The sequence below is a fragment of the Borostomias antarcticus genome (assembly GCF_949987555.1).
Source record: "Borostomias antarcticus genome assembly, chromosome: 18".
NCBI classification, from domain to species: Eukaryota; Metazoa; Chordata; class Actinopteri; order Stomiiformes; family Stomiidae; genus Borostomias; species Borostomias antarcticus.
This window is the reverse complement of record NC_140251.1, coordinates 15,735,532-15,879,710: the sequence shown is the minus strand read 5'-3', so window position 1 is coordinate 15,879,710 and position 144,179 is coordinate 15,735,532. Positions and strand designations below refer to the sequence as shown.

The following is a 144,179-nucleotide window of genomic DNA, read 5'->3' as shown; positions in this document are numbered from 1 at the left end:
CACTCAGATTATGCACAACATCTCTGAGACTCATTTTGCTTTCATCAAACAATTTGAAGATTTACAAATTCATATTGATTTCATTATAACTTTATATCTGTGTTCCCAGCGTTTAAGGCCGTTTGTAAATCTTGATATAGTAGGTTGCATATTCACCTTCTTTAGATAATCGGTAGTCGGTATAATAAGTAGTTTGTTTATACAGTATTCCTTACAGTATCACCTATCTACTGTAGTTTGCTTATACAGTACTGGCATTACCTACAATTGCATTATCTAGTTTGTTTATACAATATTACCTACAGTTGCATTATCTAGTTTGTATATACAGTACTACCTAAAGTTGCATTATCGAGTTAGTAAATTGAGAATAACTAGTCTAAAATCTGAATTAAAATTAAAAACTCAGTTGATAGGATGAATGCATTTATAGTGAATTGTACTGCATGTTAACTTGAAACTGCTTTACTCAAATTCTAGTTTTGTATATATATTCCCATCAATCCACAATAGATACATCTGATGGAAAAACATTTTTTTTGCTGTATTTTAATTTGATAGATATAGCTGTGAATAAAATAAAAGTACACCGATAATGTAATTGCTAACTTGTGTGCATGTCCTTTGCATACTCAGCACATTTATTTTGGGTTGCCGACCTATAGCCTACAGCTAGGCTATATCTATTAAGTTCTTACCCAGAAAAGTATGTCACATACAGTACATCATACTGTATTCATGGTGAGTAGATGGAAAATATATCCAAAAATAGATTTTGAGTAATGTGCCCCATTACATAATAATATTTATGTGACCTACAGTATTCAGTCAAGTAAAGATTTACTGTACGTCCGCTTACACATATGTTCCAACGCTTGTAAGAGGCTTTCAGACACAATCACACATGATTCTTGTACACCTATAACATTGCATATTTAGACTGTCTCACTGTCTCACAAGTAATGTGAATATACCCATGGACACACATTGTGTGTGTGTGCGTGTGTGTGTGTGTGCGTGTGTGTGTGTGCGTGTGTGTGTGTGTGTGTGTGTGTGTGTGTGTGTGTGTGTGTGTGTGTGTGTGTGTGTGTGTAGCTAAACCCATGGCTTGTTTGTACCCACTGGCCAGTCCCAGCAGGAGGGTTGATAGGAGGTTGAGTCCTTTGATGCTGATTGTTATTCTCAGATTGTCTCTCAACAGGTCAGTTTCCCTCCACCTCTGAGCTTCAACAGTCATAATACAGGAGAAACTTCATGAAACCATGAAGTACATAAGGTACAGTACAGCGCTACATACAGTAAGGTACAGCGCTACATACAGTAAGGTACAGCGCTACATACAGTAAGGTACAGTGCTACATAAGGTACAGCGCTACATAAAGTACAGCGCTACATAAAGTACAGCGCTAGAGGCAATAACTGCAAATGCTTTATATACTGCATTCAGTGATCAAGCCAATCAAAACAATCAAGTCATTAATCATTAATTACACAACAAGTTACAGCAGATGCTGTGATAAATACTGTATCAAAGTCTGAAGTAATTTTCTTGTTCATGATCACTTTCTGGGACTCTTGATGCTGCTGTGTTAATTTCAGAGACTGTCTATGACTGTCTATGTGAAGGCACATAAATACTTTATTATTACTTAGTGTATGAATCCTATTCTTATATATTTGTAAATTCTTTATTAGGATGTTTGATAACTACATTTAACTGAGCTCCTCTTTAATATTATAAGACTCAGTATAATTTCCTTAAAATAGTAATTGTTTCATTTTGGTACAGTATTGTTTCAGTTTGTTTTTATGTGCAGTTTGGTTCCAGCAATAATTGAAAGCAAGTGAAATAATGAATGCAATCCAAAGTAGAAAAAACTAAAATTGCCCAGTTTGAACTAAGCATATGGAGCAAATATATATTTTGAGGACAACCTGTTTCAAAATTATTGAAACATAAAGTCAGTGCATCTTTCATAGAGGTAGTTCAAATAGTGTATCTCAGTTTAATTTTAATTATGTATTCTTAATCATATGCAACCATAGGCCTGCCTATAGAATTGACAGCACAGAAGATGTTGAAATGAAAGGGACATTATAAGCTAATGTAAATTATCCAAATAAAATATTTGTTTAGAATATTAACTGTAGTGTGATATCAATCCTCTTATTGGGGGACACTTTTTTTTAAACACACAAAAAACACTGTACAATCACCCCAAAGTTGTACGGATATATGTTTGCATTAATTAATTATTTTTTAGTATATAGTTAGAGGCCATTATTGTTCAATAGATTCTACAAGATCACACTATCACTTTCTATAATATGTTTATTTAGTTGTCACTCTAATCCGTGTCCCTAGCACAGTGGTGTCACATCAGGCCATTTTGAATCAACAGACAGGAACACAAAGACATACTGTATCACTGCAAGAGAAGAATCATTTAATAATAGAACACATTATCACTGTCCACAGAGAACCAGAGAGCCAATTACTGTACTGAGACTGAAAGTTTCAGCTAGATGTCCTAAGACGAGCACAGTATATTATGAGTCTTACCCTGGTTCCTGGTGGGCGTCTGGGTGTCCATGCAGTTGGTCAGGTAGGGCGCGTTGCTGAACATCCTGGGTTGGTGGCTGGGTGGGGGCTGGCTGGGTGGGGCGGGGGCCCCGAATGCCCCGTACCGACAGGCCCCCGTGCCCGTGAACTGTCCCGAGAAGTGCACAGTGAAGGCGCTGAGGCCGCAGTGGGGGTCCTCGTGGGGGTCTGGAGCCCCCCAGGTGGGCTCCTGCTTGATGAAGGAGTGGGGGGCCAGAGAGCTGTAAGGGGAGGCGGTGTGGAAGTCCAGGACGGGTGCCCACTGGGGGGCAGAGGTAACGGGAAGGGGGGGGCAGCTGGTGTTGGGCCCAGCGGAGAGGGAGGGCACCGGGGGCAGTAGAGTGTTGAGGTCACGCACGTCTGAACCCATCTCTCTGTTTGGGAACCGACAAGACGCACCTGGAAAACAACCAGCAGTTTACCGACGAAAAACAACCACACTGAGCTCTCAAGAGTCCGAAAAAGGAGGCTAAGCAGAGGTAGCGGTCAGAGTCTGTTTACTAACCCGCGGGCTCCTGGTTCCTCCAAGAACTCAAGTCCAACAGAGCCTCATGATGGAGGAGGAAGCTGTCTGGAAGTCACGTTTTTTTCCGCCCCTTGGGAAAACCTTAAATCTTCGCTCCGGCCGAAAGCGAAACAAAGTGAAGTGTTTCTGGTTGCTGGCGTTGATAGTCCATGCACTGGTTCCTGTCCCAGGGTCAGAGGAGCTCTCTACTCTGTGAATGGAGAAGAGAGAGAGGGAGCGGAGGAGTGTAGGAGAGGAGGAGTGGAGTGGAGAGGAGGGGAGGAGAGGAGTAGCCCTCATGCGTGTTTTCCTTGGAGCCCTCCAACCTGAGCAGCCCCTAAGAAAGAGAGAGAGAGAGAGAGAGAGAGAGAGAGAGAGAGAGAGAGAAGAAGCTGGAGGAGGGGCTAAGGACCAATGAGGGGTGAGATGTGAGCTGCCTTCATTCATTTACAGGACTGCCTTTCTCTCTCTCTCTCTCTCTCTCCTCTCTCATCACCACACTGTGTACACCCTCTATTTCTCTCTCACATCACAGCACTGTGTACTCCTTCTCTCTCTCTCTCTTACACACACGCACACACACACACACACACAAACAATGCATCGCAACCAGTCTATAGTATGTGTGTGTTTGGAGTGGGGGGGCTCATTATTCCTTTCAAACTACATTTGAGAGTGAAGTACAATTCACAATTTTACAGTATCACTGCTGGAGTTCTGTTCTCTGGACCTTTGGCTGTTGACACTGTAAGGCTATTCTAATCATTTAGAACAGGATAATCCTGCAGAGATTTATAATGCATTCACTAGCTCAGTGCATTTTCAACCATGTTTAATACAACATTTTCGTTATGAGACAATTTCATTATTAAGAAGCTTGTGAAAGTGTCATTTTTGCATTACGTTTTTTGTCTTTCAGTACAACGAGATTATCTATCTATCTATCTATCTATCTATCTAGACGATTCATACAGAAGATAAGTTCACTCTCTCGACACTGCATTCCAGATGGTACCTAGGCTACAGTATGAAGTATTACTGAGATAGGCGAATTGAGTTAACAGAATGACCACATTCGCGGCCCGTGGAAGTGGATACTAATAACCTCAATGTTTTGACCACGTTCACTTATCCTACAAGTAGGATAAAACGGCTCCTACAGGTATTCTTTGTTTTTTCGATGAGTGCATCGATATAGGCCTACCTTTTTAATTATGGTTAGAAAATGACGTAAGTAATTATTCGTTCAATACCTGTGCATTAACCTCTTTAGTTCGGCAATCTCCAATAATAGTGTGACGGTCAAAACGAAATTGTTAACATAGTATAAAACGAAAGTACCCTAGGCATACATTATTATTATGTTATTATTATTCTAATAATGATACAACTACTACAAACAATAATAATAATAGCCTAATAATAATAATAATAACAATTATGACAATAATAATAATAATAGGCCTAATGATAATAATAAAAATAATAATATGCCTAATAATAGATGGTAGATTTTTTATAGTGTAAGGCAATAGCCTAATTGTGCTTATTTCTGTCAGTGAATTTCCGTCAAAACAGGCCAGTGACCTTGACACTTTAACGGAGGGCGATACGTGCATGATTGGCCTAAAAATAAATGTCCAAACAGCATCCTTTGCAAACAGTGGGTAATAAATAGCTCATTTGGAAAATTGTCAAAATGCAGTCTCTGTTCAAAAAAGCCGTATAGGCCATGAAGGAATGAAATTAAGGCTTTTCAACTAGGCCATTCTGAAATAAAGGATCGAAATATGCAATAATATTAAATCAATTTATAAGAATTATGTTAGGCTACTATTACCACCTGTCAGCTAACCCGACTCTCAAACTGAATGCTAAAAAGGCTATAGTCGCACGTGCCAATAATGCTTGTCTGAATGCCGTTTTATTTGTATTGTAATCTTTTATTTATTTATTTTTAATTTAGGTATCATATTTGAGGCAATGGGCTATCTAGAAGGCTGACCGTTCAACATTTTGGGGTCTTTTTGGGTTTCCCCTCGTAGTGAGATGCTATAGAGGTGAAAACATTCTCTTTCGTGATGATTAATGTTCTTAAACGGTGGGAATTGTGCTTTAGCCGAACAGAGGGGGCAGCTCAGTCCGAGACTCACCGACAGGTGCTGACTCTTGGGTGAACTCTCCGGGATAAATCCGGTAAACGGTTGAACCAGGCTCAGCAAGCAGCCGTAGCTACTTTCAGGCTAATGTTCTCCGAGTTATGCAAATAGCCTTCGTTGTTAGTTTTCATGAACCGTGTCACTGTCGGGGACTGAAGATATGGAGTGAAGTGGACTTGGACCTCCTATATCTCCAACACTGAAATCTATACAAGAAAGGCTATAGACTATAATTTACTGAGAGGCAGGTAGCATGGAGCAACTATTTTGCTTTCCTAAAGAGTGAAGATAATACAGCCTACGTAACTTGAATCAAATCAGGAGAACAAACACGCACACACACACACACACACCTATTATATATGTCTGAATTTGTATCTGTAGGGCCTACTGAGCAAAGGGAGTTGAAAAGCATTCACAAAAGGCGAAGACTAAAAATAACACCACAAAAACTATTGCAATATCAAACATATTTAGCATTAAAAAAAATAGCCCTTTCCATGGTGACACGGCGCCCTGTCCTGCTCCTGTCTCACCTCTCCTCCCACTCAGGGGGAGAGCAGGATTCCCCCAGTGGCCCATCTCCACCTGGGAGTAGCCTTACACACACACAAACAAGCAGGCTTGCCCATACACACATGCGCGCACACACGTACACACACACACACACACATTTTAATGTGTGTCTTTTGCTAGCATTGCTTGCATCATATACATTAACATTGGAAGTCACAACGGGTGTGTGTGCAGTTAGATGTCAGTTGAGGTTTAGATGTTATAAAACTACCAAACAACTTTGAGGTGCTGTGCCTGAGACCAGCCTGCTTCAGGAATGCGCGCACACACACACACACACACGTACACATACACGCACACACACACACACACACACACACACACACACACACACACACACACACACACACACACACACACACACACTGTGTTCTATATTCATAACCCAGGACAACAGACTGTCCAACTGTAAAAGCAGGCAGAGAACCAGGAATCTGTCAGAGCTCTGTGTGTGTTGTGTATGTGTTTGTGTGTTTGAGTGTGTGTGTGTGTGTGTGTGTGTGTGTGAGAGAGAGAGTCTGTGTGTGTGTGTGTGTGTGTGTGTGTGTGTGTGTGTGTGTGTGTGTGTGTGTGTGTGTGTGCGTGCGCGCGCGTGTGTGTGTGTGCGTGCGTATTCCTCAGTGAGTTTACTCGGCTCTGTAATAAATGGTTGGGGTGACCCAGCTTTGGCCTGTAGACTGGGGGACAGGGCAGTACTGCCTCAGAGCTCCATCCAGATCCACTGCTGCAGCACGCTGGGGAAATATACACAACACAGCGCTTCTATGATTAGAGCTAGGGAGGGACTCACTATTTCAACTCAAAGCAAATAAACAAGAGTATTTTGATTATTACACTTTTAATACATGAACAATTTCCAGGGGAGAGAGAAAGAGAGAGTGAGAGTAAGGGGCTAAATAGGCTTGAGATACGTAACACTTTGTGCTGGTAAAGCACAAAAGCACATTAGAAGATATTTTTGAACTATGTGGGAATACACTCAGACTTTTCCCCCCAGCAAAACAAGTCATAGAAACATCCAGCAATGACAATGCGATGGTGGTGGAGGTGTGCCATTGTTTACATTTAGCGGCTATAGCTGGACTAGTCATGGCGGCAGTACCAGCAACATGAAAGAAACATACGAGAAGAATTCAGAAGTATTGAAGAAAACATGACTGCATGACTTCTGCATGAGCCCTCCAAGAACACAGAACCCATGTGTTGTTGTATTCAATCCCACAATGCTTTGCGTGGCGTCCTTGAGCAGTCCCACTAGTTATGATCTATGACGGCTTTTAAGGTTATCTCTCTACCACTCCTGGTCTTGCCAACTGCTCTGCGCTCATGGCAACACCGACACAAATAGTGTCCATGTAGCCAGTATAAGCCCTCTCTAGCATCCAGCTCCATCTGTGTTTACAAGGGAGCGAAACCACGCCACGGTCCCATCCCTACCATTGCAACACGTTCAATCAGTTTGTAGCTTGCCAGAAGTGTACTTACGATGGGAATATTCCCATTGATAGTTTTCCACAAGGCGCTGTAAGTATATTTTCTTTCAGAGGAAATTAATGGCCACTGATATACTGGCAATCTGCCATAGATGGATGCTTGGTGGTCAGCCTACAGTACTAACTGCAGTATGAAGTGTCAGTGTTAAGGACTCTGGCGGAAGTGGCCTTTCGGCCTTATAGTTCCTGGCATACCTCCTTGTAGGGGTACATAAAGGCCGTCCTGTAACCAATTAGAGATGATACGTCTCAATTTGTTCTGTGTTCGGGCCGCTGGTGCAGCCCGGAAGTGTTGGCCTGGAGCGGAGCGCGGCACGGCAGCGCGAGCTCTCGGCCCGCAGAACACTCAGCAGCAGCTCTCGTTAAATTGATGAGCTGAGATAGATTCTGACTTCACCATCTGGAATTTCAGTCTGGGGTTCTGCTAAGAGCAGCCTGCTGACCCTCCAGTCAACTCTTCAACTCCGAGAGGAGACGAGAGAGGGGGGTGGGGGTGGTGCTGTCATGTTGTGAAGAGTCACTGTGTCAAAGTCCTTTATCTTACCATCAACTGGGGAGTTGGAAAGCAGCTAAGCTGGGTCGGAGTGAAGCAGGCAGGCTGCGTAGGGAAATAAAGGCCCAGAGCTTAGACGAGCCAGCTTGACGCGCGTACTGCAGTGTGTGAGCTCCCTACTCAGCTTCACTACTCCGTGAGTTCCCCTCTGGATGTTCTGTTCTTACTGTATGTTTGTGGTCTCGCTGTGCCCTCGCAGGTCGTTAGACGTGCCTCGGTTCTTTTGTTCTTTGTGCTCTGATAAATGGGCAGATCAGTCATGATAACTCTTCTGATGTTTGATAGGAGGGACTGAGACGTAACACACATCTTGATAGCGAAGACTGAGTGAGACTCTCCCCCGCCACACTCTACAGGTACACACACACACACACACACACACGCATGCATGTGCACACTCACAAACACGCACACGTAGACACACTCACACAAACGTAGACACACACAAACACACACACACATAGATACACTCACACAACCACACGTGCACATGTAGACACACTCACACAAACACACACGCACATGTAAACACACTCACACAAACACACATGCACATGTAGACACACTCACACGTATGTGCACACTCACACAAAAACGCACACGTAGACACACACACACACACATGTAGACACACTCACACAAACACACATGCACATGTAGACACACTCACACAAACACCACGCGCACACAAAAAGACACACTTTCCTTCTTTTTCTCCAGAGCAGCAGCAAAGGTTCTCTTCTCCCAGAGGAACTGCGAGGCATTCTGTACATGTCCGATCTGGACATTTGTTAAAAAACAGCAGAGGATTGATAGCCCCCACGGCCATTAGAAAGCATTTTTACTCTACAAACAACAAATTATCTTCAAATGAAAACCTGACTGCCTTTTACCCAAGTGCTTTCCAGTCTCTAGAAACACAGTGATCCTGATGACCCGGAAAATATTTTGTTTTTCCACACCCTGCAGTTTTATCAAACAGGGGCCAGACTTCAAGGTGGAGCGCTGGTCCACTCCGGGTCGGTTCTCTCTACTAATTGATGGCCCCAAACGCCTCTCAGGCCAGTGATTCATCTCTGCTAGTCTAAGACCTCTGAGAGCCTCTAAAGAAAATGAGAAATACCGCTATTCATAGGAGTGCGGAGGGACACTAAAGTTTGAATACGCTTCTGGCGCCTTGAACAAACAGACACCACTTGTAGCAGCGATTTATTGTAAACACGCTGGGAATATGGCGCGACTTCAATAGAAGGAGTAGGCCAGCTGCTGAGGCCAGCCTACATGGATGTTGCAAACGGACAGAGAACACCCCATGTCCGTCAGCTGAATCATCACGTCTTCTTTATCAGCGCAACTCGTCTCAGAGACGCTTGAAATGTATCTGGACAGCTTTTGAACCACCCCCCCCCCCCCCCCCCCCCGTGTCTGCTCTGCTACTAAACAATGTCCCACTGTTCCTTCACGCTCACCGCACAAATTGTCTCACACTACATCATATCCTGACTGAGGTGCGCACAGACACACTCACAGGCCACCTACGCCCAAAAGACACACACAAGTGCATATAAACACACACACACACACACACACACACACACACACACAGTATAATATAATATTGTATGCCGCCACTTCGTCGTGTCCCAAAAGTTCGAGGCAAACCACCACTTCGATGCAGAATGAGTGCGACGCAAACGGCTGAGATGAGAGAGTGTGCAGAGTGTGTGCAGAGAGTGTATTGCAGCGAGGCATTCATTACGTCTAGTTGACTCTTTAATGGACTCAAAATCAGAAGACGTAGACGTATGAATGTCATTTCGATATCATTCACCAAAATAATCAATTATTTTCAACAATGCTTTATTTACATCAAGTCAACACTTTTATCATTACATCAAATCTACACTTTCATGGACTCTTTAGCTAAAACGTGTCTATTTTTTTGTTTGTTGCACTATAGCTTCCGACCAGCAGTGGCCGATAGTGAGCGCTGTGATTGCTGGAAGAGTGATTTCGGACGATCCATTTTGTAAAAATATCACTTGTGTTATGGCTAAAGATTAAACATGTTTATTAGCAGCGGCTGGCTCTCAAACCCCAGCGGGGTCGAAGACACCACCCTCCTGCGTCTGTGAGTACCTTTGAAATTTCCCTGCTACGCTTTATCACAGAGTTTTGAATTTCTGAACAGTCGGACGACTTCGCTAGACAAGGCAGCTTCGGGCAGACAAGGCACCATCCCATACCATCCCCATCGTAACAGTCTGGAGAAGGGCCGGGTCTGGCCTTGCTCTGGGGAATGAAGCGCTCCTTTGTTCTGGGCCCGGAGGCTGGGCCTGGTGTCGTTGGGGCGCTGGTCACTCCCTTCCCCTCTATCTGCTGATAGCGGGGTCGGTTCCCATCTGCTCCACACGCATGGACACACCCCTCACCCCACAGGTGTCCCTGACTGAGGGAGCCTCTCTAGACCTCAAGACGACATCCTGACTTCTCATCTCATCATGAAAATGTGTTTCCAAACCACCTCCGCTACATGGGGGCATCTGTGTGATGAGGAGCTGCAGACGGACGGAGGTGGCCTTGAACGGGTGCTACTGTACAACAGCCTTTGTTAGGTGGTGGGTAGAGATGACAAGGTCAACGACTGAGTGTGGGACGGTAGAAATGTTTCTGTTTTGGGCGGGTGGGGTGGGGAAGATGCTGTTAGTGAATGATTATTAATAATTAATGCCGTTAATTCACTTCAATTCAAAGCAATATTATATTATGAAAGAAGACACAGAAAACGTACATTTAAATTTACAAAAAAGTATTTACATTTAAAACCAGAAGAGATTTTTTTCATCTAAATGAGCATTAACTCCATGGAAACACGGCGCCTCAAAGATGGTCCAGATGAAATAACAGTCGTAGCGCGGTTATGGGAGTTGGCCTTTTGATTTACGAGCAGAAAGAGGATGATTGTAGCATAACAGATGCAGGTGGTGCTGGGACCGGGCAGCGCCTGTGCTTGATAAGGTTTAAATAAGACTGGAACTTTGCATGAGAGTCTCTCACAAGTATTCTAAAACACTGGCCAGCCTTCAAAAGGACCGGCAGAGAAAGGCTCTGCATCTGAGCGGATGTGGGAAGGCGTCCAACATTACCTAAACAGAGAGAGGGAGAGAGGGAGAGAGAGAGGTGAGGGAGAGAGAGAGAGAGAGGGGTGAGGAAGGGAACAGAAAGCCTCATATCACACAGAGTGGTACCGCAGCTGCAGTACTATTAATTAATGCACTCTGCTCCTGGTACTGTATGCTGCTACAGGAGACAGAGAGAGAGAGAGAGAGAAAGAGAGCGAGAGGGGGGCGGGGGGGGGGAGAGACAACCTTGAATCCACATCAAGAACACCAGGCTGACTGAAATATGGCTGGAAAATATAGAAACATTCATTTAGAGATAGTGACGTCTAGAGTGGAAGAATCGTAATTCTTCAGTAAATGATGTGACGGTTCTGAATTTGATCATTTTGTAATATTATCTATGATAGCCTATGATGCATGATACGTTTGTTAAGCATCTATATTGCTTGTAGTAGTAAACAAGAAAGATAGAAAGAGAGAGGGAGAGAGAGAGAAAGAGAAAGAAAGAGAGAAAGAAAGGAAGGAAGGAAGGAAGGCTGGCTGAGGTTCAACAGACAGCAGAAAATATGTTTGGTTGGGACATTTCTTCCAAGATAGTATCTCCCATGTAAGAGCGGACGCAGCATCAGTTTAGTAGGAACCAAATACCAGGCCTACAAATCACCTTGTAGCACAGCTTATCTCCAGCCAAATCCACACAGCTGAACTGTACACCCCTCTAAACCCAGCCACATGTCAGAACCTTTCAGCAGGAGGGGTCCAAAGCTGCTCGTAATAAAAAGAGACAGTGTATCACTTTGATAATAACAGTTAAAAAGTTAGTGTATGAATGTGAAAATATCACATGACAAGGGCAGAGGGTTCAGTGCAATGGTAGATTGTAAACTTGTTGTTTTGTTTTGAAACCACGGCCAGGGTTGTGTTGTTGTATGATTGACTGACTGACTGACTGACTGACTGACTGACTGACTGACTGACTGACTGACTGACTGACTGACTGAATGATTGACTGACTGACTGATTGACTGACTGACTGACTGACTGTCTGACTGACTGAATGATTGACTGACTGACTGACTGACTGACTGACTGACTGACTGACTGACTGACTGACTGACTGACTGACCGACCAAATGATTGACTGACTGACTGATTGATTCACTGACTGAATCTCAGAGTTAAGTCACCTGACAATGATGTCACTTTTATTCCCCATTGTCCTGTCATTTGTGTGGTTGTGGGTCATGAGCCATTGGAAAAGAACTAATAGCGTTGTGGCTTTTTCAAGGACATTATTGTCGTAGCACATGTAAGGCTTGTAGATTGTAGATGCTCTTTGGAGCAGGTGCCCTGGGTTACAAGCTCACCCCCGTCGAATGCTACCATGGTGTCAGCAGCGGCGTGGTACGGCCGTGCTCTCTTCCCCAGACATCTCATCCTTGTCACCTGCTCATAAGGCAGTTTTTTTCTGGCAAGATGAGGCGTTTGGCAGGGAAACTACTGAGAACAGAGAAACAGTTACATGAGAAGGTCTGTCTATCTGTCTGTGTGTCTGAGGCTGCAGGGTTCACTGGCTGGTCAATAGAGAGTGTTTCTCACTGAAAACAACAGAGGCCCTGTAAAGGGTACTACAAAAACCTATGTGGCGGTAATAGCATTGTTATGACAGATTAATGTTATTACACTGGTATAGAGGTAACCCAAAGTAAAGTGCTTGAACAATGAGAGTCAAGTTTCATGTGTCGCTTCTCAGAAAAAGCTGTAAAAAATAAATATATATATATATATATATATATATACGTGTGTGTGTGTGTGTGTACAGTATAATACATGTAATCCTCAAAACAAAACTAGTCCTTGAAAAATAGTCTCCTCTTTACTCATTCTCAAATCAACATAGTCCAAACTAGCAGCCATTCTCTGCAGCCTTATCACGTTTGAACCATTTCACCCCCCCGATGCCTGGTTGTGAGCCAGTGAGAGTGCCCACCGCTACACAAACACCCCCCACTGACACCGGGCTAATCCATCACGCTGCCCCGCCGGGGGAGTCCCTACAGGACAAGCTGGGTCAGCCGCAGCTAAATCATCTGCCTGCCCGCTGCCTGCTGAGTCCTGGCCCCGGCCCTGCAGATGAAGATAAAGAGAGACCGGCCGCATTCCTCCACATCCAATAATTAATGAGGTAACAAGCGACGATGCTACGTTATAGTTTAATGGCCTCGAGGAATTTTGATCCGTTGCACTCCGTGCATTTCTTCATGTATACATACTGAGATATTGTTTATTCTGGTGAACTATTACATGGGTTTTTGATACTATAACAATATGGACTGTACAGCTTTTTCCCACATGTTCTGACACAGTATGCTGAGTTGGTCGTTCTCCCTTCACTTAAATCCTCTTAAGAACAAAGGGCGTTGCGTATGAGGGGCTTTTCAGAGTACAGTATGTGTTTCCTCATGCTCTTGGGGGGACTTCCAACTCCACTTCCGACCACTGGCCAGAAACGCACACCAAACAAATGTAAACAATCAGACTGGGCTTATCACGGCTGAGGAATGGAAAATGCACACAGTGGCACCAGTGAACCAGGAACTACACTGATCCCAATCTGCTGACCTCTGACCCCATTTCTCCTGCAATCTGACAGATCATTAAACGCTGAACTGAACATCATTAATCTGGAGCTCAGGGATAACAATCTCATTATTGTTTACCCCCAAAAAAACTATTTACAGAGATGCATTTATCAACAAATCTGCATATGACTTTGTAAGAGTCAAGTATGTGACAGAACCTGGACTAGAGTGACTTCCACCAACAGTTTTACAGCACTAACATCTTTCTGGGTAGGTTGAAATGGCTACTGTGCATCTGACGGAGGGAGTGTCCTAAAAATTAATAACTAAACATATTTTCACTTGACTGTTCTGACTTGAAAAGTCACTACAGTACAGTGGGGCCAGAGTATGGGCATGGGCATGGGCTCAGAATGACACACTATCCCTCCTCAGCTATATATATATATATAACATACATTTATATATAATATATACACACACATGTACATATATATATTCTTCTATAGGTGTGTGTGTGTGTGTGTGTGTGTGTGTGTGTGTGTGTGTGTGTGTGTGTGTGTGTGTGTGTGTGTGTGTGACTGAACTCAGAGAAGGGTTGTGATGGAGGCCACCTGCTCCGGGTCCTTTGTTCCTCACCACTGATCCCTCCTCAGATGGTCCCATGGAGCTGTCTGGGTGTCTCTGGATGTCCAGAGCTTCTCCCTCCAGCATACCAGCCGCTCAGCCAGTCGTGTCCCAGCGTGATGAGCTCCTCCCTGGACACTGGGAACAGAGGAGCAGGGCCACATGGATGAAAGCTGACACAGGCTCTGCTAATAGAGTGATAACATGACATGCTTAGAGAGGCACAGGGTGAGAAAGAGAATCAGAGACAGAGGAGAGGGAGAGAGAAGGAGGAGAGGGATGAGAGAGAGGAGAAGTGGGAGGGGAGAGAGAGACAGAGAGCAAGAGAAAGAGAGAGAGAGCAAAGGAGAGAAAAAGGGATGGAAAGAGGGACAAAGACAGAAGAACAGAGAGAGCGACGGAGAAGGGGGGACAGCGGACCTGGCGTCGCTCCTCCCTCGTCCCCCGGCGCGGCGGCTCCATCCGTCAGTCAGGGAGGTGAAGTCAGGGGTGGCCGGGCCACGAGTAATGGAGCGCGTCATTGAAGCCTCATCAGGGAGCGCTCTGGTTGGCTGCAACCACAAACACACACTCTACAAAGCATGGAGAAACCACTGTTAACACAAGTGAGCGGAGAATTAGGTTTATCATGTATGTGATAGGTCAGCAAACCCCACACATATAAGCAGAACGGCTGAAAATGGAAGGAACCTTGGCAGCAGGACAGTATGTTTATAAGGACAATATGCAACTGCCATTTATACAAATGTACTTTATACAGTATATACTACTGTAAATGGTCAACCTTCAGGGTGATTTTACAGCATTGTTTTTTGATTTGATTTTTCAGACGCACTTTTGAAACACGAGCTGTAACCCACGGCCCTATAAAACCTTGTCCTAAAAAAAAAAACTGCCAACACATGATCTAAGATTTCAAGCAATATTTCAAAGTCGTATAAATAGTAGAAATAGAGCTAAACCAGACTATTGTCAACAGCCGAAAAAATCCACTATCTTTATAACATTTACAAGTTGGTAACTAGATACATTTTGTAGCCTAATGGATGTTGGCGTGTCATTGCGAGGACAGTGATTTAGGGGGGGGGGGTGGGTGGGGGGGGGGGTGGAATGGGCCTGTAGGAGAGCCGTCAGGCAGAGGCGTGTGATGCAGAGGCCAGGCCTGGTGGGGGGGGATCCGGACATGGCACTTCTACTAGGTCCCCTGGAGTGCAGATGTGTTCTCCATCATGTGCAAGTGTCTGCGTCTGTGTGTGTTGTGCCTAGGATGAGTCAGAGAGAGTGTGTGTGTGTGTGTGTGAGAGAGAAACTTATGGGCTGACACCTCAATGGGGGGATACAGCTAATACAAGACGGCGTAGGGGTTAAGACCCAGCTCCAGCTCCAACCTCTCAATCACAACCCCAAAAACGGCTCATCCTTTATGGGGAAGGCATGTACACACACGCACACACACACACACACACACACAAGCACACACACCTACACACACACGCATGCACACACACACACACACACACACAGAGTTCAGTGACATACCGCCCAGTTGTGGGAGGACCATGTACCCCATGTGATGTGTGTACCTTACGACTGAAATCAGAAACGTATGGCCTGCCTCGGTGGTCCTGGAGGAGTACCGTTATAATTCAATCAAACAAGCAGTCCGCAGAGTATTAGCCCCTTCTCTCCCCTATCTCTCTCTATACCAGGATCACTATGGGGGGGGGGTATTTCAAAATTTGAGAAGACTGATAACTGAGGTGAAAAACAGCGAGACAGTGAGAACATGAGGGGCTATAGGACTAGGCGTATTTAAGAGCATATAAATGATGTGAAGTGTGAACTTTAAACCCTGGTGACCTTTGACAGCGGGGGACGTCTCAGAGATTATATCTTCTCTATTCTCCACGCGGGGTTAGTGTGTGTGTGTGTGTGTGTGTAGGGATGGGGGGTGGGGGGATTACAGAAGTGATTCACAGCTGTGCACAAGGGGAGACCAAAAGTGTAGTCACTCATCTAAAGCCCTGTTAAGGAAAGGTGAGGCAGTTATTCATCAGCTGGTGAAGTTTAGAAAGTTTAGTTGTAGTGGCTTTAGCAGACAAACTTCCAACCCTATTCCAGAGCTGCAATAAAAAAGCACCATACTGACCAAATTGAACGTAAAATATTTTAAAAAGCCACACACACCTGTTTTTAATTTCTTAACAGGTTTAGTCCATGGAAGCAGACCAAAATTTAGCACCACTCAGGGTGGTAAAGGTTCCATGGGCTTACAGTAGAGTACAGTATGCTTGCCATAAGTAAATCAGTAATGTATTATTAATCTGGACAATGCTTAAAAAAAAAAAAAAAAAGATGATTTCTCTTCAGCAAAGCACATGATTGGTAGAGCTAGCTGGGGGCCATCTTGCCTGCCTTTGGTCCTCATCTAAGTATTTTCCTAGATCAGCAGCTGCAGTGTTTCTCTTTATGAGACGTTGCGCTCAGAGAGCCAGGACAGGACAGAGCCAGGGCTGCACTCAAGCTCTCTTACAGGACATTTTCTCTTCACATTAATAGGATTCCGCTGCTAGATTTACTGTGATGGCTTTTGAGGCAAAGAGACATAATATGACAAAACATCACTCCATAACCTCAGGATATATCTCCCAACCAGCACTGGACATTTATTTAGAGGGCTCCATTTAGTCAAAAGGTTGCAGAAAATTGGCGGAAATAAAACGTTTTCCTCCGGCCTTTAGACTTCCAATAAAATGAGAGTGTAAATCAGGGGCGGTTCTAACTTGTGACTCCTGTACTGAAGATGTACTGAGGAGGTGTTTCCCTCAGGCTTTAGTTCAGAACTTGTGTCTAGCCTGCCTCCAAACTGCATGCACTTTAGCCAACTAGTAGCAGCCATAATCAGACCGTCCTGGTTTTTGGTCATTGGCTACAATGAGCAGAACCTGGAGAAAGATGATACTGTATATAACCAGGACACATTCTAAGGTGAGGTTTTAAAGTGGCCTTGACATGATCTTTTTCTAGTAATATGTGCCACAGTGACGAACCCCCCTGCCAGGGAGACAGAATGGTAACTTTGGTCAGGATGTACTTTATTCTCAGACCATCTAACACGTTTGCAGTGTTATTCCAACATTAGGTGAATGCACACAGGACCCACTGAACCAAACACAGACACTCACACCCCATGCTAATCTGCTGGGCTCTCAGGACATGCTGATGGAATGTGAATGTCAGCAAGCTCTTTATTTACACACTATATAAACCCCCTCTGCTAATTAACACCCAGTATCCTCCCGCACTCAAGTGTAATTGACTGTTTCAAAGGACCACCACTTCATAATCCTCCATGTCTATGTGTGTGTGTGTGTGTGTGTGTGTGTGAGAGAATTAAAATTACGCTCTCCATATTGCCCATATCTCCCACTCACCCTCCCTCCCTCCTCTTAAGGATAGGGGTCAGTGATGCTGCCAGAGACACTCAAATGCATCCCATCTCTTTATGGGGACATTACAATTTTTGACGTATTCATTACGAGTAAGTGTAGTAAGATAGACCTCGTGGAGACCTTGTGCTACCCATCAAAAGGTGTGCCGTTAATTTGGGGCTTGAGGTGAACTATGTTGTCTGACAACTGCAGCAGGAGTGGCACAGAGGATTTGAGAGAAGACAGATTACCTACCACTTTGAGAATAGAGACAATGATAAAACATACACAATAGTCATTATGTACTTAAAATTCTATATATGCAATGGCTTACGCTGTATTTGCTAACCACTATTTTATTGATCTCTTGTCGAGACAGGGTAATTGCATCAAAAGGTCTAATCTCTAATTCCCTAACCAAAACCCAATGTACAGTATACAGTATGCCGACTCCATGCCACCAGTCTGCTGCCTAGTCTCTGTGTAGAGCACATTTGTTTCTGCTGAGTGGGGAGGCCTGTGAGAAGCATATGTCAACTGTATTGCCCTAACGTGCCCAAATGGTCTCCTCTGCCTCCACCTAGGGCCACATAAACTTAACGAAAGGCTCATTTGCATTTGTTAATTTGGGTTAATGTGTGCTAATTGATTCTTGTTACTTCCGTATTCCAATTAGTCCAAAGTTATAGTAGCTCTGCGCTGTGAATCTAGCTCCATGTTGGAGGTGAGTGCTGCTCCCGTCGTTAAATTCCCTCTGAGACACTAGCCCAATTGGCCCAGGAGTAATTAACATTAATTAGCTTGTAAACAATTAGTCAGGGCAGTTTTCCGTTGCTTCTGATGTTGATCAGGTTCAGCATGGCAGAATGCTATGAGTCGGACTAGACTCATTTATATTTTATTGTGTTCAATTCATCTCTTCACCTGATTCTCATTATACTGTATGTAAAATATAGAATCAATGTACACATTTTTATGCGATTCCATAACTTTATCTTTTTATTCACACAATGGGGAAACACCACCGTATACAATCAATAAATAGTCTACACTGAGAACTAAAGATGGGTCAACATCTGAACTGAACTGATTCACAAACACACAAGATATGGAGAGCTTGGAGGTTTAGTCATCCATCCTGCGTCTCTTGGGCAGACGGAGCCTCTCAGAACAGAGGAAGTGTTCTATCTTGGCGATCTGGGCGCTGATGTCTGAATGCTGCATCTCTCCGTTCTCCGGGGAGCTCGGGGGGAACCAGTCTGACCCGGAAACTCTCCCAGAGCTAAGGAGAGAGAGAGGCTCATGCAACTCTAACCATTGATTAACAAAATGCAGATACATTACATGTATGCTTAAAAGTGTAAAAGTCTAACGTTGACTAATAACTGAATCTTAATTTGTAAACTAGGGGTGTGAAATATATATTGTGCCACAAGATATCGCGATATGAAAACGCGACGATATACATCGTCAAGATGAAAAACTGTCTTGCGGTAAATATATTAGGGTTGTCAACATGAACACAGTAATACTCGCGATTAATCTGGAAACGTTAACGTGTTAAAAATAATTAACCAAATTAATCATACAGTAGGACCCCACTCATCCGAACTTCAGAGATCAAAACCTCCCGGTCTACCGGACAGGCTTAAAAAACGTATATATTTTTTTGTTACTCTAATGTCGAGCGCAAACCGCAAACGAGTCTGCTGCGAGAGCTGCATTCCTTGGCAGCCAGAAAGCGCGTCAGCAACCTGAAGCAGAGGAGCATCGAGTCATTTTTCGTTCCCAGTTAATGGACTTCAGGAACACAGACGTGTTGTGAGCATGTAGATTAGCCTATACTAGGCCTACTGTATTTGTTAAATAATAGCCTACAGCCTAGGCCACGTTAGCCTACATCGGTTGTTTTAGAGACTTTCTTTTAGGCTACAATAGCCTAAGACACGGCAACTTGTCTGTCATTTCATTTATTTATTTATTGATTATCATTTGCTCTAATTGTTCTAATGTTGGGTTGTTTTTAGGCTATACCATTTTGTTCTGCGAATACAGTAGCCTATCGATGCAGCGTAGGCCTCATTTGAGGATAAAGTACTGTATTTGATCAAAGCAGGCACTCAAGTGGAAATTCGTTTATTTTATTCTAGACTACTGTAGGCCTATTATAGGCTACGTTATATGAGTTTAGTTGGCTATTTGATTGCAATTTTGATGCATTTTCACAAGTAATTAAGGGTATTTATCGGTCTATTATGAGTCTACAGTATATGAAACAAGTATAGGCCTACCACTTATTGAATTTGGTGCATTTTAACACAAGTTTCAGTCATCCGGACATTTCAGAGATACGAACAACCTTCGGTCCTGTTGGGTTCGGATAAGTGGGTATTACCAAATTTGTATTACCAAATTTGACCCCAACTTCCTCCCACAAATGTTTACCTGGCTGAATTACTGACAGGCATGTGAAACGCGGATAAGTTATCAGCGTTTCACATGCAGTAATTCAGCCATGGAAACACCCGCTGAGATAATGTGATGGTCCGAGGTAGTTGGTTTCATATTAGACATTAAACAGACGTTCACAATCGGCATGGTGAATTTCATTTCAAAAACCTTTCAGAAAGTTTTTTTTTTTTTTTTTTTTTTCTTTTAAAGTTGTGTGTGATGTCATGTCTTTCCACCGAAGCAAGTTAAAGGGGTACATGTCAAACATGTACAAATATTCGGACTGTGATACATTTCACAGGAGAGCATATTGAAACCAGTAAGATTACATCCTGTGCTTCCTGTCTCGGAAAAGCACATTTATCATAGTTTTTCCAACGCATTTACGGGTGCCCCATTGACTTCCATTGTATCCCAGTGAGAGCCTAAAGAACAACTGCAGCTAGCTGGAACTGGAACGATCAGTGAAATTATGGTCTCTATGTTTCCGGTTCATGATTGACTACATATAGGGGTAAATGTCCAAAATAGCACACTACCCCTTTAAGTAAAAACAACAAAAACTCTTGATTCCTCCTTTTAGCCTGACTCCAGCCCCTGAATCTGAATGTCAGGCTGCTTTGTCATGCATTTCTTTATTCTAACACCACACATGTAGGCTATTTGTTTCATCTCACCCCCAAAATACAAGTAAATTTTAGTATTTTAAACTTTTGATTAATCATGATTGATTAACTCAATAAAAAATTTTATTCGATTGACAGCCCCTATATTTATCTATAATTTTATTTTGACTTATATAAAGCAACTTTGGGTACCCAGAAAAGCACTATACTGTACAAACATTACAAAATGGAACCCTAGGGCATTGTTTTGCATTTTGTGTTTTTCGAATAAAATACTATTTTTGCAGTCATATATTCATCATTCAAGTTTTGTTAAAAATATTATTATGACATCATATCAATATGGTGAACCCAATATAATGTATCGTGTTGTGAGATTAGTGTATCGTCACACCCCTATTTTAAACCCATCATGGATTCCATCCTGGGTAAAAGCAGAGCGAGCGTACCTGTGGTGACTCTGCTGCCATGACAACCTGCTGGTGGTGGGGTAGTGGAGGCTGGGCTGAGGAGGGACCCTGCTCTCCTACGGACACACACCCATGTGAGCAAGTTAGCCTTAACTCTGATAGAATAAATTTGTTCAGAGTTGTCCTTGTGCTTTTTAGGGGATTTTTCCCTAGTGTGCAAGGCATGTTCACTCACATCTCCCTTAATGCACGGCACCTGGCTCCAATAAGCAGCAGACTGACACATAGTGATGATGGTGACGGGAGAGTGAGTGAGTGAGAAAAAATAGCATAGCATCATTAGTAGTTCTGTTCCCACAGCCTATCCATTCTCTGTCTGTCTCTGTATGTGAGTGTTTGGTACCGGACACACTCCCACAACTAGCCTCCGCGGTAGCATCTCTGTGACCCTGAACGTAATTCAGAAACCTTTGCATTGAGGAAAAATGCATCACAGGAAGTGCTCGCCTCTCCCTTAACCTTTTGCCAGTCTGTCACTCTCTTTTTAACACGGATACCTGAAGACTCCCAATTGGATTAGTGAAAGGAATCTCAGGGACAGATTTCACTCAACATTTGGACATTCAGGGAAACACATTCCAAAGGGTACAAAAGGTCAATGGATCTCTAGCAAGTTTAGCTTGATCCCGCTTGTACCGATAATCCCCCCAGGAGTTGGGGATTCATTTCCGTGACGGATACAGTGTGACGCTTTCCTGCTGGCCTCTATCAAGCCCTAATTGAGAAAAATGCTGCCGCTGCAGCCCGCTGAAATATAGTTGGAAATGGACACAGACTGGAAGCACACTTCTGTAGACCTATTCATCGCTCTGCATAGCTCCGAGGTGACCTCATAGCTCCGTTTTTTGTACTGTATATACCATTTTTTCTCTCTCTTGGTTTCTAGATACATATACTTGCTTTCTCTGTAGAGGTTTCACTGAATGTCTCCCTGATAGCGTTCCATTCCCCTTGCTGGTCTCTCCTGAGGGGAGGATAGAGACCGGGAGCAGTCAGCACCTCTGCCGGTCTGGACATCACCCAGAACTCTGGAGGAGAGAGGGTGGTGACACGTTACATATGAACAGGAAATGAAAGATGCTGTATATCGGGAGTCATTCCAATACTTAATAGTACTGTAACGTATTCATGTATTTACATGCTATTCTGAGGCATGGGAGCAGGAGAATTATACTGCTCTACAAAGGAAAATGAATTGTGTTGAGTCAACACAATTGACTTAACACAATGAGTCGATTGTGTTGTTTTTTTTTTCGAGAAAATAGTGGGTTCTCTTTGCTGTATCCTCCAAAAGCGCAACAGAACCAAGGCAGAAGGCCGTAACAGTTAAGGTTCTTTGCCTTGGCTTCACGGCATTCTGAAACGTTACAGTTGACTTATGGTACTCTGCCTTTCTTCATATATTATATTTATGTTTATATTACATTAAGCCTCATTGTGCCATGATCACTAGATTTTATGTAGATGTTATCATCATTATCATATACTGATTTTGTAGTGATCAGCAGCTGATTGATAGATCAAATGGAAGTTACTGCCTTTTGCCTTGACATGAAGCCTTTTTTTACAGACAATGCAAAGACAGAGTACAGTAACTTCCAAATAAGGGTCAAAGGTCAAGTTTGAATTCAAGTTTTAGAATAAAAACAAAAAATGTTGATAAATTACTTCATAAATAAAAAATTGCCAAATTTCCAATATCCTACCTACAATATATTTGGCTGGACAAAAAAACAAAAGAAAAAAACAACTTAACGGTCATTTTTCTCAGTTCTACACTCTGGCGAGTTAAGTTCTTTTACTTTTGTAGGGCAGTACTGGTGTTAACAATGTGTTAGAGCCAAATCTCATCTTTACACTACTGTTCTCTGAGCCTCACCACCAGCTCACCTCTGCTGCTCTGCCTGCCCTGGATGAAGCTGAGGATGGGGAAGGGAGGAGGCTCTGAGAGCCCAGAGCGCTGTCTGGTTTTCAGCTCAGAGACGGCGGAAGCACAGGTCCAGTCCTGGTCTGGAGTGTCTGGTCTGTTCTTGGTATGCAAGTCCTGCTTCTGAGGGGTCAACTCAAACGAAGAGCGGTACCTTTTTTTGCTAGCCAGGAACGACTCATCGATGTCTCCACACTGCATCACTCCGGCCTTGGTCTGGTCGGTGGGTTCCGATTGGCTGCTTTTGGGGGAGATATCCATCTCATAATTTGCAGGGTGAGACACTGAATAAATGCTTTCAATGCTTTTATCCCCTGCGGCTTTGTCATATTGGTCCCCATCAGCATGTTGTCGTCTGGCCATCTTGTCCACAGCCACAGTGTTGGCACACTGATCCTCTCTATATCTCTCTGGGGCAGGTGGACCCACAGATGGGGACAAGGTTCCCGACGGCGATCTGAGAGGGCCCGTTTCATCCACGCCGTGCTCTACCTCACTAGGCTGTTCAGCAAGGCCACGGGCCCCGGCGTCAGCTGTCACAGGGGCCTGACCGCTCTCTGGTGAGATCTCCCGACTGGTCGCGGGGGGATGAGGCTCTGCTGCTTCCTCCCTCACGGTCTCTCTGGGCCTGGCCTGGGCATGGGAGGTAATACCCGCCGTGTCTTGGGTGTTGCTAAGTGCTAGCTCATCATCACCGTGTATTCTGACCTCACTTCCCTTGTCTATTGGACTTGTTGCGCAGTCACTTTCGCTGGCCCTCTGTAAGACAGTGTGGGGATCTATGGCGTGTGAACCGACCAATGGGGCCTCGGCGTCGGCCAGGACAATGTCCAGGGGTGACGATGAAGCTCCCCTCTCTCTGTCTTTGATTTTACCAGACGTCTGGGGGTTTGTCGTGTCTGGAGAACACTCTGTCCTTCTCTCCTCCAATCCTTCCTCATCCTTCGTTCCGTCAACCACGGAGCCTGAGACTACAACGTCTACTCTACCATAAACAGATCTGTTGCCAGAGCCTGATAGCCCGATCATAACACCACCTTCGCTGCTCAGGACGTCACTGGCCACGCAGTCATTATCAATCAAACTGCTGACTGCGGCAGTATGAGGATCATGACTCTGGCCCAGGCTGGGATTGAGTGTGTGTTCTGTGTTTGACTCATCTGGCTGACCTCCCATTGCTCCACAGATAGGCCTCGTTAGTACATCCACCACCGCTGCTGTCTCTGTTAGCAGACTATCTGTGACCACCAGACAGCCTCCAGACTGGGAGGGGGCCAGGGTCTCTGCACAGCCTGGTCTGGGGACCTCTGGGCTGGGGTAAACCTCACTGTGACCTCCCTCCTCTCCAGCCCCCTCTGGGTGTGCGTCTGAGCAGCCTGGTCTGTTAACACCGGGGGTCTGTGGGAGGTTGGTAGCCTGACTGGGGGCCGTCTGTGGGAGGCTGGTAGCCTGACTGGGGGTCTGTGGGAGGTTGGTAGCCTGACTGGGGGTCTGTGGGAGGTTGGTAGCCTGACTGGGGGTCTGTGGGAGGTTGGTAGCCTGACTGGGGGTCTGTGGGAGGTTGGTAGCCTGACTGGGGGTCTGTGGGAGGTTGGTAGCCTGACTGGGGGTCTGTGGGAGGTTGGTAGCCTGACTGGGGGTCTGTGGGAGGTTGGTAGCCTGACTGGGGGCCGTCTGTGGCAGTGCTTCACTCTGGCTCTCCATGGAAGGGACGGCTGGGTAAACACTGGCTTCATCTGTGTGGTACAATCGACTAACATTACCAAGTCTGAGTTTTATCGGTTTTGCAACATTCATGGTTTGAGCATGGAAACATATGAATGGTGGAGGCTAGAAGCTCACAGTGCACCCACTACAGTATTCACTTCAACCGTTCTAGTCTGGTAATATGATGGGTCCTCTAACCAAACAGACCTGTATCATGTGCTTTCTCCTGTGTGGGGTGACTTTCAACAGCTGGCTCCACTCCCTCTACTCCAACAAGTTCTCTAGGAACCTCACCGGAGTCACACTTGTCTTGAAGGGACAGCTCACTGCTTTCAGCTGTAAGATTCTGGTGGCCTTTATCTAGGTTCTTCAGCTCATTCTGTGAAGGAAACAGTGACAAAGTTAAAGCAATACATAGCGTTTTCTCCAGTTTTCTCGGAACTGCGCCCCCACAGGCTCTGCGAGTAAGTGCACTGTCGTACTGTCGTACTGTCGTAACGTTATCAGATTGTCTTTTTCTTTTCCTGGCTTCCTCCGTGATGTTTCGCTTCGGTTTTCTCACCTCTGCCATGATATCATTGAGTTAAAAAACGCATGATATCCATAGACGCTGGAATAGTTAGCTACTACTGTGTTGTTTAAGCACAACGTTGCGCTTGCGCACTTCGACTGAATGCTGCGTCCCGGGGGTGCGAGTTTTAAAAGGTAATAAATGTCAATATATTATCTTTCTGAGTAGACTGTTTGGACGATTCAGCTTACTTTTAGTAAATCTAATTGGAGAATTAGCACCAGACATGTTTGTAAAGGTCCAAATATCGCAATGTATTGCTTTAAATATCATTTAAAATTATATAATCATGGTATAATGAGTAGGAAATGCTGTAATGTTATATCACTGCTACTAAATGGTGAAGGTTCTGTTAAATGCATTGCTCATTGTGGGGATTATCCATGTGTTATTCAGCATGTTGTGGGTGGGTGTTCCTGTACCTGGAGTCCCTGTGTGGGTTCATCGTGCAGCACGGCCGGGGAGGACAGCTCACAGTGTTCCTGGTGCAGATGGACGTAGGCCTCTCTAACTGACCTCAGGTCCTGCTGCTCACTTTGGATCCTCTCCAGCAACACCAGCTTCTGTTCACATACAAACACATACAGTATGTTACTGTACATCACCGATCCATGAACGGGTCATCCTCTAAGTAAATACAGGTACAGTGCGAGGTCAAAGCACTTCTGATGAAAGGAGCATGTGTGTGCATAGATGAATAGAACAGATTCATAGAAGAGGAAAATTATACATCCTGAGTCGTTTACACAGCAATGAAAATAAATGATTTGCTTCACCCTTGATTTTACCTCATCTAAGAGCCGTTGGCAGTGTGTTAACCACGTTTTAAATTCAACAATCTGACCATTATTTCCAGCCCTACCTCGTTTTCCCAGACCGTCCTGGCGTCTGTGTGCTCCTCCAGCAGCTGAGCGAACCTGCTATGTTCTTCAGCCTCCGCCCTCTCTCGCATCACTTCCTGTTCTCTCTTAAGGGCCTGCTATAAAATTAATCACCCGGGAGATTTTTAATGCCATAATACATTTTTATGTGTTTTTCTTAACCTGGACCGAGGATTCTAAGCAGACAATGAGAGAGAGAGAGAGCGATAGAGAGAGAGAGGGAGAGAGAGAGAGAGAGAGAGAGAGAGAGAGAGAGAGAGAAGAGCTAATACAAATCAGTTGGAGTGTGTCATGTTAGTAATTATTTTAATAAATGAATGAATATGTGATTGTGTATTAAACTGGAGCAGGCGGTAGCAAGCCCCATAAATGAGAGGAAGGCTGTAAACTGAGAATAAACACACTAACTATCATTCAGTTGCACTGCATGTGTGCACTAATGTGCAAAGTGTGATATACAATGCTCTCCATCATCTTTATGAGCTGCACACTATCATCATTTATTTCTGTCCTTGTATAAATTCCCTTCGTAATGGTTTGAATGGGGTAAGAAATCTTTGATCCAAAGAGAGCAACTCAAGGAGCTGTTTCGTCTAGTGTTCTGTTGGAAGGTTATATTCAAAATAATGCATTTAGCATCAAATAAGCAAATGAAAAATCCAGTGGAATAAAATATGATTGTACGTCAACAGAAAATATTTCTCAGACATAACCCATAGATATGTTCACTTGTTTTCATGCATATAAAATTACCAATTCTGGCTAGAATAGTCACACTCTGATAGGTACACAGGTTTAACTGATATGAATAGTTACATAGACTCAGTCTGATAAAGGCTGAAGGCTCTTACATGGCACTCCTGTCTCTGTGTGTCAAGCTCCTGCTCCACTCGAGCCACAGCCTGAGTCTGTATCAGCAGGAGCTGCTGGGCATGCTGCAGAGAGTTCATCACCTCCTGAACACGCGCGCACACACACACACACACACACACACACAAAACACGTGCGTGCAGAAACACACGCACACGAGTACTAGTACAAGCTATGTAGTGTAGTGTTAATAACATTTCGCCCTACTACCATCCTACATGAGGATCCCCTCTACCCCAAACCAATCCCTAGACATGTTGTAATTATCCCTGAATCCATCCAATGTCAACTCTTAACTTCTCAACCCAAGGAGAAAAACCCCATCATTATGGAGCCATGAACAGCATTGGCTGTGTGCTACATGCTATACTCATTCTACTGCGTATGGGACTGACCGGCTGTGTGCTACATGCTATACTCATTCTACTGCGTATGGGACTGACCGGCTGTGTGCTACATGCTATACTCATTCTACTGCGTATGGGACTGACCGGCTGTGTGCTACATGCTATAATCATTCGCCTGCGTACTGACCGATGCTTTACTCACCCGCTTGTCAGCTCGTTCAGTAGAGTTCTCATCTCTGAGTTTTTTATTCATCTCTGTTTCCTAAGAGACGTGAGTATGTGTAGTCATTGCATTTCATGTGTAGTCAATACATGTCATGATTATATCTGTATGCATCTACAATAAATAAGAAAACATTATATTGATGAAATGATTCTACCACATGCAGCCTGTGTTGAAGCTGCTGTATCTGCTGTTCCTTCACTGTGTGGTTACTGTTCTTCTCCGATCTGCCCATGTACGACACTTTGGCCTTTATCAGCTTGTTGCTGAGTTCCTCCAAGTTCTGGAGTTAGAGGAAAAGAACTTGGATTGATTTACAAACAAACAAAATGGAAACCCTGGTACAGTATATGAATGCTTAACTGGTCACACTTTACAATAAGGGTCACAAAAAACATGAGTTAACTGTTAACTAATGCTTATTTAGGGTTAGGTTAGGTTACTAATGTTAATTAATACCTTAGTTAAGGTTAGGGTTAGGTGAGTTAACCTTAGTTAACATAAATAACATTAGTAAATGGTTAATAGAGACATTAGTTAACTGTTACTTAATGCTTATTAATGCATTAACTAATGCTTATTAATGAACCCTTATTGTAAAGTGTTACCACTTAACTCATGAAATCATACTGTGAGTATCTGAAAGTTCTGTTTTTTTATTTGAATGAATATTTCACTGGCATATTATTGCACTGCATCTTCAAACTTCAACCTCCAAACAAAAAAAAAAAAGCTGCGACAAAAAATATTCCCCTCACCTGCTTTAAAGAGATAATTGTCGATTCCTGTTTTCGGTTCACAGAAGTTAGTGTCTTGTTGAGTCTCATAGCATCTTCAACTGTGAAAGAATGATTTAATGTCATTATTAATGATAGAGTTATCCACAATTATCGACTAATTTTAGCAAATGAATAATCCTGATATACTGTGTTACCACCACTCACAAAATTACTGGTTTGTATCTTACAGTATATGAAATGTGTCAGTACCTGTAGTAAAATATCAGAGAAAGAAAATGCCACTCAAAATACCTACTGTTTAGTACAAAGTAGTTTATCCATATATATCCATATATCCATAATATAAGATATTAATTTCCTGTCTAGCTACATTCTTTGCAGTGAATGGAAGGGAGAAAACACTTCCCAGACAAACGTTACATGGAGGCAGAGCAGAAAACAGTCTCTTCCTATCTTCTTTAAATGAACAGCAGCTGCCACCCAGAGAGAAGCATAACTGTATCACAACACTTTAAATAAATAGTGATAGTGCAGTTTAGCAGCAGCCTATAAACGTTTAAAAAAAAGTCTGTCAATGGAACTACAACACAGATGCTGTTTAAAAATGAGACAAGAATGGCTACCAGATAATGTATGGCCTGCCCCTGTTATCAACTCTCACAATAACAAAACGGTGAACAATTTATCTCATTGCAAAGGCTGTGGCTACTGTAAAGTGTGCAAATAAGTCTACACTTTCTGGATAATAAGACAGCTGCTAGGGAAACTTAAGAGAGAAAATGAAGCTTTGAGCACAGATAATCTTATTCTATTTATGTGTTGTTAAAAATGAGGATAGCTTTGAGCTGTACGGTATGTATATATTTATAATGCTAAAATACAATGAGCAAAAATCAACCGATTACTACCGTTTTTCTCCAGTTTCTCATGGGCATGTTTGATCATGGTACACTGTCGGGAGAGAGCTCCGAAGCGTTTCTCCACCTCTCCCAGTTGGTTCAGGTGGCTGTCTTTGGTCTGGGTTTGCAGCTGAAGCTTCTGCTCCTGGTAGTAGGAACACAGTAGATCATACATTTGGAAAGAAAACATATTTAACAGAGTTTTGTTGGTGTCAGGTCCACACTATAACAGTAAAATCCGTCAAAACATCAGAATACATTCCATTTAAATTAAACGTCAAAATCATCAAATACATATTCATATGTATTCATTCTAGGACAAAGTAGTCTTTTCTTCTATGCGAATAGAGTTTCTTATGAAAATTGAGCATTGTAAAAACTTCTCCACTGGAGTGATTTCTCTCAGCAACAGCGTGCTCATTGCTCAGTCTCACCACATACAGTAAAGAACATGTAGGATACTAGAAAATAGTTTTCTGTCATTTGGGGCTGAGAAGACCTTTGTTTAACATCTTGGCTGCTTGCTCCCTCTCCCAGAGATAAGGAGTCAACACAGAACATGGCTGAAAGCCTTTTATTAGTCAGGCCTGTCATTATAGTTTGATTGTCTGTATCAAGCAGATTCTCACTTTTCTCTCTCTCTCTTAATTTCTTCCATAACCATGGTGTAAGGTTAAACAGAGCGAGGCCCAGTTATAAAATATTTTAATAGTGATATTTTCTCTGCAGCGTTGCCGGTTCAAGTGTCACACACTCCCTATCCGTTAGTCCTGATGAGCTGTTCCATCCCCCTCATCCTCCTCTTTAATACCTCAAACTCCCACTCTCCTCTGTCAACAATTCATATAATTGGAATCCTTACCAGCTCGCTTAATTTCTTCTCCAAACTGTACTTGAACAACTGTAAAACAGTAGTAAAAAGCGACAGTTATGTTTTTCATCACCAGTCCAGAACACTAGAGTAAAAGGCGAACTTTCAGGGAAGTTTAGTAATATGGAACTCACACCTGCACATGTACGGAACATATTCCAACACATCCCAACTGATCAAATCAATCTGATGCAATCCAAATAAAAAATATATATTTGATTTACCGTGGCATAAGATACCGTCAAAACAATGGTCTTAAGTATCACCAGAGAACTCCATTTTGTATCTCTGGGATAGAATATCAAGAGCTTTATTGTCTCAATTGCAGGGTTAGGCTGTTAAACCAGTAGAGCGTAGGGAAACAACCATATATCACCAATGCTGTGTCACCCCTCAGACTGAGCCTCACACACCCGTTTAGAGACTCAATCTGGAGAGAGACCGTCTTCTCATAGAATTAGAATAAGGCCCCCAAAACCATGGAACGTTGATTGGCTGGTCCACCCTTTCCAAATTGTTAAAATGAATATAATATCTTTGAATTCTAGCCTTTTGTTAGAATGTTCTTGTGTTCATTGTGTGTACAATGTTTTATTTCTCTATAGCTTTACCTGTAACAGTTTCAGTTCTTCCTTCAGACTGTTTATTTCCATGTCCTTTAACTCTGCTGTCAGTTGATGTTTTCCCTTCAAAGGAACACAGTCGCTTAATTACATTTGTTAATGTGGTCCTGGACTAATGAATAATTTAAATTGAGGGTATACATTTTTTGTTTTGTTTTATTATACATTAAGTACCTTCTCTCCTTCAACACCTCTGATTTGGGCCTGAAACTTAATTCCATGCAAGTAAAAAATAATTCACATTATCATTGCGTCATCATTTCAGGGCATACTACCGTGTTGAGTATGTTTAACAGGAGCATTTTGAATGAAGTTAATAATCACCTGTTTTTTCACATTAGCCAGAGCCTCAGTGTGCTGGTTTGCTATTGTGTCAATCTGATGCTGAAGGGATTCCTACAACACATGAGACATTACCACTACAGAATAAATGTGTTTCCTTGAAGTAGAAGTGTTCTGAAAGTGACAAAAAATACTGTGCCATTCTGTTGTTGTTACTGTACCACACAACTAAGCAGGCACAAACCTTCTGCCACTCTAACTCCTGTTTCTCCAACACCAGCTTACTGATCTGCTCCTCATAACGTAGCTCAGCCTCCTGAAAAAGAAAAAGGACAATACAGTAAAAGCTAATAAATGTGTTTACTAGATTAGAAATATTGTCTTTTGTCAGAGCTTTAAAGTGTTTTAGTCAGTTCATTCTGTCTTGGCAGAAGTGCTTATGAAACCAAGATGACCATGTATCAATAGTATACAGTATATGCACTTATCATTTAAATCTAAACCAGTAAGTCTAAGTCAGCAAGATCGTCCTGCATCTAGTCTATGAAGTGTGTGAAGTGAGACTGAAGTATGCATTAAGTGTCAGTAGTTCAGCCCAGCATATCTTTGGGAAAGCTGCAGTACATTAGACTGGTGATATCAGAGTATAGCCATCCTTATCCTCCCTCAGCTCTGAGAGAAGGCAGGTAAAAGTCAATTGCTTTCTACAACCAGGGGACTTTTAATATGCACGTGGGAGTCAGCTCACTGAGCTTATTTATAAGTTCCCATTAAACTATGCTACCAGCTTCGCATACACTCTAAAAGTGCACAGTAGATAAAGCTGTTATTTTGCTGAGGAATGATGGGCTTTTTTATGTGTGTGTATGTGTGTTTCCCAGTCAAAAACAAAAAACATTTTAACCTGGTTATCAACTTAAATCAACAGAGGCAACATCAGCTCAGTTGGGGTTTGAAGCCACAACAAATTTAAAATCAGATACAGACTGTAGGTCTTATATCCTTATACTGTACAACAGAGTGTGAATCACCCAATCAGTGAATTCACAACAGAGTGAGATTAAAATAAATGCTTGGAAAAATTATAATTGACTGATAAACTGGGACTGTCCTGAATGCACTCACTAAAATGGAGCGTATGATTCTCCTACAGGGCTCTGTGCTATCACTGAGATGTAGGGCCCTGTTTAAAAACAAACATAGAGGAATTTGACCTGCGCAAGAATGTCTGACATCATGACATCCTTGCTTTTTAACCTCACACCAATAAACGGCACAACTACAAAGTGCCACTTTAATGGCATGCCCGAGGATCTCATTGATTTAACACTTATGTTTCTGATCCAGAGACATGGCCATAACAATAAAAAGCGAGGATGGACAACAGTTTATTTTTTCCTCTTATAACCTTTAAACATGTCCAGCCTGTGTCAGGTTTAAAGTGCTGGCTCCAGGGTAACATCTTTACAAGCGCGGACATGAATTCATCAGGTCCTTCGCTTGCATGACCCCCATGTGTGCAACTTTAGCTGGCTTGTGTCCAGATGGCCAAAAAGGGGCTTGGAGCTTCTTTTGTGAAATACACCTCTCCCTCCCAGGATGTTAGCCTCCTCTGCTGCCCTGGACTGGGCCAAATACAGACAGGAGTGTCCAGGCTCTTGGTAAATAATACAGTAGTACAGACTATGGAGAAAATAAGTTATGGTGTGGATATTTTTATGCTATATCTCTATTCCTGAGACTATTTTAAGGTAAATAAATAACACATAATATGAAATGTATGTATTAATAAACAGGCATGATCAATGTTAAAACTGCAATCATACATGGCTTAGCTATTTATATTAATGTAGCTGAATATAGGACAGATTACCCTGTGAATGTGTAGCTCCTCCACTGCTTCAAGTAGACAGGTTTTGAATTTGAGAACTTGAAGAGAGATTCCATCGTCCATCTCGTGAGGGGTGTATGACAAGGACAACTCATGCTCAAAATCATGGCCCCCTGTCTAAAAATTAAGATAATAACACATTTGACTACTACTCATCCAGACTTGCTTTTGAGTTTCGGTAGTACTTCTGTCAACTACATCATATTGCAAGACCTGGGCCTGGTAACATCTGTCCAAACATTGCAGCGAGTCAACCTAATACTGTACCAATATGTTAGTATGTTAAGAAGTAGCTCTAACCATTAGTCATAGCCTATAGGTTAAAGCACTTATTTGATGATGCTATAATGCAGGTTTGACAAACTGTCCAACTGTACTTACTGTATTCTTGAGAGGGAGTGTGTCTGAGTCTGCAGTGAGATCCATTTGAATGTTCAGTTAAAGGTTTTATTTGGATCTGTGTTCCTTCCCTCTCTCAAACACTACTTGATTACCTCTGTCATCTGGGGAGAGACACACTTGAATCCCATTCACAGAGTTATCATACACGAATAGCTTTGAAACATTCTAAGAGATTCATCTGTTTTATTTTCTTTATATATTCTTTAAAATAAGATCATAGCTTATTTGATATTTCAGCATTAAAAACTCTTGATATCTTCAGTGACTCAAAAGTCTTGTCAAGCTAGCTAGCAGCGTAGCATAGTAGGAGAGGAACCTTGTGCAGTGGTTCATTGCATAGCAGCTCTCAACTACTGAGCAGGAACAACATAACATCTTCAACCCATCAAGGTGGATATGAAACTGTCCTAAGAGTCTAATAGGGGTCAGGGCCATAACACTGAATGGACAAATTGTTCTGTCATTCGGCTTAAATTATATAAGTTATTCAATTTGACCTGTGGATGGCCCCCCCTCTGTCTCCTCGTCATCATGACTGACTCTTTAAGTGGGAGGTCTCCACTGGAGATGATCCTTTAATAGAACAGTGCCTTTTCTCCCATTTAACCTACACTGTTATCAATCATGTGCAGGAATTAAATGATCCCGTTAGAATTTGCTACTATCATAAACTGACACTGTGACCCTGGGGGCTGAGGAGGGGGAGCTCCAAACCTCTTTCATCCCCCTCTCCTCTGATCCACTTGAGCAGGTATTAAACAATTCTAGAAGCAATGAAAAGCAAAATTAAAAGGACACCATCCATAAAACGGGATAATTCCCATCAGCAGGGTGATGTCTGTATTGCCTCTCAGTGAGTTATATGACTATTGTTTCTGTAATGCTGGAGAAAACCGATTGCTGTAATCCAGTTTAGCCCCGAGGTGATTTGTGTTTAATCACAATGATATGAAAGCTGGACTGACATAAATGCTGAAAGCACCTTTATCTTGCAACTAAAATCAGGCTTATTACTGTACTGTCGTTAATGAATCTTTCAAAAGTATAATGGAAATCGTTGTCTATTGTGGAATTGAAAACATAATATTGTTCCAGATAGCAGACAATAATTGAACTGAAGTAACAAATGCATCCATATGATGGAAAATCAAAACACAAGACGGAAGAAACTGTTTCTGTGCAATGAGTGACCCAACGTGAATCACAAAACAGCATTTGTATCTTTTCTAATACTACTTAAGTCGTGATTGATTGGAAATATTGACAAAATGTTCCTGTTTATTTTCTAGCTAGTTAGCAGGAAGCTATACTAGAGCGACTAAAAAAGAGATGCTAGTTAACAGCTAGCTTAACGGATAAGTAGGCTAACGGCAGGGGTCACTCACATTTAAGAAAGGCCTGAAAGCCAAAATGATTAAAATGAGGTAGGTTGTAAAGCCATTTGAACCTGATGAACTGACTTACCAGTAATGGAGAATTAGTGATAAGGTTTCATGTCGATGAAGGTATTTGTAGCCTCTTGCTCATGTGACCTTTAATCAGAAGTCCCGCGAGAGAGAGATGGATGTGTTCCAGACAGGCCTCGCGCAGGGGAACCAGGGCGTTCTGCCTACAGTACAGGCCTCGCGCAGGGGAACCAGGGCGTTCTGCCTACAGTACAGGCCTCGCGCAGGGGAACCAGGGCGTTCCTACAGGGTCAGGGTGCGCGAGGAGGGCACACACTAGTGCTCGTTCAACGATGGCTGGACTGGGCGCAATGTACATTCTATGCCATTGCCTATTTATAATACCCGAATGGATAATATTAACCCCCCCTGACCTTGATAATAGGCTACTATGAATGGCAAGTGTTGGTTGTTCACTGTTTGTGCCTGATAGTGTAGGCTATGGCTGATGATTAACGTTACATGGGAATCTTTGCTGCCATCTAGCGGTAGAATATCGAAAACGAATTTGCAGACCCATATTTGGTAGGTCAAACAAACGTGTGCTCTTGACGGAGTCTCCACTTTGTAATTCACTGCACAGATACGTAATCTTTGATTTAGTTAATGAGGTGTAGCCTGCTGGGCCGGTTTGACAGCGTAATCTCTTGCTCCAGCAGGCTATAAAAAGGGGCGGTTGGTCTCAACTGTGAATACGTCACCACTGATAATTGAGGAATGGCCTCCGTCAGGGACAGAGCCGCAGCACTCGCTGACAAGTTATGTTTGCGTCCTCCAGGTAGGCTATGTTTTTTTTTGACAGCTTTACTATTGCGGCCTCCAGGTATGTGTCTTGATGGCTTGATACTGTAGCATTTCATCTGAATGAACTCCCTAACCAGATTGTTTGGATCAAACATTTTTGAGTCCTTTGTAGGATAGCCTAAATTATTGGTGGGGTATTGACACTGTGTAGCCTACCTGTATTTTGTCCTATCAAGTCTTATCCAGTTGTGTTGTAGGCCTTGTACTGTGTAACAATTTCCAAACACCTGCTGTCCTCATCTCTCCTTTTGTTGTTTTCTCCTCTCTATTTTTGTTGTTGGCACCAGTTTGTGGAATGGCCAACAAGCCATTGCAGGCCTCTATCTGGTGCAGCATCATTTCCAACCTCAGGTCCTCAATTAAGGTGAAGAGAAGACGTGTCCACCTCAAGTCTCACAGCGACTGCTTCCTGGGGTCTGACGCAGTAGATGTAGTATCAGGCCACATTCTCCACTCCAGGTTCTCTTCCCATTCCTCTGTGGTCCCTGACTTGGTGTTGTTTTCTATAACTGGTGTTTGTGTGGCATAGTAAAGTCCCACATTTACCAAATTGTTTTAATAAAATGCACTCGCTCTCTCTCATTCTCTCCCAGGTTCTTTGGGGGAGCTGACATCTCACGGGACAAGGTGGTGTGTGTGTGTCAGGCCCTCCTGGACTGTAGGGTGTTTGAGAGGGTGGATACCAACCTGTTTGGCAAAGACAAGAAAGGGCAGCATGTGTTTCATGACGACAGGAGCTGCCTCTACAGGTTCCTAGACACGGAGAGACCCTCTCTGGAGGAGCTGGAGAAAGGGGTGCTCAACCCAGGGATCCAGAGCACCTTCTGCTGCGGGTGGGGGCTTGTTTTGGTTCTGTCTGACCCCATTTACACGTGGCATTAAAATGCGTCTTGTATCTAGATTGTATACAGTATATATGATTTTACCTGATTACATTTACACCTGGCATTAATATTTGTCTCCAGTGAGATCCGATTGAGATCAGATTGCTCTATCTAGTCCAAACAAATGAATGCCACATTGGTTTAACATTGCTGTATGTGGATTGAAAACACATTTGTGTTTACACTTGTGTTCAATGTGTTCACAATGCATCTCCAGAGGTGGTTTGGCTGATCAGATTGCAATCTGTCTTCAAAATGTTTGGGTGCATTTACACCTGTACTTTAATTTGGTGTAGCACTATCAAATTGTCATCTGATCATCCAAAACACATTTTAATACCAGGTGTAGATGGGGTATCTGTGTACTGTATGTGGTATGTGTTCATATTGGATTCCTATTCTACATAATTCCTATTCTACATCAGAGAAACTTTCTTGACAGTTCCATGGAGATCTGTAACCGTGTTCTCCAAGCTGCTGCTGGGGGAGGAATGTCTGTCTGTTCTAAGTGATTTTTGTGAACATTAAGTACACTATGCACATGTGGGCACAAAGCAGAGGGACTGGTATTGTTACATGTCTCTTTCTCATCACTCAGGCAAGAAGAGCAAATATTAAGTACACCTATTAAATCCAACCAACCCTTGAAGTCCCTGATGGAGGATAGTCTAAGTCCAAGCAGAGGACAAGCTAACTCTACATTACCACAGTCCTGTAAGTCCAATATATTATCTGAACCAACAGCATCGTGACAAATCAAACACCAATCAAGTAGTAGGCTACATTTGGTCCTGTTCGTTATGAACTAGGGTTCACTTGGGATTCACTTCAAATCCTCAGTTTGAATACTTGACAAGTACTGTATGTGTCCAATCCTCCCTGCTTTCCCCTTTCTTAAAGGGGTAGTGTGCTTTTTTGGACATTTAGCCCTATTTGTGGTCTGTCTACCATGAACCTGATGGGGCACACATGGGGCTAAATGTGCAAAATGGCCCTTTAATAATGCTTTTCCAATGATTAGCTTGAAGATGGAAATGCCTTCCAACATAACTATAGTCTTCAACTTCTTGGACATTTCTGCCATCAAAAAGTAGGAAGCTGGGATATATTTAATTCAATCAAGTCAATCAAAGCTTTATTTGTATAGCACATTTCATACACAGAGGCAACACATATTCCAGAGAGAAGAAAAAAAAAAACAGTAGGCTATCACCCAGGGGCCAGAAAGGTGAGCTGTAAAAATTCTTCCCTGACTTCTCTCAACGAGACGATCGAGCAAGCTCCTGGAGTATGTTTGTCGGCTAAGAACATTTATAGAGCAGTAAATTACATTAAATTACATTTTCAGAGCAAAAAGGGCTAAAAACATCATAGGAGAGACATGGCAAACACTGGTGTGTGCATGAGTGTGAGTGCCTGGGTCCAGATAGCGGCAGGGGTTGGGGTAGGGTGGGGGTAGGAAAACGATACGGACCCGGGTTAGGGTGAGGGGAAGGGGATCTGAGCCTATGACTGGTGTTTGTCTGTGTGTGTGTGAGTGTGCCTGGGTCCAGGTAGAGGCAGGGGTCCATCCACTGGACCTGGTTAGAAAGTAGGAGGGAGAAAGAGAGGCACTAGGGAGAGGGGAGGCAGAGCCATAAAAGCAACACCGATATTAAAAACGGAACGTGCCAGTTGCAGGGCAACCAGCATCTGTATACACATCTAAATATAGGTCCTGGCTAGTGATTGTAGGCTAGACTGAAAAGGTACGTCTTGAGATCTCGCTTAAAGATTTCCATTGTTTCGGCACTTCTTAGGTACTCTGGCAAGGTGTTTCAGAGGTTGGGGGGCATAGAAACTGATGACTAATTACAGTAAGACCCTTTCTCTCTCCTCTCCTCTGTGTAGTGGTGGATGAGGTGTGGCAGGAGCAGACCTTGCTGTGTCTGCTGCAGCTCTTGGACATCCCTCTGCTTGAGGGTCTGCTGGAGAGCAAGGATGACGCCTCTCCCCCTCGCCTGGCTAACGGCAACCCAGACCTCATCCATCCCAGCAGCTCCCTGGAAAGAGAGGTTCTCCGCGCCTGCAAGGACTCTCAGTATGTGCCATGGTGGTTTATCTCCCGTCAATGAGAATATGGAGGGGTTTTTCTTGTATGAGGACAGCTATATTCAGAATCCAAAACCCTCTTGTATCCAAGCACTACTACGAAGCTCTCCTGGCTCTGGGGGCGGCTTTGAAAACTTATCAGGGGCAGTGATTGAGACACTGATACAGTAATTAATTGCTTTCAATAGTACAGCTTGAATACATGGAATCAAAACAATTTGACTAATATCAATATAGAGACTGAAGACGTGGATTGCCCTGTTGCAGGGAGGATGCTTGGTTCTCGGCAGCACTGGACTGTCTGGACTTCCTGCCGGACCAGCAGGTGGTGTATGTGAGCCAGCAGCTGTCCAGCTGCGCTGGTACTGAGGTGGGCGTTGGGCATGACGAGCCGCCGAGCTTCACAGGTGTGGTCTGGAAGTGCTTGCCCAGGTGCCCGGGTACGGAGCAGTGCAAGCTCCTGCTGTACAACACCCTGTTGAAACACTACAGCCACCCTGACCGACCACCCCTGCTCTCTAGCCACATGGCAACCGTCTACACAGGAGTCACCGACTTGCTAGGTGAGCCCTGACTTGAGCAACAGGCTGACTATTTAGACCAAATGTTTACTAATAGACTCCTGCAAGTGTAACACGGGACAAGGTAACGTTTGTGTAACTAGTGTTTCAATGTTTGATTCTGCAAATCGACTGTATACCTCTAAGAACTACGGCGGTATCCTCAGGACAAACCTTACTGCACGTTACCACAAGCCGCATGAACTACACCTTTAGTACATTCATTGCATCTGCATCAGAAATGGGTGCGCATGAAGCCCTTGTGCCTGTGATTGCAGTGGGCGGCAGGCTGGAGCAGGCTCTGGAGGCGCTGCAGCTCTGTCTGAAGCTGCTGTCACCACAGAGGAGGGAGGAGCTACGCAGGCTGCTCTGCTTCATGGCGCTGGCTGCAGACCCGCTGGAGATGAGGCTCGACAAAGAAGTCAGAATCTATCACACACACACACACACAGACAGACAGACAGACTGCAGACAGTCCCATAAGTGCCCACACAGTTCCATCAAGGGGTTTACTGTAATGGAATGTACAGCGATGAGGTTACTCACCTGAACCACAATGTGTAGCATTGGGGGGGGGAGCAGTGTTTGAATGTTGACCACACAGTTATCAGTCAATAGCTCCTAGAGACCCCATGCACTTGTTGAAAACTTTGAGAGGATATGAATGGTTTCGAAAGAGGATATGAGCGGTTTCGAGATTGTGTCACATGTAGAGTTTGCTTCCCAGGTGGAGAACAGACTGCTAGTGAAGAGGGCTTTTTCCAGAGCCATCATCCATGCCAGGAGTCTGTCCAAGGAGACGGTGGAGGTCATGGTGCTGTTCTTGATGGGCAGTCGCCAGGATGTCTTTGAGGTAACTAATGTATCTCTTTATCAGGACTATCATTTTGTCTGGAAACACTTTAATGTCATTTACTCATGCCATGACACTTATCCAAAGCTGTATTTCATCAAGATGATGTCCATTTCTGGTCCCAGAGAAACTTTGTTGTATACTGAACCCACCACATTGGTGTTGCAAGCACCATATTCATCAACTTGAGCCACATAAGACAAAACATTTAAGAAAATGTAGTCTAGTTTGAAAGCATTAACTCTGCATGTTCACCAGATACCAGGAGTCCTCCACAAACGTGTGAGTGACAAACTGGCCAGTCTCGTCCAGAGTAAGCAACCTGATGTCACAGGTAACCACTGACCCCACTTACTAATGGCATGAAAAGTTTTATTTCTGAAGAACATACTTGCGTTTCGTGTAGGCCTACTTTCTTGAATATATGATGTTTTGTTCTCTGTTAATCTTCAAGGCTCTACCTTCTGTCAGTACTCTACTGAGACGTATGAGGACCTCTCTATCACAAACAAGGAGCTGTGGAGTCTGCTGAAGAATATTCACGAGAACCCAAAGCACTCTGCCAAGGAGAAGAAACGCCTTCTGGGACTGTTCTACCAAGGCCACCCAGAGATATTTGTGCAGTATTTTGGTGATTCTCCACCTGTTTAATTCTAAGAAAAACAGAGTGACAACAGTGTGCATGACTGATTTTAAGCATGTCAATTTATAAATAAATGACACATTTCTAATAAAGTATTTATCATAGAACAAATTTGCAATTTGATTCAAGCAGCTATCGCCAAAACGGCAAATCTATATGCTTTTATATTTGATTGCAGTTTTTAGCAAATTATTAATTTGGCTATGACGTGATCGAAAACGGGCTCGCCTCTGACGTTGCGCCCCACCCGACTCCGGAAGAGAGGTCCATGATTTCCAGCCATGATTTCCAGATGCTAGACGCGTTCTAACGTTAGCGCTCGACCCACCGTATTCGCATCAAACGATAGCTTATGAAACTTGATCCTCACAATCTAGGTCACTTAAATCAACCTAGCCTATTTACATTTGAATCTGTCAATGGTAGCCATCTGGTGAAGATTCGCTGTATCGTAACGGGGTTTTGATGCTCATGCTAATCTGACAATTTCTCCATCACAAACTGATAAAGAAAGCGGCTTCCTTATAATATAAAGTCCGTTGACAGCTTCGTAAAGGTAGATATTGTCTGTAACGTTTTTTTTTTCTCTGCGTGTCTTCATCTCTAATAGCCTATGCGGTATAGATGTTTTTGGTCTTTGGGGCTAAAGAAATATTAGGTTGCCTCATTAATTCCCACTACACCAAGTCTAGTGTTATACTGTATTTGCATGCGAAAATGTCATCTTATTCTTTGATGGTATGAGCGTGCCTGTCATCCCTAGTATTGGCCTGTTGCACCATCATGCCCAAGGATTTAGACAATCCTGGAGGTGGGGAAGGCAGCAGGGCGGATCACACAGAGGAGTCTCGCATGAAGAGAGTCAGGAAGAGTACCCCCAGTCCTCACAGAGAGACCCCCTCAGAGTGTGAGTAGCAGTGGAGTGGGACTAGAGCCCCAACATTTCCTCCTATTGCTTCCGTATTGCTTTCTCCTGTCTGATAGATTCCAATCTCCTAAAGTTTGTGGTGGTGATAACTTTTCCATTGGGAAAGAACCATACAACAGAGCACAGCACAACATTCACTTACAGCACAGTACATTGGACCTGTATGTCATATATGTATTGTTGCTGCTGCTGCACTTTTCTCTCCTCTGCTTAGCCAGCCCATCCCGGTTTGTGTCTATGGAGGAGCTCATGGAGACGGCCAAGGGAGTGACTAACATGGCGCTGGCCCATGAGATCGTGGTGAACCAGGACTTCCAGGTGAAGCCAGGAGAGCTTCCGGATGGAAGGTGAGGTTCACAGAGCTTTAATTCATTTAGCTTGAAGAACTGGAAGTGCCATTCACATGGCGATCTCTATGTTGTTAATAGTGTGAATAGGGCTGCTACTGTAGTTATAAATGCTTCCAGTTTGCAGAAAACCGTGAAAGAGATCATGCTTAAAGCTTTCTGGGACTGCCTGGAGGCCCAGCTGAGAGAGGAGCCACCGTCATATGACCACGCCATCAAACTCCTGGCTGAGATCAAAGAGGTGAGGAGAAAAGCAGTATGAGAAGGAGGCAAGGAGACGGGACACAAGGGATCAAGGACAGCGTTTTGGAGTTTCTCACTCCTGCTCTCCTCCCCCTGTAGACTCTGCTGTCGTTCCTCCTGACCGGACCTGGCCATGTACGACTACAGTCCCAGATCGAGGAGGCGCTGGACCTGGAGCTGATCCAGCAGCAGGCGGAGAACGGAGCTCTGGACATCGGCACGGTGGTGGATTTTGTGAAGGGGATGATGAGTACTCTCTGCGCCCCCTCTAGGGATGAGGACATCCGAGAGCTCAGACAAATCACAGACCTGGTGCCCCTGCTAAAGTGAGTCCTGCCTGTGCTCTGATCCTGGCTCTGGCCGATGTGCTCATAGCCGCTGACTCTGAAAACATGTCATTTGTGAGAGATGATTGCAACTGTCCTTGTAACACATGTGAGATCATGTTCTACTCTGGTGTCACAGGGCAATATTCTCCGTCCTTGACAAGATGAAGATTGACATGGCCAACTTTGCCCTCAGCAGTCTCAGACCCCACCTCCTTCAGCAGTCGGTCGAGTACGAGAGAAAGAAATTCCAGGAGTTTCTTGAGAAACAACCCAGTAAGGAGGAGGGCGTTATCCGCTACTCAAACCTGTCCTTAGCATGTCGCTCTACTTAGTTTCATTATTTGTGAAAATAAATGTTGAGTGACTGTGACAAGTTTGTTAAGTAAAATGCATGTATTTATAGATGCCATGGACTTCACTGAGAAGTGGCTTCAAGACACAGTGAAGTCTCTACAAGAGACTGGGACGGACGATTCTGGTTCGGCTGCTGCATTGGACCCTTCCCCTCCGCTGCCTGTGACTGTCCACAACCAAGCCTACCTGCGTCTGCTAAAGTGGGACCACGCCTCAGACCCTTTCCCTGAGGTAGGCCTGTCAATGTCGGAATTACAAAGATGACATTGGTGTCTTTTTGCTCTTTTTCTCTTTCACTTCCTGTCCTAGTCTGACTCTTACTCCACTCTCCCCCCTCCCTCCAGACAGTGATGATGGACCAGTTGCGTTTCCAGGAGATGCAGAGGGATTTGGAGCGGCTGGTGCTGGTGGCCTCTGTGCTGCTTGTGGTGTACAACACCTCAGGAGAGGCCATCGCTGGCCTGCCCGGACTCATGGACACTCTGAAGACCACCATCTATGCCCTGCTTACTGAGCTCCACTCACCGTTAGTACAGCACTGTACTTTTTTGCATGTAATTATGTCTAGGATGTGTGAGTGAGTGATTTCATATTTGTGTCACTGGTCAGATCTGATTCTTTATTTCGTCACATGTAATGTACAGTGTACAGTCACAGTGGAAGGTTGCTGCCGGCTCCGAAATGTGCTCATTACAGAAACTACAATACACAATTTACAAATCACACCAGAAGTACTAATCTATACAGTATGGATAACGGTATGGTTGCTTATCCCACACAGGATTATACTCAGATACACATTGGATATTTACAAATTAACTATTTGTTTCCTTGATTCAAAGCTCTTTCAATGCGAATGAGGCCTTGGCGATCATAGGAGAGAGGATGTGTGTGGATCTGAGTGAGTGTCTGTCTCAACATGGCTTCACCCCGTTCTCCCCTGACCGGCAGAGGGTCCTGAAGGGCCAAATCTCTGCTGTGGCACTCCCGGACAACACCATACGCAAGCTCATGGGTAATGTTGACCATCCCCCTTAATCAGTGTTCACTCTCACTGGTTTGTGCACAATTTCTGCGTGTGCCTTTTTTGAGCTATTATTCTGGGGGAAGGAAACAGTGGGGACCTGTGGTTAGTTTGGTACAGGGCCATTCAGTGTAGTCGCTATTGACTGACCCATGTTTTCTCTACTCCAACAGACTCCCGCATCCAGAGCTACCTGCTGGGTTTCCTGGAGTCCAGTCCACACAAGAGCGCCCCCTCCGCACCTGGAGGTCTAGCTCCTGTCAGCAAAGAGCTGGAGGAGGTAGCAATCAGGTTTGGTCGTCTGGTCAATCTCAACAAGCTGGTTTTCTCCCCTTTCTACCAGAAGATTCTTCAAGTGAAACTACAAGATGGGGAAAGTCACAATGCCGGGACATAAACACTGAACTGTCGACTGATTGAGGGCGATGTTATTATCTTCAGTGACTAGCAAGGATGTTGTTGTTAAATCATACTGGTATTAAATTAATCAACTGTATGAGCTTCTCTGTAACATTCGCTTATTACTTACAATACAAGATATTCTAGGATTGATATACCGAACCAGACATGAGTAAAAGGTATTTCATATGACGACTGCATGTTTTCTTTTACCTGATGTAATTAAGACGCCCTTTGAGCGTGTTACAGTTGTACTAGTCTGACTCACCAGATGTAGGTTTTGGGGATAAGCCTTGTCATTAGTTTATTACTGCCCAGTCAAGGGCGTCAGAATCTGTTCCCCACCCAGTCAGATTAAATCCAGACTACGTGAAACAACAACAACCTGTAGCAACCGCTCCGTCCAACACGATTGTAATTGGTTTAAAGAAATATCTCTGAATTGTAATGAGTCCAGCCAGACCTTTCTCCAGCACTGGCATAGCATAAACAAAGTGTGGAGATGGGTCTGGCTATGCGAGACTGGAGCTGTACCAGTTGAGAAGCCTATCTGAACAGAAGAGGGCACACTGACTCTTGTTGTTCCAGAATATTTTGTACAGTGGTTTAAATGCCAGGATGACGACTGAAATGTATGTAGTTATGACAGGGATGCTGATCGGTGCCTTGAAGTAAGTACAGGCTGGCTTGTCCAACACAAATTATATCTACATCTCATTACTCTATACAGTCCTTTCTTTGCTTTCTCTCCCTCACCTTCACAAATGACCAGAGTTGAACTATGAGAGTCAGACACCTAGTCCCAGAGTAAAAAATGTAAATCGATTAATAATAGTGACTCCTAGTCTATAACTATGAATTTCTGTTGTGGAATCCAGCTGTATGTTGTATTGGACCAGTAGATGCATATTGCTTATTTAAACATGTTGAACACTTCAACCATTTACTACTTTAGTGTGCTATTTGGTTAATTAATGTAGATAATAGCCTACATCTAACGTGATCGTGATCCAACTAAAGGAAATTAATTGATATTTATCCGCAGCGTGTTTTGTTAAACCCTGGTACACTTCCTCTGTGGTAATGCTGCTGTCAACTGTCAATAAAAGCAATGTCCAGTATCCAACATGTTGTGATTGTGTATGTTTTTCAGAGAGAGGGGGGAGAGAGAGTGAGAACAGACATATCATGCTGTAAACAGAAACTGGAACCGATATGTACAGTACGATGCAACGCAGTAGCCTAATCATAACAGCAGAGGGAAACGGAGAACCTCACATGACATAATGTCGAATACCCCCGCCGGCACCCTGGTGCGCCGTGGTGCGGCCCGGGCAACCGAAACGAATCGCATTCGACGATACTGTTGCTGCTCAGCCTCGAACAGACTCCAAAGTGCTGGACAGCTGGGAGCGCGGTCGACACGACGAGACGGACTCGCCACGTACACAAAATGTTCTTTATTGCACGTATAACGAAGATAACAGACACTTTTTTCGGAATCTGAAAGATGCTAAGTACGACATGGACGAAGATGGTTTCCTCAAAATGATCTAATACGTGAGTTGTTAAGAGTTGACAACTGAGACAGAGTGTGGTGGGTTGCTCCTCGTTCCCTAACGTGAGCCGAACAAGATGGCAGCAGTGCAGGGAAATGGCACAGTGAGGTTAGCTAAGCTAGCTAGCATGTTCACACTCGGGTAACTGGGTTCCTTCCTTACTGCTTTGTGTAAAGGTTTGTGTACTGCACTAAAGTGATAGCTATTCCTATGCGTTTATGGCTTGTTCATATTCTAGTTCTTCGTTGCCTTAAAGCCATGCCAAGAAGTAAGCTTGACATTGCTGGCTGTCAAGCAGGGCTGTCATATTAGCATTAACTTACTGACTATTAGCTGACGTTCACGTTGCTGTAACGTTAGCTATCTAAAAGTTATGGCCACGTAAAGTTAGCTGTCTTATTTAATAAGTCCTTGCCTACGACAACAAATGCATACCTTGGAGTTTGTCTCTTAATTGTGAGTTTAGGTCACGTTAGTTAGTAGCTAGATATCTAACGGTATTAGCTTGGTTAGTTAGTTATCACATCAAGCAAACTAGCTAAACAGTTATGTAATGAGCTATTAGCTAACTAAGTCACTTGGCCCTCTCTGGCTGGTTTGCTCGCTTAGATTATTAGACAACTGTACGGTACTAGCTACCGTCTTAAAATAAAAATAAAAAGAAGCTAATAATGGTAAGATCTAGTTATTTCAATCTCTTCTTGATTGAGTGTCGCAACCTCTCAATGGCTGAGGATATGTTTGCACTTTGCTATATTTGCAGCTAACTTCTTTTTTTTTTGCTGTCAACAGGTGCTTGCTTGTAATTTCTCTATCTAGAGAATCACTCACACTCTGCTGCGAAATTAAAGCAGTATTTCCAGGGATATTTACACTAGATGGCATTTAGGTTTAAACGTTAACTTCAATCATAGTTTGGAAACATTATCTCCAAGGAGTAGCCTGCCAAATACCTGTAATGCATGTGTACGTTGTGTCATTAACCTGCAAGTGAACATGTAATGGAGTTAATTTTGCTCCTTTGTTTACAATTGTTTCGTGGTGGCCCCTCCCCTCTGCCTTCACCGGTAAATAACAAAAAATATTTTTGTTGACATGATGAGCAGGTTGTGAAACTCAACACTAACCCAGGAAGTTAGACAGACAGACAGGCAGGCAGGGGCTCCTCGCAACGCAGGCTGTCGGACTACGGTGGAGGAAGAGAAAGCAAGCCTTGCAGCTGCCCCTGCCTGTTGGATTGACATTAATGACCTGACAATTTAGCGCACAGACGGATAAAGACATGTGCTATCTGATGAAAGCTCTCTCTGATAATCTCGGTTCACAGATTATGCGACCCGCCTTTGCAGCCCAGTTGTTGAGGCAGTGTGTGTTTGATCTTTGGCCCTCTTGCGTATGGTTGAGTTGGTGCTAGGTTCATTTTTATATGAGGGGCACACCTCTCTACTTGTCTGAGCCTGTATGCTAGAAGAACTAACTTGCCAGTGTGTGAGAACACACTGTTACTTCCTCAAAACCCCCTCTTGATAGAATCAACAGCAGAGCAGTGCCTTGCCTTGTCACAATCTCAAGCTATTCAGATACTAAATAAATAGAGATACCTAAGCAAGATGACAGATATTCAGGGAATACAAGGTTAGCTTAGTGGCTGTTAGACAGAAACCTTTGCAGTATGTTTGGTAGTGACCTTTATTGTCAGTGTGCTTGAATGAAGCCCTGTCATCTAGCTACACTACTGTAGTTCCCATTTTTTGCTAGCTCTGCTGTTTGAGTGAAATCCATGGTACAGTGAGCGCATAGCCCAACAGTTCTGTGATGGGGCTCTCCCTTCAATAGGCTGCATCGTGTTGGTTCTCGTTTCTGCTAAAAGGTGCGACTGCAGAGCTTTGTACAGCGGGCTATGCAATGCTGGCCTGTACAGTATGTTGCAATTGAATGATAGCATCCTGGGGATTGTTGTGTAGGTTTTAATAAGTCTTATTACATGGGGAAAGAAAAAAACCTTAACTAATAGAAGGATGATAGCAGGTGTAGTGTGTGCCAACTATTTAGCCAAGGTTTGATGAGTGAGCACTGACGCTCTTTTTCTCGCCTTCCCTCAGATATGGACACACAAGTTATGGTCCACCCACCACACATTTATCAACCCCAAACAAGTGCCTTTAGCAACGTGAACGAGCCCAGCAACTTAGACTGCACGGCTGCTGTCAGGCTCTGCTATCACCAGCGGACCTATGTGATTGGAGTAATTCTCGGTATTGCAAAGCCCACCAGCATTGCCCCCACACTCAGACCACCAGCTGCATCCACTTCCTGTAGAACCCTTGCTGGGCAGGAAGACGAAGCATCATCATCATCATCCTCCCAGGCTGCTGCCGAGCTGAGAGAGTTCCACAGTGCGCTTCGAGAAGAGGCTGCTGAGAACCAGGGCAGAGGCCCCCCGAGTGGAGGCCAGGGCCCAGAGGAGAGACAGCTGCTGGGGGAGAGCAGTGGAGCGACAGGTACCCTGAGAGGACCGAAGGGCGAAGGAGGCGGAGGTGACTGTGGCCCGAGAGAGAAGGGTAGAGGCGGAGGGGGGGAGAGGGGTGGAGGTGTAGACTCGTCAGACAGACCCTTATTGCCATGTGGGCCGAAACGTGAGAGCGATCGCCCGGGGAACAGTGGGAGGAGGAGAGCCATGCAGATAACGGAGGACGCTTCCATGCTACCTTCCGCCATGTTGCAAACCAATGCTGGGAACACAAACACGGTTGGGGGAGGAGGACCTCCCAAACAGAGCGGAGCCTTGCTGGGAACTGGAGCCGGGGCCGGGGCTGTGGCAGCGACCGGGACAGGCACCGGGACCGGCGCCCGGACAGGGACGGGAGACGGAGACTACCAGCTGGTGCAGCACGAGGTGCTGTGCTCCATGAAAAACAGCTACGAGGTCCTGGAGTTCCTGGGCCGGGGAACCTTCGGCCAGGTGGTGAAGTGCTGGAAGAGAGGCACCAGCGAGGTGGTGGCGGTGAAGATCCTGAAGAACCACCCGTCGTACGCCCGGCAGGGCCAGATCGAGGTGGGCATCCTGGCCCGTCTGAGCGGGGAGAACGCAGACGAGCATCACCTGGTCCGGGCCCTGGAGTGCTTCCAGCACCGCAGCCACACCTGCCTGGTGTTCGAGATGCTGGAGCAGAACCTCTACGACTTCCTGAAGCAGAACAAGTTCAGCCCTCTGCCCCTCAGGGTGATCCGGCCCATCCTGCAGCAGGTAGGCCACAGCAAAGCCTATAGTCGCTGTTCTGTTTACACCAAATCTAGACTGTAGTAGGCGATAATGGCCTCTAGTGTTTATTTGTGTGTGCCGTGCCCCTCATCCTGCTGTCCAATCCCCACATACTTCCCCGTACCTCTTTCCTGTGACTATTGTAAAAAAAAAAAAAAAAAAAAGTAGTTGCAGTGAAATCCTCCCTGTGGCTGTTTCCCCTGACGGAGTTTTAACTGGTGTGACCGTGTCCCACAGGTGGCCACTGCCCTGCGGAAGCTGAAGAGCCTAGGTCTGATCCACGCAGACCTGAAGCCTGAGAACATCATGCTGGTGGATCCCGTACGGCAGCCTTACAGGGTCAAAGTTATAGACTTCGGCTCGGCCAGCCATGTGTCTAAAGCCGTGTGCTCCACCTACCTGCAGTCACGATACTACAGGTGTGTTCAAAAAGAATTCCAATTTTTGTGTGTTTTCCGAACAATTGACTAATAGCCGCTATGTGTTTGTGTGGCCACCCACCACACACACACACAGGCAGGCCAGCATTTCCCTGATAAGTATCTGAGTGTGTGTTTGTTTCAGTTGTTAGTGTTTACAGTGAATCATTATTTAGCCTAATTAGTCTTATTTGTATCGTGTGGTTCACCAGTCTCCAGTAATTTAGAATCCACTGCAACCAAATATAGAGCATTGTTCGCTCAGTATTTCCTAATTAGATGTGCATCTACAGTAGGCCTGACTGAGCTTTATGTATTTAGGCCATTATAGCATTATGTTATGTGAACAAAGGGCTCTGTAATAACCTGCAGGTTTTCACTGAGAACCTTGGCATGCAAAGGTTTTCACTGTCAGTCTCAGGTTTTCAGTCTCACCCTTGCTCTGTCCCTCCCATCTCTTTCTCTCTCTCTCTCTCTCTCTCTCTATGGCCCTCCCTTTTTTCTCTCCCTCCCTCTCTCTTCCTCTCTGTTCTTCCCCCTCTCTCGCTCTGTTAACCATCAGACAGACCCACCCAAACAGGGTTGCATAAGCCTCTGACGGAACAGAGATGTTTATATGAAGAAGAATGTCTTTAACAGTCTCGCGTGTTTCTGAGCTCACGGCGGACGGAAAGTTCTCCCGAAGCATATGGGGCCTCTACCACGGGCCAGCCCACAGCCAGCCCGATCCTTTAGCAGCACTGCTACCTTATACGCCTCCGCTTTGACAAGTATGTGAAATGTTGAACCAGGGTTGCATAACATGCAGCCGGGGCCCTGCTCATGCCAGTGTTGTGAAGCGTTGCCTCCCAGCAACCTTCCTGGCCTCCAGATCTCTCCCAGGCCTCAGGCGCCTCTCATAGTCAAGATAGTGAACAGTGCTGTATATGAGCTCTGACTCCTATAGCCATGAGATCAGTTACACTGGAGGAACAATGTTGTGCCTCAATGCACTTTTAGACTGTGCTATAGGCATTCAAACACATGGTAGAACAGGAAGTACTCTTATACACGCACTATGCCACTTTGCACATAGTAATATTATGCTTTTTTATGATTCCCTGTGCTGGTTTTAGGAATGTATTGTATGTTGTTGTGTTGTGCTAGCTTGTGTTGATTGTTGAGCCAGTCTAAGATGATTTTCTGTCACGACAGACAAAGTTTTCTGAATCTGGTAGGCCTAGGCCTGACGTGTACAACAACCCACTAACTGCATCCAGGGATATTTTTAGAGATCTGCATGCTGGGGTTTGGAGTTTGCATGCTGGGGTTTGGAGTTTGCATGCTGGGGTTTGGAGTTTGCATGCTGGGGTTTGGAGTTGTCACGTTTGGTCAGCTGCTGCTGTTTTTTTTCTCCTCAGAAACCCGTGATTGAGGGGGTCCTCACCTAGATGAGATGCTAAAGGGGATTCTAGGGCTGCTTCTGATCACCTAGATAACAGTAGAAAAAGTTGATTTGCCATCACTTGTCTCTCTCAGCATGGTCAAAAAATAGTGCTTCTCTTCTGCAAACTGTATACAAATAATGCCACACACACACACACACACACTTGTCTCTCTCAGCATGGTCAAAAATAGTTCTTCTCTTCTGCAAGTATACAAATAATGCCACACACACACACACGTGCGCGCAGTACACACAAGTACATTGTGTGCAGTCTGAGCACAGCTGCTCACCTGTCAGCGTGGTTGGCATATCGGCCGTGTATGTCACATGTTGTGGGCTGTGTAGTGTTATGTAAAGGCCTGGTTAGTCAGTCCCAGAGCACAGTGTGTTACTGTGACCCAGCAGTGTGTTACTGTGACCCAGCAGTGTGTGTGTTTGCTCTCTGGGTTATCATGAGAGACGATAAAGAAGAACTCATCAGCACCACTGGAACTAGCAGCTCAAATGGGCTGTTTCATAAGAGGCTCACTGTGAGGCCGAACTGGCCTCTTGTTCTTGCTGTGACTGTGAGGATATCTAGCTCTCTGTTTTACAGTCTCTCCTGGTGTGTGGAGATATAAGCTCTCTCTTTTACAGTCTGTCTTGTCTCTCTTGGTGTGAGGAGATATAGCTGTACCGTTTGTCTTGTCTCTCCTCATCTCATACGTTGTTTTCTATTCTTTTGTTCCTGTATTGGTTGTATTTTTCCCCAAATATTTGCCTTCTTCCATGTAGGTTACATGCTATGTAATCCCTTTTTTTTTTTTTTTAAGAGACCCAGGTCTCAAAAGCTGCTTCCCCTGGCTAAAAAAAGAATGAATAAATATCTCATGTGTAGAACCCTTGGGAACAAGCCCACGAGTATGAGACAACAGTTAAGTGGCCTAAATCTAGCTGCGTGAGTACGTGTGAAAAGCCAGACCCAGTCCTCTGTAGTGAATCCATCCCAGTGTGCTGCCTGGCTCCTGGAGCAGGATTTGTTTTGACACATAACAACTAGGATTAGTTTACTCTTTGTTCGATCAAAACGCATCTCATCCTTGATGCATATTTACATTGTGGTGAGTCAGCACCAAAAATGAACTATTATTGATTGACTCAGTGTGAGGGGTGTTCTCATTCATGCACAATCAGAAAAGGTTGTTATAATGGTGTGTGTGTATGTATGCGTGTGTGTGCATGTGTGCGGGCTCACCTGTGTGTTTGTGTGGTGGGGGGTATATTGCATGAGCCTACTAGCTGGTTAACAATGCCTTGGCTTGACTCATAGGCTGTGATCTACTTGAGGCTGTCACTGAAGGCTTGTTTCTGGTTAGGGCTTAAGTTTCAAAGTGTTGCTGCTCAGGTATGAGCTTCATAGCACAAATAAGAGACTAAAAATAAGTATTTATCCAACTCAGCGTGTAACACTTGTAGCTTTGGTGTGTTCTTCGGTGTCCTGTCACGCCCCAGTGAAAATGAGCAGTGTGCTCTGTGAATAATTTAACCTTCAGTTTAGGTGTGTGTGTGTGTGTGTGTGCGTGCGTGCGCGTGTGCGCATGTTGATGTTACCTGAAGGGGAGGGGTGCTGGCGTTGGGTTGCCAAATATCATGCTGCCACGCAACCATTTGAAACACTGCCTCTGTAAGTGGACAGGAGTCTTTCATGCATTACTACACTGCTAATGTAATCAGGAAGTACATATTTTCGCTTTCTATTTCCATTTTGTTGTGTCCATTTAGTGTCCATTTAGTAGATTTGCTATGTTGAGTTGACCTCTTAGGTTAGGTTGGCCCTCTTCTGTTGTGATGTCCGTTGCCATGGAACTGTGTCAGACACATGCTGCTGTTTGTCAATGAGTGTTGGGTCAATTTTCCTGGACAACGATCCATCGGACATGGCATGGGTCTTTCTGCCTAGGCCTGATCTGGGAGTGGAACCCTATCCTACTGCATGTTACTGTATACTGACAGTGACAGGTAGCAGGTAGCAGCGTGCTGCTCATCCTCGCGTCGGCCTGGCCCAGTGAACAAGGTATCCTGTAGTAGTGGCAATCGGTAGTGATCTCACGATTCGTTTCTTGAGGTCATGATTTGAATTTCAAATCGATTATTTTCTATTCGATTTCAGATTATGATAGAATTTGGCATTTCCACCATTTGACTCCAGTAACCCATTAAATGTAGCTTCCATTAATGGTAGGAAAACACTGAAACGCATCCCAAGTGAAAAATGAAGGGATATTGTGAAAACGGGATAAAATCCAAAAAATAAATTCATGGGGGAAAAACATAAAACTAAAAAAATAATGGGGGATTTTTTTATGTGTGTAAAATGTGTGAATCGATCGATAATTGTCAAGAATAGAATTGCGATTCTCATATAAATCTATTTTTTTCACCACCTCTAGTATCCTGGGTGGTAGGTAAGGATATCAGCTACCTGTGTAGTGTGATCTAGCATTGCGTTACTAGCCTGACTCCCTCATCTACCATGCTACCTGTGACGGTAGCCTAGCCTACTTCTGCATTGTGTAAGGTCATCGCCATGAATAAGAGATGCTCATTACTCAAATGCCGCTGTAGGCATTCATTCATGGCCACCTGTGAAACAACACTTTCGGTCTGAGGCCCGAATGCTAAGTGACCGTAGCGGAGGTGACCTCAGCATCATCACAGTATCTTGATTGCAATCTAAATCTATGTTGAATGCTAGGTAACTATGCAACCCTGCGGTGGAGCTTTATGTAATATGGAAACACGTCACCCCACCCAGTTTTGCATGTAGTACAAGGTGTAATTCTTCTCAGGCTGTTTAAGAAAATGATTATGTACCTTTATTTCCATGAGCTGGAAGTTTTTTTTACAAGACACACGCACAATCTCTCTGTGTCTCAGACACACAGCTAATAGCTCTATACTCTATACCAGAACATCAGAGCCAGGGCTGGAAAGGCCAGAAAGACTATATTCATTAAACATTATATAACATAACAGGCTGGTTAGTCAGTCCCATTTAAGAGTGATGAAGCCCAGGTCCCTCAGACCTCTGTGTGTGTGTGTGTGTGTGTGTGTGTGTGTGTGTGTGTGTGTGTGTGTGTGTGTGTGTGTGTGTGTGTGTGTGTGTGTGTGTGTGTGTGTGTGTGTGTGTGTGTGTGTGTGTGTGTGTGTGTCTGAGTGTGTGTGTGTGTGTGTGTGTGCACTTGCTTTATGCTGTTCAAATAAGCAGGCTCTTGTGTCTGCCTGCCTGCACAGGACGAAAACCTCCATAGCTTTCTGTTGCCGGCAACATGGCAGCATAACTCCCAAATTGAGAATGTTGTGTGTATCCATTTGATGTGATGTTGCTCTCTATAACTCCTTCCCTCCCTCTCTCCCTCTTCAGGGCTCCTGGGCCTCATATGGGGGCTGTAGTAACTTAGCCCTCTCCCTCCATCTTTGGTTTCTCTCACTGTCTTTCTCTCTCCCTCTCTGTTCAGGGCCCCAGAGATCATTGTAGCCTGCTTTTGTCAGTCCGTATACGTGTGGTTGTTGCACTGTTAAAGTATTGACTCCTCTCTCTCTCTCTCTGTCTCTGTCTCTGTCTCTGTCTCTGTCTCTGTCTCTCTCTCTGTCTCTCTCTCAGGGCTCCAGAGATCATCCTGGGCCTGCCGTTCTGTGAGGCCATAGACATGTGGTCTCTGGGCTGTGTGATTGCTGAGCTCTTCCTGGGCTGGCCCCTCTACCCGGGGTCCCTGGAGTATGACCAGGTAAGACGAGCAGGCTGGGGCCTGGGTCTGAGGGTGGGGCTGAACCAGGGTTTGGGTCTGTGCCTGGGGCCTTATGGGCCTAGACATGGGCCCGGCTCTGTAGTGCTTATTTGGGTGGGTTGTGGTTCAATTGTGTGGGTTTGAATCTCTGCAGGGACATTGTAGAACGTTAGGTCTGTGGCTATGTAAACTATTCTTGTTGCATTGGATGTCATGGTGTGTATGATATGGCAGTTCTCAGACCAGTTACACTACATACTGTGTGTACAAACAGTTTGTTTATAAATGGAAGGATATGTGAAGCCTCGGCTCTCCACTCTCCTCAGTTTGCTTTGCTCTTGTTGACCCTGCTTGTTGTTGTTCCTAAGCAATGAAACATAGATAATACTAAATGTCTAATCTGGACTCGGCTGAAACAGGAAATTGGCCCGGTCAAGTTTAATTATTTCTCACAGGATCATAACTACAGGATTTGTACTCGAGTCCCACGGGATTATAGCGGACCATGGGAACCATCCCGGTCTGCCCAGAAACAGCCCTCGGTTCCTTACTCACAGCCCTCGGTTCCTTACTCACAGCCCTCGGTTCCTTACTCACAGCCCTCGGTTCCTTACTCACTCCTGACTCTTACTGTGTACATCTGGAAGAACTGGGCAGGATACGTTCCATATCAATCAATCAAACCTGTATTTAACCAGAAAATAAAAAAACCGAGGTATAGTCTGTTGGATGAAGAAATTGGACTTCCAGCTAACACCATCTAGCTCATACCTATGGGCGTAGGTGTCTAGGGAGTTGTGTTGGGACTTTGTGAAAATATTTACCACAGATGAGATTTTTTTTTTTTACTTGACGTTCACTGGGGGTTAGGCTCCGGACAAAGCCTGTGCTGAGTGGCGTGGTATTTTGGGGAGCGGTTGTCATTTATTTTGGCGCGGTGGTCGTTTGGAGGGTGACCAGGCGGTAGCCTACCGGGAGCTTTGCTGAGCGAGAGCCCCTGACCGCTGCACGCTGCCAGCGCTGGGTACAGTTCCCCTCCGCGCAGCAAAATGTATTTATAAACCAAAGCCTGATGCTAGACTCTCTCTCTTTCACACACTCTCTCTCTCTCTCTCTCTCTCTTTCACACACACATGTACTCGCACTCGCTCAGTCCCACTCCCTCCCTCTGTCTCTCCCGTACAACTCTGCTCCCCTCAGCCTGCACCATCAGCATGTTCTCAGTCCAGTGCTCTCTGTGTGTTTGTGCACCGTTGTGGCAACGCGCCTGGCTCTCTATAACACCCACATCATCATGTTATAAACAGCCAGGCGCACTGGCCGGGGGCAGAGAGAGAGAGAGAGAGAGACCGCAAGACAGCAGAGGCTGTGGAGAGCGGGGGAGAGAGACAGACAGACAGAGAGGGAGATGGAGAGAGAGTGTGAGAAAGAGGGGGTAGAAAGAGAGAGAAGATGGAGAGAGACAGAACTCAGTCTTGTATTCTCGAACCCCCGCTCCCCCCGACTAGATTCGGCAGCAAACATGTTGGAGTGAAGCCTGATCTTAAACAGCAACTGTCTGCAAGTGTTCATAATCACTCAGAAAGCAGGGCGCAGAAGAGGTAGCGGTTTCTATTGTTTCGTAGTTGTTGTTGACCACGTCACGCTCCGTCCCCATGCGCAGTTCAGTGAGGTCAGTGCATAGTCCGCCTTTGTATGTTTAGCTCGGCTTATAAGAGGCTGACAAGAAGCTGTTGTTGTCCGTGCTCAAGTGTCTTTGTGCTGTTGGAGATGGTCGGGAGGGCTGGAATACCTCCGTGACTGGCAGGGCGTCCCAGGGGCGCGGTCAGGCCAGGAGGCAGCCAGGCTTCACACCTCAGAGTCAGTCACCCAAGGTTCAGCACACAGAGGGTCCACCCTGCCCTGGCTGTCTGCGCCTCCGCTAGGCCCAGCCGGGGAGAGGGAGGGTGCTCCCCTCGGGGCTGCGCTCCCCTCGGGGCTGCGCTCCCCTCGGGGCTGGGCTCCCCTCGGGGCTGCGCTCCCCTCGGGGCTGCGCTCCCCTCGGGGCTGGGCTCCCCTCGGGGCTGCGCTCCCCTCGGGGCTGCCGCCCTCTGGAGGACTCTTTCAGGGTTCCATGGTCATGACCTTCCTGGAAAAGTTGAAATTAGAAAAACATTTCCAGGCCTGGAAATGGTTTGGAATTAACGACGTTAATGAATGTTTTGGTTTTGAATATACCTTATTTCTGGCTAATTGTTTAAAATATGTTGATAGAAATCCCAAAACATATCTAATGTTAATGTGCAATACTGTACGTTTCTTGTATTGCTAATTTATGCGCTGCGTAACCGTTGGAACCAGTATAACCGGATACACATTGGCAAATGCTGACATTCATTCACTTCAGCACGATTAGTGAGAATAAAAGAATATGGGTGCCATAATGAGGCTCTTACTCCAGTCTGCCCTAGGATGGGTGGTGTAGCAAAAATGTGGCACGGGATTGGGAATGGACTTCTACTGTATGTGTACACAAAGGCATTCCGTTCCATATTCCATGCTACATTTTTTCTACACTGCCCGTCTTGGGGCATAGCACACTGGAGTAAGAGCCTCATCATTGCACCATATGATCAATATATAGGCCTTACCTATTTTAAACTACTTAAATAAAATAATGGAAATGGAGTAAAATATTATGTGAAGGTTATTGACATTTTTTGAAAATGAATTGGTAAAACGTGTGGGAACCCTGTGTTGTGTAGTTGCAAGTGACCGGTACGTTCAATAAAGACGCTGGAACGGAATGACTGCCTACTTCTTCCTTCTACTACGAACATAACACCCTGTTGGTCACTGTGTCTGGTCACTGAGGATTTAACACCGAACTTTTAGACTCAACTGTCTGTAAAGTCAGATACAAATCAGTGCTAAAAGACTTTTTCAGCTTCCAATGGCCTATAGGAAATCATTCCTAGATGGCTCAATCCAATAAAGGTCCAGTGAAAATGATGTGGTTCTCTCCGTGTGTCCAGATCCGCTACATCTCCCAGACCCAGGGTCAGCCTGGGGAACAGCTGCTCAACGTGGGGACCAAGACCTCCAACTTCTTCTGTAAGGAGTCAGACTCTCCCTACGCTGCCTGGAGACTCAAGGTACATACACACATGCGCACACACACACGCACATAGACACACACATGCACACACACATGCAGACACGCGCACACACACACACACACACACATTGTAATATCCTGCATTTCTCCACTCAGACAACAGCGGAGCATGAGAAAGAGACCGGGCTGAAATCCAAAGAGGCCAGAAAGTACATTTTCAGCTGTCTGGACGACATAGCACACGTGAGTAAAGCATGCAGTGTGTGTCTTGTAAAGTAAGTCTCCTACCAGGAACAGCTGAGATACTGGAAACATTCTCTTCTTATTATAGTTTCAGCCCATTTCACGTGCCCATTTCACAAAAAATCCAGATCTGCATGTTAGGAATATGACTTGGCCCTATTCTCCTCATGTAAATCTGTCCTCTCTCTCTCCAGGTGAACCTGCTGTTGAACATGGATGGCTGTGACCTGCAGGCCGAGAAGGCAGACAGGAGGGAGTTTGTGAGCCTGCTGAAGACCATGCTGCTGGTGGACGCAGAGCAGAGGATCTGCCCCTCCGACGCCCTCAACCACCCCTTCACCACCATGCAGCACCTGCTGGACTACCCCCACAGCAACCAGTATGTCCTCTGTCACTACACGCACTAGGGATGTAACTGATACCTCGGTACCAAGTCGATGCCAAAATTCTAAAAATTAGTTCTTGGATAGAGGAGACACAAACCAACACAAACGATTTGTCTCAGAATGGGCTTGTATGCGGCTGCTTATCTGGTAACCATTTCCAATTCGATTTTATGAATATATTGTACCACTATAAACTAGAGGGCTGATAGTAGCCTACCAAAATCAATCCAAAACTCAAAATGGCTTCAAAAATGTTTTTGGTGCTACTAGCTTAGCTAAACCTCCTAACGTTAGCTAGCTAGCTTGTTCTATAGCCAGTTGGTTTCTTAGGTGCCAACATTCTTTGCCAGGTTTGCAATAAACATTTTTGTATGCATCCCTTTGTACCGTTCATGGTAGCTAATGTTAGTTAACCGTATCTGTCACACAAGCTGCAGGCCAAACTGCTATTTGCTAGCCAGCCAGGTTGTTTTGCCAGCTCATTCAGCTAGATGGAACAAGCCAGCCAACACAAAACATATGCAAATACATAAGATTATGATAGTCTTGACTCAAGCCTTGAAGAAACATTTTAGCCTATCAGGTCTGCTTATTTTGCACAATGCCTCTATATCCTGCTGTTTTCTTCCAGTCACTGAGCTAGGCTACCTGATAATTGAGTTCGCATAATCCTACAGTATCAGAAAGAAGATTCGTTTTTTAATAAAGTAGGCTGTATGTTGAAATAGGCTACATGGGATTTGTATTTATTTTTTTGGGGTATCGAATTGGGTATCAAGAATTGTGGAATTTCACTGGTACTGGTATTGACTACATTTTTGGTATTGTGGCATCCTTAACACACATGCACACACACACAAACACACACACAAATGCAAACAAAAACTCTTCCTTATTCCTCTCTCCTTCCTCTTTCTCTGTAGTGTCCAGTCGTGTTTCCACATCATGGACACGTGTCAGTCACGGCCCAACACGTATGACACCCTGAACCGTAACAAGGCAGCGTTCTCCAGGCCACCCGTCCCCGCCTCCTCCTCCACTGGCCTGCCCATGGCCTTCAACAAGATGGCCCCAGTCCACTCACAGGTCAGCGCCCGGCTCCAGGACTCATGGGAAGCAGTTGATTTTGATGACTTGTATCAATGTTCTCTGGAAGAACAATCTATCTATAGACCATTTTTATATTGTATGTATTCTGATATTCATATTGTTTTCATTTTAGGATACATAATATTCCTATTGCGTTCTTATTGCCATTTCACAGCTGTCATCTTTGAAGTAATATCACCCCCTACTGGAAACTTTCTTTTTGCTACTGCATTAGATACCAGCATCAATGGTGTTATGATGACAAGTACAGTTCTGCGGCTTCTTCTTCTCTCAGTGTTTTGAATAAAGAGAGGACAGGATTCATCCTCCATATTCCATCTCATTCTCTGAACCAGGCCATGACACAGTCAGCTCCCTCAGTGATGCACCCTGGGATACCGCTGCAGACAGCAAATGCCCAGTTTGGCTGCAATGACTCCTTCCAGCCTGCCCTCATCCTCTGTCCCCAAACCCTGCAAGGTAACAAGCTGCTCTTGCAAAATCACAGCAAATCAGTCTGTTCAAACATCTATTCTGTGTTCGCTTGATAATCTTCATCCTGATGATTAACCTCAGTTTTCCAAAGGAGAACACACGGCTGCTGGGTTACTCCATAAAAGAACGTCGTTCTCAAACCCAGTGTTGTGTTCCTGTGTTTTGTAGGGAACCCCAACCAACCTGCAGGGTATTCCGTTAGGATTGAGAACACCATCCCACTAGTGACCCAGGCCCCGCCCATCCAGCCCCTGCAGATAAGACCTGGGGTCATTGCACAGGTGAGAACCCTGCTAGAGCTCTGATTGGTTGAACTGGTGGGACACCTGCTAGAGCTCTGATAGGCTGGGCTTGTCTTCCTCAGGTGAGAGACCAGGTAGGCCCTGACAGAGGACGATAGAGATGAGACCTGTAGCCATGAAATCCCCCCCTTGTTTTTTTAATTGAACACACAAAAGTTGAATGTACTGATGTTGAATGTACCAACGTTGAATGAATGTACTGATGTTGAATGTACCAATGTTGAATGAATGTACTGATGTTGAATGTACCAATGTTGAATGAATGTACTGATGTTGCCTCCACAGCAGCCATGGTCCAACAGGGGTCAGCAGATTCTGGTCCCCGCCTGGCAGCAGGTGGCGCCTCCCAGCTCCCTGGTCTCAGATACTGTGGCTGGCCCACAGAGACTCAGCGATTGGGGGTGAGTTAGCAGCTTGTATAGCATAGTCTGCCTGGATGGAACTCCCTACCAATAGTAGTAGAACTTGGACTGGAAAGCTCTGATAATATATCATGTTTAATATGGATGTTTTTTTAATGTAGATTAGATCACCAGTAAAGGGCTGGTGACTTTGACTTTGGCTTTGACTAGGGCTCAGTAAAAGATGTAAATAGGCCGTGGAACTTGAACCACGACATTGTCTCTGGGTCCTACAGGAAAGTGAGGCCACACAGCAACCATTACAGCTCTGTGATGCAGCAGCCTCTCCTGACCAACCAGATGACAGCCATGTCTGCCCCCCAGCCAATCAACATCGGCATAGCTCATGTGGTGTGGCCACAGCCCTCTGCCAACAAGAGGAACAGAGCCAGTCAAAACAGGTCAGTCTGACGCTCTCCAATCACCTGTTCAGCGCTCGGCTCAGTTTCAGGAAGTCATTTGAAATTCAAAACCAGATGCAACAGTAAACGTGTTGTCACCCATCCATGATGCATGTTCCTTTGTGTTAATGAAGGAGTGGACACGTGATCTTTTCTTCATGAATTTGAAGATATTAAATATTAAGTGTTAATTTTACATGCATAGTATTTAACTGCTGGAGCTCTAAACTCTGGAAGTATAAGGGCCCCTAAGCTCTTTCTTTCAATTCCCCACAAGTCACTCTCTCTCCCTGCAGAGATGCAATGTGCAGCAGTCAGTCTTTTCTTTGCCACAGTTGGACTCCTTATATGACCTCGCCATACATCTCTATCCACATGATCAAACTACCAAAAGAAGAGTCATTTTATCCATGTTGTGAAATATAACTACTATAACTCGAACCTCGAGAACAAGCACCAAAGGAGCTACTAAACACCTCAACCTGAACTCGAAAGTAGACAAGCCCCTGAGTAGAATGAATTATACTTTTACTGAGATACTTGCTGTTCCTGCACTTCTGACACGGGTTAAAATGAATTCCCTATTTACTAGCCAATGACTGGTAGGAAAATAACCTCTGACTGGTCATTTTTCCAGTTGGCTAGTAAGCCAAAAAGTTAGTTTTGAACCCTGCTAGTACAATTAATGTTTCACTATTAAATGCACACTACTATTTTATTGAGAATTTCATATGAGACAAATATGACATTAAATAATAATGGTAAAAAGCAGTGTATTATTTTTGGCTGGTAAAAAATCTGGCTGGCTGGTAAATCTTTTCAGCCAAAAAGTTAGCTTTAACCCTTCTGAAACCGTTTGCCGCTAAATTTAAGGATTTGGTGTAATATGATGCATATGTAACTTCTGACAGTTGAGTTGCATTCGCCCTGCTTCTTGCTTGCAGTGTTAATTTTGTTGACGAGAACTATGACGAAAACTATTCGTCAACGACATTTTTTGGGTTATCGTCACGAGACGATAACTAAATAAAAATGAATGTATGATGACAAAAACTATGACTATATCTATTCACATTTTCGTCAACAAATAAAAACTAGACTTAAATGGTTATGGAGGGACGTATGGGAAAAGTTAAAATCAGAATGTCGAGGTTCGGGATGTGCGCAGTTGGATCATGGATGTATTAATAGAACGAGTTGGATGCAACGTACAGGTAGCCTGTGTGTATAGCCTACATTTGAATAGTACCGTTGCTACACCGGCCGGCGGGTGAAAAGTTTTACAAACTTAAAGCGACATTTGGAGAACAGTCATCCCGAAATTTCCGAAAAGGTAAGCACCCCCCCACCCCTGGCTAACGTTACTGTATTAGCTAAACCCAAGCTGGTGTGTTTCTGAAATACTTCAAATACAATACAAGCTAAAAGAAACCAATGTTTCACGTAGGTTTGTGGCAGGGGAGAACGGAAGTGTCTGATCATTGCAACGCTAACGTTAGTGGCTAGCTAATGTTAGGCACAGGTTAGCTAACGTTACACTGTGTAGCAACAAGTGGGGCTATGCTTGTGGCGGTATCTAGCGTTAGCTAGTCTGGGTAAGCTAGCTAAGCAACTACTGCTGCTGTCTAATGTTATACTGTAGCTAGATGGATAAGATACGAACAGTTAGCTACCTGGCGCCGCCATAGCCCCTCTCCTCTGGTGTGACGTTAGCTAGCCTGTGCCTGATGTTAGCTAGCCTGACTAGCCAACTAGTGCTGACATGATAATGTTATAGCTTGCTATATCAGGCACAAACACAGTTAGCATCAGACTGGGGGAGAGGAATGCTTCATTATGAAACTGTCTGACAGAAACAGCCACGCTTCTGTCAGTCTGCCCCAGGGCAGCTGTGGCTACAGATGTAGCTTACCACCACCGGTATGACTGTCTGAATGAATACTGGACTCTGTAAAGCGCTCTGGGTTTCATGAAGGGCGCTATATAAATCCAACTTGATTGACTGATTGATTGAACTAAGCCTGTTAAATTTGAGTTGTCTAAATCTATGGTAGATTTTGTCGACTAAAATCGTAATGATATTTAGTCAACTAAAACTAGACTAAAACTAAAACAAGTCAGATGACTAAAATATGACTAAAACTAAATGGCATTTTAGTCAAAAGACTATGACTAAAACAAAATCATAATTTGCTGTCAAAATTAACACTGCTTGCTTGGAGAGACACGTGTTCTGTCTGGAGGGCAGTGTTCATAGTGCAGTCCAGAGAACCCCCAGGAGCTTTGCAGAGCCAGGAGAGTCGGAGACTTAGTACTTCAGAAGCACGAGCCTCTCAGCTCATGACTAAATTAATGTCAGTTGTGGAAGTAGAGAGCGATACATCTTCTGATCAAACCCCACAGACTCCCCACTTAAGAGCATGACTAACTTGACTAAAACATATATGACCTAGCTATACTCTAGGGGTGCCCAGATCTATCGACCAGCAATTGGAATCGGCAGATATTCAGTAAAAATATGAGATCGGGGAATTCTGATATTGCGTTCTAGTCACCGATCACGGCAACCGATCAATGACGGCAAGTCATTGTGAAATGTGCGTTAACCCAAACAACGTGAGCCAATTCATTGTTGCATGCGCATCAACCTAAAACATGTGCTGTGGAACTACTACAATGTGTGTGAGACAGATGTAACATATGCCATCTGCAATGTATGCCAGGACAATAGACTACCTCAGGGGAAGCAAGGTCAAGTTTCATCAGAATGCGCACACAGTCTCTCCCACACACTCCCCCTCTCTCTCGTCTGTCCCCAGCGTGCGTGTGTGTGTGTGTGTGTGTGTGTGTGTGTGTGTGTGTGTGTGTGTGTGTGTGTGTGTGTGTGTTCGTTCTTTCGTATGCAAGCTGAGGCAGGACACATTTGCAAACATTGCAAGCGGTCTGAAAGGTAGGCTAGTTTGCGGTGAACAAAAATAGATGGCGGTCGGGGGGAAATGTGATCCCAGATGGGGATTTCAATTCACTTGCAACTAACGTTAAGTTGCAGTACGCAATGTAGGCCTAGCTTAGGTTCGTTCACTGGAACGAAGCTGGAATGAAACTCACTTCTCTGACTCATGGTAGAATGTGGTCCTCACTACTCCGGTTATCTATACATGCGACTTACAGTAGAATGCACCTGATATTATTGAAATTATTAAATCAGCTTCGTAGTGGTCAACTCAAAAGAAACCATTTTGCAGTATCAACACATTTATTTTTTTGCCTATAGGCCACAGCCTACAACATTTTCAAAGGTAGCCTACAATTCATTGGACAATTTTTTTTGCACAATAGGCCTATTTTGATTTATTTTCATTTGCACTGTTTATATGCGTCACAAACCTTGCCCTTGAATTGTAGGCTACCTTTTGAGCGAATACATGGTCTTTATGGCCCGAAGTAAATTGGGGGGAACACCATAGGCCTTAAGGACTTTCATCATGACGCCTCTGTGTATTGAGTCACATGCCTTTTTGAAATCAATAAAACACAGCACCGCTGTCATGTTGTTGTTCTTCACCTCCTCGATGATCCTCCTTAGGGCCAAGATCCCCTCTCAAAGCCATTCTGGTTCTCTCTCCAGTGTGGGTAGATGGCGCTCCGCAGCCTGTTAAGTATCATGCGGTTGGACATCTTTGCAGTGATACAGGTCAGGCTGATGCCGCGGTAGTTGTCTGGTTTTAAGAGATCCCCGGCTTTAGGCCCTGGGATGATGTTGGAGAGAGACCATATATCAGGCTTAGTATTTTTCATTAGGACAAGGCTGCAGATGTCCAAGGTGATGTCATCAAGGTCACAGTTCTTAAAGACCTCTGGGGGAATGCAGTCTGGCCCAGAACTCTTTCCCTGCTTCAGAGTGGATTTCACCCTAGTGAGCTCCGCAGCTATAAAGGGGCCATCGTCAATATTGAGATTTTCGAGGAGCGCAGGTATCTCCTCTGCTTCCTCCACTGTCGGGTGGATGCAACAAATCGTTGCGCTTCAGAATAAAACACACCACGCACATCTGTCTTTCCTATCTTCTCACTGCGGCATCGAGATTTTAGGGGATTATTACTTTGTTAAATTTTGCTATTAATTCCCGGTCTGCACACATGCCAAACTGTGGGGGGCGATCCAGACGGATCAATAGGATCACTATTTAAATGGAAACTGTGCTGCTATACTAGCTGGTATAACAAAACAAAAAAACGATCGGTATCAGCAGTGTATCGGCAGATATGGCTCTCTCTGACGGTCTTAGTGGGCTGAGTTACCTCCGAGCGTCTTCCCGATCGCGGCCCACTCTGATCGTCATAGAGGCAGGGGGCTAGATGCCGTCCCCCCTTCTGGCTCTCTGGGCCAAGCGGCCCAGAGGGGGGGAACACCTAGATTGCCTCCCTCTCGCTAACGCGCTTTCCACATCGGTGGAAGGCAGGGGGCCCCCCGAACAGAGCACACCGCCAAAATTCATATGCTATGTATTTATAGTTGCATGCTAATAATGGGTCAATTTTGACAAAAGTGATCTCGACTGAATGACTCTCACTAAAGATAATTGTACCCACAATACACTTCACCCTGTTACCAACCTATGAGAATCCTAACATTTGGAACAAGCACCAAAAGAACTACAAAACACCTGAAGTGCTCTGAACTGAAAAAAAGTAGACCAGCAGTAGAAGACTATACTTTTTGGACACCAAATATAGTTTTTTATGTACAAAGCAAAATGCACTTGGCAATGGGAAATGAATTGTGTAATCTTAGTTCAAAAAATGAATGGAGGTGGTGAATGGCTGTTCGGGCAGTGTTTGGGCGGCTTGTGATTCACAGAGGTAAAAATGACTGGAGGCGAATGGATGGCTTTATTTGGGTCACAGCCAGTGGGGGGCAAAGCGATGCACTCCGGGCTCTCCCCCCACACACTCCAGTCCAAACCCTGTGTCTCTATAGCACCTCCACACAGGGAGCTGGCTTCATTTTAAGTATTGTTTTCATTCGTGGATCCGGTCTGTGATTCCGATCTGTTCCAAAATGTAAGGGGTTCTAAGGTGGCCCATGATACACCCCTCCACCAAGTTTCATTAAAAACGGTTTGGTAGTTTTTGCGTAATCCTGCTAACAGACAAACGCACGGACACACGCACCCCACCGAAAACATTACCTCTCACCCTGTGCTGTCGCTGAGGCGGCACTAACTCACAGGGGCCAATCTAATGTCCCCCCTTGATTTTGAGTGGGGGAGAACTAAGAATTGGCATGCGAGAGCTTCCACTACTGTATGTTGTACACACTAGTCCTTGTTCCTCCCTTATACTGTATGTGAAGAGTGGTTCACTAAAGCGCTCACTTTGGTGAGATATAGGAAGTGGAGAGACTGGTTTAGTGTAATATGAATGACACAAGGGTTTTACTGATTGAAGTTGTTCCTGTTTCTCTCCCCAGTAGGAGTGTAAACTCCACCCACCATAACGACGTCCACATCTCCATGTGCCGGACACCCAAGATGGCCGACAGGCTTGGACAGCCAGCAGGAGGAGAGCCACCTCGCAGGGAGGCGCAGGAGGTGGCGTTGGCGGTAGAGGAAATCAAGCAGGAAAGAAAGCACAGGAAGGATGCTGAAGATGCGAGCTGTTGTAAGACGGGGCCGGACTCTGGCGCGCAGCTGGACGTTTCCCACCACCGGCAGCGAGACAGCATCGTCATCGGCGACATGCCGAGCCCCGCCCCCAGCGTGATCAGCATCAGTAGCGACACGGACGGGGAGGAGGAGTCAGACCACAGCTGCCCACTCAGGGAGTGAGTAACCGTCGATGAGGACACACTTAGTACTTCACACTCCATTTATGCTATGATAGATAGAATCTACTTAATGGGCTACTCCATTTATGCTACGATAGCTAGCATAATTAGCATAAAATAAGTGTTATCCTACACACAGCGCTCTTCATCTCTATAACCTGACAAACAATTTGCATGCATCTAACATGGATCACCGCTTAGCACTGTCCGTACTACAACGAGCGTCCTATGTCCCCTGGCCGGCAGGTGTAAAGGCAGCCCAGACTGTGAGGCGTGTAAGGGGGGTGTGGACATGGAGAGAGTGTGTTCTCTGAGCAGTCCTGACAGCACCCTCAGCACCAGCTCCTCTGCCTCCGCCTCGCTCCACTCCAGCCCCGAGCTCCGCAAGAGACCCAACAGGTACACTTCAACACAGGAGCGTGTTCTAGGATAGGAGGGTCGACCGCCATATTGTTGTAGTTTCCCTACAATAATGAGTCTGGTAATAAAGTATAAGTGTCATAGGATGTTTGGAAGTGGTGGATAGCACACGTTGTAGAATTCCAACTCACTTCAGTCAGCTTACCCACCAAGGACCACATTTGGCGTGTGGCAGCTGATCATTTCCAACCCTGATGGGGAAAATGAATCTTGACAAGCTGCTGCTGTGAGGATGTCTGGTGCTGATCGCTCCCATCTCGTCTGTTTCTCCAGCATGTCGGAGGACGACGGTCACGAGAGCGGCTGTGACACCGTCGACGAGGGCTCCCCCACTTCAGACTCCCCCCACAGCCCCTACCTGGACCCCCGTTACCTAGGCAACCACAATCACCCATCCCTGGCGACCATGACGCGGCTGGCCCCTGCCACGCAGCCCGGGAGACCCCGGGTCAGGACCATGGTGGTGCCGCCCATGAGGGTACAAAACAACAACTCCAGAACAGGTCGGTACCGGTACTCCCGATACAAAATGGTGGAACTGTTTATACACCTTGGAAACATGAATACGATGTATTTCCCAATCATGGTAGCTCCCAGACCATTAATTGCCAAGTTGTGTGCTCCATAAACTATTACAAACTAATTAATGGTTTGATGACCTTCACTTTAAACCTGATACTGTAATATGCTGCTTCGCTTGGAGCTGAAGTAGTCCTCAGCATGAAATTTGTTTTGGGTACTCCAGCAATTTTCTGGTATTCGCTAACACAGTGACATAATGTTTCCCCTTGCAGCTGTGCCTTTATGATGAATGTAGATCATCTCTTCTGACTGAGAGCTGTAACGTGATCTCCTGACCACCCCCGTGGGTCTCCATGATGAGATCAGCCATGTGCATGGCTGGCAGGCTCTACAGTCTGTAGTCTAGTCTGTCACCTGCTGATGATGTCTGCTCCGCAGGTCATGTGGGCGTGGCACGGGATTTCCGCTCCCTGTTTGGTCAGAGAGGCTATCACAGGTGATCATGGGTAATGCTGCGTTCATGTGCTCTCCTGAATACCCCCGGGAAATGTTCGGAATCATCAGAATTCCGAGTGTAGAGTTTTCATTTTGAGCTTCCCAGCGGGACCTCTGAGTGGGAAATCCCCAGTTCCTGGATTTAGGAGAGCACATGAAGACAGCATACAGTAACACACTGGGCAGCTTGTCTCTCTCTGCTGGTCCCCAGTGAACTGAGTGAACTCTCGTCTGGTTTGACTTCCTGTCCTCTCCTGCTGACCATGTTCTAAAACCATTCACCCTCGTTCAGCTCTGAGCGGTTTGTTTTCATGTGTTGTCTGGTTTTCAAACTTTATTGATCCCAACAAGGGCAGTTCATTTGCAGCTTGCCCAGTCCATACACACAACTTCAAAACTCACAGGTAAGGTAGTTACATGTCAGACAACAGATCAAGATACATAGATCAATATAATGAAACAACGAGCAGCAGTAAATAAAATAAAACAATTTGTCTACATAAATAACAGTTTAAAAGAATGTAACAGTCATTTGTGCTAGTTTTGTCAACTTTTTCATCTGAACCATTGTATATGATCATAAATAACCTTAAAACAGGGCTAAACATGATTTTTCCCTTTACTACTCCTTTAAACAATACAATTTACTGTAGGCTATTCTTGTCCTTCACAGACAACCCATTAAACCAGAAAATAAAAGATAAAGTTAGAAGACTTTCAATGAAAGATTGATAAAAATGACAATAGTATCACAGACAAAAAAAGAGTTAAGCTTACGCATTAAGTGCATTCTTTGTCATCCATGCTTGACAACTGTCGACAATTTGAACGTCCTCGCCAAATCAGGTCATTCGTTTTTGATACTGATGAATTAGTTATTGATTTCAGGCAGAATAGTAACAAACCAAAAGCCAGCATTATACATGGGGAGGACTTCACATTTTTGACCCATACAGGTATAAGTATAAGTAGGAACAGATAGATAGATACCGGTAGACAGGTTTGAGAAATGGCCTGTATATTAGTTGAGTTGTACCAACTCTATTGTTGAAGCATAAAGGCTATGGTCTGTCTGTTCTCAGAATTATATTTCAGTGAGCCCAAGCATGTTCCTTAATATTCTGTATAAATCGAATCTTTTGTGCCCCAGTATAACCACCATATGCCACTGCCACTTCAGAGGGCCGTGCAAACTCTGGTATCATATGCTATGCTATATCCATGTGCCATCTGCCAATGCTAAGGCTTGTTGACCTGGTGCCAAATAGAGCATCTCTCTGGTGGCCAATGGGGATGATGACAGAGAGAGTGGACTGATGCCACTGACGGGGCCCTCAGAAGCACTAGCTACTCGCTAGGAGGGGACAAGCTCGGCTACATCAGCATTCTGCCAGCTATAAGCCTCTGTGAAAGTATTGGAGGCGTGTGGAGTAGCTAAGTGATATGGCTGTTGCCTCCATCTCACCTTTCTAATTGGTTGGCTGAGTGGACTTGCCACTGCCTCGGTGATGTCTGGTCCTCTCAGGTGAAGGGGTGAAGGGGTGTGGGCCAGATGAGGGTGGGTTAGGATTCAAGGGATCGCTTTCACCTGTGACCTTTATTTCCAGCATGGAGGTAATTTTCCTGTGTATCAACCAAAGAGTGAGTGAGTTTGTGTGTGTATATATATATATATATTATATATATATATATATACACACACACACGTGTGTGTGTGTGTGTGTTTATTTCAGCAAGCCATGCTCTCGACTCCAGTTCATCCTTCCCTGTTCTCCCTCAGAGTGCAGTTTCTCTTTGAGAGACCCACTTACCTCTCCTGCATCTCTCCCCCTCAGCCTCAGAATCCTCGTCCCAGTCGAAAGGGCGTTGCGGCCCCGGACGACCGAACCCCCCCTCCGGCCTCTTCCCTCTCCGCCAGCAGAAGATGAACGCGGCGTTCCAGCAGCAGCCTTTAGGTTTCGGCCAGGTCAGTCCCCCCGTCGAGGAGCCAGGACCAAACACACACAGTCACAGCATTCTCCTTTTCTCTCACCTCGCAGGGACTAGCATTCACACAAGGGCCACTGTTGTTGTTGCATATTATTTATTCTCTTAGTAGGTCTGTATTTGGTTAATGTTAACATTCTACCTCACCCTGTGTTGCTGTGTGGATGTGTGTGAGCCGCTCACCCAGGGTCCTGTCCTCTGCTCCCCTCCAGGTCCAGCATTACACCACCTGTCACAACAAGGAGTGGAACGGCAACTATGGCCCCCGCCGGCCGCACGCCTACATCCCTCCCACGGTGCACGGCCACGCCTTCACCCTGCCCCACACCAGCCCCACCCACAGCCACGCCTCCGGGCCCCCCCACCCCCAGGCACCGGGCCACACCCACGCCCTGCTGTCCTACCCCCCCTCGGGTCCCGCCGTGGCCCACCTCCTGGCTTCTCCAGCCTGCGGCTCGCGGACCCTCCTCCAGCCCGCCTACGGACTCTCCCACGCGGGTGGCTTGGTCCACCAGGTGACCCTGGGTATCAACGCCCACCACAGGCTGCTGCCCTCGCCCACCATCTCCCACCACCATCACCCGCACCCGCAAGGCCAGTTCAAGCCCCTCTTCCCCCCCCACTCCTACATCGCCTCGCCCGCCTACACCGGCTTCCCCCTCAGCCCCACCAAACTAAGCCACCACCAGTACTCCTACATCTGAGCCCAGAGGAGCTGCCTGAGGCCTGGCCTGGGGTCAGCTACGCCTGACTCAGGAGTAGCAGGATTACCAGGCCTACAGCCGGCTGTCGCTCTGCAGTCAGGCCGCGGCGCAGCACAGATGAGCTCTGTAGGACTGTTTACCAATCATGTGTCAGTGAATAGTGAGGAGCGATCGATCGGAAATCTGAAGCTTTAATAAGAAACAAACAAAAAAAAAAAACATAATGAAATGAGAATGAATCAACATGGATGATTTGAGGAATTCACTTTTGAATGTGTTTTGCACATTTGCTATATTTTGTCATGGTCGATCTTATGGCCCACCAATGAAGTGGGTTAGATTTGAGTGGGGGGTGGAGGTGATGTTTGGTCATCACTTTGTCTATATTGCCTTCTAGCGAGTGTGCTAGCCAGTCACGTTTATACTTGTTAAGCCATCCCAGTCTCCATCCCAGTTTGGTCTCTGATATAGTGTGGTCAGTGTGGTCTGATCTGAATGAAACAGTCGGTATTAGGAGAGTATTGAGAAGCTCAGACTTCTCTCTTTTCAGTATGTGTGCGATATCGTAACCTGTCCCCCCACATCTATGTGCGTGTGCAGCATTTAAACTGGCCCCACACCTTCTAGTGCCTTAAATATGGGGTTGTTGATGACATTAACTTCTGGAGTATAGAGAATAGAGATCTAGGCCTGTAAATGTTCTGGACTGCAGCACTTGGAACTTCAGAGTCAATCAGATAGTCACCCAACTCAAGTCATGTTTCTTATAGCTCATTGTATTTTTGAGTAGACTTCAGTAGACTTTAGTTTCATTATTATGGGAATGGCATGCTTTGCTTTGGCAACATGTTAATTTGGTTTTGTCTTTCCCAAATTAGCTTTGTGTACATATATGGAAGGTGAACTGATGAAATATTTGATAATCGATTTCTAGTCACTTCAAGTACTTAATTACTAACAGTATTGACACTGTTGATTAATACTGCAATACAATCTAGATTGACGCTGGTTTGCTGTGTTTCATTCTACGGTTTCTTTATTTAGATTGACTGGTGTCAGGCATGGCATGGACTATAAGCCTACAGATCTTCAGTGTGTTTCTGATCTCATATGTTCTCAGTGTTGGAACTCATCTATCAGCCTACCTGCAGTATCAGTACGCGGCTATGTAGTAGTGCTCGACAAGGTGTATTGGTGCAATTTCCTCAAACTTATTTCTTCATTCGTTATGATTTGTCCATGTCAACTGCTTATTGGATACATTCCGTCAGGGAGGAAGTGATGTATTTTCTGTTTGGTTTTAATTAGCCTACTAGAGTGTGTGAGTGTTACATTTTGTGTCTTTACTTTCAAACAAAATTGCTTTTTCTGCACCAAAGACTGTAGATCATTTCCTAAGCAAGGTGGTAGCTAATCCTTATTTCTCTATGGACCTCAGTATACTGTGGTCATAGGGACAGAATATATTAAGAGAAATATATTTTAAAATGGTTGAGGTTTATTTTTTAGCTTTTGCTGAGTTTTATCTGGAATGTATCATAGATAAGCTGCTATATACTGATTGCCACTTCAAATAGCTGTGAATTTAGGGGGTTAATCTAGTTCTTACTGCGCTTTCTTACTTCTATAGTTCTAGCCTAATTATCAGATTAATAGAAGTGGGTTTTATTTTAATGTAGACTATATTGAATGGCATTAGGATGACGTTAGTGCCTCGATATTGCTTTGATGTTTGAAGTGTGATTGTAACTACTGTATTGCAAGTAATGGAATTTGGTGTTCTTTTAAAAATGTATTTCCCTTTGTTCTGTTATTTTGGTGTGTGCATTTAATTTAGCTTCGGTATTTTATCTTGATTATAGGTTGGGCTCATCATTGCATACAGTAACTGATGTGTTGACATATGTTGATTTTAGTTCTATTATTAATGACTGTTCTGTCTACCTGTTGAAAAGATACAGCTCATTCAAATTATGTCATTGACAGAATTTAGCATTTGATTCAGAGCAGTTTGATCTACTGAGGCACCTCCATCTGGACCTCAGACATGCCTTCCCCTGACATGTCACTATAGTGACCCACCAGTCAGCTTTTGGCTGTACCATCAGGGCTGGTTTCCCAATCACAGATTAAGACTAGTCTTGGATTACGTCCCACTGTCAATGGAGGATGTGTCTTTTTGGGGAGCAGGACTAGGATTTTATCAGGGAAACCTACCCACAATATCACAACCTAGTGCCTTTTCATATGGGTGGTTCAGACATCAGTTGGTGTTCATCTAGATTCTGTCTCTTCCCCCCAACCGGACTAATCAGTTATCTTCAAGTCTGAATGACACCGCATTGCTTTTGTAGAGGATCACACACAAAGACAAAGTCAGGGAATATTTCTACACTCCTCAGACACTCCAGACAATTGTCCCCTCTCGAGCCTCTCACACAAATGCAAAGCTTTATGTACACTGATTGTATTTGTGGAAATTGAAATGTGTTGGGTTTGCAGATGTGACTATCTATCCCATTGCCTATATTTGATAGCTTCAAAGAGAATTAATTTCTGTATTTTTTGATAGACAACTAGGAGTTCATGTATGCAGCTACCTGTATCGCTATAGCAACATTTGTTTGGATGATGGATCATTTGTTGGTGTCTTGCTTTAACAACCCACATAGGCCTACACAAAGATTATGTCCAAAGTTACTCGCTTCTCATCGGTCTCTAGGCCTATACGGTATCTGTATCGTGTTGTTTTATTGTCTAATGTTTTTATGATTTTCATTTGTTTAATTCAGGGTCTGTGTGTGTCTGATATGCTCTACTGTATTAATCCTTCATCTTTACCACTTTGTTTGATTTTGCTTTGGATCTTGTTTGCGTAATTTCACCTGCTTAGTGAAAGTTATAGCTACCACACTTTACAGTTATTGGGTCATGTATGTAGAAGACACACATGTAGACTTGATTTCTAAATTTGACCTGTTACTGTTTTTATTATATGTAGTTTTTTGTGGCTTTATGGTTATGATTTTTATTTTATTTTTTGCTTTTGATTTTATGCTACACTAGTTTACCATGTAGCAACTGCACTGTGCAATATATACAATATGAGGACTGGGGTAAAAACAAAAAAAAGATTACTTTGGATGTAATGTCTCTTACAGTTTGCGGTCGTGTTTCGCTCTAGTTCTCAGTGATTTCAGTGTGACCAAGCCTTATGTACTTTGTCACAAAAAGCGGGTTTTTTCCTGGTGACTATATTGGTGAGTGTCAAATTGAGAATTGATGGTGTACTCTTGTCAAGATTCACTTTGAATTAAAAAAAACATATTGCTTCAGTCATCTGGTATTTGTTTTTCCTTAAACCTATGTGTTGGAACTTTGCAATGTTTAAAATGTGCACAGATTTCTTATGTGACCTTTTGGAAGCCCAATCTCACCTGTTGAATGAATATCTTTCATGTAGTTCAAAGCCAATAGCCCCACCATGTGGACATGAATTGTAACTGCAACTATTTAGAAGGACTCGGGCTACATGATTGGCCTCCAGTTCAAATAAACATATTTTGAATCTTGATTTTCACTTAGGCCTACATCATGCCATATTTGCCCACTTGGCTAATGCATAATTCTGATCGATGGACGTGGTTTCCGATCTTCAGTTTCTTTTCCTTTGACCTGTCATTCCGCGCAGAGGTAATATTTATATTTGGTTGAATTGTTCATAAGGCAACAGCTCGTGGTGATCGGCAACTCATTTTGGATCCCTCATTTTCATTTTTGGCAAATGCAAAAACTGCTTATGTTGCCTAGCCAAGGCTACTAAAGAGACACAAATGGGCTTTTGAGGAATTATCTTGACATCGTGTACCCACAAGGGGTCGCCTGCACTGCGTATAAGATTTGCCCAATATTATTTTGCAGTAGGCAACGCTGTCGCGTCACTGACGTGATATTTTTCCGAATGAAATAACGGTCCTGACAGTTAATAATCGGACGGAAGGAGAAGCATGATTTAACCATCGGCATGAATGATTTCTCATCAAAGTGGAAGTCTCACCGTTTTCAATTCCCCGCAGACCGCCAACAATAACGCGCTGCTGCTCGAGGTCGAGATGGAGTGCGCTCTGCGGACGCATTAAGGCTCCATCCAAGTTCCAATGCTGCCGTGACCCTTCTCTGTCAGCCTCCTCCGAGGGAGACGGGCTCGTGGAGAGACCGCCTGTCCACAGCGAAGGATCCATCAAATGCCTTTTACAAGAACAACAAGCCCGGTGGATGAATCCAGGATTAACCTGACCAATGGCTCCGAAACATGCGCGCGACAGCCCCTATGATGTGATTGTTGGTGGGATAAACAGTGCTGCCGCGGTATGGATAGTAGTGGGGATGCGAGCCACCTCCTCTGCACGCAAACACGGGAACACACTCGGGCTGGAGGGAATGTTGGCCAGGTGTCTTCTGTCAGTCGGAATAGTTTTGCTGTTGATGCAGTCGGCTCTCGCGGCTGATGGTAAGCTTTTGACAACCTGTTCGAGTCCTTTTTGTTCTGGGTGATTTGGTTGAACAGCGCTAATTTACCGTGGATCGGGCTACTTAATGTTATCCTGTAGGTTATGCCATTGAATGAATTGGGAAATAATTAGCCAGCATTATAGGCAATGGTGGAAATGGATTGTAGGCTATTAACGATAGGCTACAGTATATAACATCCCTACCATTGCAATCGGGCATCATGGTGGATTGGAACAGCAGCACCCCCCCCCACACACACACACACACACACACACAAATTGATCCTCAAATTATTATGACCACGCGCGGTGATGAGCGCGAGACTTACTTCTGCTATGTATACCTTTGATGTGAGTATTTGCATTCAAATAGATCGACCACATGAACCGCTCGGTGGAGGGAACACTATCACAACCCCCTATTTGGGTATTATGAAACCGTAGCCTATAGGCGACTTCAGAGATAAGATACAGCCTAGTGCGTCTATTGTACAGAAATACTTTTTTGTTTGTTTAATAAACACATATCAAGGATCAAGCAGTGAATGTTGATTTTCTGTCCCACGCGTGTTTTAGAACCAGCCAGAGAGAAAGACTCACCAGAGTGGCCTGGGAGCTCGAGACTGCAACATGCGCGTGAACGCGCCGCGTGCGTCAGTGACTTGGCATCATCAAGGGCGCGTGGCGCAACCAACTTTATTTGTTGGGCAGTGATCATTTAACAATCTGTTAAGGTCACTGACCTTCAAACGAAGGAGAGGTTTCATAGTCAGCATTAACAAAAATTGATTATGTTTCCATAAGAGACCTCGACACAGGCTTTAAATTGTGAGGTTTTTTTATTGCATTTTCTCCGAGACATTATTTGGTAGAGCTTGATTTTTTTGTTAGGGTTTTGTCGCGGTCACACAATGAGTCTTATTTCACATCCAACAGAGTAGGCTATAATTTAGCTCATGTTATTCAGTTTGTGTGGCCAAATTTCAAACTATAGCTCCCCAAGCTTACACCATTTAAAGAAAAAAAATCAGTTAAGCCTATATTATAGTAGCATAAACCACCACTGTCTCCATTCATTAAAAACATATCCAGTGTCTTGTCTGTGGGCTGCCTGGCCAGGTCATGTCCGCTCGTGGCTGCGAGGTGTGTTCTGTAATGAGTCCGCAGAGACCCTCGCTCCATCAACACAGCCTGCCGTGTTACCATGGGAACTGATCTGCCTAGCACTTCTCTGTCCTTATTTAACAGTTTGAAATAGCTTCTGAATAGCCGGTAGGTTATCGACTCAATCTCCATCATGCTTTGAGAGGATGACGACGAGGTGATGATTCTGAAGTGCTGTTGAGAGGATTTACACTTTCAAATGGTGTGTGTTTGTGTGTGTGTGCGTGTGTTTGTGTGTGTGTGTGTGTGTGTGTGTGTTTGTGTGTGTGTGTGTGTGTGTGTGTGTGTGTGTGTGTGTGTGTGTGTGGGTGCATTTTGCCCAGTTGCACAACAAACAATCATATACTGGCCCATCCTTCTCGGATATTGTCTTTTGGAATTTTAGCCTTCAGCAAATAACCTTAGCTGTGTTTGAGTGTTGACTTGGCACGCAAAATAGATCTCACACAGTTCCAGGGCTGTTCTTGCTCATAGGTTAGCTCTTGGAATTGTAACGTAAGAACTGAACCAACTTGGCCCCTAGTCAGATATTGCTTCCCCCATTAAAAGGTAGAGGAGGTGGTTTGGGACCATGCAGGCTCTTCTTACGTATAAGCTAGGCTAGAACTCCTGGTCATGACATCCACCTCACCTGACTGAACCTGCCCTGCTCAGCCTCCTTTGTTGTTGTCTTTTCATTCCCTTGGACTGCCTGTCCTGCTCTTTTATTATTTGAATTCTTCATTAGGGCGACCAAACAGGAACAGTTAATTATGCATTGGTGAAGCCCTTCACGCTGTCTCAGATCTTAAATAGATATCTCCTTGTACATTAAATGCATTATGCATGGCAAATCATGAGGGAAGGACAAGCTCATTTGGCTAATGTGGTTTCTAATTCCAATTATGTACACTTCTTATTTTGCCCACCTTTGGGGAACTGTATGGAGAGTTCATTCTGAACGTTGCATTGATGGTGCATTGCCGGATTAATTGTCTTTGATGATCCTTTCTAAGACTTTGATGCACAAGATCTATCATACGTATGGTATGGCCTTTAGCTGTACACGGCAATATATAAATACATTGCATTTATTGTAAATGTGTACAGCTTATGCTTTGACATGGAAGTTCGAGTGAGAAAACTCTACAGCCGATGCCTTTGTTTTGCCCAGGTGGTGCTGCTAAGAGCAAAAGCAGACATCTGCCAAGCACTTCCAGCTGGTAGTCACAAATAAACCCCACGTCAGATTATGATCTCCTGTGTTTTCCTGATTCTCTGATCAGTGGTGTCTGCTGCTCCAACAGGCTGATATGTCCTCGGAGAGATTGAGGTCGTCCCCATTTAGAAGATAGACCCAATGCTTGACCCCGAACCCATTGGCCTCATAATAGTGAATGGATTTTACAGTAGAGAGAGAAAGAGACAGAGTTCTGAAATTTTAATCACGTTCTCTTTTTTTTCAGATTGAATGAAAAAATATCCAGAAGGATTTATGCCTGTAATGGCTCCGTGCCCTTGAGCGGCTTTGAACACACAGTGTGCTATTACCCTGCCTTGTTACCCCCCACTCATCCTCGCCCCATCGGCCCCCCATGTATGTATGTGTGTATGTGCGTGTGTGTGTGTGTGTGTGTTGGTAGGGTGACGGCTGGTTTTGACGGATGCAGCAGGGTGTTAGAGCGGCAATTGTTCACATGCTGTTGAACTATGGGGAGTGTGTGTGTGTGGGTGTGTGTGTGTGTGTGTGTGGGTGGGTGGGGGGGTCGATGGACACGCTGAGAAGAGATCAGAGACAGAAAGGAGACGGTGTGTCTGCCTGTGTCTCCTCATGGAAGAATCTGAGTAGGAATCACTGCTATGCTGCCGGCCAGGAAACATGATATCCAGAAACTGTCCTAGTGGGAGAAATGAACAGATATTTACTGAACAAATAACCCAATAGAGGACAACACACTGACATAAACACATAACACAGTTGCCGCAATACAATGAATGAATACAGTGGGAAAGGACACTGAGGGAACACACTGTTCTACTGTACACGTGCTATTATGACAGCAACACACTCTTAAACGGGATGCATTGAGGTTTGGTAAATAAGTGTTTGGCTTGTAAAGCTAAAGCCTGAAGAGATCTGTCTTGCTTCCTTTCAGCACTGCCCTAACTGTGCAGATTAATTCATTTAACCGATTTAATACGTACTGTGCTTATTATATATTAGCACTTTTAAATGTTACTCCCTCAAGCTGAAGAGAAACTGGCACAATTCCACTGATACTGTATATCTTCAGCTACTGTACTGTATGGAATGCAGAAATATTTGTCCCCATTGCTGCAGTTTAGATTTGCTCGCCGTGTAAACAACTGGCCAAAGAACAACAAGACGAGAGCAGCTGTGAGGAGCAGTGTGTACAGGAAGGCTGTGGGTGTTACGCAACAGAAGTGAGAACCAATGATAAGTGGTCTGGTCCTTCCTGCTCCGTCACCGTACGTGAAAACAGAAGAATCTGTCAGATACTGACACTGACTCTACTGACGTGGCTCACCGCGTGTGTGTGTGTGTACAGTATGTGTGAGTGCATGTGCGTGTGTGTGTACAGTATGTCTATATGTGTGTGCATGTGCGTGTGTGTGTGTATGTGAGAGCGCATGTGTGTGTGTACAGGGCCGGACTGGGTGAATATTTCATGCCGGGAAATGTAGCCCCAGTCATGCCACGAGCTGAGCCGGGGGGAGGGGGGGGGTGGGGGCGAGGCCATTCACCGCGGGCCAGGCCACCAGTGCTCCCGATGGCCAGTCCTGTGTGTGTATGTGTGTGTGTGTGTGTGTGCGTGTGTGTGCTGCCTGGTATGAGGCAGACTGACACGGGTTGAAACAGCATTGCTGTTCAGTGTTGAATGTTGAATGTTGCAACATTCAATACTGCTTTATTTTGGTTGAAATTGCAAACACGTTATTGATTATGTGGAATTAAGATTAATTGACAGATTTTAAAATACTGTCTATAGTTTTATAAATATTTAGTGTCATGCCAAATGATTCACACATACCAAATGATGACTGGCCTTTCCTGCTACTGTACCTCCTGACCTTAATCTTCACCTCCATCTCCTCTCATATGTCTGAGTAGATGATGTGTTTCTCATGGGGGGGGGGGGGGGACTCTCACTGACAGACCCCAGCGGTGGGATCAAAGATGACCTCTGTCGCATTAATGCCTTCCATTCCCAGAGGCCATAATGAAATGGTTTTCAGTGTTCACACCATAATATGCACCTGCAAATCCCCCTTCCCCTCCCAGCTTTGAACCAGGCCTGCCTCCTGACCGCTGCTTCAGTAGGGGGTGGCAGAGGACCAGGCCTGGCCGCTAGCTAGCTACAGCGCTAGCTTCCCGCAGCGATTCCGCCATTCGTTATATTAAAAATCAATGCACATTTTTACCTTTCAACGTCTCTTCTGAGCTGGAGTACTGGTGGAGCTGCATGGCTGCTGGGAGGGGATGATTTACTGTGTGTGTGCTGCTGGCCCCACTTGAGTCAAGATTCATTTATAATATGAAAGGGGTGCTTGTGCTGTAGCCTACTCTACATGCTACTCTCTCTCTCGCTCTCTTTTTCTCTCCCTCCCTCTCTGTGTGCATGTGTGCGTGCGTGGGTGTACTGTGTGTGTGTGTGTGTGTGTGTGTGTGTGTGTGTGTGTGTGTGTGTGTAGGCGTGCGTGCGTGCATGTGTGCGTGTGTGTGTGCGAGTTCACATTATTATGTAAAGAATTTACTAATTTAATGGCTGTCCTAATTTCTCTCTCTCTCAGTGAAATAAATATTAACTGGCACCAAATCAAAATGTAGTAATATATTAAAGCACCTGCTTAAAACCATAAGCACCTCAGAGAGTTTGAAAACATGCAAATGTATTCAGAATATTCTACAGTAATTGCCTGCATATTATGCAAGTCACATGTCTCATAGAATTACATCATTCTTGATAGTCTAATTCTAATCTTTGATTTATGTATAGTACAGTATATACTGTATGGAAGACATTTGAACCTTGGGGGAATTAGTTTTATTTTAGTGTCCATTTCTGATGATGTGGAAAATGTTTTTCACCAGTCGGTCTGTTGATGTAGCGTGCAGCTGTCTTACTCACTCAGACATGATGGATCTCTGAGGATCACAGCTCCACCACGGCTATCGGCAGAGTGGAGGACCGTCTGTTACAGTAGGCTGGGCCTCTGCTCCCCTGAGGTCCATTCTGACTGTTCTGATATGAAAAATAAAATGTTCCTCTCTGCACTCTGCTCCTTTGGCGTGTTTCCCGAGGAGCTCGCGGAGAGTTCGCTGGAGAGAGACTCGCCCGTTGTGATGGTGTTGTGATTGGCTGGCCGGCGAAGGCTGGCGCCGCCTCCTCGGGGCAGGGGGCTCGGCGCATCAGTATGAGCGGCAGAGCCCCGTCCTGCTGGGGGGAGGTGAGGAGGGGTGAGGTAGGAGCCCCGCCCTGCTGGGGGGAAGTGAGGAAGGGTGAGGTAGGAGCCCCGCCCTGCTGGGGGGAAGTGAGGAGGGGTGAGGTAGGAGCCCCGCCCTGCTGGGGGGAAGTGAAGAGGGGTGAGGGAGGAGCCCCGCCCTGCTGGAGGGAGGTGAGGAGGGGTGAGGGAGGAGCCCCGCCCTGCTGGGGGGAGGTGAGGAGGGGTGAGGGAGGAGCCCCGCCCTGCTGGGGGGAAGTGAAGAGGGGTGAGGGAGGAGCCCCGCCCTGCTGGGGGGAAGTGAGGAGGGGTGAGGGAGGAGCCCCGCCCTGCTGGGGGGAGGTGAGGAGGGGTGAGGTAGGAGCCCCGCCCTGCTGTGGGGAGGTGAGGAGGGGTGAGGGAGGAGCCCCACCCTGCTGGGGGGAGGTGAGGAGGGGTGAGGAAGGAGCCCCGCCCTGCTGGGGGGAGGTGAGGAGGGGTGAGGTAGGAGCCCCGCCCTGCTGGGGGGAGGTGAGGAGGGGTGAGGGAGGAGCCCCGCCCTGCTGGGGGGAGGTGAGGAGGGGTGAGGGAGGAGCCCCGCCCTGCTGGGGGGAGGTGAGGAGGGGTGAGGGAGGAGCCCCGCCCTGCTGGGGGGAGGTGAGGAGGGGTGAGGGAGGAGCCTCAGGCATCACCTCAGGCAGCTTAGAAAGCTCTCAATATTTCAACCCCTGGCCGTGCGTGGTGTGTGGATTTAGGGTCTGATGTGCAGTACCAGTGTTTGCTGGGACTCCTTTTATGTTGCCTTCCTTTCATCGGTTGGAGCTCAGCCATGTGACTGAGGCGTCTATCTAACCCGCCAAACCCACCTTACCAAAATCAGAAGGATTCAGTAACACTTAAAGTCACATGGCTCTGGGCACCTTGCTATGAATATCCCTTGTCACATCACTGATTCACCCTATTGGCCTGTTTTTTGGGGGTGATAGTTTCTGCACAAGTGTCTCTCTCTTTCTCTCTCACACTCACTCTTTCTCTCTCTTTCCCTTTCTCTCTCTTTTTCTTTAATTTTCTCACTCCTGCTTTCTCGTCCTTTCCTTCCCCCTCTCTTGCTCTTGTTCTCTCTTGCTCTCTCTCCCCATTTCTCTTGTGTTTATGCTAGTCTGCCTGACCTACCGTGAGCCCAGGAGCTGGTCACATGACTGTGTTTCCCAGTTGCCGGGGACTGTGGGAAGGCAACACAGATGAGGTGCTAGAGACACCTATCCGCCTGACTGGCTGCGGCAGGTTTTCTGTGGTTTTTTTTTTGTTCATTGGGTTTGCAAAGCATCCGTCATGTTTAATTGGCTCTCTAACAATGCGGTCCCTCTGAAGAGATGTTCTGTAACGCCAAGGGCTCGTTTCCCACACCTACAGTATATTAAGACAATAATGCTGATGTGAGGAAGCACCTTCAGAGGAGATGTACTGTAATATTTCCAGTATGTTTTAGTCAAGGCAAGGAGTTAGCTGAATTTGTATCCCCCTGATCTTTCAAGAGTTATTATTGCACAACTAGTTAACTGAAGTCTTATTTCTCTTTTTAACAGCTGATGATTAACCCTTAGTTCATAATCAGCAGAAGTTATCAGAATCAGTCTCATTGGTCAAGTATATTAATACACACAAGGAATTTGGTCCCTGCTGTTGGTGACTCTCAAGCAATACAGACACTATATAGACAATGTATAGTACAGTACATATTAACAGACAATACACATTATTCACAATATACAATCCACAATATACAAGCAAAGCATTTATCTATATATCCATTCATTCGAGTCTAAATAAAGGTTATTGATTGATTGATTGATTGATCCAGAAAGAATCCTTTGTCAGGAGTGTGAATGCTCCAATATGGGTCAGAGAGGGAATGAGTCCCACCGGACACACAAGAACAAATGTCTCCTGACTCCCTTGTTTTTCTCTGCAGCTGATTCATTGTTTTAAAAACAGCTATTTTGTCTCCAGCCCACGTATTCAGTCAATCCTTCCCACCAAACCCTCATCACCCTATTTCCCTGTCATTCAAAAAAAAAAAAAAAAAACAATGCTAGCAAGCCCTGACAGACATAGGGGGCTGCTTTGACTGCTGACTGGCGTTTATTTGATCCGGCTATAAACGACAGATTTTTATGATAAAGTTTGATTACGAATTGTCACAATAATTGGTGCGCTTTTTTCCCAATGAGTTTGGAACGTAACACAGTCTTGAAAGTACAGCCTGTCTTGTTCTTCACTTAATATGTTACCTTGGAGACACAGTTGGATTGGGTACATGGTATCCTGGCACAGTGTGTGGTTCTGTTCCAGTTGGCTGTGGTTGGAGCTTCCACCAGACCCATCCTGGAGGCCGCACAGACAGATGGACACTAGGAATAGTCTCAGGAAGTAAGGATGTGTCCATCCGGTCGCTGTGGTCAACAAACGTCATTCTATTGGACGGTCACCACTGAGACTCAATAGGTTACATGTCAGTTGGCCAGTTACCCATCAACCCCTTCCTCTCCACCTGCTCTGGCTGGGCTGGGTTCCATATCAGCTCCTAGCCCCTACTCCTAACACCCTCAGGATGGGTTCCATACCTATCTCCTACACCTAACACCCTCACTACACTTGCAGTAGCTACTTGACTATCTCATTCTATAATAATATAGTTCACCTATAGCCTTTTAGAGGACAACATGAAGCAAAGATCATTTTGATTAAACCTTCCACACATGTATTTTCAGACCTAGAGACTGGCTAGACCTTTGTAGGGGTGTATTTGTACTAAAGCCCATGCTTCAGTCCATTCTGCTCCAACAGCTCAGCTGCTGTAAACCGTCAGAGGAGGTCTTCAGAGCACAGGGTGGCTGGCCATGCCATGCGTTGACATGTGAAGAGTTATGATGGGGTATGAATGAAGATAAACATCATTTGGATTTACAGACTTCAGTCATTGCACTTATCTTTTGGGGCCCATCTTTATGTAACATGTTCTGACATTTTTATTGTCTGGCAATTTAATTTCCTTCTGCCATCTTCGTGGTCACATTAACTCAGCTGTGCACGCACACACACACACGCACACACACACATACACATACACACCTCCTATCCTGGTTGTCCCATATGCTGCTCTCAGTCAGAGCAGGTGGTTATCTGTTGGAGGAGAGGACTACACTGAGCTCCTCTGAGCCCTGGGCATGGAGACATGAGGTTCACAGTGTTGTCACCTTCTTACCAAGCAACTGGAGAGGTGGCTTGGTATAATGGATCTCAATGAAACAAACTCATGTACCATTAGATACCCTGAGAATGTGGTCTAGTCAAGTCTTTCTCCTCTGCAAATAAATGCTTGATTTCAACAGATGAGATACCACCACTTTATGAAGCAACATGTTGCAGATGGTCTGTAAGGACAATTAGACCTGCATTAGGTCTAATTGTAGGCATTTTGCTTAAGAGATCTTTTTAAAGGAGGAATAGCTTCCGTTGCTGAGAGAGGAGTACAGTATGAGCTGAGGGGTTCAGTGGTTGGCTGTACCGGAGAGATGGTTGGATTGCATGCTGGGAATAAAATGCAGAAACTGCAGTACAAGGACGGCTTCGCTTCAAAATCCTGCCTCTTAATTAGTCAGTCCTCCCATGAGGAAGACGAGTGGATGGAAAGTGTGTGCTCAGAATGGAGGTAGAAATGCAGACTGGATGTTTGCCAGCACCATCTTTCTCCCTCAGCTCTCTCTCTCACACTTTTCCTCTTGCTCGTGCAGGCTCTCTCTCTCTCTCTCTCTCTCTCTCTCTCTCTCTCTCTCTCTCTCTCTCTCTCTCTCTCTCTCTCATCATCTTTCAATTCCACAGGGAGGAGGTGCCTTTGGAAGGAACCAAGTGTATTGCTGGCATTACAATACTGTACCTTGGTGTACAACAGCGCAGGGTTTTGGCCAAGGTCTCTGGACCAGGCCAAGGTCTCTGGACTGCAGGTTGTAAATCACAGCTGATTAGTACTGTTGTGTTATATTAATTTATTGAGACATTATATTGAGTCCTAGTTATATTATTGGGAACATCTACATTCATTTCCTAGTATGCTTTATCCAGAACCAAAAAATAAGTGACCCACTTATATTTCACCGTCACCGTTTTATAATTCTCTACCACTGTGTGACACGTTGTGCTCGTGTGTGTTTGTGTGTGTGTTTATGTTTGTCTGTACATGTTACGCTCAGTGGTGTATTTGATGTCCTGCTCATTCAAACATTTCTTGGCACTCTATCAGTGGCCGATTTAGTCCTTTTTTAGAACAACAATATTTCCCGGAAGCAGCAGCTGGCAGGGGGACAGACAGACAGACAGACAGACAGACAGACAGACAGACAGACAGACAGACAGACAGACAGACAGACAGACAGAGCCCATGCTGATGAGTACCAGTGTGGTGATGAGTCCCATGGGGCCTGAGGGATTAATAGTGAGTCAAACAAACAGAGAACACTGCTGTTCTCTCCTCGTTAACCCCCCCTTTTCTCTTTCTCTCCTATCACTATTCCTCTCTCTCTTTCTCTCTCTCTTTTTATTGGTTTTCCAGATGAAGGAGGTCAGCCAGAGTTGCCGGGGCGTGGAGCTCTGCCTCCCCACCCAGCGCTGCCCTCCAACCTCTCCTCCAGGGCAGGGGCCGGGCCACAGCCAGAGATGGGGCAGGAGAGGGGTCACCAGCTCGCCCTGCCCACGGACCCTGCGGCGGCGTCTGCCGAGGGGGCGTCAGACGGTGCCAGGGAGCAGCCGGTGTTCTCCTCGGTCCTGACCGTGCTGACAAACCCAGACCAGGGGTCACCGGGGTCAAAGGGCAAACCAGGGCTGCAGGGGTCGGAGAAGTACCCAAAGCTGCCGTTTAAAGACCAGGCCCCAGTTGTAGTGTCTATGGTCCAGACCCCAATCCTGGTACCTGAAACCCCCGTCTCAGCCATCAACTCTGACAATCAGACCATAGGGTCCGAGCCTGGTCTGGTCCCGGGAGCCAACAGCAGCACCACCATCTCCACCAACACCAGCACTATCTCAGGTAAGGATTAAGGACTCCTTCTCTTCTCATCCTCCTCTCCTCCTCCTCCTCCTCCTCCTCCTCCTCATCATCATCATCAAAATCATAATCATCGTCATCATTATCATCATCATCATCATCATCAACATCATCATCATCATCATCATCATCATCATTGTTTTATTGACCACCATTCTCTTATAACATATCACTATGTTTTCATCATGTCCTCCATCTTTTGCTTCCTGGTTTGACATCTTCATCAACATTACAGTATATATGTGACATCATCAACACGCAAATTTGCCATCTTACCTGTACATGCCTCCAGTGGAAAGCTCATCCAGACGTGTCTGTATTGTTGTCCCATTCCAGAGAATGCCTGGGACCTGCCTACCGTCCCAGAGTCCTCTCTCTCTACTGTGGGGGACAACGACGTTGCCCTCCCTGCCAACGTGACCAGCCCTTTCTCCACCTTCCTCTGGAACACAACTGCCCCTCATAGGGCTGCCAACACCACCCTCCCCACCCCTTCCCACACTACAGCCACACACACACCACCCCTCACAACCGCACACACCCGCCTGGACACATCCACAAACACGGCCCCGGACACTGTGACCAACAACAACCTACAGCTCACCACGGTCACCACCACGACCGTGACACCCCTGACCGTGACCTCGAGTACTGTGACCGCCCCGCAGACCACGGCCGCGCCATCGACCGCGACGGTCGTTAGCACCGCGCCACCGACCGCCGCCACCACCACCACCACACAGCAGCCCACAAGCCTCAAACTGACCACGGCAGCGAGCACAGAACCGTTCACAACAAGTACCACAACTACCACAACGACAAGCACCCCCGTTGCCTCAACCACAACCACCGCAGCTCCCACGACCACGACCGCTACTACCACCGCCCCGCCACCGACCGCCGCCTCTACGACCGCCCTGGCCACGACCACAACGGAACCAGCGTCCGGCACCGCGGCGGAGGAGGTTCCCAGGCTGCCCTGCAACATCACCGACAGGACCTGGGTGAAAACAGGTAAAGCTTTCTCTGCCTGTCCTCATAGCTCAGTCTGACGGTCAGCCTGTCACCTGCGTGAAGACCGTGATGTTCTTGTTCCTGTGTCATCCTTGTAGACTGGCATCATATTCTACCAGTGAAGACCAACCTAGGAACATACGCAGGTGTATATACAGGTGTATCACGTCAGTGGTACCCAGTGCAGCGGTAGTTCTGGGTGTGGTAGATTGTCTTCATACATTCCTTGAAACTGTCTATGTAAAATGTTGTTCGTTGTTAAATGTATTGTGCTGCAGTCCTGTGAAAATGAATTTCCCGTTGAGGGACAATTAAGTCTAATCTAAACCAACATGGAACCGTAGTGGCTCCTCGGACATCTGTGATTTGTTGTGACGGTGTGTGTGTGTGACTGACCCTAGCGGTGTTGCTCTCTCTCTCTCTCCTCTCGTCTCTTCTCCTCCAGTGTTGTCCCTGCAGCTGAGGAGGAACCGGCTGGACCTCATCCAGAGACAGAGCCTGTCTAAAGGTCTGAGCCACGCGCTGCAGAAAGCCCTCAACGACTCCAGCGCCCAGGCTCAGGTCAGGACGACCTACTGTTTCATTTCTAGTCGGTTTTTTTAGCCACGACCACCATCTCAGTTGTCGGCCGGTAGGTCCACGAAAATGTCCACACATGTGCGTACTGTACGTGGTCGCAGCTATCGCGAATTTGAGCTTGTTTAACTAAAAACTGCCCGGAGACCCACTCGGTCCACATGCCCGCGCTCCTCTCTCCAGGGTGTTTTAGCAGCAGTGGGCTCAGCCTCGCTGACTCGCTGCAGCTGCTGTTGTTGTTGCTGCTGCTCTCTCCCGCTGGTCAGCTCCGGGGCTGACCACTAATAATACATGTGGTCCGGATGGTGAAGAGAGCTGGACCACTGACTCACTCTCACTACAGACACACACGCACGCACGCGCAGACACACACACACACACACAGACGCGCGCACACACACACAGACGCGCGCGCGCACACACACACACACACACACACACAGACGCGCACACACACACACACACACACACTCCACACACACACACACACAGACACACACGCATGCAGGCAGGCAGGCAGACAGACAAACTGACACACAGACAAACACACACAGACAAACAGATTAATTGATAACCCGGAGAGAAATCAACTCAAACGAAGGACTTAAATCAAATCGTTACAGTAGTTCGAGAGGAGTGAAGACAGAGGGAGAGAGTGAGTGAGAGAGAGAGAGAGACTGAGAAAGAGAGAGATAAAGAGAAATGGAGAGAGAGAAAGAGAGTGAAGGGAAAAGAGAGGGAAAGCGAGGTAGAGAGAGAGCAGCATTGTGGACACTTCCACAGAGGTAAAGTGGAGAGAAGAACAATGTGGCTTAGTCAGTAATTTGCTCAGCTGTATAAGAGCAATTATCTTCAAAGGTTAGTAGAGGCCTAGTAGAGGCCCGTAGAATGCTACACCTATTCACTATTCAACAGCCCGTTAATAATCCATTTAGAATCCGCCATTAGTCACTTCTGGCAGCTCTACAAGCTCCCCAGAGAGGGAACGGGCCTAGAGAGGGCATGGAGGAGGAGAGGCAGAGAGAGCATATATACAGTAGAGTACTGTACACTCACAATGCTACACCTTCAGAAATACACTGTCATTCTGTACAAGTGTTACATGAACAAACCCAAGGGCTGCGGTGACCATTATTGTATTATCATATACTTTTCCATTCATTTGGAATTAACAAAATTGTCTTGTGGCGGAAGAAGTCCTCTGGAAGGCCTATGTTACGCCACTCCTAGTGGCGGTAACATCTCCGGTGAATTCATACCGGAGGAGTTCGCTGCTGCCCTCCGGCATGTGCAGGTAAGCCAGGGAAAGTGCCGGGGCCTGATTCTATCTGCCCAGAGCTTATACTCCATGCCGCGCCTGCCTTGAAGTCCTGGTTTAGAGCGTTCCTCTCTTCCTGCTTGCGCCAACTCAAGATCCCCAAAATCTGGAGAAGAGCCCTAGTTGTCGCGATCCCTAAGCCGAACAAGCCTGAATGGGACCCAAGAGTTACCGCCCCATCTGAAGGGGATGTTATGTATCCCCTTCAAGATCCTCGAGCGTCTCATCTACGCCCGCGTCGAACCAATCATCGACCCGCTGCTCCCACAGGAGCAGGCCGGGCTCCGATGCGGGAGATCGACCGAAGATCAAGTCACTCTGATGAATCAAGACATCGAGGACAGCTTCTCGGCTAAAAAGAAGGCCGGAGCCGTCTTTATAGACCTGACGGCTGCCTACGACTCCGTATGGCACCGCGGCCTCACTTGCAAGCTGCTCCGCCTGCTGCTGGACAGGCACATGGTCAGCATGATCATGGAGCTTCTCCGAAACCTCAGCTTCACCCTCACCACCGGACAGTGAAGCAGGACAGTGAAGCAGGTTGCGATGCCTTAAGAACAGCACCCCCCCAGGGATCTGTCCTGGCCCCCCTCCTTTATAACATCTACACCTACGACCTGCCGAACACAGTCTCCAGGAAGTATACCTACACAGACGACCTCGCGCTGGTGTACTACGCTGGAGACTGGCAGGCCGTGGAGGAGACCCTGAGCCAGGACATGCAGACACTAGCGGCATACCTCCGGAAATGGAGATTGAAGCTCAGCGAGGCAAAGACGGTGTCAGCGGCCTTCCACCTTAACAACAAGGATACGTGAGCTCTGAGTGCACATTGATGGAACACTCCTGCCATGCTGCGCCGAACCAACCTATCGGAGTGACATTGGACAGGTCGCTAACGTTCCGCCGACACCTCGAGTCACTGCGCAAGACGTTAACAGCTCATGTGGCATTGATGAGGCGACTGGTCCGATCAGGCTCGGGCGCAAAAACACTGTATGGCAGCCCTAGCCCTGGTCTACTCCACCAGGGAATATTGCGCACCGGTTTGGTGTCGCAGTGCTCACACCCGCCTCATCAATCTGCCTATCAACAAAGACTTGTGCATCGTGACAGGATGCCTGCGTCCCACTCTTGTGAAAAACCTTCCCATCCTTGCAGGCATCCAGCCCGCTGGCCTCCGCCGCACAGGAACCACAGCACGTCTCGCCTGCCGGGCCGTGGAGCTTAACCACCTGCTCCACGACAGGCTCACTGCAACAGCGGAGCCCCCCCGGCGTCTCAAGTCGAGACACCCTTTTGTGCCTGCAGCACGGGATCTCCTGCAGCAATGCAGAGATCTTAACATCAGTGAGGCAGGATGGGCGGACTACACTCGTGCGGAGTGGGAGGCGAACACCTCCAGACTCTGTGATTTCATCCCGGCCGCCGGTCCTTCCCCTTCCGGGATGGACTTACTCAGACCGGCGTGGGTGAGGCTTAATCGCCTCCGGACCGGTGTCGGACGCTTCTGCTCATCGATGCACAGATGGGGCTTGGCATCCTCTGCAGCGTGCGAGTGTGGCACCAAGGAACAAACCGCAGACCACGTCATCCAGGACTATCCAATATATGGGACACGGTTATGGATGACAAAACGGTGACATGGCTCCTGGAGGTGTGCCCGGTTATATAGCCCGGGTGACCCCTCACCCAGGCTCGGGGTGGTAAAAGGATATCCCCTCGGCCCCGAGTCTGGGAGGAGAGGACATCTACACCAAACCCATACGAAGAAGAAGAACAAAACTGATAAGAGTGGGACTTGGATTCCTATTGACATGGCTCACAAATAACCTTGACCAGTTTAGAGGTCTGACAGCACGTCTGAATTTTCTGTGTTTTGGAATGTACTATGTCTACAAGAGAGTCTACCGTCATTTTATTGGGATTACACGATGCTTAGGGTGTCTAGCCCCTGGTCCTAAGAAAGAAGTACAACTAAGGACTGCCCTTGACTGGGTAGTGGCCCTTCAGAATGGAGCCACAAGGGATAGGGATTAAAACCTTTATATAAGAAATGGGACACCACTTAACAGTTAACTGTTAACAACTACCATGCATGCCCAGACTGGAGCAGCAGTGGGTTTCCATCAGTACACCGTAGTCTCTTTGCAGCTTTGTCCTGCTGTGTTTTCTTTCACTTTTCTTGGAATGCAGTAACAATGTTGAGTGGACTATCAAGGTTGAAGTGTAACTTTACCATAAAGAGCGCCCTGGTTCATTTGTCTTTCTGTCCAGCAGTAAATATTAGGCCATGTCTCTCCTATCTCCCCTCCCCTCCCTCTCCCCTCCTTTTTCCCTCCCTTTCCCCTCCCTCCTCCCTCTCTCCTCCCTCTCCCCTCCCTCCTCCCTCTCCCCTCTCTCCTCTCTCCTCCCTCTCTCCTCCCTCTCTCCTCCCTCTCTCCTCCCTCTCCCCTCCCTCCTCCCTCTCTCCTCCCTCTCCCCTCCCTCCTCCCTCTCCCCTCCCTCCTCCCTCCTCCCTCCTCCCTCCTCCCTCCTCCCTCCTCCCTCCTCCCTCTCTCCTCCCTCTCCCGTCCCTCTCCCCTCTCTCTTCCCTCCCTCCTCCCTCTCCTCTACCTCTCCCCTCCCTCCTCCCTCTCTCCTCCCTCTCCCCTCCCTCCTCCCTCCCTCTCTCCTCCCTCTCTCCTCCCTCTCCCCTCCCTCCTCCCTCCCTCCTCCCTCCCTCCTATCTCTCTCCTCCCTCTCACTCTCGTACCCCTCAGGTGGTGCGGGACGTTTGCAGCCCCCACAACGTCACCCTGGGTTACTACGTTTCCAGCGGCAAGACCGTCTACGTGCCGTCAGTGGTGGTGGAGGCGGTGAACGCCTACGGCTTCGACAAGCTGCTCTCTGACGTCAGACAGCACCTGCCCCTGGTCAAGGCCGTCCTGGTCCCTGTTGCAACCTGGAGGGAGGCCCTCAGCATCCACCTGCAGCTCAAAACAGGCAAGTCAGGAGTGGAGCAGAGGTGGTCGGGAGACGTGTCTTTCTGGAGGCCAGGCTGAGACTCATCAAATTCACCTTGGCCCTTGCACTATAAGGATGTCCTCTTGGTTGACTGGCAGACACATGTTGGATTGGATGAGATACTAACTGTTAGCTGAATTGAATCCTGCGCCTATGGCATGTATTGAATGCATTTCCTCTGTTTCTCTGTTTCAGTTCTGAGGTTCGTGGGACCGACGGACAACGTGTTCTCCTGCAGTTTTGTCCAGATGATGGAACTGAGGCTGGAGAACGCCTTTGACGAGGCTCAGGACAAAGTGTTGGAGACCTACAGCAAACTGACCGTCGAGGTATAATCATGACTTTATAGAAGTTATATATGTGTACACAGCTAGTATTGATATCAATTGGGATATATAGAACCATCCGTAATAACTGGGATTCAAATATAAACACAGGGGGTTTTATTGCCTGGGGGGGAAAAAATCCTCTTCATGTCTCCTCTCTGTACTTTGCTAGAATCAGATAATAATTCTAGGTTAGGTAATGCAGTCTACTGTAGGCCATGGGGAGACTCAACTGATGAAAGGGAAATACAGACTTGTACTCGATGTCCAGGAAACCCTCATTGGCAGGGAAGCAGCCCTGTGCTACTCCACATGATATTATGTCAAACTTAGACGCAATTTCAGTATTAAACGTTGTATGTGTCTTTGTCTGTGCGTGTGCGCGTGTGTTGGCCTGTGTGTTTGTGTCTGTGTGTCTTCCTTTGTGTGTGTGTGTGTGTGTGTGTGTGTGTGTGTGTGTGTGTGTGTGTGTGTGTGCCTGCCTGTGTGTGTCTCCTGTATGTGTGTGTGCTCCAGATCCAGAGTGTGTCCCAGGTGGGGAGCTCCCCGGTGGTCTCGCTGATCTACGTGGTCAGGAACGAGGACGCCATCCTCAACGGCACCGTCTCCAGTGGCCTCCTCAACCAGCTGACCGCTGAGCTGGTCGGATACTTCCTGTTCTACCCGCCCCTTGTCATCGCTGAGCGTAAGTCCCACACTGCATCATGGGAAAGGGCTCTGGTGTTTATCATTTTGTGTTTTGAGACTGAAGTTGGACCTTGGCACTGATTAAACATCGGCTGATACAAGATGAACTGAGTGGTTTATTTAGTTACAGACAGTGGGATAGTAGACAAACTGTATTTGCTTGTTTACAACACATCATATCTGAACTCCAATCACTCTTCTCCCCCCCTGGGCTCAGCAGATGTTTTGCTCTCTGATTGAATGTGAGATCTTAGCAAGGGAAGATCAGATACGGGTCTATTTCTGCCCAACACCTCGGAGCATATCTTCTCACATTGAGGCAGAAAGGCAGGCAGACAGACAGACAGACAGACAGACAGACAGACAGACAGACAGACAGACAGACAGACAGACAGACAGACAGACAGACAAACAGACAGACAGGCAAACAGACAGACAGACAGACAGACAGACAGACAGACAGACAGACAGACAGACAGACAGACAGACAGACAGACAGACAGACAGACAGACAGAAAGGGAGGCAGGCAGGCAGGCAGGCAGGCAGGCACGTACGTATTACTTCCACACCTGGCTGTATTTCAGACTCGTCCCGGAACTCGAAGGGATTTCTGAATGTCAAGCACAGTGCCAGGAGGGAGCCAGCTAGACAGACAGACAGGTTGGCAGATTGTCAGACAGGTTGGCAGATTGTCAGACAGGTTGGCAGATCGTCAGACAGGTTGGCAGATAGTCAGACAGTTTGGCAGATAGTCAGACAGGTTGGCAGATAGTCAGACAGGTTGGCAGATAGTCAGACAGGTAGGCAGATAGTCAGACAGGCAAAGGGAAAATATAGGATGGAGGTGGAATCAGCCATGTCCGGTGTGCAATACTAAACAGCTAAACAGTGTTCCTCTCTATCCCTTGGTTTGCCTTTTCCCTTGACTCTGACTCTCCTACTTTACCTCTCTCTCTCTCTCTATCTCCTTTTCTGCCTTTCTCTATTCTATTTGCCATCTGTGTATCCCTTTCTGCCATCTTTCTCCTCTCTTTCTCCTTCTGCCTCCCTCCTTCTCTGCCTACAGCACTGGAGTATCACAACCTCAACACATCCAGCGCTACCAAGCACTACTGGGTGATCACAGGTAATTAAGACCTCCATTGATTTCATTAACTGACAGTAAAGTGTTTTGGTCCAGACTGTTATGGTACTGCAAATCCTGCGTTTCTCTCTCTCTCTCTCTCGCTCTATCTCTCACTGTCTCTCACCGTCTCTCTGTCCCTCTCTCTCTCTCTCTCTCTCTCCTCACTGCTCTGTAGAGTCTCAGTGCTGCTGCTCTCTCAGGGAAAGGTCGTGATGTATTATTTAGACCTTTTTGACAGGGTGTGTGTGTGAGAGATCAGATCCGATCAGACCTCGGTGTGAATAAAGAAGATTAGGCCTCCCTCCCTTCCCCTCCCTTCTCTTTCTTCCTCTCCTCCACTCCTCCTCTCACACCCTCCTCCTTCTACTCCTCCCCACGGCTCCTCCTCTCACGCCCTCCTCCTTCTACTCCTCCCCACGGCTCCTCCTCTCACGCCCTCCTCCTTCTACTCCTCCCCACGGCTCCTCCTCTCACGCCCTCCTCCTTCTACTCCTCCCCACGGCTCCTCCTCTCACGCCCTCCTCCTTCTACTCCTCCCCACGGCTCCTCCTCTCACGCCCTCCTCCTTCTACTCCTCCCCACGGCTCCTCCTCTCACGCCCTCCTCCTTCTACTCCTCCCCACGGCTCCTCCTCTCACGCCCTCCTCCTTCTACTCCTCCCCACGGCTCCTCCTCTCACGCCCTCCTCCCTCTACTCCTCCCCACGGCTCCTCCTCTCACGCCCTCCTCCTTCTACTCCTCCCCACGGCTCCTCCTCTCACGCCCTCCTCCTTCTACTCCTCCCCACGGCTCCTCCTCTCACGCCCTCCTCCTTCTACTCCTCCCCACGGCTCCTCCTCTCACGCCCTCCTCCTTCTACTCCTCCCCACGGCTCCTCCTCTCAGGCTCTCCTCCTTCTACTCCTCCCCACGGCTCCTCCTCTCACGCCCTCCTCCTTCTACTCCTCCCCACGGCTCCTCCTCTCACGCCCTCCTCCTTCTACTCCTCCCCACGGCTCCTCCTCTCACGCCCTCCTCCTTCTACTCCTCCCCACGGCTCCTCCTCTCACGCCCTCCTCCTTCTACTCCTCCCCACGGCTCCTCCTCTCACGCCCTCCTCCTTCTACTCCTCCCCACGGCTCCTCCTCTCACGCCCTCCTCCTTCTACTCCTCCCCACGGCTCCACCTCTCACGCCCTCCTCCTTCTACTCCTCCCCACGGCTCCTCCTCTCACGCCCTCCTCCCTCTACTCCTCCCCACGGCTCCTCCTCTCACGCCCTCCTCCTTCTACTCCTCCCCACGGCTCCTCCTCTCTACAGCATTATTACGCAACTGATGAATGCCAAGGTCAGCTGGAATGTAATGGCCTGTGCTGTATATCACCACAGGCTTTTAATGGAGACATGAATAACCAGATGTTTCTGTCTCTGTCCCTACTCCACCTCTCTCTCCACCTCTCTCTCATTCCTCCCCCTGTCTTCTACTCCCCCTTTCTTTCTCTCTCTCTTCTCTCTCTCTTTGTCTCTGTCACTGTCTCTCTGTCGTGTCCTCACACCTCTTTCTCTCTCGGTCTCTCTCTCTCTCTCTCTCTCCATCTGCTGCTGCAGTCATTCAGGACGTGGACAGCTCCTCTCTGGAGGGGAGTTATCAGAGCTTCGCCAGTCTGATGGAGCAGAGACTGGCCGAGCTGTTTCTGGTGGCCGATCGTCAGGGGAGGCGCTTTCGCAGAGCCACCACCGTTGGAGCATACACAGTCCAGGTCTGTGTGTGTGTGTGTGTGTGTGTGTTTGTGTGTGTGTAAAAAAGGAGAGTGAGATGAGAGAGAGAGAGAGACACTGTGTGTGTGTGTGTGTGTGTGTGTGTGTGTGTGTGTGTGTGTGTGTGTGTGTGTGTGTGTGTGCGTGTATAAAAGAGAGAGTGAGATGAGAGAGAGAGAGTGAGAGAGACTGTGTGTGTGTGTGGGTGGTGGGGTGTAAAATAGAGAGTGAGATGAGAGAGAGAGAGTGTGTGTGTGTGCGTGTGTGTGTGTGTGCGTGTGCATGTTTGAAAATGAAGTTCAGAGGCCATATGCTCAGCCACCCATTAACGCCTCAGTTGTTCAGTCACATAACTGAACATTTGGCATTTCAGCCATTTCCCAGACACCCTGTCTAGAGATCCGTCCAGAGCAACTGACCATTGGTTCATTCAGCTCCAGTAGATTCACACCACGTCTCATCACAGTCATCACCATTAAAACCCTCTTGAAAATGGATGCTACAAGCAACCGCTGTGCTAGAGAAAGATATAAACAGCAAGAGAGGTTGTACTTTGTGCTGTGTTCATTCCCACTCCGTATCACATTCCCTCTGCTTAATGTTTTGTCACGGATTCCCATTTCTGTGTTGGGTCCTAGACGATCATGTTTCAAGGCGTATAACGGCAGTTGATGGCCTGCTAACCCTCCAGATATCTAGTACCCCCCCACACCCACTCCCACCCCCAGCTTTCCGACAAGCCTTTATTATGAGCATAGATTAAACCGTTATGATCGAGCACCAAGTTTGATCTACAGTATAGGCAGATGCAATTAATTCTGGTGGTGCAGAGTAACTAAAGCGTCGGTCCAGAGCGCTGCCATTTTTGGAGCTCTGTCTTTTGGGATGTATTTCAAAGAGCTTTTGTTGTTTTTAATTTAGCATACCTTTGAATGGCATGTATGATACTGTATGTCTTCATTGATGATATGATGGTACACATACCCTTTCAACCAAAGACACTTGCAGTGAATACATACAGTACCACTCCCCTACATTGAGGTCTATGTGTTTGAGAACCGAACCCATAACTCTGGTGTTGCAAGCACCAAGCAGATCAGTGTGTGTCTTTGTATGCTGACCAGTGTGTGTGTGCTTGTGTGCTGACCAGTGTGTGTGCTAACCAGATGTGTTTGTGTGCTTAGTACAGGTATGTGTGTGCTGACTAGGGATGAGACGGTATACCATAAAACCGTGAACCGCGGTATAAAATGTCCACGGTATTAGAACCGTGACATTCCCTGTGTTTACGGTATTACGTTTACGGTATTACACAATAATGCGCTGCTGAAATTTCAAGTTGCTTGCAACAGTTAATTTTGTAATTTAATATAAGCTTGCTATTAATAAACTGAGCTTAATTACAATAGTGTGTATTTTCCATCATGTGTGGCACTGTAGTTCCTTCAAAGTAAAATACTTGTTTTTTTTATGTGTGTTGGGGAGGTGAAATGCCGTATACGGTGAAATACCGTAAACCGTACCATGTAACTAGATACCGTACAGTACCGTACTCCAAAAATCCATACCGTCTCATCCCTAGTGCTGACCAGTGTGTTTGTGAGTGCGTGCGTGTGTGTGTGTATGTGTATATGCTGACCAGTGTCTGTGCTGACCAGTGTGTGTGTGTGTGTGTGTATTCCTTCCTCCAGATGGTGAACATCCGCCGCCTCCCGGGGCCTAAGAACTCAGCGGAGATGACCTACTATGCCCAGGTCAGCGGGGCCCCCATCATAGGCACCAAGGCTGCCAAGACCCTGAGCGCCCTGGACTCCCAGACCATGGCCCTCACTCTGGGATACTTTGTACAGCTGCAGGCCCAACGTACGTGGCTTTACATGTACATACTTTTTAAAAAGGTGTATTTTTTTGGAAATGGACATAGTTTTGAAACAATGTTCATTATTGTGATGTTAGTGCAGGTTGGAGGGTGTTGAGAGAAGTGGAAGAAGTGAGGAGAGGTCTGATCTTTGTTTCCAGGGGCTTCAACATTCAACTTCAGAAGGGATAAAAGTGGGGATAGATGGATGAGCAGTTGAAGATGGGCATAGAACGAGCAAAATGGGATGATCAATGCTTAAATCACTTGATAATTGCAGACAATTACACATATTGACTTGGGGTGTGTGTGTGTGTGTGTGTGTGTGTGTGTGTGTGTGTGTGTGTGTGTGTGTGTGTGTATGTGTGTGTGCGCGTGGGTCGGTTTGTGTGTGTGTGCACATGTGGTCGTATGGGTCGATTTGCATGTGTGGTCGCGTGTGTCGTTGTGTGTGTGGTCGTGTGGGTCGGTTTGAGTGCGTGTGCGGTTGTGTGGATCGGTTTGCGTGTGTCTTGCCTGCCGTGTTTACCTACAGCGGTTGTGAAGACCCCGCCTAGTAACCTGTGGATCATGGCGGTTCTGACCCCCGTTGCTCTGGTCATGGTCATCATTGGCATGGTGACGTTCATACTGTGCAAGAGGAACCGGGTCATCTTCAAGAGCAGCGCCTTTAGAACCTTCAAAACCCGCTCCAAGGTAAGACCGGCCACCATTACAGTCTAGGGCTGTCCCCTAGACTACCGAATGTGTTCAGCTGAGATCCAAACCAGATTGAACCTAGTTCTGAATAACAGTTTTAGTGCAGTGTCTCTCCCATTGAAACAACTTTTTATTCCAGGATTATGCTTAATCTGAGAGTTGTACAGTAGTGATGACTAAACATATTCCGGGCTGTCAAAATGCTAATGATCGCTGTTTAATTCTCCACGCGCTCCATTGCCCCTTGTCAATACTGCTGATGGATGCATCCTGACCAATGAGGCGAGAGAGGAGGATGAGGGGAGGGTTAACGAGGTGGAAGTGGATATTTAGCTGAACTGTCCCTTTAATTGTGTTCCTGTTTAGACGTCCTATCGGAGGGAGGCCAGCTACCACCACCAGGTACCGCTGATTCAATTAAAACATCCCAATTATCCACTAACTATCCACCCACCAGCCAATCATCGACCTAACCAAGCCTGCCTGCCTGCCTGACTGACTGCACTCTCCTCTGTACACACTGTCTATGGGAGATCAATGGAGGGGAGAAGAAGAGGACAAGAGAGGAGGGATGAGAGGAGGGGAGAGGAGGGGAGGGGAGGGGAGGGGAGGGGAGGGGAGGGGAGGGGAGGGGAGGGGAGGGGAGGGGAGGGGAGGGGGACAGGAGGAGGGAGGAGGGTATGGCAGGAGGAGAAAAAAAGAGGAGAGGGGTATTGGTTTATACTGTAGCTACAGATCAATATGATCCTGGATACTCCACCCTGCCCAGTTAGAATGCAGGCCAGTGACTGGTCCTCTGTGGCCTCCCTCTTGGCCGGTCTCCTATCAGCAGCCAAGCTCTGGACACAGGATTACAACACTGGGATTAGTATCAATATCATGGACAGTTCTGATAAATTCCTCCATCAAGAATATTCCTCACGATCCTTGTCAAATTAAATGCACACATGTCCACTACTGCTGAGAGAGAGAGAGAGAGAGAGAGAGAGAAAGAGAGAGAAAAAGAGAGACAGAGAGAGGGGGAGAGAGAGAGGGAGAGAGAGAGAGAAACAGAGGAGACAGAGAGAGAGAGCGAGAGAGAGGAGAGAATGTGGTGGCTGCCAGCTGATTCCAGGGTTATTTTCGTTCCTCACTCTGTCACTCTTTTGAAGAACAGATGCTCTGGATGGGGGTATATTTTAGGGGTGGAGAAGTGAGCAGAAGCTTGTGTTGTAGCTAGAAGGACACGGTCGAATGTGCTCCTTGTTACTGGGGCTGCACGTAAAAACACTAGAGCACAACCAGTTCGCACAGAGCACTCAGCACTGCTGTATCTCACTATAGTATTTAGATGCAAGAGTTTGGATTTTCGAGGTTTTGTTTGTTCATAAAACAGTTTGTAAACAACTGATGTTGCTGAGTTTGTTTTGAATGTGCCATGAAATATTAAAAGAGTCGGTAAATGTGAGAGGGGTGCGCGCGGCGCTGCCAGTGCTTCCTGCCAGGCTAGCTCAGCAGATCACGTCCTCCCTGATCCGGAGAAGCGGCACTCACGCACAAATTAAATAAAATATTCTGATAATTATTTGCTCCGGGAACAGCTTGTGGCAAAGCGACAAAGGGAAATTAGTGGTAAATACTTTTAGTTAGCTAAGCTGTTTGGCACTGTGCTCTGAGCATATTTGATGTATGTGTGTGCGTGCGTGTGCGTGCGTGCGTGCGTGCGTGTGTGTGTGTGCGTGTGTGCGTGCGTGTGTGCGTGTGTTTGTGTGTGTGTGCATGTGTGCATGTGTGTTTGTTTATCCGGGCAAGGCACCAGAATACCAAACAGAGCGTTCTAATCCACAGAGGACCAGCAGACCTCATCATCTCCTACTCCTCCGTACACACAGTTATCAGTCAGACAGACAACCTAGAGCTCTGGATCAATAACTTCCTGTCCTCCTCCATCTTCCCACTGTCTGCTTGTGTGCTTCTGCATTAACCAGTCAACCTGGGAGTACATCATCTCCCCTTCCTCTTCCTCCTCCCCTTCATCATCCTCATCATCATCATTATGGCTTTGTGGGTCTAGTACTGTGTGTTGTTGATTGGCTTGGCTTTGACAGACAGGACGTCAGGTCCTGAAAACCCTACTAGAAGGGACTTTCAGTATGCGGCTTCCACCGATGCCAGTCATCACTTTGATAGTGTGCATAAGGAAGAAAAAAGTAATCATTGTACTGTAATTGAATTGTTCAGAGTGGACTTAACAGTACTAGCAGTCTCTTCATATAACTGTAGATCTCTCATTCTCTCTCTCTCTCTCTCATCTTTCCTCTCTCGGTCCATTTCTAATTTAAATCATCTGGAGACGTAGAATCCATCCCAGTCACAGTGTATCACAGAGTGGCCTTGTGGCCGAGCCGTTCTGGGTTCACGTACCCCTCTTTATGTTCCTGGGCCATACACTGAGATGAAAAGCCTCCATTTATAACGTCAACTACATCAAGGAGAGAGCAAAGAGAGGGAGAGAGAGAGGAAGAGAGAGAAAAGAGAGAGGCTGAAATATATTGGTGTGGAAGCAATAGCACAGGCTTCAAGGTTAAACTGTCAAATACCCCTGACTGTTACGACTTTCCACCACGATGGAGACATACTTTAGCTACATACTGTCCGTTACAACAAATGAGTCCCTTATTTGGAGGTCAAAATGTGAGGTGTCTCTTAAATTGCACGCACGCACGCACACACACACACACACACGGAAAGAGATGCCTCACACTCCCACCCTATCCATCGCCTCAGTGGGACAGCATCAGTATGCAGAAGCTCCGTCAGAGATGTCGCATTGAAGTGAAGATGTTCAGCGTGTATCGATTTCCCCACCACTTAGCCGGGGCTGTAGTCATGTGCGAGATCTCCCGGGTGTGGATACGGGTCAAACCCACCGGCTGGTGCATTATTAAAGATGCTTCCAGCTGTTTCTACTGTATATCCTCTATTGCCGTGCCTATCCTCACATGCACCCAGGCAAATGTACCCTCAACACATTATTATGTCCGTACTCAGCCTGTCTAAAAATAGAACAGGGAAAAGAACACTTTGTTTACTTTGTTTTTGTGTATCTTGCAAACCAGACAGGGTACAATATCTGTATTCTACATGAAATGGAAGTTGAAAGAAAAAGAAAAAGAATTGCCTAGACCTTGTAGATATTACATATTAGATATTAGATATTAGCATGGGAAAATAAATCCACTTCAAAGTAGGACGTAGGGTACCATTAGATTTAATAGAGTCTACTTTTCCCTCTACACACGCTTCTTCTTCGTCGTTTGGGTTAGTTGGTTTGGTCCTCTCCCCCCAGGCTCGGGGCTGTCCTTTTACCACCCCGGAAGGGGAAGGACCGGCGGCCGGGATGAAATCACAGAGTCTGGAGGTGTTCGCCTCCCACTCCGCACGCCAGGTGTAGTCCGCCCATCCTGCCTCGCTGATGTTAAGATCTCTGCATTGCTGCAGGAGATCCCGTGCTGCAGGCACAAAAGGGTGTCTCGACTTGAGACGCCAGGGGGGCTCCGCTGTTGCAGTGAGCCTGTCGTGGAGCAGGTGGTTAAGCTTCCTGTGCGGTGGAGGCCAGCGGGCTGGATGCCTGCAAGGATGGGAAGGTTGTCCACAGGAGCGGGACGCAGGCGACGAGTGCGCAAGGCTTCGTTGAGGCGGATCGATGAGGCGGGTGTGAGCGATGCGACACCACACCGGTGCGCAATATTCACTGGTGAAGTAGACCAGGGCTAGGGCTGCCGTACCAGGACGCAGCTGACTAAATGCTGACTGAGAGAGAAAACAGAAATTCACTGAGGTCTCACAAAGGTCTTATCTACTGTCTACACCAGCCTGACCTCCCTTAGATCAAGTCCTGTTATCGTACACCAGTGTCTACTGGTTAGGTAGGCTCCTGGCTATGACTATATATTCTTTGAGCCCCAATCTGCAACATTAACCGGTTGGCCAATGGGCATTTCAATTACTGGCATCCATACATTGATTATGGAAGAATACTGTGCAGGATAGACCTCATAGATGATTGCCTGTTGGCCATTGCATCTAAACACTTTCATTGCTAAGCTGTATTCATGGGTTTGCCTTCGCCATACTGTAATCATACATGCATTGATCACATGATATTATGCTATTATGATACATTTCTCTCTGCCAGCCTTTGGCATATTCACCAAGTTTAATAACCCCCCCAGCCTGTCCAGGGGTTCGACTACGCCAAGCAGCTCATGGGCAAGCAGGGCGACGAGGCAGTCTCCGTTACCAAGGAGACACTGGTGCTGGGCGTGCCCGTACGCGACGCGCCGCTGTCTCTGGACAGGAAGTCCCATCAGGACAGCACCGCCTCCAAGAGGCCGCCTTCTGCAGACACACACAAGGGAGGGTAAGATATCACTGTTGGTTTCTGTGTGTTTGTGTATGTGTGTGTGTGTGTGTGCGTGCGTGCGTGCGTGTGTGTGTGCGTGCGTGCGTGTGTGTGCGCGTGTGTATGTTGGCTCTGACTAGTCTCTGGGCTCTGTGGCATGTCAGTCACAGTTCAAAGTGAATTTGTTAGGGATTACAGTTAAAGTCAAGGCAAATAAACCCTACTTTAGTACAATCCTTCCACGGATTAAAATGAATTTTCCTAAATGTGATGGTGTTGTCAGGATTACTTGCCAAGGCCACCTTTCTGTTACCAGTTCTCTCAATCAGAAACATCAGAGATGTGCACCAGAATGGCAAAATCAAACCTGTGTGTCTAGAGTTGTTATTGTCATACGCGGAAACAAATAACATTGATTTGATGGGCCTCCCGTCTCTACCGTCTTCAACATGAAACAGAAGCCATATTGAGTCATCTTTCTCTGAATTCGAAAACGCATAAAAATGCTAATCTGACATCCGGGAAGGATGAGTAATTTACAGACCAACGCAGCGTTCTGTTTATCTGAAAGCTCCTCACAGTGTCCTTCGGGGTCCTAAAGCTGTCAGGTAGCTCTGATTGACCTGCGGCTGATTTAGATGCTCTTGGCCTTTTAGTCAGGGATATTTACGGCCACCCTGCCGGTGGTGTGACACACGGCTGCAGCGGTGATCAGGGGTCTTGGGAGACACTGCAGCAGAGTTGCGGCAGGTTTGCACACAGACGGCACTAGAGGTCCAGGGTTCTGACTGGCTGTGAGTCTCAGCATCCTGCCAGTCTTTGTTCAGCTCTCATAGCTACCTCCAGCTTGAGTTGATAACATGTTCCTCAAACCTGTGATTAAAATTAAGAGGCAAGGCTGAGGTTGGTGGAAGTGTTTAGAAACGGTCAATAACCTAGAGGCCATTCTGTCATCATGTCTCCGGAGCCGTGTCATATTTCAATCAAATCTGAGATGAAGCCTCAGTAAGACTGATTGGTATAAACGGCTCCCTCTCGCTGTCTGCCCCAGGTTGATATCTGGAGCTCTCAGTTCCAGTCTTTAGCCCAACCCCAGACTTCCATGGCTCTTCTGCAGTCGGATGGGTAACACTTTACAATAAGGGTACATTAATAAGCATTAGTTCATGCATTATTAAGCATTAAGTTACAGTTAACTAATGTCTCTATTAACCATTTACTAATCTTATTTATGTTAACTAAGGTTAACTCACCTAACCCTAACCTTAACTAAGGTATTAATTAACATTAGTAACCTAACCTAACCCTAAATAAGCATTAGTTAACAGTTAACTCATGTTTTTTGTGACCCTTATTGTAAAGTGTAACCATCGGATGATTAAAGAGGAAAAGGTTGGCAGAGTGAGCTGCTCTGAATAATCAATTGGAAAACAAACACTGGTCAATAACGAGTGGCGCCATGCGAAAGAAGGGAAGCAGAGATGGAGGGGAGCAGAAAAGAGGGAGGGAGAGGGTGAAGAGAAACGAGATAGAGGGCTGTGAGGAGGAAAGAGGGAGGGTGGGGGTGTGGAAGGAATATAAAGAGAGAGAGAGAGAGAGAGAGAGAGAGAGAGAGAAGGTGAGAACACAGCCTGCAGAGATGCTCCTGGTGCTGTTTGATTCACCGCTCCTGTGAGCTTATAGGTTTAAATAAACACATACGCATACACACACGCGCACGGACACACACACGCACACACACACGCACACACACACGCATGCACACACCCACACGTACACACACACATACACACACACACACACACATACTGTACAGCGCGCACACACACACACACACTATGGGGTGTGATTAGTGCCAGCACACCATACTGAAACGCTTGACTTGCGCCTACTTAAGAAGACGCGATGACATCAAACGTCTAAACGCACGTGTATAATTTCCATTGACAAACAATGGAGAGACAGACGTCTCATAGCTGTAACGTACCTGTAACGCAGACGCTGTGCACATGTTGTTTACACGTATTGCGCATCGTGTGCGTGACGGCAACACTACAGGTTAGATGCGCCTCACATATGCGACACCAACACTACACATGACAGTTTGGTAAAATCATAGATGTACGTACGTACGTACGTCTTGTAATGTGTGCAGAAATTGCATAGCGACGTGTCAAACGTGCCAGTGCCTTGCTAGCGCAGCAGACGTGTTAGCGGCCGCACGTGTAAGGTCAGTTGCCTTTAAATCATAGCTGGTTCTAATCTCGTCCTTGCCAATTGGTAATGCATTCTCAATAAATGGAATTCGCACATGTTAAGCAACTTGTTTTTAATAAAGCCTAATATCTGAATGACTCTTTCTTCGCAATTTAAAACAAATGTTCAGATACACTTGTTTCCTGTCAATAGAGGGCGCTGCAGCACCGTCAGCACCAGTTCGTGCGCGCTCTTATTTGAAAATGTAGCGATAGTGGAGATAAAACGACACATATCTAGGAAAAGTTATGCAAGGAGGGTCCTGGAATTTGATTGAGTGCAAATAACTATTCTTAATTTTTATTCAATATGGACAAATGAGCCCCGCTCGCAGCTTCTAGTGCCCGCTGACTTAACACGAGCGTGCAAACGTTACATGCATGTGCGCAAAAGTGGCACGGCACTTTTTACACGTCACCCTCTGAGAATGCGAGCGACTCGTTACGCGTGCCTATGCACGCCTATTAATCAGCTCGCCAAAGTACCTTTATACACGCAATGCAGGCGATGAAAGCACTGAGTGTTTGTTACGCTGGCACAAATCACACCCCATACACACACACACACACACACACACAATACACACATGCGTACACACACATACATTTTTGGTGGGAGGAAGATAAATTTTCACTCTGAATGTATAATAATCTCAGAGAGTAATCAGAGATTCTGTGTGTGTGGGTGTTCTCTGGTTGCTATACAAAAGCTGCCAAATGAAATACAGCACACTGACAAACAAGCTGACACCGTGGCCCTCTGCCCACAGGCCTGCTGCCCAGCCCAGCACAGCCCCTCAGCACCACCTGTGGCTCCGTGGCTCCATGTCACACTCAGCAGTCTTCACAGGCCTGGGGTGGCCTGGGGCACTGTGTTTGTGTGTGTGTGTGTGTGTTTGTGTGCGTGAGTGTGTGTGTGTGTGTGTGTGTGTGTGTGTGTACGTCTTGGAGGTGGCGAGGAACTGCAATGATGCCAGCATTAACCTCAGATAATACTGTATGCACAGCCCCTCACGCCGCTGCCTCTGTTGCTATGGTTACCCCCAGCAGGTTGCCAAGCGAGGACGGCTCGGTCGCGAGCAGCGAAAGCGGGAAGCTGAACACTGGGAGGAGCTCGTCGGCACGGCGACCTGCGGCACAGAAGAACGGCAAGGACGAGCTGCACAAGAGGAGCGGTGAGAGAGAGAGAGAGAGAGAGAGAGAGAGAGAGAGAGAGAGAGATGTAGTGAGGGAGGGAGGGAGGGAGGGAGGGAGAGAGAAATGGAGAGCGGGAGAGAGAGAAGCAGGATTGAGAGGGAGAGAGAAAGGGAGGGGTTCAGAGAGGGCTGGCTGTTACTGGGAGAAAGATTCTTCCCTCCCTCTCTCTGTCTCTCTCTTGTTCTCTCTTTATCTGTCTCTCTTTCTCTCCCTCTCTCTCTACTCTGTAGTGGAGTGATCAACGCATGTCACACACATGACAACTTGTCTCACTGTTGGACGGAGAATTAGACTGGTCTAATGAACAGAAGATGAAACATGAACAAGCTCACAAAACACACACGCACGCACGCATGCAAACACACACACACGCACACACACACAAACAGATTTAAAAGCGTATCTGTCGATGTATTCTTGTAGTAGCTTTGACACACAGGCAGAGTGGGAGGTGGTGGTGATTTAGCCTGATGAATAATAAGCTAGTCCTTAATAATAAGCTAGGCTTGATGAGATGGCGTTTGTCAACCAGTCCAGTTCCTCCTGATCCAGAGCACCACCAAGCTCCCGCGCCTCAGAGCACGAACACAGCAGAGAGACAGAGGTGATATTGGATTTGACACATTACTCTAATGGCCACAACACAGATGTGACAGTCTTAACACACTCGTTTTGGTTGTTTGGTGTGAGAGACAACGCTACAATGTAAAGATTTAGATGACACGGTACACTGAAAACTTTCTGAGTTTCTAACGCTTAACTGTCAACGTGATAGGAATTATTTGAACAGAGACTAACCCTAGCATAAGATCACATTCTTTCAGCTCAATATTTACCTTGTATAACACCAACCCTGTATGATCAATAATGTCGGAGCAAATGTAATTGGAACAACAAAAAACCCAGTGGGGGAGACAGAGGAAGAATAATCGTTTTCTCTCACAAGACCTCAGAAGATCTGTTTACAGAAATAAAAGAGGGATAGAGAGAGAGAGAGAGAGAGAGAGAGAGAGAGATGGTTCTGTTCATCCTCCCCTGGGCACAGAGAATCAATCATTCTCTCTGAGCTCATGAGATGAGTCTGCAGACATACCTTATCCCTCTATCTGCTCAAGATCCAAGATTCCTTTTATTCGTCACTTGTAAACTTGTAATGTACGGTGTACAGGGAAATGTTGCTTCCGGCTCCAAGATTATGCTACAGATGAACTCTAATACTCAATTTCCAAATTACAAATTTACAATTTACAAAAATGACAATTTAAAAAAATTAACACAAATTAAACAATAAGTACCCTTTCTACAAGTATACAATTAAGCTGGAATGGGATAGATAAAGGTCTGGATCGATTATGTGCATGTTATATATGAGTGTGAATAAATAAAGAAACAAATAAATAACCCGGGAGGCAGGGTCATGTGTGAGTTATGTACCATCCCGGGGGGGTGGGGGTGTTAGATAGAGTCATTGCGGGAAGAGAAGAAGCTGTTCCTGAGTCTCTCCGTGCTCGTCATGCGGTATGTGCTCTTCCCTGACCACAGCAGAGAGAACTAATGCTCTGTAACAGCATTAGCAGATTGCTCTGGCTGGGCTGGGCCAGCTGTGTGGTGCTGTTGCTAGCCAAACCGAAGGGCCAACTGTGTGGGATGGAGGGACGAAGACAACATATCGCAGCACCCCCCCCCCCTTATCTGATATCACAGACCCCCCCCCCCCCCATCTGATATCACAGATACCCCCCGCCCCTCCACCTCCCTGATGTCACAGATACCCCCCCCCCTATCTGATATCACAGACCCCCCCCCCCTATCTGATATCACAGATACCCCCCCACCCCACCTCCCTGATGTCACAGATACCCCCCCCCCTATCTGATATCACAGATACCCCCCCCCCTATCTGATATCACAGACCCCCCCCCCCCCCTATCTGATATCACAGATACCCCCCCCCCCTCCACCTCCCTGATGTCACAGATACCCCCCCCCCCTATCTGATATCACAGATACCCCCCCCCCACCCCACCTCCCTGATGTCACAGATACCCCCCCCACCCCACCTCCCTGATGTCACAGATACCCCCCCCCCCACCCCACTTCCCTGATGTCACAGATACCCCCCCCCCCCACCCCACCTCCCTGATGTCACAGATACCCCGCCCCCCCACCCCACCTCCCTGATGTCACAGATACCCCCCCCCCACCCCACCTCCCTGATGTCACAGATACCCCCCCCCCACCCCACCTCCCTGATGTCACAGATACCCCGCCCCCCCACCCCACCTCCCTGATGTCACAGATACCCCCCCCCCCCCCCACCTCCCTGATGGCAGAGATACCCCGCCCCCCCACCCCCACCTCCTTGTAGCTGCCAGATGATGCCATAGGGCAATGATCTTCAACTGCCGGCCCCCCAAATCCGGCCCCCCCAAGCTTCCCATCCAGCCCTCAGAAGTATTTTGAATATCAAAGAAAATATTTTTCCGATATTGAAGCAACACCAAAAACAGTTAGATCTAAATAATTGTATTAGGAACAATTTACCGACCCCAAATATATGTTTTTGGCAGTGGGTTCTAAAGAATCTGTCCTCTTATTATTAGCCAGTAATGCTGGGGTGCTGACAGATCATTTTTATTTTTGGCGGGGGGGTTCTTCTAGCCTGCAGGCCAGTTAGCACGCCACCGAGAGAACTCCCGTTGCTCCCTTACTTACACAACCCGATGCTGGACAGGTTCTGAATTTAGCATTATAAGCCATGTTAAAAGGTTATTTACGATCATATACAATGGCCAACATCAAAGTATCGTCAAACAGTGCACTCTCGAGATATAGCCCGTCGCCGCTAACACACTTAATGGATCTATAGGTGCATAGACAAAATCCTTCACACACACCATAAACTCTCGTTTTCAAAGACAGGAAACTCACTGAGTGGTCACTGGTGTGTGATGTTCTGACAAAAAAATCGCCACAAAGTATGCTTCCGATCATATAGGGTGTGTTCCGGGACCTCCTGATTTACAAATTAAGCACTGGGGTGCAGTACAGGTCTGTTCACACCAGTGTTGGACTGAAGTTACTGAAAATGAGTTATTAGTTACAGTTACTTTCATGAGAAAGTGAAAATATTAAACAGTAATACATCATATTTTTTGAAAAATAATTTGAAAGTCTGCCCCCCACAGAAAAAGTCTGTCTCTTGGACAAATGTAGTTGATGACCCCTGACCCCTGCCATAGGGTGACTGGCATCATCGTAGGAGGACTAGGCTCCCGGCAGCTACAGTAGCATCTCTATCAGATCTACAGTCTTGGATGATGGGAGTCCCTGGTCAGAACTGACCTCTCCTGTCCTTCCACTGACTGAAGTGGGACCCTAGACCCCTGTGAGGGGCTCCTCACCCTCCGTACTCTACTATAATCTGCCATTGTATTCCTGTACCAGTAGACCCCTGCTGTATGAGGACCATACAGGCCCTGGTAGAGTTATTCTGCTGTCCCAGTGGATCCTCTATGATAGGGACGAGCTAATCGGCGAGTCTGGTTCTCCTCGACTCCTATGAGGTCCTTATTGATTGCCTATGTAAAAAGAACTCACACACTCGCATAAAATTACTTTAAAAGCATCTAAAATGATTTTTTTCTGGGTATTCCTTTCTCATATACCTGCAGCCCTGCCCCAGTACTTTTTCAAGGTAATAGAGTTTAGCTTGCCATCTCCACTTTCCCAACCTTATTGATCTGTAATGATATCCTACTTCATTCCTGTTCCAATCGAGCCTTTTGAGGACCACACAGACTCCCTGATGTAATACTGTCCTTGTGTTCCAATAGACCCATTAGGCTAGCCTAGGCCTACTTCCTCCCTGTACCAGTCAACCCTCGTGACTATGAGGACCAGTCAACCCCTAATTAATATCATACTGTCCTCTGTAGCAGTCGACCCCTAACTAATATGATACTGTCCTCTTGTACCAGTCGACCCCTAACACAGCTCAGGTTTTTCATGATCCTCCAACTCAAAGAAATCAACATAAATGGAGGACATTTTACTAAAAATTACATCCCTTAGAGTGTATCCTCGAAATCAGGGCAGTAAAACAAAAAGTGAAGCTTATTTTCAATTTCACCGAGTTCACATAACAAAGTCTGGAGTGGCATTAAACCTGCCTAATGTTCCTGAACGTTTCTGGGCACAAAGGGACTTTGTCTTTTGTCCTATTAGTCCTCTGTACTCTCTGATGTCTCCTTGTTCCAGTCGACCCCTATAATAATAGGACTTAAGTTATATCCTACTGTGTTTCTGTTCCAGTCGACCCCTATGAGGACCACACAGGCTCGCTGCGTCTCATCACCATCAAGCCCATGGCGGCCCCGCCCACCTACTCCTACCCATCATCCTCCAGCCACAGTCAGGACTCCGTCATCCTCAACGGCGAGGTGAGCCCTGCCCAGGACAATGGCGTTCTGGGTAGTCTATGATGATGTCACATGAGTCTGTCTCATTGTTTTCTTGCTCAGTCGTCATGTGTGTCAGGCTGCTGGTCTGGACTGTGCTGGGATAAAAACGGGGTGTATTAATAGTCTCAGTTCACACGCTCTGCCTGACTCACCACGAGTCGCCAATTAGAATGTCACTCCATCATTATTATGAGAATTGACATCTCTAAATGTATACCACCTCCCTCCCTCCCTCGCTCCCTCGCTCCCTCCCGCAGGTGAACCTTGGTCTGAAGCAGAAGTCGGACATTGAGCACTACAGGAACAAGCTGCGCCAGAAGGCCAAGAGGAAGGGCTACGGAGACGTCTCTGTCGCTGACACTGGTAGCCACGGCTACAGCCACAGAGACAGGCACAGCCGTCACGACAACGGCAAGGAGCCAATGACAGCGGAGGAGAAGAGGGCCTCCTTCGCAGGCTGTCACAAGACAAGGTGACAAGGAAGAGTGGGAGGAGGAGAGGAGAGGAGGGGCGGAGGAGGAGAGGAGGGGGAGAGGAGGGAGGAGAGGAGGGGGAGAGGAGGAGAGGAGGGGGTGAGGAGGAGAGGAGGGGGAAAGGCGGGGAGGAATGAAATGGGGGGAGCGGGAGGAGGAGAGGGCGGGAGGGAGACTTAAAACAGGTGCGAGATATGCTCGCCCAGTATAATGATGATGATGATGATCACTGCTGCTGCTGCTAGTGAAGTAAACGACGTTCATAACCACACTGTTGTTCTGTGGCCCTCGTCCAGACACCCCAACACCACGACCAGAGAGCCCACGTACTGGAGCCGCCAGTCCCTGTCCAGCCCCAGCCCCGTGGAGGCGGAGATGGATCTCCTGGTGCTCAGAGAGCGCTCCAGACGGGGAATACGCAACAGCGGCTATGACGTGAGTAGCTTCCTGTACCGACCCCTGACCCCAAACACTCACTCCTACAGCTACATTCAAGGGCCAGAGGTTCGCTTGATCTAGCTTACTCAGCGAAATGGACCAGATGGAGTCGGGTCTTAAAAAGTGCAACCCGTGCCCATCCAGTTTGCCTGTGGGGTTGACCGAGCCTTCCTCAGGGGCAACATATTGAAATATTTGAGGTGTTTTTTAAATCCAGGTCCAGCCTACAGTATACCGCCAGGGATGAAATGCAGAGGGCCAATGTGTGGGGCCCGAATCCTCAACATTGATAATCCTTTGGTCATGTTCAAAGTGTTTTTTTGGGCTGAATAACCTACAGTATAGAACAACAGAAGAACGAACACCTCTCCCGTTCTACCTGTCTGTCTCTATCCCCTGGCCAAGCTCCAGGACCGCTCAGTCAGATCAAACCACAAGGATTACATACTGGACAGCCCCACTTAAACACCTCCATCTAGACTACAGAGAGAAAGAAAGAGATGGAGAGAGACAGAGAGGTAGAGATATAAAGAGAGAGAGAGTCAGAGAGAGAGAGGGAGGGAGAGAAAGAGACATTTTGCATTTACAGAGAGAGATAGAGACAGGGGGAGAAAGACAGAGAGAGAGAAGGAGGGAGAGAGAGAGAGAGAGTTATTTCTCTCTGTTGCCTGCACAGCAGCACCTTGCTGAATGTCAATGAACATGAATAAGATTACCGCCTATTCAGTGATTCAGATGGGAAACTCGATACTGGTTAATAGCCTTGAATGTGCTGAGCCTTTGGAATTGCAAATGGATAACTTGGTGTGTGTACTATTTAGTGTGTGTGTGTGTGTGTGTGTGTGTGTGTGTGTGTGTGTGTGTGTGTGTGTTTATTTTGACATGACTTTGTTTGTAGGCTTGCATTCATGAATCTGAATATCATGTATCTCTGTGTATAGTAAGGTTTGTGCGTGTTAAAAGGCCTGGATATACTCCAGTGTCATACCTGTACATACTGTACGCGTATGTACGGACCAGAATGCTGTGCAAGCAGCATTGTTCACGTACTCCACTGCAGACTTTATGTCTAAACGGAGGTTTAGAAGCTATGTTCACATGGAGGCAGGTCAGTGACAACAAAACTTTATTTGCATTCTTTCTCGCTCAGGTTTAAAATGTTGCCGATTTCTCACCAACTAGAGAACAACTCATCCTGGCGTGCATAAGTTACTCGTTATGGTGCAGCGGCAATGTCTCATCGTACAGATGTGCGTCTGCTCGCATAACGTCCCTTCAAAATTCACCACCATTGTGTACTACTGCTACTACTACTACTACTACTACTACTACTACTACTACTACTACTACTGTACTTCTTCACTGTTTCCTGTTTGTCTTTTCCTTTTTAGGGCATGTTCTGCTTTATTTGGACAGGGCAGTGTGAAGAGAGACAGGGCAGTGTGAAGAGAGACAGGGCAGTGTGAAGAGAGACAGGGCAGTGTGAAGAGAGACAGGGCAGTGTGAAGAGAGACAGGGCAGTGTGAAGAGAGACAGGGCAGTGTGAAGAGAGACAGGGCAGTGTGAAGAGAGACAGGGCAGTGTGAAGAGAGACAGGGCAGTGTGAAGAGAGACAGGGCAGTGTGAAGAGAGACAGGGCAGTGTGAAGAGAGACAGGGCAGTGTGACGAGAGACAGGGCAGTGTGAAGAGAGACAGGGCAGTGTGAAGAGAGACAGGGCAGTGTGAAGAGAGACAGGGCAGTGTGAAGAGAGACAGGGCAGTGTGAAGAGAGACAAGGCAGTGTGAAGAGAGACAGGGCAGTGTGAAGAGAGACAGGGCAGTGTGAAGAGAGACAGGGCAGTGTGAAGAGAGACAGGGCAGTGTGAAGAGAGACAGGGCAGTGTGAAGAGAGACAGGGCAGTGTGACGAGAGACAGGGCAGTGTGAAGAGAGACAGGGCAGTGTGAAGAGAGACAAGGCAGTGTGAAGAGAGACAGGGCAGTGTGAAGAGAGACAGGGCAGTGTGAAGAGAGACAGGGCAGTGTGAAGAGAGACAGGGCAGTGTGAAGAGAGACAGGGCAGTGTGACGAGAGACAGGGCAGTGTGAAGAGAGACAGGGCAGTGTGAAGAGAGACAGGGCAGTGTGAAGAGAGACAGGGCAGTGTGAAGAGAGACAGGGCAGTGTGAAGAGAGACAGGGCAGTGTGAAGAGAGACAGGGCAGTGTGAAGAGAGACAGGAAAGAGAGAGAGAGAGAGAGCGAAGAACATTCGGCACATGGCGTGGCCCGGAATCGAATCAAATCCGAATGGTGTCGCTAGCTGTAAGGACTAGCCTCGAGATACGCGCCTTTAACACCATACATCTGTTTCCTCCCAACGCCTGCAGGGGGAGCCAGAGCCCTTCGAGGAGACCAACGTGGACCGCCTCATGAGCTCTCTGGGCTACACCGGCAGCCACAGGGTCAAAGGTCACTCCGACTCCTCCACGCTCAGCTCCCAGCCCTCCATCGACGAGATCCGCCAGCAGATGCACATGCTCCTGGGGAACGCCTTCGGCCTGGCCCCGGACGACCCGCCCTCGGCTGCCGTCAACCGCCATCACCACCCCCATCACCACCCCCACCCACACAGCTCCTACAACCCCAGCCACACCAGTCCCTACTCGGAGGGGGTGACCAGTGCCCCGGGCACCATGAACCACCCCTTTGTGGGCCGGCAGAGGGTGACCGGCTACGGGGACATGCACCAGTGTAGCTTGCCCAAACCTGTGAGTGTAAAAGAGTGGAACTCAATAGGAAACCTCAATGGGGACGCATTGGAAGAAGTAATCTCAGTTCTCAGGGATGTGGAACAGAATAGAATCAGAGTAGAATGGACTCTGAGTGCATTACAAAGGCATCTGCATCTCACACACTCTGATTGGTCCTTTTGTATGTTCTCTTCCCTGCGATTGGCTGCTGCAGGGTTTTAGGTTTACACAGCTTCCTGACATGGGCCTTGGGTCTCCTCCCCCTCTGATCCCCTCCAGACCGGGACCTCCTCCAGGGAGTGCGCTCAGACGGTACCACACACACACACACATACACACACACACACACACACACACACACACACACATACACACATACACATACACACACACACACACACACACATACACACAAACACTCATTTGTTTACAACACATCGGCAGGTTATGGTTTAGTGAATGTAGTGTACATAACATTGAATGCAATGCATCATACTAATTTCAGAATTCTCTACCAAGTGGCTTCATATTTTAGTTGTGTATATTTTCTTTTTTGATGGGCACTCCTCTAAGTGTATAGCTTACGGTCTGAGTTAATGCAAACATCAACATGAAACAATCACCATATGAAATGTACTGCAACTGTGCGTGCCTATTATTTGTAACAGTAGGTTAACGTGCATCATTTAAAAATGAGCTGCAGCCTCATTGAGATGCTGTGTACTGCTGTATGCTGCTGACAGTTCTCTAGGGGGCATGTGGTGTGTATATGCCATCTAGTGGTCAGAGACTAGAACGACAGCCACTAGGAATAAGATTTTACCATTTAGCAGACAGTTATTTAGGCTCATGGGGCAGTAGTTATTTAAGCTCATGGGGCAGTACTGTAGTTGCATACATTGTTAATTCACTGTACAAATATGTTTCAAGCCTTTCAAGAATTGAACCCACCACTATGGTTTTGTAAGCATCATACTCTACAGTACTAACAATAGCATTACTAACATTATTATCTACTAACAGTACAATCATCATGAAAATGACCCACTTCAAGCAGAGGATCACCTTTACAATACAATACAATACAATACAATACAATATAATACAACACAATACAACTGTATTCAATTACAGAAATATATGTGCTGTCAGTTGCTTAATAGAAAAGGGAAAATGCATGTTTAGCCCTGTTTTACGGTTTCTTATGATCATATACAATGGTTCAGATCAAAACGTTGACAAAACTAGCACTTTTGAGAAAGTCTGATAATTGCTCTATCACCGCTTTGGTCATACAATGGATGTGGGTGGGCACCTTGAAAAATCATTAAAAAAAACATGTTAAACTCTCAATTTCAAACACAAGAAACTCACCTAGGTGTTAGTTGGTGTTCTGACATATAATTTGCCATAAAGTAAAATTCTAGTTCATCTGGAAAGGCTTTTTTAAATATTTAGCATAGAACTATTTAGTCGCAGCACATACGTGTGTAAACTTCCGCAAACTAGGTAGCCTAGCAACATGAACAATAACAATAGCTACCGTAAGTAGTTCCGCTTCCTGAATCCCCTCTGCGGATTGATCTAAACATCTACAACGGTCGCTTCAATACAAGTCAATAGATTTCATAAAATGATCAATAAAACCCTACAGGATTCATACTTTGCGGCGAATTTGATGTCAGAACACCAACGGACACCAATTACCCCCTCAGTGAGCTTCTTGTCTTTGAAATTGAGAGTTTAACATGTTTTTTGAATGATTTTTCAAGGTGCCCACCCACATCCATTGTATGACCAAAACGGTGGTAGAGCAATTATCAGGCTTTCTCAAAAGTGTTAGTTTTGTCAACGTTTTGATCTGAACCATTGTATATGATCATAAGTAACCTTAAAACAGGGCTAGACATGCATTTTCCCTTTACTACTCCTTTAACCCAGTAATGTTTGGGTCTGCCCCTCTCCCCCTTCTCCAGCTCCTCCTCCCCCGACATGACTCTGAAGCCACGAGTGCCAGAGGCTTCGGAGCTGCAGGTACAACACAATGGCGCCCCCTACCTGCCGCTGTCCAGAGCACCCTTCCCTGCTGTCACTGTCGACCAGACTATGACCAGCTACTCAGGTGGGTGGTAGCGGTTGTGGTTTGCGCGTGTGTGTACATGTGTGTGTGTGTGTGTGTGTGTGTGTGTGTGTGTATTTGTGAGTGTGTGTGGTAGGATGAGGGCAGAGGGGAATTTCCATGTCTGGGATCCTGTCTGTCATTTCCTACAAACCCTTCATTGATTGGCTAACAACACTGTCCGTCCCCCAACAGGAAACCCAATGACAGCAGTCTACGCCATATCAGCCAACCGCCCTGGTTACTCGGACTACTTTGTCATGTCGCCTCCCTCATCATATAGAAGCCCCTCCTGGATGTCATACCCCCCCGAGCCAGAGGACCTGCCCCACCAATGGAATGACACGGTGAGACACACTGGTTCTGCTACAGGCACACTTGCTCTAGATCTCTCCTTCTTTCCAGCGTCTATGTGTTTATCTGTAACTTGATCTCTTCTCTCTCTAGCTGTTTCTTCTCTTGCTCTCTAACTCTCTTGCTCTCTCTTTTTCTTTCTTTCTCTTTCTACTGTAACTGTGTCCTCTCACCACAGAACCCCCGTCATCTAGAAACCATCTGCTGAAGAGACAAAATGTCTGACACTGAGTGGAAACAACAGATACCTTGGTAATCATGCTCACATCTCAACAAAACATCTTGACTAGCTCCTCTTTTTCTGGAAAAAAAAACAAACATCACGCTACTGTTTACCTGAAGTGGGCCTGATAGCTGGTCAATTAGACTCAATAACCTACTAGGGTCATGGTTACTATAATGAATGCCAACTGAATATTTTTTTGACTGCTTACAGAGATATGATTGTCTTTTGAGTGTAGTGAGAAGGTGAGAATTGTCATTTTGGTCTCTTTCCAGGTGTCCCCTTTGATGAGCAGAGGGCTTGCTACCACATTGAGTACCTTAACCCCTTTAGCCCACCACCACCAGGTCCCTCTGAGCCTCCCTGGCTCCCTCCACCCTGCCTCTCCTACCTCCAGCCAATCCCCCCCCCCCCCCGAGCCCAGGCTCGTCCCTCACCACAGACCCCCGGGTCCAGCCCCAGCCCCAGCCCCAGCCATCCCGAACCCCCAGCAGCACAGTTGGGTGCTCTTTGCTACCTGAGCCCCAGGCCTCGCCCAGCAGGCCTCCCTTCTAGGCCTCCCTGCCGCCGTCCTAACTGCCACCCGTACCCAGCAGGGGGGGACACAGAGCACCCCTGTGGTTGTGCCACACACACTGGGTCCCACCACCAACCCAGTACCCAGTACAGGCTGGCAGGGCTGGACTCACTGACTAACTAACTGTGCTTTTTGATGAATCTAATTTCCCTACATGGGACCAAGAGTTTGACCGACTACTGGTGGTCGTGACAGTATGTGTATTTTAAAAAATACAACAAACTAAAAAAGAGAAACAAAGAAAAATATGGAGAGAAAAAATAACTCTCGTCTTGAGCTGTCTCAGTTTCAGTTTTTGGATATTTGTGTGCTTTGTCATTTACTTTTGTGCACTGATTAATGTTATTATTTTCAATGGAGAAAAACAAATCTAGTGAGTGTGACTTCAAGTGCACACACCTTATTTCAAGGCAAAAAAAAAAAAAAGTAACCGAGGTTGAGAGGGCTTTGATATGTGGTTCTGACATTCTGTATTTTTAAAGATGTACTCATCGATTTAACTTTTCCTCATCAGATTCAGAAAAAACGATGGTCACAGTGTTCTGTCAATTCATATGTTGGTGAAGGTGGTCTGCGATAACCCTGAGGAGGGCTGAGTGTAACTGCATTTTCACTGCGCTGCCATGCTCTCACAATGGCTCTCTAACAGCATCCTTCTGTGTGTAGAGGATCTGGGAGAGCAGCCTTCTTCTCCATGGAGCCATAGGGGTTGTGAGAGTGGGTGGCTGATGCTGCAAGCTTTATTGATTTGACTGTAACCTGATAATAACATGATGTGTTATTGAAAAGGTTCATGAAAGCAGAGCGAGAGAGGGAGTTTGCTCTGTATATTTTGACAGCCTTTTCTTCATATGGTCAGACTGTTTTTTTAATTCTGTTTTCTCATTTCTCAAGGGTATCAACACTTAGATATCGTACCTATAGCCAATAGGACCATATTTTGGTCTAACAGTATTAGACAACAGAGTTACAGTGACAGACGGGTGTCTGGAGCATATGGTGTGACTCTGCCCATCTATGTTCCTGGTCAAAGCAGTCATAGAAATCTCCTACACATCAAGCTGTTTTGATCAAGGGGATGTTACTGGATGTCTAAAAGATCCTCCATTTGAAGAATAAGAACAGGTGTGACAGGTCAGGACAAGATCTCTTGAGCCTCCAGCAGGAGTTGAGGAGCCAAATCAGAAATGTTACCAGCTTTGGAAAATTATATTTTCTAGTGAGACAAAGGCCTATATATATATAAGTATATCGTATCAGATGCATTATTTTAAAAAATTGACATAATAATCAAAGTTAACACTTATATCGAGATGATAACAATGACGATATTGAATAGAAACTACAATGTCATCATACTGAAGACCAGGTATAGGTGGGGTACTGTCGATATGAGTTAACGCATTACCTACTGTAGATAAATTAAGCACTTTCCTAAACACCAAGACAGCTGTATCAATGCAAATGCCATGTTAACTGCTATTCAGATTTGAAATTCTAATACAACTGCTTTTGTGACTACTACTACTCTTTATCCATGAGTATCAGTAGGCTACTCACACAAACAATATTTAAATACAGCCAGTATTAACCCATCAGATTAGATTGACTCAGTGTATTCAAATGGATATCGACTGTTCTTACCAGTTTGAAATCTTTTGAAAACATGTTAAAAATACTATTTTTCTACAAAATTATGAATCTGTTTTTTTCCTGTAGATCTACAACTTCAAGCGTAATGTTCCAAAGGAAATATAAAAATTTAAAAAGCCTAAATAAATGTTCAAACATTTTCAGAGTCTATCAAATCAGTATATAGTTATACCACAAAGAGATATGATGTCAACTTTTTCAGCTCAAAATCCCCCTCTGCGAGATTTATGATGAGTAAATACTGCAACTGAACAGTAAACATTTACCGCATATGCAGCAGGAAAGAAAGTGTATGAGTTTATAAACACCACCAGCCTGGTCAATGCTTAAAATCATTAGCTAAGCACTTGTAATTGTGGACGGAGAGCCCCATGACTATGTTCCGTTCAGTTACCCATCTTTGAATCCCATGAATGGAAAAATAGAATCAGTTTGAGTGGTTTAGAGAAGCAAAAGAGTTGACACATACATTGTCGTAATATGTGTGCTTTGTTACCAGTGGTTCATAGGCAGTGGGCAGCAGGTAGAGGGCAGTGTGTCCGGGTGGGCAGAGAGAAAGAGAGACCCCAGGTCTCTGAGGGCATTGCTGATGATGTTGTGCGAACCATGTTATGATGAAGAATGCAGTTGGATGTAGTTATGCAGAATTTTGGTGAATTCAAACAATAAAGACAAACAAATTACAGTCTGTTGGCTGCCCTTTGTGTATGTGCATTTGTGTGTGTGTGAGTGAGTGTGTGTGTGTGTGTGTGTGTGTGAGAGAGAGAGAGAAAGAGAGAGAGCACGTGTGTGACTATGTTGTACTCTGTGTGTCTGTGTGGGCATGTGAGTGTGTGCGTGTGTGTGTGCGTATGTGTGTGTGTGCGTGTGTGAGAGAGTGTGACTGTGTGTTCTGTATGGGCGTGTGTGTGTCATGTCTCAGTGATTGGTGAGTACATAATGATATTGTTTTTCACATTGGATAATAATAACAACAACAACAATAATAAAAATAATAACTAAAAATGGTGCTCGGAGAGCACAGACATCCACCCATGAATGCATTTCGTGGCTCTAGGCGCGAGCACGTGTGTGTGAGCAGGACATGTTTGGTATTGCTGCAATCATTAGGTCAAGAGCTTCATACCAGTCTACACCCCTTTGTTTCTGTGATCTTCCCACATCGAGATATGGCCGTTTCACCCCCCCCCCCCATTGACTATTAATTTTTTATTAGAGTTCCCTCTCTTATTTTTATCCTGGAGAAAGGGTAGTAAGTGGTTCTGTGCCTAGGTCCAAAAATGGCCATTTACCTCCATTAATTTTTTGGATTATGATTACACAAACTACCAAACCGATTTTTATGAAAGGGCCACCTTAGAACCCACATTTTGGAGCACATTCGAATCACGGGCCGGATCCAAAGTTTTGTTTTCATTCGCGGATCTGGCCCATGATTCGGATCCAGTCCCAAAATGTAATGGGTTCTAAGTTGGCCCATGATACACCCCTCCACCGAGTTTCAAAAAATCGGTTTGGTAGTTTTTGGTAGTTTAATCATAGTCCAAAAAATTAATGGAGGTGAATGGTCAGTCCGGCAGTGTTTGGGTGGCCCGTGGACCCAACTCGTGATTTGGATCTGCTCCATAATTTATGGGGTTGTAAGTTGCCCCATGTTACACCCCTCCACCGAGTTTCGTGAAAATCGATAAGGTAGTTTTTGCGTAATCCTGGTTCAAAAAATGAATGGAGGTGAATGGCCGACCGTATTTGGGCGGCCCATGGACCCGGCCCGTGCTTCGAATCTGCTCCAAAATGAATGGGTTCTAAGTTGGGCCATGCTACACCCTTCCACCACATTTCGTGAAAATCAGTCCAGTAGTTTTTGCGTAATCCTGCAAACAAACATACTCACGCACATAACCACCCACCCACCACCACACGCCACCGAAAACATTACCTCTCGCCCTGCGGTGTCACTGGGGTGGAGGTAATCATAATCGTAATTATTATTATTATTATTATTATTATTTTTAAAAAAAAAGGTGTACTCATTGCTTCTAACTAGGAGGAGATGCCCATCCCTCTCCTTATCTGTTTCTCTCTCTCTGGCAGTGATGGATGACTCTAGTGGCTGGAGTGTCATCCAGTCAGTGCACTCTTCCAGGGTGTCTGCTCATCCCTGGAGTGAGAGGTTAAACGTAGGTCACCAGAGGATGTCGTGGTGGCTCTTATCTCTGGAGTAGTGGTGACCCTGGGGTCCTGGCTGTAGCTCCATCATGTCCATGACCACATCATCATCACCTCGCCCACTTCATCCTTGGCACACACACTATTTCTTGAATCACTGATGTGCAACCAAACTTTCATTATACTGGGCACACCAGGGACATACCGTACACCTTTGAATGATCAAACCCAGCAGATGTGGTAAGTGCTACTGGAAGGAAGACTGTTATTCAGTCGTGTCCCTGGTTGGCCTTACCTTCCCCTGCTGCTCCATACTGGGATGGGACTCTACTCAGCTATAAAACTGCATCAACCGATTTTGCCCAGAACAGCATCTTGTGTGTGTGTGTGTGTGTGTGTGTGCATGAATATGCACTGCATGTGTCACATTTACTGTGTGTGTGTGTGTGTGTGCATGAATATGCACTGCATGTGTCACATTTACTGTGTGTGTGTGTGTGTGTGTGTGTGTGTGTGTGTGTGTGTGTGTGTGTGTGTGTGTGTATGTGTGTGTGTGTGTGTGTGTGTGTGAGTGTGAGTGTGCATGAATATACATATATTACAGAGCCCGGGGGAGGGGTTTATTAGGCAACACAGTGACACACACCATTGCATACAAAGTGAGCAGCAACACAACACACACACATGCAATTTTAGGGAGTCGCCGGTGCAAATTTTTCCCTGCATTTCTCCCATCCAAGCTGTCCTCCCCAGGGGCAGCCAGGACCCATGGGCAGCCATCGTTCACGGCGCCCGGGAACCAAGTCTTTGGGAGTAAACCTGTGCAAACACGGGGAACATGCAAACTCCGCACAGAAAGGCTCGGAGACCTTCTTGCTGTGAAGCGACTACTACCTGTAGGTACTACGCCACCATGCTGCACGTGAGCGATTTAGGGGTTCAATGTCTTGCTCAAGGACACTTCCTCACAATGCCGGGAGCTGGGAGCAAACTGTGGACCTTGCGATCCCCAGCCGGCTGCTCTAGCTCCCAAGCTATGTGCACTGTATGTGTCACATTTACTGTATCTGTGTGTGTTTACAGTATGTAATTATATGTTTCTGTGCCTGCCCATGTCTGTTTGTGTGTTAACCGTGATTCAGAGGCTCTTCAGCTCACCACGCTGGCTTAACCCTCCACTCTAGCGGGAGACGTCAAATCGCTTCTCTATCAATAATTAATGAGGATCACAGAAAGGCAACAAACACGTGGGCTTTAAAAGACTAGGAAAGATCACAGCACATGGCTTAGACTCTAAGTCTTAGAGCATTCAGAGGATTTACATTTGGAAAGTGAGGGGTTTAAAAACACTACAGTTTGAGCCGCATTAAGACACCATACCAGCTACTGCAGAAAAGCAGGGGAAATGCACTGTCTGTGCAGATGCAGTTTCATACAGGCAATAATCCAGATCATGTGCCATTCAGCAGAGGCTTTGATCCAGTTTGATTTACAGTACAGTAAGGTTAGATACTGTACATGGTCACTATAATGGGTGGCCAAGTCGGTTACCTCAAGAAATCAGAAACACTGAACACTTCCCAAAGAGTGAGTTCTTCTCCTAGAGGAGTTGGTGGAGTTCAGATGTGTCAGCGCTCCATTCCAGCTTCTACAGCGGGACCGTGCTGTGAGACATGCAGCTGCTCAGACCTATCACATGACTCCGTGGGGATGTCACTCATGGTGAAATGGCTACTGTACTTGTTAAACTCAAAGCCACAGCGGGAGACACTGATTTCAGCTCTGAGTGTGTGCGTGTGTCTGTGTGTGTGTGTGTGTGTGTGTGTGTGTGTGTGTGTGTGTGTGTGTGTTTGAGAGAGAGAGAGAGAGAGAGATTTGAATAATGAGCAGGTAGGCAGGAAGCTGTCCTCTTCAGAGCAGCAGTTCGCCAGAGTTGGCCACTGGGGAAAGAATACAGAGAAAAGGATAAACACCAGCTCTGCTCCCTGTGTGAGAGAAGAGAGAGAGAGGGAGGAGCGATAGAGAGAGAGAGAGAGAGAGAGAGAGAGAGAGAAGGTGAGAGAGAGTGACAGCCTGTTTTGCCAGAATTAATTAGGTTACAGTAGAATGTCTCCCATAGGAGACATTATCAAAGTCTTATCTGCTAATAGGAAAGCTGAACTGTAATTACAGTGCAATGTACCAGACAACTGAGTTAGAGGAGAGGAGATGAGTGGAGACGAAGGGGAGGGAGCAGAGAGGAGGAGAGGGGGAGGGAGCAGAGAGGAGGAGAGGGGGAGGGAGCAGAGAGGAGGAGAGGGGGAGGGAGCAGAGAGGAGGAGAGGGGGAGGGAGCAGAGAGGAGGAGAGGGGGAGGGAGCAGAGAGGAGGAGAGGGGGAGGGAGCAGAGAGGAGCAGAGGGGGAGGGAGCAGAGAGGAGGAGAGGGGGAGGGAGCAGAGAGGAGCAGAGGGGGAGGGAGCAGAGAGGAGGAGAGGGGGAGGGAGCAGAGAGGAGGAGAGGGGGAGGGAGCAGAGAGGAGGAGAGGGGGAGAATGGAGTGGAAAAGAGAGGAGGTGCTGTAAAGGGAGAGCAGGGATGTAGGGGGTGTGGAGAGGAAGGGATGTAAGGGGGAGGAGAGAGGATTGGAAGGAAGAGAGGGAAAGAGAGGAGCTTATGGAGAGAGAGAAGGGGATGTAGGGGATTTGGAGAGAGTGGAGGATGGGTGAGGGGATCATCCACACTGCTACCTGTAATTGTGACCACATCGCTATTAGTGATGAGACGTGATAGGAAAGAGAGAGGGAAAAGGGAGCGAAAGAGAGGGAGAAAGAGAGAGCGCTGTGTGTAATTATATCAGATGACAGATTGTAATTCATGACTCTGGGAGGTAGGGTATGCTACCCCCTCCTCTCCCTCCTCTTTCTCCCTTACCCTCTCTCCGTCTTATCACCTCTCCTCACTAACGACCCCTCAGCGTAGCCACGATTATAGAAGTGTGGATGAGCTGCTGCTTAAGCTGCACTAATGGGCCAGTCAGATGGTCAGAGAGCCACTGTATCTCCAGCAGGCAGGTAGGGAACAGCTCTCTATCTGACTGAACACATACAGTTTTATCAGCCAAAGGACCTGAACATGACACCTCCTTGTCTCCTTGTCATGCATGGTATTGATTAAGGTTCTTGTTATGGTCGAGCCAGCTTTGCGATTCCCTGCCATGAGAAACACGAATGACAGAAAACCACCCTACAGTAGCACAGTAAACACTTGTCTTCTCGATGGCATAACGAGGACGGTGTTAAAAATTATCCACCAGAGAGATGAGAAGGGCCATTCAGCCAGCCTTCACTCTGGGTGTGCTATTTTAACACATATTGGCTTGAGAAACCCTAGCCAGCTACATTGATTGAAGAAAAGAACCATACACCCAACTAGGTCCGGTACACTGCAGTATACTGTAAGTGGGATTTGCCTGCACTTTCAGCTCTCAAGAAGACTGCGAAGTGAGAAGAAATAGATGACAGTAACTCACCGTAGAGCCGCCGCCGTCCCTCAGGGCGCCCCGGTCAGCGCTGCCTAGTCTAGGCTGAGAGATTCTGTGGTTGCAACGCCCTCAACAGCGACGTGGGACATCCACTCTGCTTCTGCTGCATGGGGCCGCAGCACGCCAAGGCGGGTCTGGTGCCGTCTCCTGACTGCCAGGCCTGCTCTCTTCTGGAGCGGCTTCACCGAATGGACTTCTTCGACAGTCTGCTGCTGCTGCCGCCGGGGAACGACAATCCTGTACCCACGGAGGGCGGTTCAGACTGGGGTGATGATGTTGGCATACCTCGTCAGCAGCCGGCGCTGATGCTGTATCTCCCGCCGTCTGATGAAAAAGAAGATGGCTCTGAAGCCGACAAAGACTCAGCCTCAGAAGCCCTAGATGCAAACAGTTCGTCTTCCAGTAGGCCCGGGCCTGGGTCCTTCGACCACGACGAAGCTGATGGAAAGAGCCTCACATCATCTTGATGTTCCCCTTCTGGAGACTGTGGCTGTGACTTGGCTGCCTCTCTGGAGCTCCGTCTGCTACGGGGCAATCTCCAAGCCTGCACCTCATCTCCTCCCTGAGATGCCTGACCTGGAGACATTTGTGGAGGTGGGATGGGGCCAACCTGCCCCACTGAGAGGGGGCCACGTACCTTCATGAGAGCTACCAGAGTGGCCGGCTGGAATGAATTGATGACGACTGGCTCTCCGCCGCTGGAACCTGACATCACCGCCGTCCTTGTGCCTGGTTCCTCCGCCTGGGGTCCAGCCAGAAAACCATCCAAGACCACTCTGTCCTTGGCGGAGAAGAGCTACGCGCTGGCGGCCTTGGAAGTGGAGCGGAGAGCAGAGATGGCGGCCTTCGGGGCTTCCAGCCCGGGACTCCCACTGCCACCTCTCCATACCCAGCCAGTTGCCAGTGTCCAGCCTGGACCGGTCCCGACCGGTGCACCAGCTGCCCACGCACAGGCCTGGGGAAAGAAATGGTGCACCTACCGACAGTGTGCCGAGGTGCATGACTGTCCTTTGCCTTGCTTACCACGCTCTTTTAAGAGTGGCGGTGGGAATGTTTCAATCCAAGGTGACAGTAAATATACAGATAATTGTTATTTTGGTTGTCCTGTGGCTGTCTATGATAATGTACAGTCTGCATGTCATGTTGTGCTTAGCTTAGCTAGCAAACGGCAGAGCCATGATGTAGCTCTTTTGCATGGAGATGAAGGGGGGCTATGCTAGTGAGTACGATAGGGCCTAGCGATTCACTCTGGTCCCATCGGAAAACTCTGATGCCTCCGGTTCAAGCTGCAGTGTCTTCCCCTGCTATAATAGCAGACGTGACAACCACCGGTCTCACTGTTGAGGCAGGGAAAGGTATGTGTTCAACAAGCTCCGCCAGTTCGCTGCTGCCCTGTTTGAACTTGTCTCAACCTCCGGTTTGAGCAGCGGTGTCTTCCCCTGCTATATTAGTGTGACAACAGCCGATTGCATCTGGTACAGTTCCACAGGTCAGGAGATTTGCCTGGGCGGCCCCGTTGCACAAAGGGGGTGATAGGGATAAGCTGGATAACTATCGTCCTCAAGGTTATCATGCCTAGCCAAAGTTCTGGAGACCTTGGTAAATAACCAATTAAAATATTTTCTTTCAAGTCTCTCAGTTTTAAGTCCTCACCAATCTGGGTTTAGAGCTGATCATAGTACCATTTCAGCTGCCACTAATGACATAATCTCAGCATTGGACAACAGGAAACACTGTGCTGCCTTCTTTGTAGATCTCTCAAAGGTATTTGATACAGTCAATCACCACCTGCCTTACAATAAACTATATGTTTCAATAGAGAGGCTTGTGGCTGGTTTCAGTATTATCTGTTGTCAAGGTGTTAGTATGTGAAATTGGGTAACATCCCATCTGATTTCCTGTCTCTTGCTAAAGGTGTACCCCAAGGCACAATGTTGGGACCTATCCTTCTCACCTTTTCACCATCTATATTAATGATATTGTCTCTTCACTAACTGGCTGTCATGTTCATTTACTGTATATGTTGATGATAGTTGTCTATTGTTTTGCTGTTACTGTTCAGGAAGCCATTGTTAACCTGCAGCTTGCTTTTAATGTACTACAAGAAGCTCTCTTCTTGAAACCACAACGAGACCAATACTTTGATTTGGGTCCAGACAGCATACAGACAGGTCATCTGTGCATTAGACCATGCCATTGTCTTTTGTATGTTAGAAATCTAGCCTCTATGCTGCGGCAGAAAATTGGCTTCCAGTACAGAAACCTTCTTCTAGCTTTCCTACACTCAGCAGGAAAATAATTGTTCAAGCTGTTTTTTTCATCAGTATTAGACTATGGTGACAGAATCTATAGACACGCTCCCAAGACCAACCTTGAAACCCTTGGACTCTGTCTGCCACTCTGCCCTAAGATTAGTTACGGGTGATGGATATGACACTCACTCTGTTCGACTGGAGTCTTGGCACTTACCAAACCCGATCAAATGATTGGCTTGTTTTCAGGGTTCCTCGAGTGCAATCTGAACTAGGAAGGGCTGCTTTTTTCAATGATGCTCCTTATACTGTACTTGGAATACCTTACAACAGACTCAGTACTTCCTCCACTCATGGAGTTTAAATCCATGGCTCTTGATCTACTGTATGTATTGTACTTCGACCTGTAACTGTTTTTAATTACTATTATTTGTTTTTAATTACTATTATTTGTATATTGCATGTTGTATGTTTTTTTGATATTTGTGTCTCTGTGTAAACTTGTCATGTTGTCTCTTGTTTGTAAACTTGTAAACTTGTTTGTGTCTCTGTGTAAACCTGGCACTGTAAATGAGGGAAACCTTGCGTGCTTCAAGAGTACCAAAAAAGGTTTGAAATTAAATGAAAATTAAATGACCTGTGGGAACATAAGAAGTGACTTCAAATTTGTGGGATTTTGGTGCTTTGTGATATTGAATTGGTAATACAGTATATATGTAGGCTAAGTAAGTAAACTAAGGAAAATGTATTTTTAAGCACCTTTTAAAGTTGCTGTACAATTAAATAAATTTAAAATATAGGGAAACATTTAACGTTAACACGTTACCACCAACAATATAAAAAAATAGTTACACAATCGGGATAAAATAAATAAAAGACATATAAGAACAACTCAAAAGATTTAAAACTGTACAGAAGTCAAAAAGAAACCAGCAGACACAAGAATAGAGACAGACAGACTCACCATCACATAGAAAAGTGCTCGCGGTACAGGTGGGTTTTAAGCAGCTTCTTAAAACCATCCACTGACTCTACTCTATTTCTTATGTCTATGGTGTTGAATATGGTTGATTTTCAGAGAAATGCCTTATAATATGATCCTGTTAGCTATTTCCTAATTATGATGATTGACCTCTGAGTATGGCTGTCGGCTTGAGTTTTCGGTGAGAAACGGTGTCCCTCTTCCATTCCAACACCATTGTTGTGGTTAGAGATAAAGGCCTGGGCGCCGAGGCGGCGTAGGTTAACTTGACCAAACAAGGCCACAGAAGAGACCAGAAAGACAGTCTTATCGGAGAAGAGACGAGGGAGGGGGGACACTCAAACCACATAAGAACGTTGCAACGAGACCAATACTTTGATTTGGGTCCAGACAGCATACAGACAGGTCATCTGTGCATTAGACCATGCCATTGTCTTTTTTATGTTAAACCTTCTGTAATAAACCGCTTTTGCTTGAGGCTCAAATCCCGTGTTGGAGAGATTCATTTGGAATACACCTGAGAAAGGAGACACTGGACTGTGTGGTATTTTGTGAGATTGGGGGCCGTCTTTTATTGTCATCAAAACACAACGCAGAGCTTAATAAGGACAATGATAAAAGACAACGAAAGTCAACATTGGGAAGACTGTTCCAAAGGGTGGGGGCCACTACTGCAAATGCCCGGTCACCCTTGGTTTTTAATATGGAGTTTTGGACAGCAAGAAGGCCTTGGTCAGAAGAGTTCTCACTGTAGCCAGGAGACACAAAGCTCCGATATATAAAGTGGGGCCATTCCATGCAGAGCTTTATTGATTTGATCTTGATTTCATATAATAATAATATATATATATATATATATATATATATATATACAATAAACCACCTTGATTTCATACCTTTATCTTTCATTGTGTTTTATCTTCCATCTTATTTCTCTTGCTTTTTGTTCATTTTATGTCTATATTTATGTGAAGCACTCCATGCATATACATTATCTGTTTTAAAGCTCTTTGAGCTGCACTTATTTGTATGAAAGGTGCTGTACAAATAAAGTTTTATGATTATGATGATGATAATAATAATGATTATTATTATTGTTGTTATTAAAAAGTCTGTGTGTCAATGTGCCCTGTGGTCCAATGTGCCTAGCTCTCCTAAGGTGCCTACAGAACCCCATCACAGCAGGTACACAGGGTTGCAGAATGTTAGACATTACAGATCATCGCCAGCAGAGGGCGCTGTGTCCTATAACACAGATCTCTGGTGATTAAGACCTCATTATTATAGAAGCCAGTAGACAGCAATCTTATCGCTGCACCTTCATCCTGTCTCTTAATGAAAGTAAATTCATTTTAAGAAATAAGAAATTAATGAATTCATCTCTTTCTCTGTTCGGTGATGGGAACAACATGTCTCAGGCAGCACAGAGCAGCCAGGATAGCAGATATCATCTCTACCTGGGATTGCAACAACAGCAACAACAACAACAACAACAACAAACATCTTTATTTGTCACACAGTGAGACACACGCACATCACACGGTGTAGGTGTCGAAACACACACACACACAAAATGGCTGGAGCATTCATGAAACTTCTCTCTGCTCTTAACCCATCCCTACGTCTTTCCCCCAAGGGCAGCCGGGAGCAGACAGCTGGCAGCGTGCCGGGGATGCGCCCAGGGACAACCAAGTGTTCCTGTCCGTCTTCACCAGGGACGGACAGCGTTAGCGATCTGTTCTTCTACATATTTTTCGTATTGGGTTCTTTATGGGGGAAACCCTTATGAACATGCAAGGGTGGATTTAGTCATTTTGGGGCCCAAAGCAAACAGACATGGGGTCCAAACATCCCTTGTTCTCTACTTGACACTAATGTATTAGGCACTTATGAATCAGGCAATCTGACACTATTTAGCATATGGATTTTTATAAAGAAATTATTATCGAAAAGTTAGCCAAAATAATTCTTAATTATACCTTTATGAGGTGTTTATGGGGCCCCCTTTGTAGGTGGGGGCCCCAGGCAATTGCCTACCTTTGCCTAAAGGGTAAGTCGCCCCTGCGAACATGCAAACTCCACACAGAAAGGCCCGTAGACCTGTGAGGTGACAGTACTAGGCACGGGAGCAATTTTGGGGTTCAGTGTCTTGCTCAAGGACACTTCGGCACACTCCAGAAGCTGGAATCAAACCTTGGGATCCACAGCCGGATGTTCTACCTCCCGAGCTATGTGTCACCCCACGTAGGGGGGCTGAAGGCCTTGTGGAGACGTGAACACTTACTGTACCATTATTATCTGTTTGTGAACTGAAAAGAAAGTGGCCATGAGCGGTCAGAACGGTTTGAGCTCTACAAAAGCACCAGCCACTCTGCAGTACATTAGAGAGAGAGAGAGAGAGAGAGAAAGAGAGAGAGAGAGATAGAGAGAGATAGAGAAAGAGAGAAAGAGCGAGAGAGCGAGAAAGAGAGAGAAAGAGAGAGACAGAAACCAGTATCGAGCAGCTGGGTCTGCATTGTTTGGATACAAAGGCCTCAAGGCCTCCTTGCAGCCCATCACTCTGCCCACACACGTCGTCGCTGCGCTTGTCACTCCATTTTTCTACCTCTCCATCTCTCTCTCCATCTATTGACATGCCCCTCAGCAGGGTGATGGGAGATTGTTGCAGTGTGTCTCTCTCACCGACACACACAGCTGAGCCAGCTGTGTCCCCTCACGCACGCACCCCCACACACACACGCGCGCGCACGTGCACGCATGCCGCACACATGCACAGACTCGCACACGTGCACACATGCCGCACACATGTACAGACACACACGCAAACATCTGTTTATTTTCCTGTTTCTCTCACACACCTCCCTCCATCTCTCTGCATCTCCATCTCTCTCTTTCTTCCTCTCGCAACCTTTCTACTCCCCAGGTGGTCCTCAGCTCTTCCACGGTATCATGTCACAGGTCAACGAGCTTCACAGGCGCGTCTCTCTAGCGCACGCACAGAAGCGCGTGCACAAGCACACACAGACATTAAAAGTAAATCATCGCGAGTAGCCCCATCTCACATTTGAGGCACACCCCTCTTCTGAAGGATCATTTTGAATCCTGCCAATTATCCTCTCCTAAATTCTCCCCCGTCCCCCTCTCACCCCCCCTCCCTCTGTGGTGAGGTGTGAGAGGAAGAGAGAGTACGAGGGGAAGAGAGAGAGAGAGTTAGAGGGAGAGTCAGAAAGAAGGAAAAAGAAACGGGTGGAGAGAGAGAGAGATGACAGATTTACCCAGAGATAAGCTAATAACGCAGAGCAGGAGAAAACACCTAAACTGCTGGAATATGGAGGAGAAAACAACTTGTGCCACTAATGAGGGATTTATGATAGAGGAGGGTATAGGGTTACGGCCCAGAGAAGCGACAAGGAAAGTAAATGAATTACACCAATGGAAAGAGTTTATCATATCAAAGTACTACAGTACCCTCATAACATTAACTCTATCTCTCTCTCTCTACTCTATCTCTCTCTCTCTTGCTCTCTCACACACACACTTTCTGTCTGTCTGTCTGTCTGTCTGTCTGTCTGTCTGTCTGTCTGTCTGTCTGTCTGTCTGTCTGTCTGTCTGTCTGTCTGTCTGTCTGTCTGTCTGTCTGTCTGTCTGTCTGTCTCTATTTCTCTCATTGCACCTCACCCAGCTTTGGTGAAGCCAGATCTAAATGAACCTCTCCACTCTCTAGTTCATCACTTCTTGTTATACTCTCATTGCTCCTCAGAAGAGAAGCATCTGCTGAATGACTAAGACGCCATCATTATTTTAATGTCTAGTAACGTCTCTGCCAGACAACATTCACCACAATGCCAAGGAATGCTCCACAGTAGCTGGAGAAGACACCCAAGCTGCTGACAGGGTTACCTAGTCAAACAATGTCCCTGAAAAACACGTTTCCATCCTGTGGCGGTAAAAGATAAAGAATATGAATGTGTGTAGCTGTAGCAGTGAGGTGAGTGTGTGCCGCAGGATGTTAAATCTCTTAGAGACATGGTGTTATCTGAACACAGCAGCTGCTGCGTTCCACTGATAGAGATCCAAGCAGGCATTTCTTTCCGTTACAAGAAGAAACTGACATGATAGAAGACATAACATCTGTAAATTCTTTACAGGGAATGTGTGTGTGTGTGTGCATGTGTGTGTACTGTATGTGTGTGTGTGTGTGTGTGTGTGTGTGTGTGTGTGTGTGTGTGTGTTTGTATGTGTGTGTGAGTGTGTGCATGTGTGTGTCTATGTGTGTGCGTGTGTGGGTGTACTGCATGTTTGTTTGTCTTTATGTGTGTGTGTGTGTGTGTGTGTCTGTGTGTGTGTGTGTGTGTGTGTGTGTGTGTGTGTGTGTGTGTGTGTGTGTGTGTGTGTGTGTGTGTGTGTGTGCGTGCGTGCGTGCGTGCGTGTGTGTGAAACACTGCATATCTCTGCAGTGTTTCAGATGGGGGATGTTGATGGGACAGAGGAACTGGGACCAGTCATGTGACAGTTGTTTATACAAACACAGGGATGATAAATGGCTATGGAGCCAAAAGAGTCAGGCTGTTTCCATCACATCTTTTATGGATTTCCTCTCTGTTGTGTGGTATATAGAGGCACCTCAACCCCCGAGTGCAGCTGAAACTAGCATAATGTACCGCCATCTCTATGTTATTGTCCATCATCGTCTATAGTATATCTCTAATATGACTACTTCCTCCTCTCTTTATGTCTTTTTCATTTTCAATCTCTTCATCACTCCATCTCTCGCTTTCTCCCTTCACCATTCTGATTTTTTTTTAGTCTGTACTTGCTATTTTGGTCATGATAACATATTCTAATTATGCCCTGGCCAGAGTCCCACAGTGCTCTTTGATAGGATAATTACCTAGCTGTGGGGAAAAAATCCTGCTCTATTAAGGATAAAATTGCTGTCATTCACAGCCAGTGGTCTATTTCATCCTAAGGTAATTGAAGGAAACATGATGGCAGTACCTAAAGAAGGAGAGCCGGATGAGGAAGGAAGGAGTGGAGAGGATGAGGGATGTATAACTTTGTTTGAAAACATCAGACTTTCCTGTGTTCAAAACAAAGCTGCCTCTTATATTTGCTTGTTAAGTCGGACGTCACGCACGATTTTTAGGCCCAACCGCTCCGTCAGTTCAGATCCCAAACGCAAACTACAAGAACTTCTTTCTTTAGTGTTGCGTCTTTGAGGGTTAAAAAAGGTATAAATTGTTTCAACTCCAACGGAGTGAATAGTGTATCTGTTGTTCTATGTGGTATATTCGAGGGTAGCGTCCAGGCAGTTAGCTAGTTAGTTGACATAATGAGGATGATGATAGCATTATGCGTTCTGGCTGAGGTTTTTTATATATATAAATATATATATATTTGTATTTATATATATAAAACATGAATGTACAGGACTGCTATACTTTCCAAGAAATCAAATATGTACCATTAAGGAGGGTTGGCTAGTAAAGTCTAGTTGACATAGCTAATGATCTGCCATATACCCTGGCTAGCTAGAGAAGTACCATATAGAATAGGCTAATATAAATACAGCACTGGCAATGTCTTTTAGATGTGTGGTGAGGGTGAGGGTTACATTGTTTTTGATATATAGGTGCACGTTGAGGGTCAGTCAGTGAGGTACAGCACCTGCGAGTGTCTGATCGGCAGAGACAAGTGCCAACATGGCAGCCTTAATGATTTGGGTGGAGAAAAATGTGTCCTGCACCAATGTGGATAGCATGTGGAAGAGGGTGAAGACACCAAATACTGACGAGTGTCTGAGATGACACCATCCACAACACAAGGTTAGTCATTTGATAGTGATGCTGATATTGATACCGAAATCATAATTGGCCTGACGGAGATTCATTTTTCAGTGATTCAGCTTGTAAATTGATACTGTGTTATAGTATTAGTAGTAGTAGCAGCAGTAGAAGTAGTAGTAGTAATACTCCTTTATTGATCCCCAGGGGGAAACTGCAAACAGCGTTGAGTTGAGGAGAGACCTGCTGATTCACAGGTGTGGCTGCTCACACGCTTCCGTTTGATGCGTGTCCGTCAACGTATGGTGGAAGGCGTGTCTGCCGCACGCAACAACAACCAATCACATTGTCCGAAACTGCGCTCGCAACAGCCAGTAGATTCTCCGAACCTGCTAGCGCGCACTATTTTGAAACCCACCCGGCTTTTCGTTTAGTGCTGTCATGGATGCTAATCTGGTCGAACGTGTGGCGATCGTCTATGCATTGTGATTGAGGCGACGTGAACGTGGTGCCCGCAGGTATTGGGTACATCCTATCCTGCAAACCCGCCGGAAACAAACAGCGATGATAAGTTTGTCCTCCATCTCGGTATCGAAAGATGTGAAAATCCCGCCTTGCGATGACGTCTTTCTCTGTCAAGACATCTGATTGGTCGGCAGCTCCAGCAACGCATCTGAAAGTTGAACATTTCTCAACTTTCGACGCTAGCAACGCAGGCAATGCAATGCACCGGAACCAGAATGCCATTCGGCTTCAGCCATTGAAAGTGAATGGCATCCATCAATGTTGACGCATCAAACGGAAGCGTGTGAGCAGCCCATAACCTTTGTTGTTTACCCAGTAGTTTACTGTTAAAGGTGAAATGCTTCAGAAATCTGCCCCTATGGGGCAGCAGATCTGCGGGGTGCAGATCGATAAGGATTCATTTGATGTTTTTGCTATGGTTTATCTTGTGGATCAAACTGACACTCAATATAACAAGGGGAAAACATTTTTGTAATTAAAGGGAAAGTCTGTTAACGTGTGTCTGCAACAGTGATATTGAGGTAGCCATCAGATGGCATTTTGGAATTCCAAAGTTGTCTACAGTGTAGCATCAATGTATCATAGTCAGCTTAACGACGTGGCATCAAATATTACATGTTGACCAAAGGTAACACAGTACACAACACTAATGGGGGTATAATTGTTTTTTAATATGTAAGATGAGGAATGGCCAGGTTGGAGAGTTTGAGATATGGAAGACCAGACTAAAACAGGCAACACAAGGACTAATGGAGAGTTTCAGTAACAGGATGGGCCTTGACCGGTGTTAATTCCTCACTATGGGCCTGAAGGTCACATGCTTCATCCATGTCTAATAGACTGGAGAAACACTGCACGCGCACACACACACACACACACACTCCTGCGTGTTTACTGTGTACAAACTATTTCTGCTGCAGGCTGATAGATGCAGACCCTGTGCTATTCATCTGGACTTGGACTACCTTCCAAGTTTTTATCTCTTCCCTTTCATTGGACTTCCTCACTGAATGGGGGAGAGGGTCATTGGCTAATTGGGTGACAAGTGTGTAGCTCTCACCAGGTGGTTTGTGGCTAACTGCAGTTTAGTGGAGAGACTTTATGGAACTACAGAGGCTCTGTCAGGCCAAAATGTGTCTGGGTGAGGTAATGGTCTGTTGTTATGACTGGGTAAAAGAATGGTTGTATTTTTCTGCTAGTTAGCTAGCTAGCTATCTTGTCATTGATGTCAAACATATCCAATATTGACAAAAATGTTTTTGTTTTTTTGTTTTTTTTAAATAAAATATGTCTATAAAATATCACCCACACTAGCTAGATAAAATGTTAGGCTAGCTAGCTAACATACTGTAGTTTGACTGAATTATACAAAACAGCTGTAGAGATTGTGGGTTCCCCAAACGTTGGGAGCCAGCTAGCTAGCTGGCTAACATTCGTGAACAAGACTGGTAGATAATGTTCGTGGACAGGATTTTTCAATTCTGTAGACATATTTTTTATTTAAATTAATTAGAAACGTTGATATTATACGTTTACTGACACCAGGCAAGCTTGCTAGCGAGCTAGCAACAAGAAAAGTCACAAAATGTTATTAGATAATCAGATTTCTTAGCCCGGACACATTTTGGCCTGACAACTCCATTATATAAAGTAGATGATGATGGTGTTATTATATCAAAATGGTGTGCTAAATAATGTGCTGTATAAAATCAGTTGGACTGATTGATTGATTAACTGCTATCTGATACATTCTATCATAGCAGATATCAGTGGTTGGATCCCGACTAGCGATATAGCTTAACATAGCTACTGCAATTTCTCATATTTCATATCAGTTGCATCTAATCTGCATAACTATGAGACATCTTTTCTTCTGCTGGAACCTGGCGGCTGCGAGCTGCTGCTACTGTCTGCCAAGCTATATGCCCTCATGCCGGATTCTCCATCTGTGATTATTGTTGGTTTAACACTGAGTACAGAGAGGACAATGGCATTGTCATTTCAGGACTACTCTAAAGGATCAAAAATAACTTTTATTGTCTGTCTCCTGGAAGTGTGGCCAGGATTGCAGCAGGCAGGGATATAAATGTCAGACATGGGGCTAGGGATCAGCGATAACACGTTTCACACACCTCCGATGGCAGCGACTTAAGCCTATCTGAATTAACCATCTCTGAAGGTTTGGAAAGGGCAGCAATTCAATCTAAAAGAAACACATACATTTTCTCTCCATCGTAGATAACATTTATGGTGCGACAGAAAGCGTTTTGTCACAGGGTGCCAGGGTGGGAAACATTGTAAAGTTATAAAATGAAGATTGAGCTGCCTCCACCATTCTCTGGGGAAGATAAACAGAATTTCCTTTGCTGGGCAAGACAATTCGAGGTGGCAGTTCAAGCGCTAGCCGAGGGGGAAGGCGACAGTTTTTACACACACGAACTGGCGAGGATTCTTCCCACCCGATTGAGTAAGGCTGTGTTTTAACTGTGGGATAGCCTACCTGCTACTGTCCAAGCTGATTACGAAGCTGTTAAGGAGAGGCTTAAAGAAGCATTTGGACACAAGCAATTTATTGATCGCTTCAAAGCTAGCCTGTCGGGCCGCCCGCGTTCGCCAGGGGAGAACTTGGAGGTGTTTGCGGCAGAAATAAGCAGGTTAGTGCATGAGGCTTTCCCACACTATGGCGCCACAGCTCAAGGAGAAGAGAAGTTCTGCCGTTTTCTCGCGGGCCTTGACCCTGCCCTGAGAGCCAAGTGCCACGAGCAGGGCGCAACGGACTTGGAGGAGGCTCTTATAATAGCAGGCCGGTGTGAAAATGCCAGGGAAGCTATGAAAATGGACTATCTGACTGGTCATGACTATACTAGCTCTGGTGCGCCCGTGGTTGCGGTCCGTTCTGGCGGGGAGTGCGTTTCCTCTCACCTGCAGGCAACCACCGACAGGGCCACCAGGGAAACGAGATGTAGCTGATGTTGAGGTCCAAACATCAGCTGTGCCACCCATGGACCCTGAAAACAACAATGAGGAGTGTAACTCGACTGCAGGTGGCTTCTGTATCAATGACCAGACACAACATCGTAAACCCGCATCATATGTCCACGGAGTGGTCGAGGGAGTAGAGGTACCAATATTGATAGACTCAGGGTCTGGTGTGTCCTTTATTAGCTCTGATTTCCGTATGTCTGTCCCAGCCCTCCGCAATCGGCCCTTAAAGAAAGACTATATAAAGCAGGGGTGCCCAATACGTCGATCGCGATCGACCGGTCGATCGCAAAGGTAGTGTGGGTAGATCGCATGGCATTGAAAAAAAATAATAAACACCCCCCGCCCCCCCAAAAAAGTTAGCCTATCATCCATCCTCACTATGGCATTTGCCACTTGATTGACGTACAGGTATGCCAGTCTGAGATCTCATCTTTTCAAACACACGGTTCACCACGCATGCGCGCCAGTTGCAAATCTCCGGCGAGCTGATTAGCCTACCTAGTTAGCCTTCAAATTTTACTATTAAAAAGGGTATAAAAATGAGTGGGGAAGCTGGACCAAGTAAGAAACCAAAAACGTACAACTTTCATACAGAATGGGAGGAGGACTTTTTTTTCACGATGTCATATTCGAAGTGCGTTTGTCTAATCTGCAAATCTGCTATCTCCATTTCGAAGAAGGGAAATGTGGAGCGGCACTTTCGGACCGTTCACAGAACGTACGACACTGACTTCCCTCCAAAAAGCGAGCAGAGAAAGAGAAAGGTGAGGGAACTGAAATCACAGTTGTCCGGACAGCAGGCATTGTTCACGAAGGTGACTTCAAAAGCGAAGGCAGCCACCGAAGCATCGTTCAGGGTGAGTCACGCCATCATTCAGCACAAGAAGTCCTTCCAAGATGGAGAGATGATAAAAGAGGCATCCGTTGAAGCAGCTGACTCGTTGTTTCGGGACTTTAAAAACAAACAGGAAATATTAACTTCAATCAAAGCTCTCCAGCTATCAAGAAGTGAGAAGTGCGGACTGCGATTGTTTCTCACTGCAATTGGACGAGTCTACAGACGTAAGTGATACAGCTCAGTTGTGCATTTTCATTCGGATGGTGTTTACAGATATGATTGCAAAAGAGGAGCTGTTAACAATCCTGCCCCTGAAAGAACACACGCGGGGAGAGGACATTTTTCAGTCTTTCAAAAACTTCATCGAGAAGACCCAGCTCCCTCTGTGTAAATTGGTGTCAATCACCACCGACGGTGCGCCTGCAATGGTTGGCCGCTCGAATGGATTTATTGCCAAGTGCAGGGAGGACGATGCTTTCCCCGACTTCCTTAATTATCACTGCATAATACACCAACAAGCATTATGCGCAAAAATACTTAACATGAAAGAAATAATGGATTTAGCAATGAAGATCGCCTGTTCTATTCGAGCCAGATCTCTTCAAAGACGACTGTTCCGTTCGCATCTGGAGAAGGCCGACTGCGACCATTCTGAGTTGTTGCCACACACTGATGTGAGATGGCTTAGTAGGGGGACATTCCTGCAGAGGTTCCGAGAGCTCTGTCCGGAGATAAAAGAGTTTCTCCTTGTCACTAAACATGCAGAATACAACCAACTAAATGACGATCAGTGGCTGCTAGACTTGGCATTTTTAACCGATCTGACCAACATGTTGAATGATCTTAATTTAGAGCTGCAAGGAAAAGACAAAACCGTGGTCAATATGATTAGCTCAGTTAATGCTTTCAAACGAAAATTGCAACATGTGTCCTCAAAACTGCAGCGCCATGATTTGGCGAACTTCCAAAACCTTGCATCAGAGTTGAAGATGCAAAAGAAGGCTTGTGCGCAACTTGACAGTGCGCGTTTCGCAGAGCAGATTGGGACAATTGTATCAGAGTTTGACAAACGCTTTCAAGACTTTGCTGTACTCGAGCCAGTCGCTACATTTATGTGCTACCCATTTCAGGAAGATGTTGAGGTTGATTCACTCGCATCAAAAATCGCAACGCTGTTTCACCTGAACCCGTCTGGAGTGGAGGACGAGATGTTGACACTACAAGCTGACATTCAGCTGAAGGCCAGGGCTCATGGACAGTTCTGGAACTTACTCACAGAGGAAAAGTACCCAAACATGAGGAAATGTGCTACCTTCTTGACTGCATTATTTGGCTCCACTTATTTATGTGAGTCAGCCTTTTCCCACATGAAGATTATTAAGTCCAAATACCGTTCCACCATGACTGATGATCATTTGGAAGCCTGCTTGAGGATGGCTACCAGCAGCTACTGCCTGGACTATGCAACCCTGGCTGATTCCATTCAGTGCAAGTCATCAGAGTAAGGTAGGCTAATGACCAAAAATGTTGTGTTGTATTGTGCCATACGGGTTCATGCAGGTATGCAAGGTACACCAACATAAGATATACTCAGTGTATATATATATATATAAAAATATGTTTAGCATTTTTAATGTAGGTAGATCATTTGGACTTGGTCATTTTAAAAGTAGCTCCCAAGCTGAAAAGGTGTGGGCACCCCTGATATAGAAGCACGGACGGTAAATGGACAGATGCTTGGCATCCTAGGGACTATCACAATAACTCTCCGTCTAGGCTCTTAAACCTGGCAGCATGTGTTTCATGTACTCAGGGAAACCACACAAGCTGTGCTGCTGGGTTGGGACTTCCTAGTAAAGAACCATGCCTTAAAGGACTTCCTAGTAAAGAAACATGCCTTAAAGGACTTCCTAGTAAAGAACCATGCCTTGTTAGATATTAACCGTGCTAAACTGCAGTTATGGCACATCAGTATTCCCCTTCTGTGTAGAGGAGACATGGTCCCTGGGTGCTGTAATGTGTTTATTGCCTCTGCAATGACCATCCCACCTCTCAGTGAGGCAATCGTTCCAGTCAACCTGAGCCCACCAGGCCCTTGTAGCTTAGTGACCTGTAATTTCATTGGATACCTAGAGCCCAACACGCCTGAGTCATCACCTTTTGCGGTGGCTTGTACAGTCACAGCTGTTAAGAATGGACTGACTAGTGCCTGGGTTTTGAATCCTACCGAATATGCCATACCCCTCAAACAGGGAACTTACTTAGGGGAGTTTTACTCTGTTGATGAGTCAGAGATTGAACCAGTCACACCGCCCCCTGTCAACGTGTCAGCAGCCTCTGTGGGTCCAGACCTGTCCTCTGTAGTACTGGATGACTCTCCACTCTCAGCTTCACAAAAGGCATCACTTTCAGCATTACTTGCTAAGCATAGGGATATTTTTAATATCGCTGAACGGAACACTGGCCGGTGCACACTAGTGAAACATCACATTAGAACGGGGAATCATGCCCCAACTAGACAGCGTGCATATCATACTTCACCTGGTAAAAGAGAGGAGCTAAAGTGGCTGAACTACTGGCGGATGGGGTAATTGAAGAGAGCTGTAGCCCCTGGGCTTCCCCTGTAGTTCTAGTCAGAAAGAAATGTGGAAAATGGCGATTCTGTGTTGACTACAGGCGGCTAAACAGTGTGACAATCAAGGACTCTCATCCTCTTCCTTGAATAGAAGACACACTGGATGCGCTGGCAGGCTCTGTCTGGTTCAGCACATTAGATTTCTCGAATGGATACTGGCAGGTGGAGGTTGCTGAAGAGGACAGGGAGAAAAACACCTTCACAACAGGGAGGGGCCTGTATTAGTGGCGGTCCATGCCAATGGGACTGACGAACTCACCTGCCACGTTCCAATGGTTGATGGAGCTTGTCCTCAGAGGGTTGCCATGGCACATTTGTATGGTGTACCTCGACGACATTTTAGTCTATAGCAAGACCTTCGAAGAGCACCTGTCCCATCTCAGAGAAGTGTTTACCCGAATCCAATCGGCAGGCCTGAAACTGAACCCTAACAAGTGCCATCTTGCCAGAGATCATGTTGTGTTCTTGGGCCATGTCGTATGTATTGGTCAAGCCCCTCCTTAGCCCCTGGAGAGGAAAAATCCTGGCGCCGTCCATGCACTGCACCCCTTGATTTGTACAGACATCATTATCTGTAACTTACAGACATCATTATCTGTAACTTAGAACCAAATGTATCTGGTATCATAATGCTAAATAAATATATGCCATCAGCACAAATGAGTTAAAGTTCGCCCTAAATGTTCCCTTCTCTAGGCCCACAGGGAAGACAGAGGTCCCTATGCCCAGGTGAACCTCCACGTCCCTCTGTTGAGGACCTACTTTGAGGGCGGTGACGCCAGGAGGGACTTCAGACTGTCCAGACAGACTCTGACCAACCTCATGGCTACCCTGGAGAGTGGTCAACTCCAGGGATGGGGCAAGACCATGGAGGTGCTAATAATAATAATTAATAATAATTCATTGCATTTATATAGCGCTTTTCTCAGCACCCACGCTTTACAATGGTCCGTCTTGTCATTTACACACAGGTGCTCGTCTTTGTGTACTGGAATTTAAACAATTCACATTGAGGGCATCAGACATGCTTGTCCATTGAGATCCATGTCATGTAACTTGGAGGGTCTAATCACTCAGCGAACAGGAGGAATGACATTAGGAAGAGTGACATTTGCTCTCTTTTGACTGGGCATACATTAAAAGGAATGAGACAAGAGGCCGATGTAATTGAACAAAGTTTAATAAAGAAATTTACACAACACAACCCATCTTCATTTCCCTCAGCTTTCCTTCCTCTCTTCTTCCAGCCTGTTACTTTCCATCTTCCTCCACATCTCCTCCAACTCCCCACTCCTAGATCTCCTCTTCTCTCCTCTCCCTGTCCTCGCTCTGTCTGCGTCTGCGGGTGGGGTCAGCGCAAAGGGAGGGGAGGCCACAGCCGATGAAGGGTACGGGGCGGACGAGGAGATGAGGACCACTGGGGCAATAACGTGGCTGGCCCCCATCGCCTCGTCCAACACCTCGGCCATTGCCATGCTAGCCATCTACATCGGCCAGCTTGCTAAGGAGCTGGGCCCCTCTTCCTTGGAAGCGGAGCGGAGTTTACAATAAATTACAAGAGGGAACTGGAAAAAGAAAAAAGTAACTTAAGTCGCCGAGTTGATTTATTTTGAAACTGGTTCACACATTTGATCAACTCATCGACTTTCAGTTCCTGCTGATTTGTGCCTTGTGAGTGACTTCCTCTTTTCTGCAGAAAAGTACCATTCTCCTTTCTTTGGAAAGCCCAGAAGCTTCCATGGAGGTGAAAGTGCACTGTCATTCACATGAAGAGTTATCGTTAGTTGATATGATTTCTGTATTTGACTGTGTTCATAATGACTTGCTAATAATTGTATGGGATGATAGTCAGATGTGTGACTACCTTGTGATTACCTTGAGAGTAAGGTGTACCATTGATTGGTTGATGATGTGATGTTTAGAAAGAAGGCGTAGTGACAGGCCAAAGTTAATATTTAATGATAAAAGATGATTTCTACAACGGAGAGTTTGGATACTTGATTCTGATTGGCTAGCAGCAGTGGTAAAATACTCTGTAACCCACTGCTGCGACCGCATAACAATGAGTATTAATGCGCCGTCAATCTCATTGACGAGGCCATTGATAAAATCAAGCGGTAGGCTATGCTTTGCGTAGCAACCACTCGCAGCAACCTGTCTTTTTCATATCCTGTTACAAAATCACACTCATCAGTCCGACTCCAAAACTTCCCCTACCAGCAAAAACGAGTGCTCTGGAGAGCTGTTTTAATAACTGCACCATGGCTGGAAATATTCAAATAAACTTGAACCACCCGAATTATGCCTTATGGTTTATGCAAACAAGGCCAACCCAAATAGGCGAGATAGCCTATGTTGCCTGGCAACCATTTAATTCAGAACTATAGCCTATCGCGGAAGATTTTGTAAATACTAAAATGATAAGAATGATCAGTAAATAAAGGATTGAATGTTACTACTGAGTGTTTTTTGTGAATATATATTTTATTTTATATGTAGTAACCGTTGTAGAAAAGCAATTGACCACGAGAGGCAGTGGGTTACAGGGGATTTTACCACAGCTACGGGGTACCCACTGCCTCTCGTGGTCAATTGCTTAAGTTTAGGATGAGGATGTTGGAATTAATTCATACGGATGCCCCAGCCCACCATCCATGTGGCAATTGGATTCGTCTCCCCCGGTTCCAGCCTAGAGTAGAAACTCTACTCCCCCGGAGCTTGCTGAGTGAAAAGAAGAATCGTTACAGAAGAGTGTCGTTGTGGAAGAGGACTCTGCATCATTACAGCGGGGATTTGGGGGGCAAGTTGAGAGTTGTCAGAGCAGAGTGATGAGACTAGGCCTATTTTATCACACTCCTTCTAAATTATATTCATGTATTTGATTTATTACCTTGTAATCTGATTTTACTTGCTTATGCTTGTAGCCCAATAACATTTATCCAACT

General features: G+C 46.1%; 5 protein-coding genes across 9 annotated transcripts in view; 4 read left to right on the top strand and 1 right to left on the bottom strand.

Moving 5' to 3' along the window:
• wt1a (WT1 transcription factor a) overlaps positions 1-2,972 on the bottom strand; it is a gene marked incomplete at both ends in the record, with an annotated part of 14,535 nt that extends 11,563 nt beyond the window's left edge. For all 4 annotated transcript variants that reach the window (XM_084452627.1, XM_084452628.1, XM_084452629.1 and 1 more), the window contains one exon: positions 2,564-2,972. In XM_084452627.1, the coding sequence (XP_084308753.1) occupies positions 2,564-2,972 (409 nt within the window). The remainder of the gene's footprint in view (positions 1-2,563) is intronic.
• A 32,621-nt stretch (positions 2,973-35,593) lies between these two features.
• LOC311320942 (DEP domain-containing protein 7-like) lies at positions 35,594-40,719 on the top strand (the record flags this gene model as incomplete). The annotated part of the gene is made up of 10 exons (XM_084452809.1): positions 35,594-35,654; positions 35,968-36,139; positions 36,274-36,513; positions 36,782-36,786; positions 38,455-38,644; positions 38,923-39,218; positions 39,494-39,636; positions 39,943-40,068; positions 40,327-40,402; positions 40,523-40,719. 10 exons carry the CDS (start codon positions 35,594-35,596, stop codon positions 40,717-40,719), a joined length of 1,506 nt encoding a protein of 501 aa, XP_084308935.1.
• A 775-nt stretch (positions 40,720-41,494) lies between these two features.
• tcp11l1 (t-complex 11, testis-specific-like 1) lies at positions 41,495-45,209 on the top strand (the record flags this gene model as incomplete). The annotated part of the gene is made up of 9 exons (XM_084452808.1): positions 41,495-41,618; positions 41,854-41,986; positions 42,107-42,227; positions 42,329-42,555; positions 42,695-42,831; positions 42,962-43,143; positions 43,257-43,438; positions 43,755-43,927; positions 44,110-45,209. 9 exons carry the CDS (start codon positions 41,495-41,497, stop codon positions 44,331-44,333), a joined length of 1,503 nt encoding a protein of 500 aa, XP_084308934.1. The 3' UTR covers positions 44,334-45,209.
• A 3,292-nt stretch (positions 45,210-48,501) lies between these two features.
• Positions 48,502-74,409, top strand: hipk3a (homeodomain interacting protein kinase 3a). 2 transcript variants are annotated; one of them, XM_084453152.1, is made up of 16 exons: positions 48,502-49,141; positions 49,394-49,575; positions 54,645-54,768; positions 57,783-57,902; positions 58,022-58,108; positions 58,303-58,487; positions 59,418-59,580; positions 59,940-60,063; positions 60,247-60,359; positions 60,666-60,781; positions 61,018-61,182; positions 66,658-67,008; positions 67,258-67,410; positions 67,705-67,934; positions 70,284-70,414; positions 70,647-74,409. In XM_084453152.1, the coding sequence occupies exons 1-16, from the start codon at positions 48,572-48,574 to the stop codon at positions 71,136-71,138; spliced, it is 3,306 nt and encodes a 1,101-aa protein (XP_084309278.1). In that variant the 5' UTR covers positions 48,502-48,571; the 3' UTR covers positions 71,139-74,409. The 2 variants fall into 2 exon arrangements, with proteins under 2 accessions (XP_084309278.1, XP_084309277.1); XM_084453151.1 differs by having other exon boundaries at positions 66,655-67,008.
• Positions 74,410-85,948: 11,539 nt separating this feature from the next.
• On the top strand, positions 85,949-117,301 carry kiaa1549la (KIAA1549-like a; the record flags this gene model as incomplete). The annotated part of the gene is made up of 21 exons (XM_084452807.1): positions 85,949-86,318; positions 86,673-87,350; positions 87,796-87,911; positions 92,007-92,229; positions 92,446-92,579; positions 93,093-93,261; positions 94,331-94,390; positions 95,976-96,127; positions 97,817-97,988; positions 98,519-98,679; positions 99,049-99,084; positions 102,897-103,084; positions 106,372-106,496; positions 110,833-110,960; positions 111,239-111,453; positions 111,751-111,889; positions 114,258-114,638; positions 114,835-114,932; positions 116,597-116,742; positions 116,935-117,086; positions 117,272-117,301. The coding sequence occupies 21 exons, from the start codon at positions 85,949-85,951 to the stop codon at positions 117,299-117,301; spliced, it is 3,873 nt and encodes a 1,290-aa protein (XP_084308933.1).
• Between the last annotated feature and the right edge of the window lie 26,878 nt (positions 117,302-144,179).

Coding starts and splice junctions, on each gene's coding strand:
- hipk3a (XM_084453151.1), top strand. CDS start 48,572: ATGCAGATAACGGAGGACGCTTCCATGCTACCTTCCGCCATGTTGCAA. Junction 59,581..59,939: donor TGGCCCCAGTCCACTCACAG/GTCAGCGCCCGG, acceptor TCTCTGAACCAG/GCCATGACACAGTCAGCTCC. Junction 67,009..67,257: donor CACAGCTGCCCACTCAGGGA/GTGAGTAACCGT, acceptor CCTGGCCGGCAG/GTGTAAAGGCAGCCCAGACT.